The sequence below is a fragment of the Salmo salar genome, chromosome 09 (assembly GCF_965601325.2).
Source record: "Salmo salar chromosome 09, fSalSal1, whole genome shotgun sequence".
NCBI classification, from domain to species: domain Eukaryota; kingdom Metazoa; phylum Chordata; class Actinopteri; order Salmoniformes; family Salmonidae; genus Salmo; species Salmo salar.
The window spans coordinates 129,021,564-129,165,742 of NC_138299.1; the positions used below are offsets into that span (position 1 = coordinate 129,021,564).

At 43.2% G+C, this 144,179-nt stretch overlaps 5 protein-coding genes and 1 long non-coding RNA gene across 8 annotated transcripts in view; 2 read left to right on the forward strand and 4 right to left on the reverse strand.

Moving 5' to 3' along the window:
- Positions 1-5,093: 5,093 nt before the first annotated feature.
- LOC106612559 (sortilin-related receptor) lies at positions 5,094-83,231 on the reverse strand. Of its 2 annotated transcripts, none has more exons than XM_045724476.2 (48): positions 82,845-83,231; positions 69,552-69,668; positions 67,671-67,805; positions 64,426-64,587; positions 63,864-63,931; positions 62,767-62,947; positions 46,598-46,699; positions 46,036-46,205; positions 44,559-44,751; positions 43,310-43,427; positions 39,766-39,839; positions 39,180-39,268; positions 38,518-38,696; positions 38,075-38,261; positions 37,192-37,320; positions 31,959-32,044; positions 27,053-27,225; positions 26,700-26,831; positions 25,189-25,280; positions 24,691-24,937; positions 23,988-24,126; positions 23,593-23,766; positions 22,613-22,726; positions 22,178-22,300; positions 21,827-21,946; positions 21,558-21,683; positions 21,172-21,282; positions 20,757-20,888; positions 20,297-20,428; positions 20,030-20,164; positions 19,395-19,547; positions 18,646-18,816; positions 18,161-18,289; positions 17,630-17,756; positions 16,650-16,819; positions 15,767-15,879; positions 15,317-15,418; positions 15,121-15,187; positions 14,699-14,781; positions 14,517-14,607; positions 14,223-14,413; positions 13,640-13,759; positions 13,119-13,283; positions 9,821-9,995; positions 9,335-9,441; positions 8,996-9,188; positions 8,472-8,684; positions 5,094-7,966 (listed from the first exon to the last, which is right to left on the reverse strand). In XM_045724476.2, the coding sequence occupies exons 1-48, from the start codon at positions 83,199-83,201 to the stop codon at positions 7,899-7,901; spliced, it is 6,735 nt and encodes a 2,244-aa protein (XP_045580432.2). In that variant the 5' UTR covers positions 83,202-83,231; the 3' UTR covers positions 5,094-7,898. The 2 variants fall into 2 exon arrangements, with proteins under 2 accessions (XP_045580432.2, XP_045580431.2); XM_045724475.2 differs by having other exon boundaries at positions 18,646-18,819; positions 82,845-83,230.
- A 6,847-nt stretch (positions 83,232-90,078) lies between these two features.
- LOC106612560 (uncharacterized) lies at positions 90,079-91,890 on the forward strand. 2 transcript variants are annotated; one of them, XR_006771151.2, is made up of 5 exons: positions 90,079-90,192; positions 90,563-90,662; positions 90,793-90,904; positions 91,200-91,251; positions 91,491-91,521. It is a non-coding gene; the product is annotated as an uncharacterized LOC106612560 (long non-coding RNA). The 2 variants fall into 2 exon arrangements; XR_001330317.3 differs by lacking the exon at positions 90,793-90,904 and having other exon boundaries at positions 91,491-91,890.
- On the reverse strand, positions 91,289-99,252 carry LOC106612548 (carotenoid-cleaving dioxygenase, mitochondrial). The gene is made up of 13 exons (XM_014213789.3): positions 99,001-99,252; positions 98,583-98,778; positions 98,251-98,462; positions 98,014-98,129; positions 96,225-96,327; positions 95,909-96,046; positions 95,508-95,668; positions 95,172-95,339; positions 93,572-93,709; positions 92,993-93,175; positions 92,737-92,847; positions 92,512-92,636; positions 91,289-91,569 (listed from the first exon to the last, which is right to left on the reverse strand). Exons 1-13 carry the CDS (start codon positions 99,029-99,031, stop codon positions 91,485-91,487), a joined length of 1,767 nt encoding a protein of 588 aa, XP_014069264.2. The 5' UTR covers positions 99,032-99,252; the 3' UTR covers positions 91,289-91,484.
- Positions 99,253-129,807: 30,555 nt separating this feature from the next.
- LOC106612556 (succinate dehydrogenase [ubiquinone] cytochrome b small subunit B, mitochondrial) lies at positions 129,808-141,404 on the reverse strand. Its single transcript, XM_014213809.3, has 4 exons — positions 141,301-141,404; positions 140,253-140,363; positions 135,169-135,319; positions 129,808-131,572 (listed from the first exon to the last, which is right to left on the reverse strand). Exons 1-4 carry the CDS (start codon positions 141,347-141,349, stop codon positions 131,407-131,409), a joined length of 477 nt encoding a protein of 158 aa, XP_014069284.1. The 5' UTR covers positions 141,350-141,404; the 3' UTR covers positions 129,808-131,406.
- Positions 141,405-143,283: 1,879 nt separating this feature from the next.
- On the forward strand, positions 143,284-144,101 carry LOC106612557 (mitochondrial import inner membrane translocase subunit Tim8 A). Its single transcript, XM_014213811.3, has 2 exons — positions 143,284-143,534; positions 143,776-144,101. The coding sequence occupies exons 1-2, from the start codon at positions 143,436-143,438 to the stop codon at positions 143,944-143,946; spliced, it is 270 nt and encodes an 89-aa protein (XP_014069286.1). The 5' UTR covers positions 143,284-143,435; the 3' UTR covers positions 143,947-144,101.
- il4i1 (interleukin 4 induced 1) overlaps positions 143,959-144,179 on the reverse strand; it is a 4,956-nt gene continuing 4,735 nt past the window's right edge. The window contains exon 8 of the mRNA XM_014213791.3: positions 143,959-144,179. This exon is cut by the window's right edge and continues 1,170 nt beyond it. The gene's annotated coding sequence lies outside the window, so the exon portion shown is untranslated.

Sequence of the window (144,179 nt, forward strand, 5' to 3'; positions counted from 1 at the left end):
CAAGGATAACTCTCTTTCAACCTGGACATCCAAAGATTTCTCAGGGAGAAAGAGCCTTATGAGTTCCCCCTACCAGTGCTCACAATAGACCACAATGGCTGTGTCTTGCTGTCCACAACGGCCTGCCTTCTCTATCGCAAGCCTGTCCTTGACCAGCCATCAGTTACCAGCCTATTGACCTTTCAGCTACCAACCAATCAGTGGGTCAGGTACCTCTTGACCCCTGGGAAGTGGTAAAGGTGGACTCTCTTCCTCTGGTCAAGTGGCTGTAGAAACCACACACCACACACACGTGCACCCACACTGTTCACTGCCCGTCGCTGACCTTCAACCTCCTACTGAGTTGTACTGAGGAGCCTCCATGGTCCTCTGATTGGATTGGCCATGATAGACACTTCACACAGTGGGCTCTAACGGTCTGATAATGGTAGGAACACTCGAGGAGAGTGCCCTTCCTTCCTTTATGAAGGAAGGGCATGGTGTCATATAGATTGCAGTGTCATATAGATGATGACTCAGTGTGTGTTCATGGGGACGTATAGCCACGCAGCGTATAAACATGTTATCATCGACATACATGAGAGGCTCACTCGTCCCGCCAATTGGATTGTCGGCGTAATGCTATCATAACGCGCTTAGCATAGCTTCCTCCATTTACTTGACGTTTCCCTCCCTTTTTCCTCGACTGATCTTTCACAGCTAAACTAACACAGTCAAACTGTGAAACTGCCAGCAGCAACTCTGTTGTCATGTTTCCATCTTATGAATTTAACTCAGATTGCTTCTTGTTAGCCTAGATTTGTAGTTTTAAATTCAGTAACTGCAGTGGCATATTGTTTTAATATGTGTATGATATTTACATCTTAAAATAAAGACTGCGGATTGTTACTTTTATTATGGTAATTTTGTCTCATGTGCAATTATGCCATGAATGTTATTGTCTCGCAGTTTTGTGTTATCTTCAATGTATAAAATATATCCACACTACTTTGTTTTTGACCCTCTTTTTCTCCCCAATTTCGGGATTACGATCTCGTCTCATCGCTGCAACTCCTCAACGGGCTCGGGAGAGGCGAAGGTCGAGTCAAGCGTCCTCCGAAACATGACCCGCCAAACCACGCTTCTTAACACCCGCTCGCTTAACCCGGAAACCAGCTGCAACAATGTGTCGGAGGAAACACTGTTCAACTGACGACCGAAGTCAGCCTGCATGCGCCCGGCCCACCACAAGGAGCCACTAGAGTGCGATGAGCCAAGTAAAGCCCCCCCGGCCAAACTCTCCCCAAACCTGGACGACGCTGGGCCAATTGTGCACCGCCCTATGGGACTCCTGGTCACGGCCGGTAATGACACAGCCTGGGATCAAACCCCTGCAATGCAGTGCCTTAGACCGCTGCACCACTCGGGAGGGCCCTATTTTGTATAATTCTAATAAAGTGAAAAAGTTGGAAACGTCTAAGTTCTGTTAATTAAAAGGCTAATATAGCCTGTATCATACAATAAAAAAACGAATTATGACTAAGCAAGAGATCTCCCTTCTCTCTCGAGGTAGCCTAGTGGTTAGAGTGTTGGACTAGTAACCGAAAGGTTGCAAGATCGAATCCCCAAGCTGACAAGGTAGAAATCTGTTGTTCTGCCCCTGAACAAGGCAGTTAACCCACTGTTCCTAGGCTGTCATTGAAAATAAGAATTTGTTCTTAACTGACTTGCCTAGTTAAATAAAAGGTAAAAAATAAAATATCTATACAGTTACTAACTACACACATATCTGAAGTCCCAGCATAGAGGACACAATACTTTTCTCTTTGCTTTTGAGGTCATTCACCTCTCTATACATGAGGGTTCGACAAGGGAGTTGACTAATGATGTTTATCAGTTTGATTGGGTCTTGGAACACTGTAATGTGGTAGTAATAAATGTCTTGTTGAGGAGGCAACACAGATGGTGTGATATCAAGCATGCCCTCTGCTGGAGGAGATTCCAGGCTGAGAATCTCTGGCCAGTGAGAATCCTTAGCAATCTGAGGCCCACTAGAGGGGTACTGTAGGCTACAGGACTATGTAACAGGGTTGTTTGAGTACTTACCAGAAGCAATGTAGGAGTCTCAGAACCATGGTGCCGGAAAATTACTATATATGGGGCTGACAATTGTTAAAATCGGAAGACGTTCATCCGAAACTGTGACATGCACACATTTGTGAACTGGGTAAGCTATTGGTTTAACAATGCCTTGAGATGTGTGTGTGTGTTCTGCACGGTCCAGTCTGTGCTGTGTACGGTGAACGCTGCCTGGCCATGACAGTACAGGCTGTTTATCCACACTACCCCTCTCAACCCCTCCTCCCCAGCATCTGCTCATCGTCCTCCCAAGGCCCGGGCCGTTTCCTGGCTGCAGTACACACTGGAGCCCACTGTTGCGTCTGCTGGGGCTGATAAGAGGCACCGACCTCAACGCTGCTCCCTCCGATGCACTGACAGGTCACCAACAGAACAACTGGCTGTTGTATAGGGGGGAGTGGGAGGGAGAGACCAATCTGTGACTGACATGAAATTACACCAGTTGAAGGGAGGGTCAGGGCCTGGACACTTAAGTTTGGGGTCATTTCTTAAGCCCTGTTTAGCGAATCATTGTTGTCTACAAAGGTCGATAGTGATACCATGATGTGGAATATTCCATAACAAAATCTAGAACTGATGGTCTCAAATCTTGAACAATGTAGTTTCTCTCAGTGCATTGGCATCCGTTACTCACATAAACAGTGATTGTGATTTGGAAAGAGATGAATAACTTATCGACTTGAAAAGAGAAATAGGGAGGAATTAACTTCTTCAACAAGCAGGTCTTTCTCTGACAGCTCTGAAACCGAACACGTGAGACCTCTAGTGGTAGCCTTGAGAACGACGAAGCTATTCGACAAAAGAAGAAAAGCTTGTCTGGATCCCAAATGGAGCCCTACACTCTTAAAAGGAAAACAAAAAAGCCAAGGACAAGAGCATGCCTGGTATGGCGGCACAGTTACTGTGAACAGTTGAGTGGGCCGGTGAAGGAGCTTTTCTGACTGCAGGTATGCGTTTTCTGAACAACCGTGGGGGCTAAATGCATCACAGCGTCAGAGAAATCCTGACACTGTGGTGTCAGTGCTCTCTGTCTGAGCTGCCCTCAGAATCTGATGGACAGATGAGAATGGAGAGGTGAGGAGAGGGGGGAGGAAGAGAGGAGCACAGCAGCTCAATTTAGAACGTCGTAAGTGTGGAGTGCTTTTTAGAGCAGAGAAAGAAAGACTGGAGAGCAGTCTGTTACAGTACATCGTCATTGAGCTTTTAAAAGAATCTGTAGCCTACACAACAAATATACTTGGATTCATTCGAGCACAGCATGTCTGGGTCCACTGTCTGTGGTTGACCAGGACGAGTCAGATCTGAAAATAAATACAGCCAGACGAGTTTAGTCAGAGAAACAACAGAGAGGAGACAGTTGAGAAGGAGCAAACATTTCTAATAGCGGTTCCCGACAGGGTATTTTTGCTGAGGGAGACTGCCCAGTTGGTTACTCTTTGGGCAATATATGATAATGTCCCTTTCAGGATTTAATTCCCTGTACTATAACAGTGTTGTTTGAAGTCGTGTTTGAAGTTCAAGATTATTAAGTATGTTTGGGAGCGTTTCTTTCCGCAATGTCAGAGGGTTCTTTTCAGGTGGAACACAACAATGAGCTGGCGCAAAGGAATGAGAGAGATTAAAGATGAGGCCATACAGAACTGTTGCCCCTGGGGATGCTCTTGAGCCAAAAGGGCTAAGTGGACAAATATACCTACAAATGTCCTGATTGGGCAGACAAGAGTGCACCTTGTTATGATAAAAAATATGTGTGTGATAATGTGCTGTATATGAACCATACAGCCAACATTCAAGTTAAAATGTAACTAACAATTAGGGAAAGGGGATACCTAGTCAGTTGCACAACTGAATGCATTTAACTCAACCCCTCTGAATCAGAGAGCAATTCAACTTCCATATTCAACTTCCAACTTCCATAGTTCGTCTTTAAGTCTTAAGTATTTTATTTGATAAAGTTTGAACTGCTGCTGATATACTGAAAGCATGACATACAGTATAGAAGTGTAAAGAGCCTCTTCCTAATGACCTTGTTAAAATATACTTAGTAAAATCATGAACAGCACTATTTAAGTACACAATTATTTCCCTCCCCCAAATTAATATGTACACTTGATTAAGGTAGCACTTCAAAACTTTGATTAAAAACACAAAAGACATTACTCTCTTTTGCTGTTATCGTGTTGTTCTGTTTTGTCATTTCATGGATGTCTATTCCATTGATTACTGTACTTTGTACCTTCAAAGCACCTAGCCTGACGGTCTACTCTTCTGAGAAGCACACCTGCCTCTTTACTTAATCATAGAGCTCTCTGGGGAATTGTGCAGCCTGCATTAAAGCTGTAATGACCTCACTGTTTGTTTCTAGCCCTCTGTCTCTTTCTCAGAAGTTCCCCTGAGAGCATGGACAATGCCCTTCACTCAACAGTCATAAAAGCCTATGAGCGTCAGTGGAGCTGTAGCCGTTCTGCGTGACTGGAGGAACGAGGGAGAATGAAAAGACCAGGAGATGAGACGCGAGTCAAAAACCACAAGTGAGAGTGGCCTGATTAAGGACTGACCACAGTTCATCTCCAGGACGTCCGTACTCTACAACCTCTACACGGCACTGTCTACATGCACTCCTTCCTGTCTCACGCTGCCAAATACTGAAGGACTTACTCATAGCATTGTGGTTAACCAAGGCTGAGTTTGCCGTTGCTTTGTTAAGGGTCTTTGAGGAGACTCGATAGGGGATTTGTTAATTTCTATCAAAAGCATTTGGAAGTTGGAAGGACATTGACTAAAGACAGTAAATTAAACCAAAAAAAAGATAATTAAATAATTTTAGAAAGCAGAGATCTTCAGTGTTGTTTTTGTCCATCCATCCATCCATCCATCCATCCATCCATCCATCCATCCATCCATCCATCCATCCATCCATCCATCCATCCATCCATCCATCCTCTCTGTGAAAGAAGAGGAAAATGAGGCTTGGGCACATTTCCAGTAAGTTTATTCCAGTATAAGTGGTTTTTAAAACACTGCACACTGTACCTCAAACATCTCACGTCCTTGAGACCCCCATAAGCAAGCAAGATCAACATATTCAAATATGGCGGTGTCCAATATATATTCTGTGCAAAAACTTTAAGCATACAATTTTACAGAAAAAAAAAAAAAAAGTTTACATTTGGAAGGGATGGGGGTTGAAACGGTCACACAATCAAGAATTATATTTTGTACAATTGTCAAAACTTGGGACTACATGAGAAAATCCATCAGGTGGCTTTAGATATGTGCCTTGTTTAAACAGCCAATGCAGACAGGAGTAGTGACCTGTATATAACAACAACAAACGACTTCTACTGCTCTCTCTTCAGTACAGATCATTCTCTTTAGCATTGTGTAAGGGTACTGAGTGTGTGTGTGCACTCGTGTCGTCATAAATACAGTACATACATACAAACTCAATGTGTTCTAATAAGGCATATGTGGCAAATCGAAGTCCACAGAAAAGAAACAGTCCCATCAGTATCTTTACAGCACTATTTAAGGCCTGGAAAACAGAAAAGGGGGAGATAAAATCACAAGTACCTTACGGAAGGAATGTCAAAACAATGTATTGAAAGCAGCCCTGCAGTGACCGGGGGGCGGAGAGCGCGATGGGGGGGCTGCTGTGACGTCACCCCCACAGTGGGATAGGGGGATGGGGGAGGGAACGTGGTCCTGGAGCCTGGGGGGGCGATGCCTGCCCTGAACCAGTCTACAGTCAGACACTATCAAAACTCATTTTCAGGTCTCTCTTCCAAGAACCATTCAAAGTAGTGTTCTTGGCTATACAAAGTGAGAGGACTGCGAGTGTATCCATTTCACATGAGAGGTGGGAGGGAGGGGGGAGCACATTATCTCATAGCCATAAAATCACAGATATAAAATACATTCATGAACAAAACCCCAAAACAGGTCAATGAATAAAAGCATACCTCACATCAATTGAAATGGCTCTTTAGCATAGACGAAAACACACGTTTCAGTTCATGACTACACAATAGGATGGGATGGGGGAAGAGTAAAAATAAAAACATTTCTTGGCGCATCAAACTGACGTGAAGCGTTTTGCTAAACAGTGAGAGTCGGACATGCAGTCCACTTCACTGTGACCTAAACATCATATTGCTACCCCAGCAAGCAAAAGTGGTTTCAATGACATCATTATGTCTATTATTAAATTATGATCAGGTTGCAGATTAGACGTGTCCTTTTTTTAAATGTTATTTTTTTTACAAAAAAGTAAAACAGCAACCACAAAATGCAATAATCTGGTTATCTGACCAGATAACAACCAAAATATGATGTCTTTCCCATGACATCTTGCTCTCGTCATGAAAAATACATCTTGCTGTAACAGAGACCAGTTTCTTGTCATCTGGTTTTATAACTTATTTTCAACCAGAAAACCAGTTTACAACAAAATTACGTCCAATTACGTCATGCTCCAAATGTTGTCTCTAGGGTTACTATAGTACCTCCGTGAGGGTTCTGAGTGTTGGCTAAAGACTCAGATGATGGTACCACGCCAGTGTCAGACCAGACAAAGACCCAGTTCCCTGAGAACATCAGAGACAAACGTTCCAAACACTCCAAACTAACGGCAGCAGGTTGGGCATAATAATATTTGAATAAGAATAATATTTACAACGTGGTGGTCCTGATAAAAAAAACAATTCAAATCAAACTATTTTCCTATCGCTGCAGCATTGGGAGTAGAGAAACACAACAGAATGATCGAGCTGACTTTTTGGAGTAAATAAATGTGAACAACTCCTCTGTATTATTGTTACTGCTGAGTAGACTACAGCAACTCCTGTGTATTATTGTTACTGCTGAGTAGACTACAGCAACTCCTGTGCTGGTGGTAGGATCTATAAAGACACTGCCTGGTGCCATCGATTTCATCTAATCGCTACTCATTGGTTGGTTACGCGGACGCCGAATGCTGTGTTCACGCCAACGGACAGTTTCAAATCAAATATCGACAACAGATTAAAGTGATCTCATTCGAACAGACAGCAACATATTCAGATCGATTTCAGTACGGACACTGTAAACAACGTACCATGGGCAAGTAGTATACTCTTTAAAGTAACATAAATCCTGAATAAATACCATAAAGACTGTTAATTTATGCTGTGTCAAGAGCTTGTTTTCCTCACTCCTTTCAAGAAGCTTTTATTGGTAACTTTTTAACAATCTTTTTTTACATACAGTATATTGATTTGGTGTATATTTTCTTTCCTTAGGTGTGTTTTTTTTCTGCATTGGATATTCCAGTTGCTAGGTACTTATTTTGGCTTCAAGCAATGAACTGCTCTTTATGGAGTTAGTTTGTAGTTGGGTCTATTCTCCCAGAGCGACTAACACTCGACTCGCCTGACAGACTCCTAATCCTTCACAGTTAGCATCAGTTCCCGACCAATAAAGTCCTTTGACCGATATATATATATATATATTATGTATAAAAAAATAAGTTATTGCGCATCCCAAAAAAGTGCATCGTAATTTTCTTTTAAAAAATATCTCTCGTTGCGTTTCACTTTTTCTTCCTTTGATCCGGAATCGTATAAGACTGTTTACTCGGAAGGGGTTGGTTGACGAAAGTGTTGGCGCACCTTCTTTCTTGACCTCTGACCTTTTGTCGTACCACGTGGGCACGGGCGCGTAGGTGACAGGTTGGGACAGGCAGGGCAGAGTTTTTAGTAGAGTGATAGAGAGGAGGAGGAGGAGGAGGAGGGGTGGTCCTGCTACGCAATCACCATGGGAACGTCGTCTGAGAAGCCGCTGATCATGGGGGTGTCTTCGTCATCGTCACCTTTAAGGAGGAAGGGGAAACAAGAGAACAAGGGAGGAGGGAAGAATGACATGATAGTTGCATCAGAACGGCTCATGCTAAAATGTGTTTTATGATCCTGGTCATACCCATGAGAAATGAGTGGGGCCAGGAGTTTCTCCGGACGATGGGACCTGACAAGGACAAACTACGGTCCCTAGCAGCACAGCCTTTAATTGGGGACCAGAGTTTTTCTGGTCAGGTCACACCATCAGGAGAAACTCCGGACCCTACAAATGATTGACCAAAAGCCATGCCAATCAGATGGACGCAGAGCGGGATACCCGATGGGTGTTAGTTCACAAATAAAGACAACGTGGTTCGGAGTCCAACACGGTGTAGACTGATAACATTAAGGCTCCTTAGCAGCCATCACACGCAGGCAAAGTCAACGGTAACATCAAGCGTCAACACAAAACAAGGGAGCGCCCCGCAATTACGGACGTATGTGGCTACTTCGATATAGAACTTAACCAAGGAGTCTTACCCAGCTCGTCCCCAGAGGAGAAGATGGCCGAGCCCAGGCGGGAGTTGTAGTGGCTGTTGGAGAAGGCGGTGAAGTTGTTCTGCAGGCGGCGGTGCCTCAGGTACAGGACCACCAGGACCCCACACAGCCCCAGCAGCAGCAGGAACAGCACCGGCACCACCACTACCGCCATGTCTCCTGACTGCCCCGAGTTCCGCCCCGCGTCACTGGGACCTGCAGGGAGGAGTTACACCTGGTGAGTGACATTCACTGACTGACGTGGTTAACATTGCATATACAGCACATGAAGGAGCCATTATGAGAGATACTTTACATACTTTTATCTCACAGAGTTGATTGATGAAGTAAGATGAACATGGAAAACAATCATCATATCCATCATATCAGTATCCTACCTCGTATACCTCTGTTGTATGAATGTCACCACACATTGTTACTGAAACCGACGCTGAGGATTTATGGACGTTCGTAGTAAATCTGTCCCGAAACTTCCCACCCTCCCTAGTATCCCCTCCCCGCCTCACCTTGTCCCAGCTGGTCGTAGAGCAGCAGGGCGGGCTCGCCACACAGCTGTCCGTTGAGCAGGCAGCGGGCCTGGACGGAGAAGGTGTAGTTGTGGCCCGCCAGCAGGCTGCTGATCCGGAAGAAGGTCTCCGTGGTGTTACCCAGGAGCACGGTGGAGTTGGACAGGCTGTCGTACACGTGCACCTCGTAGCCCTGCGGAGAGACACCAAGCACAGATGTGCGGAGAGACACAGACAGACAGACAGAGACAGACAGACACAGACAGTGAATATCAGAGGAACTAAAAGACAGTGGTGTAGATCTGCCTTCACAGGGAGAGACAGCTGTGTGTCCCTCACCCTGCTCTCATTGAAGCTCCTCTCCTTCACGGCCAAACTCTTCCAGAAGAGGAACACATGATCTTTCTCCGTCAAGATCTTTAAAGCCTCTGGAGCAGGCAGGGGCACTATGTCCACACAGAATAGAAGGAAAACACTTTAACAACATACATTCATACAACTATGTTCATGCAAGAACAATCCCCGCTAGGTTTTGAATGTGGTCTCCCCAGAGCTGTTGGTGCTCTAGCTTGAAGTCCTTTAATATTGAAGACACCTTGACTAGCCCCCAGCCACTATGTAACAGATTGTGGGCGCGTTCCAAGTCGTCTATCTATATTGCAGTCGGGCTGCACATGCCAGAAGATCGCTACATTACATTAACATGACCCCTGAGATGTTTTAACTCTTCCCCGGGGGATTGTGGGAAAAAGAAACAGCTGATGGTCGGCTGCAGTAAAGATGACCTGGAACGCGCCCGTCCCCGGGACATAAGCCGGGCCGTACTTGTGTTGAGCGTGTAGCTGGCCTCCTTGCTCATGTTGCGCAGGCGGACGGAGACGCTGTAGTGTCCGCCGGGCTCCAGGCCCTTGAGGCAGTACTCCACCGTGTTGTTCTGGGTGGTCAGCTTGTAGCTGCTCTCGGTCTTACGCACCACGTCCTTCAGGTGCACCGCGTACGTCTGCACGGGACGGACACATGCAAATCAAACTTTATTGAAAGTGCATTTCACAATCTCAACAGTGTTTACAGTAATATAATACAACAAAAGAAGAATGAATGACAGACGTGTTGGCATCCAAAATGGTACCCTACTAACCAGAGCCCTGGTCAAAAGTAGTGTGGGACAACTGTTCATGGTACTACACTGAACAAAAATATAAACACAACATGTAAAGTGTTGGTTCCATGTTTCATCAGCTGAAATAAAAAGGTAGACATTTTCCATATGCTCAAAAAGCTTCTCTCTCAAATGTTGTGCACCATCCACCTGACTCGTGTGGCTCAGTTGGTAGAGCATGGTGTTTGCAACGCCAGGGTTGTGGGTTCGATTCCCACGGGGGACCAGTACGGGGAAAAAAATGTATGAAATGTATTCACTACTGTAAGTTGCTCTGGATAAGAGCGTCTGCTAAATGACTAAAATGTAAAAATGTAGTGAGCATTTCTCCTTTGCCAAGATAATCCATCCACCTGACAGGTGTGGCATATTAACTTCTTGGTGACAGGGGGCAGTATTAAGAAATTCAGATGAATGACGTGCCCAAATTAAACTGCCTGCTACTCGGGCCCAGAAGGTAGGATATGCATATTATTAGTAGATTTGGATAGAAAACACTCTGAAGTTTCCAAACTGTTTGAATGATGTCTGTGAGTATAACAGAACTCATATGGCAGGCAAAAACCTGAGAAAAAAATCCAACCAGGAAGTGGCTTGTAGTTTTTCTATCTAATCCCTATTCAAACTACAGTGTCTGTGGGGTCATTTTGCACTTCCTAAGGCTTCCACTAGATGTCAACAGTCTTTAGAATCTTGTTTTATGCTTCTACTGTTACTGGGCAGAGAATAGGAGCTGACTCAAGCCTGGGACCAACGAGTTGCTTACTGCGCAGTAAGCAACTCGTTGGTCCCAGGCTTGAGTCAGCTCCTATTCTCTGCCCAGTAACAGTAGAAGCATAAAACAAGATTCTAAAGACTGTTGACATCTAGTGGAAGCCTTACTGCGCCGGCACACAGGCCCTTCCTTCTTTTTCCTCTGTAATGAATACGCTATTGTCCGGTTGGAATATTATCGAAGAATTCTGTTAAAAAGACCGTAAGGATTAATTGTAAACATCTTTTGACATGTTTCAATGAACAGTAATGGAACTATTTGACTTTTCGTCTCTGGTTTTGCACTCGCGCGTTATGCCTTTGGATTAGTGAACTGAACGCGTAAAGAAAACGGAGGTATTTGGACATAAATATGTCGTTTATCGAACAAAACGAACATTTCTTGTGGAAATGGGAGTCCCGGGAGTGCATTCCAACGAAGATTAGCAAAGGTAAGTGAAGATTTATAATACTAATTCTGAGTTTAGTTGACTCCAGAACTTGGCGGGTAACTGTATAGCTTGCTTTGATGGCTGAGCTCTGTACTCAGAATATTGAAAAATGTGCTTTCGCCGTAAAGCTATTTTGAAATCTGACACAGCGGTTGCATTAAGGAGAAGTGTATCTATAATTCTTTCAATAACTGTTGTAAATTTGATCAACGTTTATGATGAGTATTTTTGTAAATTGATGTGGTCATTCAAAGGAAGTTTTGGAGGGAATACATTTTCTGAACATCACGCGCCAATGTAAAATGGGGTTTATGGATATAAATAGGAACTTTATCGAACAAAACATACATGTATTGTGTAACATTGAGTCCTGGGAGTGTCATCTGATGAAGATCAAAGGTTAGTGATTAATTTTAGCTGTATTTCTGGTTTTTGTGACGCCTCTCCTTGCTTGGAAAATGGCTGTGTGGTTTTTCTTTAGGCGCTGTCCTAACATAATCTAATGTTATGCTTTCGCCCGTAAAGCCTTTTTGAAATCGGACACTGTGGTTGGATTAAGGAGATTCTTATCTTTAAAATGGTGTATAATACTTGTATGTTTGAGAAATTTGAATTATGAGATTTTTGAATTTGCCACTGGCTGTTGATCGTGTGTACCGCGGTTGGGTCGCTAGCGTTGAGGGAGCGTGCAATTGGCATGCTGACTGCAGGAATGTCCACCAGAACTGTTGCCAGAGAATTGAATGTTAATTTCTCTACCATAAACCGCCTCCAACGTTGTTTTGGGGAATTTGGCAGTACGTCCAACCGGCCTCACATCCGCAGACCACATTTATGGTATCGTGTGGGCGAGCAGTTTGCTGATGTCAACGTTGTGAACAGAGTGCCCCATGGTGGCAGTGGGGTTATGGTATGGGTAGGCATAAGCTACGGACAACAAACACAACTGCATTTTATTGATGGCAATTTGAATGCACAAATATTCCGTGACCAGATCCTGAAGCCCAATGTGAGGGCCATGTTTTTAAGGTATCTGTGGCCAACAGATGGTTTTTAAGGTATCTGTGGCCAACAGATGGTTTTTAAGGTATCTGTGACCAACAGATGGTTTTTAAGGTATCTGTGGCCAACAGATGGTTTTTAAGGTATCTGTGGCCAACAGATGGTTTTTAAGGTATCTGTGGCCAACAGATGGTTTTTAAGGTATCTGTGGCCAACAGATGGTTTTTAAGGTATCTGTGGCCAACAGATGGTTTTTAAGGTATCTGTGACCAACAGATGGTTTTTAAGGTATCTGTGGCCAACAGATGGTTTTTAAGGTATCTGTGGCCAACAGATGGTTTTTAAGGTATCTGTGGCCAACAGATGGTTTTTAAGGTATCTGTGGCCAACAGATGGTTTTTAAGGTATCTGTGGCCAACAGATGGTTTTTAAGGTATCTGTGGCCAACAGATGGTTTTTAAGGTATCTGTGACCAACAGATGGTTTTTAAGGTATCTGTGACCAACAGATGGTTTTTAAGGTATCTGTGGCCAACAGATGGTTTTTAAGGTATCTGTGGCCAACAGATGCATAACTGTATTCCCAGTTATGTTTCAAACAATAATGTTTCCTTACACTGAAACAAGTCAATGGACAAGGAGAGACTGCAATCCAGACTTTGGGTCTGTTTTGAAGTTTAAACTTCAACTCACTTTAAAAAAAGTTACCCATCACTTTAACTGTATCTGAAAGCGCTGACGCTTGAGGTTGGTCGTACCAGAGGGGCGCTGGGGGAGTCGTAGGGAGGCTGCCACTTCAACGTAGCCTGGGTTTTCTCAACTCGCACCTTGTGCAGGTTACGAGGAGGAAGCCGCTCGTTGGGAATCATCTTAACCACCGCATAGTCCGAGGGAGGACCCAGGTAGGGAGAGACGGCCCGCACCTGTCACACACACGAACAAGCACACACACACGAACAAACACACACACACACGAACAAACACACACACACACACGAACAAACACACACACACACGAACAAACACACACACACGAACAAACACACACACATTGAGATATTGTTCTTCAGAAACCAAAATGTACACACAGGTTAACTGTGAATGGATTTTCTGCAGTCGATCATTTTACAGTTCAGCACAGTTAAGACCAAAAATGGAATCAGCGGCAACATCGAAAAATCCCTAGCCAATCGTGTTTCATGTCAATAAAGTTTTCTGATTCTGTATCTGAGGCATTGAGAAAGGAATCAGGGTGAAGCGGAATAGGGGGTGAACTCACGAGGAACAGGTACTGCTCATCACTGTCCACAGTGACGGTCCGGTTGCTAGCGCTGGTGTTCACACTGTGAGGGCTGTGGTACAGGTCCAAGAAGGAGGTGGCAAAGAAGATGCCATACACCTGTACAGACAGACAACCACACAGTACATCACTGGCTGCACAGGGAGCCATAATGCTCCAGCAGGGTGCTTCACAGTAGAGGTGGATGAGGCGAGTTCCCCCTTACTATGTAAAGAGCTTCGAGCATCTAGAAAAGCACTTTATACATCCAATCAGTTATGACTCATTTATGTAATTCCTTATTATGTTTTGTTTGTGGGGACTCGCTTTATTGCTCTTGCCTGGCGTAATGGAACCAATGAAATAGTGCAAACCCCGCCCATCAGGCACTCGAGACAGGCCTTCTACTACAGATACGACTTAAACCCAGGGTCAGGTTCATTAGGCACCAAATAGAAGAAAACAGAGTAGGGACTACCTGAACTTGTCCAAGAAGAAGCGCTCATTTTCGTTTCCGTTGCGTGACCAAATGAACATGACCCATGTCTGTAACACAGTAGCTGTCATGCTGTGCCCGTGTTACCTGTGCGGGGGATCCGGTTACAGTCCAGCTGCAGTCCACAGAGCTCTGGTTGAGGGCCCGGGCTTTGAGGAGGGGAGGCTCCGGCTGGGTGCCTGTGGTCTGCTGGCGGGACAGGGCTGTGGGGCTGTCTCCTACACTGGTCTGGGCCCACACAGCCACCTCGTAGATGGTCCCCCTGGTCAGGTTGGTAGCTGCAAGTGTACAGGTAGATACAGACAGAGTTGGATTAGGATATTGAAAAACACTTGTTTTGTTGTCAGAAAATGTGTGGACACTAGAGGCAGACGGGCCTACCTTTCAGTATGCTGCCTGGCACGGTGTAGTTCCTGCTCTCCTTCACGTGAGCATCAAACACCCAGGACAGCACCACCACATACTGCCTCACCTGCACACACCCACGGAACAACGGTAGAATTATAGGGCAAGTTAGAATACATAGACAAGCACTAACTCACTCAGAGACGCCACCAACTGACCTCATATTGGGAGTTAAAGCTGAAAGACAGGCTCATCGAGTCTTCTGTGATGCTGTCGGTGATAACTGAGGGAGGTGGTAGAGCTGAGAGAGAGGGAGAGAGACAATAAGCACCAGCTCCAATAAATAAGACAACTACCTAGTGGTGGCCAGCAGAGGGCGATAAAACACTGTAAATCTCCACAACGCAACCAGTGGAGGAAGTGCACTGAAGGATTACAGCTGGAGACCCAAATAAGAAATGTGCCATCCTCTGGTGACCCAAACTAAAAAGAAATAGCGTGTGATTACAGATACATTCTTATAACCTGCGACCCAATTCTCACAGAAACCCTGGATTAGAGAATTTGTCAAATTGATCAAACTATCATCCTGCCATATTATAAATTGTCAGGGCAATGATCATGAGAGATTCTGTCATACCTTTCTTGGGGATGATGGATTTAACCTCAGTCCAGTTCCCCATACCTCGACCCGTCACTGCTGCCACCTGAAAACACACATGTTTAGAACTCATCAGACAGGCTCAGAACTCAATTCTAAGAGCTCATGTTACCTTGTTCTAATGCTAAGAACCCAAATGTCACTATGAAGCTGCTCTGAAAGACAGGTCTCTTACTCTAAACTTGTACAGAGTGCTGGGCTGTAGGTTTTTGACCTCCACACTGTTGCCGGTGCTTCGCTGAGAGAACCACTCCACACCTTTTTCACTGTACTCCACCTGTCCACACACACACACACACACCACACACACACACACACACACACACACAGACACACAGACACACAGACACACAGAGTCAGAGAAACAAAACAGGGTTGAAAAACAGGAAAAACAGGGTTGAAACATTTTTCATGTTAATAATAAGCCCACATTGGAATGTGTGGAGTCTATCATATTTCTCTGGTGAACATTTACTTTGATATCCAGCACCCGCTCAAAGCCAATGGCTGTGCGTATGTTTCCATCTCTTCTTATAGCCCTACTGCTCAGGACATGGCACTAACGGAGACGGTTAATAGGTTTACCAGAGGAAACACCATCCAGTGTCTGGCCAGGCTAACTCACAATGTACTCCCGGATCAGGCCGTGGGCTTTGTCCGGAACGCTCCACGAGGCCTCCACCGTGCCGTCCTCTCCGTTGTCACATGACAGCTGCAGGTTTCTGGGGGGTTCGGGCACTGCAACAAACATTACATAACAGTACTGTCAATCCACCATAATATTCCATTCAAAAACACTGTTGCAGGCAGGCCACAAACCTCAAAAGTAATATAGCAGTGACATAAACACTAAAGGGGTATTTCCAAGACCCTTTCAATAGTGATTCTCCATTGAGCATCAGTCCGGGGGAAGGCTTAATCTGGGTCCAGAAAAACCTACCTGCATTATTCCTTCTGTTACTCATTTTGCCTGTCAGTTAGCAGAGCAACTTACAAGTAGCGCATTCAACTAGGGTGAGCAAAACAAACACAATAATTACATGGACAACGTGTGAAATCAAACCAGACAAATCCTCTGCTGTGAATGGACACAGTGAAATGATCGTGTGTCTTGCTCCCTCTACCTTTCACTCCCCCTCATCTCTCCCTCCTCATCTCTCCCCCCTCAAGAACAGTGATCAGCATTAGCCAATGAGAGCTCGCCACAAGCAATGTCGTTCAACTCAAAAATGTATTGAGTAGGTATTTCAACTCTGTACGGCAAGTCTGACTAGCTACAGCTACGTTAACAATCTAATCACATCGTTGTTTTCGCGAGACAGCGTGGTATCGAGAACCATCGCGACCAAGTCAAGAATCTTGTAGTGTTCAGCGTGCGCATCGTTCAGCGTGCGCACCACTACGTTGGAAAGACAAACCACTACAGGAGAGACAGACGGTGGTTTAATGAGAGGCTCAGCGATCTTAGGATTTTGAAAGTCGTGTAGTCTACACAGGACATTACTCACATCCCTCGGGCGTTCTCAGGGTCAACACATCGTTGGTCTTGTGCTGCTTGCTGAGACACTGCGTCAGGACCTTCACCTGGTACGTGGTGTCTGGCTTCAGCACCGACAGCGTGTAGCTGCTCTTATTGCTGTGTGTGTCCATGGCGGTCCACTGCTGGGTGCCCACCAGCCTAGCACACAGAGACAGACAGATATACAAACACAGTCAGACACACCCAGTCAGACACACACGCATAAGCGACATAAGCGGTTGCTTAGAGGCCCCCGGCTGCTAGGGGCCCCCAAGCCCTAAAAACTCTAACTTTTTATTTTTTGGCGGCTCTGTCTCAACTTACTATTGAGAGTAAGAATAGTAGAATACACCAGGTGTAATTTTAATTGGTTGTGCATCATTCGGCAATTTTTCTCGTTATGTCAGTCACTGACAGTCCCTCAATTAGCCATGTCAACTGACAATTATTAGATTGGTAGTTAGTTAGCTATCTAAACTTGTAGTAATCATGGCTGAATATTGACCGGGCACGCAGGACATGTGACCAGGGCCCTGACAAACAGGGGGTCCCCCATTTATTTTGTTAGTCATCCTCACGCAGACATCATATTAATATGGCATAACTCATGGTGAAATATTACAGGAATTTAGCTTTAAAACTACATCTCCAACCCATGGAAAAATGAGTAGAATTGCAATGTGTTATAAAATTGTTATACAATTTATACAATTACAGAAAACTTGCTTTAAAAATGCAAAATGTTTCTATGCCCCATGGCAAAATGTGTAGAATTGCATAAAATTAACTAAAAACTTAAATTCTTCTCTATGCTGTCAAGAGAGGGGCCACTAAAAATGTTTTCCGCAAGGTGGGGGGGAAACCAAATCTTGCTTAGGGCCCCAAAAAGGCTAGAGCTGGCCCTGGAGCCCCACACACACACACACACACACACATACACAGACAGACAGAACCCACAGACTGACTGACCTGAAGTAGATGAGGAAGTAGCAGGAAGTCAGGGGCAGGTTCTTAGGTCTGGACCAGGTGAGGGTGATGGCACCAGAGAAGTCTGCCGTCCACTGCAGGTTCTGGATCTTGTAGACCAGAGAGTCGGCTACAGACAGACAGGTCAGAAACCCACCCCCAGTACAAACGTTAGAGAGGAGCGATACTACGCCATCATCTCACCTGGATGACTGAAGACTCTGCTTATGTAAATTGATTGGGGCTGTGACATGATTTTCATTAAAAGTAGACTCAGCAATATGACATCGTAATACACAGCAGGGCCACTTCCTGAAATAAACAACAACAATAACATTAGAATTGGCCAGGACTGCCTCTATTAGCTCGGTGTGGGTCTGTTTCAAGAGCCAATAGGGGCAGTCTTTCTTGGGCAGATTTTAATTCTGTTGTTGTTGACGTCTGTTAAGCAGGAAGTTGCCCGTAGCGTGTGATGATTGTACATTCCCTAGTCTCCCTTTAAGTGCGAAAGAAGCCTGGCTACTGAAGACTCACTGGTGCAGTTGTCCTCGTCACTGTGGTCGGAGCAGTCCATGAAGCCGTCACACTTCTCACCGTCCAGCACACAGGCCTCTCCGTCAGCGCAGCGCGTGCCGTTCACACACGTCAGAGGCCCTCGCGTGGCTACCAGACAGAGAGAGCGAGAGAAAGAAGAGAGGGGGAGGAAGGGAGAGAGAAAAGGAGAAGAGAGACAAGTGAGAACCACATTCCTTTTCAAGTTTTACTTGGCAGGCAGCGTGAAATGTCAACGCTCCAGTATCTTAGTCTTGGGTTTTTTTTGTGGTACTGACTCAAGATGGAACTGTGTTTTGTGCATTTTATGAATGAACACCGTTACTGGGTTGGATATGTGTTTCAGACGCACTTTTTGGGCCAGTTTGAAAGTCTCCACTCAAGTCTGTGTACTGACTGACTGGCTGAATTAGACCGGCGGCCCCATGAGGAGCATAGGTCCTCCACACTCTGTGTGTAACACTTACGACAGTGGGCTTCGTCCGACCCGTCCAGGCAGTGCTGGTGGCCGTCGCAGCGCTGCCAGTTAGAGATGCAGGTTGGGGGCTTCCGGCAGAGGAACTGGCCCCTGCTGCAGCGGCCAGGGGGCAGGGGAGGGGCTTGGGTGAGCCACGGAGCCTGTGTAGCCGTGCCGTTGGCTGCTGCCATGGAAACAGAACATTACCACAGGGCCAGAACAAATCCGTTGGATGGGCATTTGATTTCCATAATGGGGCACGGTTTATTCATGGGACTTCCTATGCATTTTTTATGGGTTTTATAGTAAAGACATGTAATTTAACTGCAAAAAATGTATTACATTTTAATATGGCATGAACACAACCAGCCATGATGTTTTCATCTGATTGTCAAACAAATCTCTTCAAAAAGTAGGTTGCTGTCGCACGTTCGTCCAAAATCATTCCCGCATCTGAACAGCCGCCAACTTTCCATCAATTCATACGTCTGAAACTATCTCACAGAAGAGAGCGTCCGAGCGAGCAAACAAGCGCTCCTCTGTCTTACCTTACCCTGCCTAATGTTGAGATTCCACCATGAGTATTTTCCAATCGCTGCAGATGAATGAAAGGAGACAAGTAGCTCCAAAGTGTTTTCTGGCCAAGTCACATGGTCAGTAATAACCAGCTGGTCCTACCTACATACAGCTATATAACTAGTCCTGAGCTGTGTAGCCAAGGTGGCAAGCCCTTTGGTGTAGATGGAGACGGTGGTTCACCTGTGGGACAGCCCAGTTCATCACTGCCATCGGGACAGTCAGCGTAGCCGTCACACACCCAGGAGTTGACTATACAGGCTCCCGAGCCACAGTGGAAGCGGTTAGGGGCGCAGGAGGACAGGCCTGGGGCAAGGGTGTGGGGCGTGACTCCTCCTAAGAATACAGAGAGGAAGAGGTTTAGATACACATAGCACTTCAAATGGTTTGCTAATAGAGATCTGGCAGGAGTGACAGAGTAAGAGAGAGAGAGCGAGGCAGGCAGACGGACACAGAGAGAGCGAGGCAGGCAGACGGACACAGAGAGAGCGAGGCAGGCAGACGGACACAGAGAGAGCGAGGCAGGCAGACGGACACAGAGAGAGCGAGGCAGGCAGACGGACACAGAGAGAGCGAGGCAGGCAGACGGACACAGAGAGAGCGAGGCAGGCAGACGGACACAGAGAGAGCGAGGCAGGCAGACGGACACAGAGAGAGCGAGGCAGGCAGACGGACACAGAGAGAGCGAGGCAGGCAGACGGACACAGAGAGAGCGAGGCAGGCAGACGGACACAGAGAGAGCGAGACAGGCAGACTAACACAGAGAGAGCGAGACAGGCAGACTAACACAGAGAGACAGAGAGAGAGAGAGGGTGTACCAGAGCACTGAGCCTCGTCAGACCAGTCTCCACAGTCATTCTCTCCGTCACACTTCCACCAGGAGGGCACACAGCGCCCGTTACGACACTCGTATTGGAAGTCCCGTGTGCAGCCTGGCCCCTCAGTGGGGGAGCCTGGAACATACACACACACACTCAGGAATAATCTCATTTCTAGATACAAACACTTCATTTATAAAGCGCTGCAGTGAACACAACTGATGCATGTGACACGCAAACACGCACACACACAATGTGTGTACTCACCACAGTTGGCTTCGTCAGAGTAATCCCCACAGTCGTTCATGCCGTCACACTTCCACCCCAGGCTCACACACAACCCGTTGGCACACTGGAAGTTGTAGGCATCACACGTCTTCTCAAACTCAGGGTGAGTGGCTAGAGGGAGAGATGGGTTGCAATCAGTACAACAAATTATGCCAACTTATTTCAATGCCTTTCTAGGACTGACAGATTCATTTAGTTTTTCCTGACCCGACCAAAACATGTTCCTGGTTCACGGAGAAAACGGAGTGAAACCAAATAAGGAATGCTTGTTCCTTTTCCGTAGCACGTTTTTAAATGTTTCCCTCCGGATTTTTCCTTATGAACATGACCCAGGTTCGGTCACGTGCACAGGAAAATATGTAGATTTATTTAGTGACTGTAGATATCAGCAAAGTTGTAGTGTTTTCTGTGAAGGTGGGGTTAGTGGAGAAGGACTCACAGCAGCCGGCGTAGGCCACGTCCTCGTCGGAGCCGTCTTCGCAGTGTTTGATGCCGTCACACACCAGAGACTGGAACAGACACTGGACTCGGTTCTGACACACAAAATCCATGTAGCGCGTACACAGGGGATCTGCAAGGAGGGGACACACACAGACACAGTACTACTATATTACAATGGGATACGTCTGAGATATTCTCAACAAACGTTTCATTTTAACCATTTTCTATGATAATAGCCCTCAAATGTTTCCGTTTTTCGAAAGACCAAAGTGCATCTGGGGTAGCAGGCGAAAAACAACACTAAAAAGGTACGCATACACAATGTCTGCAGCATAGAAATAGATTCTATTTTCTGGAGATTCTACTTCTATAGTTTGCCGGGGTTCTAGTTCGACTTTCAGTTGGTCACTCACCACAGTGTTGCTCGTCAGCGCCCCCTGGGCAGTCCTGTACGCCGTTGCAGTGGGCGCTGGCAGGCAGACAGGTGCCGTTGGAACACAGGAAGCCATTACAGCGATCCCCCACTGTCAACAACAACACCGCATCTGTTAGTGCCAAGCCATCCTATCAAAGGGCATAGAAATCTGGGTAACACTTTCCTTGAACCGTCCTTCATAAAGGCTACCTAACACTGTCATAGCATTGTCATAATAATGACATAACATCATGGGTGTTGGTGTCAAGCAGAGAGAGGGCTGTGTGTGTGTGTGTGTGTGTGTGTGTGTGTGTGTGTGTGTGTGTGTGTGTGTGTGTGTGTGTGTGTGTGTGTGTGTGTGTGTGTGTGTGTGCGTCCCCTCACCGCAATGTGCTTGCTCCTCGTCAGAGCTGTCCTGACAGTCGTCATCACCGTCACACACCCAGCGCTTAGGGATACAGTGGCCCGTAAGACACTGGAAACTACTGGCCTCACAGGTGTGGTGACCCACTGATACCGGGAGGGAGGGAGGGAGGGAGGGAGGGAGGGAGGGAGGGAGGGAGGGAGGGAGGGAGGGAGGGAGGGAGAGTAAGAGAGAGAGACTTGTGCAACGTTCCACAGCGGTTTCTTTCTGAACATGTTCCTGATCTCACCTGTACAGTTGGCCTCGTCTGACCAGTCCCTGCAGTCGTTGTCTCCGTCACATCGCCAGGCCTCGCGGATACACACACCCCGCGCACACGAGAACTCCCCTGGTCCACACTGGTGACTCTCTGGGACACACACACACACACAGTCAGTCAGTAATCAGAGGAAGCATCACGTAGGCTATATACAATCTCAAAAGCCATACAGGCTAGAGCACACGTTGTCAGTAAAACAACATGCTTGGAAGTGCATGCGCACACACACACACACACACACACACACACACACACACACACACCACACACGACTGAATGGATGGATACAAAAAACACACACACACTCTCTCGTCCTCGTACCACAGTGTTCCTCATCACTGTTGTCCCCACAGTCGTCCTCGTGGTCACACTTGAAGGCCAGCGGGATGCAGGAGCCAGACGCCACACAGCGATACTGGATGGACGGGTCGCAGGAGGTTGTGGCTGGAGGGGGACGGACAGGGTGCAGGGTGTTGAGCCCAGAAGGATAGAGAGAGAGAGAAGAGCAGCAGAGACTCAAAGCAGAGTGTATTGTGACAGTGACAGCAACAAACTCTAGTCTAGCTCTATTGAACATTATCTGTTGGCTCCATTTTATTCACTACGTACTTCACAAACAAGGATTCAGCACCCAATCAATTTTAATAAACTGAATCAACTGATTGAGTTGTCCATTGTCTAGCTGTGCGTCTGAAATGGCCTGACCCAAAGTAGTGCACTATATAGGGAATAGGGTGCCATTTTGGCTCCACTCACGGCACTCCTGCTCGTCGCTCATGTCGCCGCAGTCGTTGTCGCTGTCGCACTTCCAGATGCTGCTGATGCACTTGCCGTTGGAGCAGCGGTACTGGTTGGGAAGGCACGTGTGTTCTGGGGGAGGTGAATTTCATTCCATTTTGGATTGCAAATAAAACACACATCATCAAGAAGTGCATCTGAATCCTAAAGGACAGCATATAAAAGTGTCAATGAAAACACGTCTTTCCAAAGTGGTCCTTGCAGAACAACCACCAGTCACACGGCCAGTCAGGAAGAGGAGGGCAGTGGTTCTGCATTCACTGAGGCAGGGATCTTCAATCCCGATTCCTGGCGCCGGGCCCACTGCATGCTCTGCAGGCTTTTGGTCCAGCCCAGTACTAACACGCCTGATTCAACTCATCGCTTAGGTGATACAGGTGTTAGTGCTAGGTGGGAACAAAAGCCTGCATCATTGTGGATCTGTAGTACTGCGATAGGGTCGTCTGAAGGACTATGTCGAGAACCTCAATACTTTATCATGCATTTGTTTTTTATCTATGTATAGTAACTTTCCCCTATATACAGGCACCTATTACCTCAATTACCTCGACTAACCCGTACCTCTGCACATTGACTCGGTACCGGTGCCCCTTGTATATAGCCTCGTTATTGTTATTTTACTGGGTTACTATTTTTTATTTCCGTTTAGTTACAACATTTTTCTTACCTACTTTTTTCAAACTGCATTGTTGGTTAAGTGCTCGTAAGGAAGCATTTCACTGTAAGGTCTACACCTGTTGTTTTCGGCACATGTGACAAATAAAATGTGATTTGATCAGCAGTATTTTGTACCCACAGAGACCACTGTGCGTGTGTGCTTGTTTGTCAGAGAGCCGGTGCGCACATATGTTAGTGTGTGTGTGTGTGTGTGTGTGTGTGTGTGTGTGTGTGTGTGTGTGTGTGTGTGTGTGTGTGTGTGTGTGTGTGCCATGCCTCACCTGTCTTGATGCAGGTGTTGTTGTGGAGCTGGTAGCCGGTGGGACACTGGCACTGGAGCTCCCCGCTGGCTAGGGTGGTGGTGGGCGCCCCGTCGGGACATACACAGGTGTGGCGGTGCCCGGGCTGGGGCAGACACAGTAGGCTGCAGGGTTGGTCTGCACAGGCATTATGGCCTGGAAGAGTGGAGACACACAGGTTTGTCATGAGCAGACAGGTACACTTAGATCCAATCATCCAATGAGGTAGTGTGACTGTCCAAACAAAGCTTCCAGTATTGTCCCTTCCAGAGTAGCATTGTGATAATATCTATTTAATGTTGACAATTGAAGTTCTTGGAGGGTTTACTTACAATGGGCTTTGATTCTTAAATATGATTTCGCTGCTTGTCTCTCACCTCTGGTCTTGCCTTTGTAGAAGATTTTGAGGTCCATGACCCCGGTCAGTCTACCCACTATGAGTTCATTGTCTTGGGAGCCTGCTTTGGGAGCCTTAAAGATGCCCCTCCTTGACCAGTCATCCCAGTACAAGTCATTCTGAAAACACACACAGGCCAATGAGGATTTGCCCAGTAACTGGGAGATTATGAAAACAAACCTGAATATCTTTTACAACGGGACAGTGCTACAGTATGTGCCAGAGTTATCCCCAGTGTTGCACACTCAATAACCTAAGAAGGTAGAATTCTGCAATATGACATCAATATGACATCATCATACACAGTTTGCCGATGTTTTGCTTCCAGACATCAATAACATTCTTATTTGCCAAGACTGCCTCTATTGGCTAATTCCAATGTGGATATGCCTCAAGGGAGCGGGCACATTTGGAAAAAGTCAATAGTGACAGTCCTGGGCAGATTTTAAATCTGTTGTTGTTGACATCTGCAAGAAGGAAGTTGACAGGCTGTGTACGATGATGTCATACTGCAGTCTACATCGAAAGACGTTAAGACAAATGAACTTAGCTTGTAAAGGCATTTATAAGTGATATTCTTCAAGAATCAATGGGTTTACATTCATTTAAAAACTCAAAAACGGCTATAAATATCACAGTGGGCCTGAATAGTCCATAACCACACATCGGCCGTTCTAAAGTACCTTGAAAACAGCAATGGCATAGGGGTGAGGCAGGCCCTCCATGACCACGCTGCGCTGACCCCCGGCGAAGTCGGCCCGCTCGATGCGATCGCCGTAGGCCTCGGTCCAGTAAAGCCATTTTTCATCAGCCGTGATGCCGTTGGGCCAACGGACGCCCTCGGACACGATGCATGACACGTTGGAGCCGTCCATGTAGCCGCGGTACACGCCGGCCGCACGGTCGCCCCAATCCGTCCAGAACATCAGGCTGGTAGGAGAGACGCATCACAGATTAAGTATATCAGACAGATATTAGCATTGATGCTATTTACGTTAAAGGGGCAATCTGCAGTTCAAACAAAAACAAAGCGGTAAAGTCAAAAATGTATGTAGTAATCACAGATTGCCTCTTTACCAGTCGGTCATGAAGGAGACCTTTTTTTTGTGTAAAAAAAGCTTTCGAAATGTATTTTATTGAAAAATGTATGGTGGTTATTCAAGGTTACTAGACTGTGCTACCTCTCTCCTGGCATGAGGACCAGAGCTCTGGGATGCTCCAGCACTGAGGAGTTGAGCAGAGTGTGACGTAGGTCCCCATCAGGGTTAGACACCTACACAACACATACACATGGAGTGGGTCACCATCATCACACACTGTATTGCCTGACACTATACAGTAGCATGTCATTTATCAGGTGAGAATATAAATCAAACAAGGCTTCAATAAGATGGAGAAAAAAACCATAAAATATTTAAGCAATAAGACCCGAGGGGGTGTGGTATATGGCCAATATATCCAGGCTGTACCACATCCGGCCGTGATTGGGAGTCCCATAGGGCGGCGCACAATTGGCCCAGCGTCGTCCGGGTTTGGCCGTCATTGTAAATACGATTTTTTTCTTAACTGACTTGCCTAGTTAAATAAAGGTTAAATAAATAAATAAAAAATATATATATATACACACACACCATGGCTAAAGGCTGTTCTTAAGCACGAAGCAATGCGGAGCCCTTAGCCATGGTATATTGGCCATATATCACAAACTCCTGAGGTGCCTTACTGCTATTATTATAAACTGGTTAACAACGTAATTAAATGTTTTGTCATACCCATGGTATTCGGTCTGATATACCACAGCGTTTAGCCAATCAGCATTCAGGGCTCAAACCACCCAGTTTATAAATAATCTAAATAAATATATATATTTATGAATAAATGCATTTATAAATAAATAAATAAATAAATATATAAATAAACACACACACACACACACACACAACAAAAATATAATCGCAACATGTAAAGTGTTGGTCCCATGTTTCATGAGCTGAAATAAAAGATGCCAGAAATGTTCCATATGCACAAAAAGCTTATTTCTCTAAAATGTTGTGCACATATTTTTTTTTATACATCCCTGTTAGTGAACATTTCTCCTTTGCCAAGATAATCCATCCACCTGACAGGTGTGGCATATCAATAAGCTGATTAAACAGCATGATAATTACACAGGTGCACCTTGTGCTGGGGACAATAAAAGGCCCCTCTAAAATGTGCAGTTTTGTCACACAATGCCACAGATGTCTCAAGAATTTGGCAGTACTTCCAACCGGCCTGTCAACCGCTGACCACGTGTGACTACGCCAGCCGAGGACCTCCACATCCGGCTTCTCTAGCTGCAGGATCCTCTGAGAGCAGCCACCCAGACAGCTGATGATACTGAGGAGTATTTCTGTCTGTAATAAAGTACTTTTGTGGGGAAAAAGTCATTCTGATTGGCTGGGCCTGGCTTCCCAGTTGGTGGGCCTGGCTCCCAAGTGGGTGGACCTATGCCCTCCGAGGCCTACCCACGGCTGCAGCCCTGCCCAGTCATGTGAAATCCATAGATTAGGGCCTAATGAATGTAATCAACTGACTGATTTCCTTACATGAACTGTAACTTAGTAAAATCACTGAAAATGTTGCATGCTGTGTTTATATTTTTGGCCAGTATATATAAAATATTGGACAAATCCCTGTTCCTCATGTTTACCTCAATCCTCTGCGCTCCGGCGTCCACCCAGTAGAGAAGCCTGCTGATGGGGTCAAAGGTGAGGGCCTCCACGTTCTGCAGGTCCTTCCTAACGATCACTTCCTGTCCCGTACTGCCATTTAGACAAAGCCTCTGGAGGGGGAGAACAGGGAGGGATGTGGTCACTGAAGTGTGTGTATATACTTTTCACTAATCACAATTCACTATGTACTTTTGGGTCACTGAAGTGTGTGTAGGATAGATTCTGTGTCCGAAATAGCACTTAATTCCCTATATAGTACACAAGTCATGTAGTATATAGGGAATAGGGTAAGTCATGGTTACATCTGAGCTCCTTGTGTGAAGGCCCTGACCTGTATGGTGTCCAGCGAGATGTCGGCCCAGTAGAGGCAGTTCCTTTCGTAGTCAAAGTCCAGGGCCACCGCCTCGTGGAGACCAGAGAGGGGCAGGGCCTGGTCGGTCCCTGTGGCCAGGTCATAGCGATGGATGGAGTTCCTCACAGCGTACAGGATGAACTCATTACTCTCTGGAGAACAACAGGAGAAAAATAACACTTAGTACAATTCATTCTAATCTATATCCATGTGAAGAGTAACAACTGGCAACAAAATAGTAACAAATAGCCTTTTATTTTGTATACAGCAGTACTGTAATCTAATCAAATGGCTACCCAGACTATTTGCATTGCCCCCCTCTTTTACGCTGCTGCTATTCTGTTATTATTTATGCATACTCACTTTAATAACGCTTCCTACATGTACATATTACCTCAATTACCTCGACTAACCGGTGCCCCCGCACATTGACTCTGTACAAGTAACACCCTGTATATAGCCTTGCTATTGTTATTTTACTGCTGCTCTATAATTATTGGTTACTTTTATGACTGTTTTTATTTAAATGTTTTTCTTAAAACTGGATTTTTGGTTAGGGCTTGGAAGTAAACATGTCACTAAGGTCTACTCCTGTTGTATTCAGCGCATGTGACAAATACGATTTGATTTGTGTCTAAAACTATTTTCCCATCAGGGACATTACAGTTCATCCTATCCTATCATTTTATGTATAACATTTTACTAATTCCCCTTTTCATGAAATCACAAATACATTTATTTATTTGCTTTTTGAATCCCCACAACCTTTTCCAGCCACAGCAGCTACTGTTCCTGAGGTCTAACTTACATGTGTTGCTGCTGTAGCCTATGATCTACTGCTGGGGCTAACCTTTGTATCTTTAACTAAATTCACCCCATAATACACGACTATAGCTAATTTAAGAAAGCTTTTGCCTCAACTGTACAACAGAGTTTCTTTAAAGTCTAGCAATAAAGATAAAATGGTGAGGCCCATACCATATAATCCTGTCATGACCCATGACTCTTTGTCTGATCTCACTGATCTGCTAACTGCAAAAGTGGCAAACTTTTCAACCCTGTTCTTGGGGTTAGGTTATCAGTTAACTTCTTTGGCATAGGGGGCAGTATTTTCACGGCCGGATAAAACACGTACCCGATTTAATCTGGTTACTACTCCTGCCCAGAAACTAGAATATGCATATAATTAGTAGATTTGGATAGAAAACACTAAAGTTTCTAAAATGGTTTGAATGGTGTCTGTGAGTATAACAGAACTCATATGGCAGGCCAAAACCTGAGAAGATTCCATACAGGAAGTGCCCTGTCTGACAATTTGTTGTCCTTCTGTTGCATCTCTATCGAAAATACAGCATCTGTGCTGTAACGTGACATTTTCTAAGGCTTCCATTGGCTCTCTAAAGCCGCCAGAAAGTGGAATGGAGTGTCTACTGTCTCTGGGCAAAGAACAGCAGCAGAATTTGTAAGTGGTCAGCCTGGGGACAGTGAGACTGAGATGCGCGTTCACGAGACTACTCTTTGAATGAATACAACGTTGCCCGGTTGGAATAATATCGCTATTTTACGAGAAAAATAGCATAAAAATGGATTTTAAACAGCGTTTGACATGCTTCTAAGTACGGTAATGGAATATTTTGAAATCTTTTGTCACGAAATGCGCTCGCGCGTCACCCTTCGGATAGTGACCTGAACGCACTAACAAAACGGAGCCATTTGAATATAACTATGGATTATTTGGAACCAAAACAACATTTGTTGTTGAAGTAGAAGTCCTAGGAGTATTCTGACGAAGAACAGCAAAGGTAATCCAATTTTTCTAATAGTAATTCTGAGTTTAGTGAGCCCCAAACTTGGTGGGTGTCAAAATAGCTAGCAGTGATGGCCGAGCTATGTACTCAGAATATTGCAAAATGTGCTTTCGCCGAAAAGCTATCTGACACCGCGATTGCATAAAGGAGTTCTGTATCTATAATTCTTAAAATAATTGTTATGTATTTTGTCAACGTTTATCATGAGTAATCTAGTAAATTCACCGGTAGTTTTTGGTGGGTATGCTAGTTCTGAACATCACATGCTAATGTAAAAAGCTGGTTTTTGATATAAATATGAACTTGATTGAACAAAACATGCATGTATTGTATAACATAATGTCCTAGGAGTGTCATCTGATGAAGATCATCAAAGGTTAGTGCTGCATTTAGCTGTGATTTGGGTTTATGTGACATATATGCTTGCTTGGAAAATGGCTGTGTGATTATTTGTGTCTATGTACTCTCCTAACATAATCTAATGTTTTGCTTTCGCTGTAAAGCCTTTTGGATATCGGACAATGTGGTTAGATTAACGAGAGTCTTCTTTAAAATGGTGTAAAATAGTTGATTGTTTGAGAAAATTGAATTGTGGTATTTTAGTTGGTTTTGTATTTCGCGCCATGCGATGCCATTGGCTGTTGGCTAGGGGTTCCGCAGGCGGAACGTCTGTCCTCAACAGGTTAACCTCTAAAAGTCTAAGCTGTTGGGGGTGGGGTGGGGGGGGGGTGGGGGGGTACTAACTAAGCTAACATATGGAATTGTTTTAAGACAGTAATACCGTGGAAGAAATTTGGCTTGGCACCTAAAACCCTCACAAACTTTTACAGATGCACAATTGAGAGCATCCTGTCGGGCTGTATCACTGCACGGTAGGGCAACTGCGCCACCCACAACCGCAGGGCTCTCCAGAGGGTGGTGCGGTCTGCCCAACGCATCACCGGGGGAAAACTACCTGCCCTCCAGGACACCTACACCACCCAATGTTACAGGAAGGCCAAAAAGATCATCAAGGACAACAACCACCCGAGCCACTGCCTGTTCACCCCGCTATCATTCAGAAGGCAAGGTCAGTTCAGGTGCATCAAAGCTGGGACCGAGAGACTGAAAAACAGCTTCTATCTCAAGGCCATCAGACTGTTAAATAGCCCTCACTAGCACCTAGAGGCTGTTGCCTATATTTTTATTTAACCTTTATTTAACTAGGCAAGTCAGTTAAGAACAAATTCTTATTTACAATGTCGTACTACCCCGGCCGACACTGGGCCAATTGTGCACCGCCCTATGGGACACATCAATCACAGCCGGATGTAATGCAGCTTGGATTTGAACCAGGGACTGCACTGACGCACATTGCCTTAGACCGCTGTGCCACTCGGGAGCAGCCTATATACATAGACTTGAAATCACTGGCCATTTTAATGAATGGAACACTAGTCATTAATAATGTTTACATATCTTGCTTTACTCATCTCATATGTACATACTGCATCTTAGTCTATGCCGCTCTGACATTGCTCGTCCAAATATTTATATATTCTTAATTCATTCCTTTACTTAGATTTGTGTGTATATGTTGCGAAATTGTTAGATATTACTTGTTAGATATTACTGCACTGTTGGAGTTAGAAACACAAGCGTTTCGCTATACCCACAATAACATCTGCTAAATATGTGTATGTGACCAATAAAATTTGATTTAGATAATTTAGCTATTTGATTATGATTTTTAGGCCCTTTAGGTAATATTAAAATACTTCATTTAGCCTTTACCACTATAGCCCATAGAAACGCAATGAAGAACACATTCATAAATGGCAAAAAAAGATTGTAAAAAAATAAATCATAAGGAATAATGTTCTCCCCTTTCCATTGTGGCCTTTCCAGGTAAAATAATTGTGAACCCAGTATCAAGCGTCTCAGAGTGTCTCTCGTTCATTCATTCATTCAGGTGTCTCTCGTTCATTCATTCATTCAGGTGTCTCTCGTTCATTCATTCAGGTGTCTCGTTCATTCATTCAGGTGTCTCATTCATTCATTCAGGTGTCTCATTCATTCATTCAGGTGTCTCATTCATTCATTCAGGTGTCTCATTCATTCATTCAGGTGTCGCTCATTCATTCATTCATTCAGGTGTCGCTCATTCATTCATTCATTCAGGTGTCGCTCATTCATTCATTCATTCAGGTGTCGCTCATTCATTCATTCAGGTGTCGCTCATTCATTCATTCATTCAGGTGTCGCTCATTCATTCATTCAGGTGTCGCTCATTCATTCATTCATTCAGGTGTCGCTCATTCATTCAGGTGTCGCTCATTCATTCATTCATTCAGGTGTCGCTCCATTCATTCATTCAGGTGTCGCTCATTCATTCATTCAGGTGTCGCTCATTCATTCATTCATTCATTCATTCAGGTGTCGCTCATTCATTCATTCCATTCAGGTGTCGCTCATTCATTCATTCATTGATGTGTCTCTTATTCATTCATTCATTGATGTGTCTCTTATTCATTCATTCATTCATTCAGGTGTCTCTTATTCATTCATTCATTCAGGTGTCTCTTATTCATTCATTCATTCATTCAGGTGTCTCTTATTCATTCATTCATTCAGGTGTCTCTTATTCATTCATTCATTCATTCATTCAGGTGTCTCTTATTCATTCATTCATTCATTCAGGTGTCTCTTATTCATTAATTCATTCAGGTGTCTCTTATTCATTCATTCATTCATTCAGGTGTCTCTTATTCATTCATTCAGGTGTCTCATTCATTCATTCATTCATTCATTCATTCAGGTGTCTCTTATTCATTCATTCATTCATTCATTCAGGTGTCTCTTATTCATTCATTCAGGTGTCTCTTATTCATTCATTCAGGTGTCGCTTATTCATTCATTCATTCATTCATTCAGGTGTCTCTTATTCATTGTGATCTAAAAGACTAAACTGATCTTAAATCAGCATACTCCCAGCATACTTGTGCACTAATGATGGTTTCTTTTACTGGCCCATCCACCATGATGGTTATTGGTCCAGCTCGAATGACGGTTACTTAATTGAGAGAGGGGAGGCTTACCTCCTACAGGACAGGGCAGCATCTCTCCACCCAGTCTGGCTTCTACATCCCCTCCACTACAGCTGTCCCCAGACACCTTCCTGTACCTGAGAGAGACACACACACAAACTGGTTAACAATATGGTCAGACAAACACCCACCACCCATAAAGTGCATCTTGTGCGTAGTTGTGTAAACGAGGAGTACAAACGTTTACATGTTCCCCATTTTATATACACTGAGTATACAAAACATTAAGAAGACATGCCCTTTCCATGACATAGACTAACCAGGTGAAAGCTATGATCCCTTGTTGATGTCAATAAAGGTCTTCCGGGTTTGGAGAAGGTAGTCGCACTTCGCTTCGCTCCACAGGTAATATTACATTTCATTACATTACAACGGTTAGATTTTTTTGATCTGAGCAATTTTTTCTTAGCTAGCTACATAGCCGTCTTTGTATCAAAGATAATTGTGTAGTTTAGAGTAATTATCGAGGTTAGCTAGCCAGCCAGCTGTTTTCGTCCTCCTAACTTAGTCAACACTGCTAGCTAGCCAACTAGCCAACTTCTACTGACTAGCAGCACTGTAGAAACTATTACATTACAATGGAACGACTTGATTAGTGTAGTGCTAGCTAGCTACATAGCTGTCTTTGCTGTCTTTGTATCTAAGATAATTGTGTAGTTTAGAGTAATTATCGAGGTTAGCTAGCCAGCCGCGCCGCCGTTGTCCAGACTTAGTCAACACACCTAGTCATCATCAAACCCACTGCTAGCTAGCCAACCTTTACTGACTAGCAGCACTGTAGAAACTAATACATTACAATGGAACGATTTGACTAGTGCAGAGTTAGTTGACTTTGTCATAGTTTGATAATTGTGTAGTTTGGAGTAATTATCGAGGTTAGCAAGCCAGCTATTTTCGTCCCCCGCGACGAAAATAGGTTACCTAGCCAGCTACACGTTCAAACAAAGTCAACAAAGCAGCCACTGCTAGCTAGCCTACTTCACCAGCCAGCAGTACTGTATCATCTTCGTCATTTTTAGTCAATAAAATTTTTGCAACGTAAGCTTAACTTTCTGAACATTCGAGAAGTGTAGTCCACTTGTCATTCCAATCTCCTTTGCATTAGCGTAGCCTCTTCTGTAGCTTGTCAACTATGTGTCTGTCTATCCCTGTTCTCTCCCCTCTGCACAGGCCACACAAACGCTTCACACCGCGTGGCCGCTGCCACTCTAACCTGGTGGTCCCAGCGCGCACGACCCACGTGGAGTTCCAGGTCTCCGGCAGCCTCTGGAACTGCCGGTCTGCGGCCAACAAGGCAGAGTTCATCTCAGCCTATGCTACCCTCCAGCACCTCGACTTCTTGGCACTGACGGAAACATGGATTACCACAGATAACACTGCTACTCCTACTGCTCTCTCCTCGTCTGCCCACGTGTTCTCGCATACCCCGAGAGCATCTGGCCAGCATCTCTCCCAAGTGGACATTCTCTCTTTCTCCCCTGAGCCATCTGTCTATCTCCTCATTTGAATTCCATGCTGTCACAGTTACCAGCCCTTTCAAGCTTAACATCCTTATCATTTATCGCCCTCCAGGTTCCCTTGGAGAGTTCATCAATGAGCTTGACGCCTTGATAAGTTCCTTTCCTGAGGATGGCTCACCTCTCACAGTTCTGGGTGACTTTAACCTCCCCACGTCTACCTTTGACTCATTCCTCTCTGCCTCCTTCTTTCCACTCCTCTCCTCTTTTGACCTCACCCTCTCACCTTCCCCCCCTACTCACAAGGCAGGCAATACACTTGACCTCATCTTTACTAGATGCTGTTCGTCCACTAATCTCATTGCAACTCCCCTCCAAGTCTCCGACCACTACCTTGTATCCTTTTCCCTCTCGCTCTCATCCAACACTTCTCACTCTGCCCCTACTCGGATGGTATTGCGCCGTCCCAACCTTCGCTCTCTCTCTCCCGCTACTCTCTCCTCTTCCATCCTATCATCTCTTCCCTCTGCTCAAACCTTCTCCAACCTATCCCCTGATTCTGCCTCCTCAAACCTCCTCTCCTCCCTTTCTGCATCCTTTGATTCTCTATGTCCCCTATCCTCCAGGCCGGCTCGGTCCTCCCCTCCTGCTCCGTGGCTCGACGACTCATTGCGAGCTCACAGAACAGGGCTCCGGCAGCCGAGCGGAAATGGAGGAAAACTCGCCTCCCTACGGACCTGGCGTCCTTTCACTCCCTCCTCTCTACATTTTCCTCTTCTGTCTCTGCTGCTAAAGCCACTTTCTACCACTCTAAATTCCAAGCATCTGCCTCTAACCCTAGGAAGCTCTTTGCCACCTTCTCCTCCCTCCTGAATCCTCCTCCCCCCCCTCCTCCCTCTCTGCGGATGACTTCGGCAACCATTTTGAAAAGAAGGTTGACGACATCCGATCCTCGTTTGCTAAGTCAAACGACACCGCTGGTCCTGCTCACACTGCCCTACCCTGTGCTTTGACCTCTTTCTCCCCTCTCTCTCCAGATGAAATCTCGCGTCTTTTGACGGCCGGCCGCCCAACAACCTGCCCGCTTGACCCTATCCCCTCCTCTCTTCTCCAGACCATTTCCATGACCTTCTCCCTTACCTCACCTCGCTCATCAACTCATCCTTGACCCCTGGCTATGTCCCTTCCGTCTTCAAGAGAGCGAGAGTTGCACCCCTTCTGAAAAAACCTACACTCGATCCCTCCGAAGTCAACAACTACAGACCAGTATCCCTTCTTTCTTTTCTCTCCAAAACTCTTGAACGTGCCGTCCTTGGCCAGCTCTCCTGCTATCTCTCTCAGAATGACCTTCTCGATCCAAATCAGTCAGGTTTCAAGGCTGGTCATTCAACTGAGACTGCTCTTCTCTGTGTCACGGAGTCTCTCCGCACTGCTAAAGCTAACTCTCTCTCCTCTGCTCTCATCCTTCTAGACCTATCTGCTGCCTTTGATACGGTGAACCATCAGATCCTCCTCTCCACCCTCTCCGAGTTGGGCATCTCCGGCGCGGCCCACGCTTGGATTGCGTCCTACCTGACAGGTCGCTCCTACCAGGTGGCGTGGCGAGAATCTGTCTCCGCACCACGTGCTCTCACCACTGGTGTCCCCCAGGGCTCTGTTCTAGGCCCTCTCCTATTCTCGCTATACACCAAGTCACTTGGCTCTGTCATATCCTCACATGGTCTCTCCCATCATTGCTATGCAGACGACACACAATTAATCTTCTCCTTTCCTCCTTCTGATAACCAGGTGGCGAATCGCATCTCTGCATGTCTGGCAGACATATCAGTGTGGATGACGGATCACCACCTCAAGCTGAACCTCGGCAAGACGGAGCTGCTCTTCCTCCCGGGGAAGGACTGCCCATTCCATGATCTCGCCATCACGGTTGACAACTCCATTGTGTCCTCCTCCCAGAGTGCTAAGAACCTTGGCGTGACCCTGTACAACACCCTGTCGTTCTCTACTAACATCAAGGTGGTGACCCGATCCTGTAGGTTCATGCTCTACAACATTCGCAGAGTACGACCCTGCCTCACACAGGAAGCGGCGCAGGTCCTAATCCAGGCACTTGTCATCTCCCGTCTGGATTACTGCAACTCGCTGTTGGCTGGGCTCCCTGCCTGTGCCATTAAACCCCTACAACTCATCCAGAACGCCGCAGCCCGTCTGGTGTTCAACCTTCCCAAGTTCTCTCACGTCACCCCGCTCCTCCGCTCTCTCCACTGGCTTCCTGTTGAAGCTCGCATCCGCTACAAGACCATGGTGCTTGCCTACGGAGCTGTGAGGGGAACGGCACCTCCGTACCGTCAGGCTCTGATCAGGCCCTACACCCAAACAAGGGCACTGCGTTCATCCACCTCTGGCCTGCTCGCCTCCCTACCTCTGAGGAAGCACAGTTCCCGCTCAGCCCAGTCAAAACTGTTCGCTGCTCTGGCACCCCAATGGTGGAACAAGCTCCCTCACGACGCCAGGACAGCGGAGTCAATCACCACCTTCTGGAGACACCTGAAACCCCACCTCTTTAAGGAATACCTAGGATAGGATAAAGTAATCCTTCTAACCCCCCCCCCCCCCCTAAAAGATTTAGATGCACTATTGTAAAGTGGTTGTTCCACTGGATATCATAAGGTGAATCCACCAATTTGTAAGTCGCTCTGGATAAGAGCGTCTGCTAAATGACTTAAATGTAAATGTAATTGTTCTATCCACTTCAAAATCAGTGTAGATGAAGGGGAGGAGACAGGTTAAAGAAGGATTTTTAACCCTTGAGACATGGACTGTGTATGTGAGCCATTCAGAGGGTGAATGGGCAAGACTAAACATTTAAGGGCCTTTAAACGGGGTATGGTAGTAGGTGCCAGGCACACCGGTTTGTTTCATGAACTGCAACGCTGCTGGGCTTTTCACATTCAACAGTTTCCCGTGTGTATCAAGAATGGTCCACCACCCAAAGGACATCCAGCCAACTTGACCTTGGGAAGCATTGGAGTCGACATGGGCCAGCATCCCTGTGGAACACTTTCGACACCTTGTAGAGTCCATGCCCTGACGAATTGAGGCTGTTCTGAGGGCAAAAGGAGGGGTGCAACTCAATATTAGGAAGGTGTTCTTAATGTTTTGTACACTCAGTGTATGTCAAGATTTTGCTGGGACATTTCTCTCCTTATGACACTAGGTGGGGCTGTTCTCCATGATAAACGAGGGCTATGTAATGGAATGACTTCACTCCTTCCTCTTCCCCACAGCACAAAAAAAGAACGAAGACAGTTCCCCCCTGACAACAAAGGACGCCAATTACACAGAGTTCATATCATATTCATCATTAACCATGCTGATATCGAACGCCCATCTCCTTGTGGCAGTAAAAAACATAGAAGACTGAGGTGAAGACTGGTAGGCTCGGTAATGCCATTTGTTTTTGTAAGACATATGTCACTGCCAGTCTGCCACCAAGGACAAGTGTATCTCAACCTTTATTTGTACATCCCAAATGGCACCCCATTCCCTTTATAGTGCACTACTTTTTACCAAGGACCATTTGGGACACACTATGAATTCAGTCCAAACCCCTTCAGCTCAGCTAGGTCATATAATCCTGGCCCATCCACATTGCAAGGTCGTAACAGTCACCTTAACAAAAGGGAAAAGCCTATAATTATGAGAAGGGTAAAGCCTGGTTTCTGATGAAGTGACAATATGTTAATACCAAAGGGATATTGACTCACCCCGTACTGCGACGGTAGGTAGTGCCAACGGGGCAAGGCACGGGTGGGGCGTAGAGGTTCCCGGAGAACTCGGGGTCAGGCAGGCACACCTGGAGGGACAGGTCCTCGCTCAGCTTGAAGCCATAGTCGCTGAGAGAGAGAAAAAGACACACAGAGAGAGGAGGGTGAGACAGACACAGAGAGAGAGAGAAAGAGAGAGAAAGAGAAAGAAACAGAAAGAAAGAGAGAAAACAGAAAGAGAAAGAGAGAAACAGAGAAAGAGAATCAGAAAGAGAGAAACAGAGAAAGAGAAACAGAAAGAGAGAGAAACAGAAAGAGAGAAAACAGAAAGAGAGAGAAACAGAGAAAGAGAATCAGAAAGAGAGAAACAGAAAGAGAGAGAAACAGAAAGAGAGAGAAACAGAAAGAGAGAGAAACAGAAAGAGAGAAACAGAAAGAGAGAGAAACAGAAAGAGAGAGAAACAGAAAGAGAGAGAAACAGAAAGAGAGAGAAACAGAAAGAGAGAGAAACAGAAAGAGAGAGAAACGGAGACAGAGAGAAACGGAGAGAGAGAGAGAGAGAGAGAGAGAGAGACCCACTGTTCACCTACCTGACTATGAAACTATGAACAGATAGAGATGAGTGGAAAAAGACTGTGGCCCAATTCCAATCAACCCCTAGCCCCTACCCTGAAAGGATAGCATAGGTGTAAGTAAGGGAGAAACATTCCACCTAGTCCTAGCTTAACAGAAGGAAAGGTGGAGCTGTTACCTTTCTAGACAGCAGCTATCTAATCCTTTCAGATCGATATCAGGTGCCTAGGGGTAGATAGAGTTTAGGGGTAGAGGCAAAGGGTGGATTTGGGATTGGACACGGGCTTGGCATTGGTGCCTCTGGTCTCACCACTCGTAGTCCTGGCGTGTGCAGGAGCAGTTGGACACGGTGACGGGGCGGTCGAAGTCTTCCCCGTTGAAGCAGGTGGCGTGGGGCGTGCGTCGCTTGTACACCATCTCTCTACCCAGAAGGCAGTTGTTGCCGTGCTCGTCTGACGGGGACCAGCGCTTGTAGTCTCCCTCGGCACACGGCACGCCTGAAGAGACACAAATACTTGATTTGGAAATGGATTCTATTTTATTACAGTAGCATGGGGACAGAAGCGTACATATGCCTGGACAGTGGACACACACGGACGCACAAACACACACCTCAGTGAGACTCTGTGTCAATGGACGTATGTTTCTCATTGGCGTTGTGAAAATGGAAGACAAACAGACGCAAAAGCACCAGGCTGAGCATACTTGCCATGACTTCTGCCCAGCGTAGTGATATCATGAGAGTCCACTCACCGAGCACGTCGCTGGCGTTGACCTGCAGGATGAGCCAGCTGTGTCTCTGGTCGGCGTAGGAGCCGAAGACGGTGAAGATGGTGCTCTTCTCCCCTGGTTCCGTCAGCAGCTGGTAGACATACACCTCCCTGTCAGAGAAACGGAAGTCTGTCCACGTCTCCCCCTCATTGGTACTGAACCTGAGACACAGAGAGACAGTAGATAAGTAGCTTTGTCTGAGCCAGAATGGCCCGTAGGGAAAGTCTCCTAATTCACCATCTGAACAGGATGCTAGTCTATAGCAGGGCTGACAGAGACAGTATGGAGATCAGAATTAGCATGGTTACAATATTTAGACCCTTTTTACACTACTGAGCCAAGCCAAGCTGTAGTGCATTAGCCTGGTTACGTATCTCATGTACTGTAGGAGCTGGGACCGAGCTGGAAAACACCATGTGAAAATAATACTTCCAAGCCAGCACAGTACTGCTTGGGTTGGCAGTGACACAGTGGGTTGAAAAGGGTATAATTCATTGAAACCTTTATTTGACGAGGTAAGCAGATTGAAAGTGAACATCCTAGGGCAGAGTTGCAGTGGGGAGTAGAGGGGTAGACAGCACACTGTTCTGTTCTAGCAGTGGAGATACAGCAGGGGTCTTATTTAGGGCTGTTGTGAGACTCACTTGAGGTGTGTGCTGGAGCCCCCCTGGGCGATGGCCATGAGGATGCCCCCGTGGTCACCCCATGTGTAGAAGTGAGGACCGGCCAGCGCCTTGAGAAGGGGAAATGTGAAGAACACCCATTAAAGCCACACTCCGTAAGATTGCTGGTCAATTGATATAGCTACCATAATAAGACTAGTACAACTGTCAGGCCGTATTATTACAAAAAACATGACACTTAATGAGGTATACTATGTTCAGATTAAAAGTATGTTAAAAAAAAGTAATTCTGCTCTTGTGGAATGTCACATCGTAGACATCAAGAGCAGGTGAAAATGTTGTGGGTGCGTTTCCATTGTTTCTGTGAGTTCCCCAGTCTTACAGAGTGTGGCTTTGTGGTTGCTTAATAATATGCTGTCAAAGAAAGTGTCCTCAGCTGGCCATTCAGCACTATGGCTAGGCGCTCCACAGAAACCCTTTGGCATGAGGGGGTGGCATAGGCAGGAAATAATAACCAACATCATGATTTACAGCATGCTCATCATGTGCACAGTTACATTTATGGAGCACACACACAAAAACAAGGTGCGCACAGACAGACACTGACCTCTCTCCATCTGGCCCCAGCACTGCTGGACACATACACGTTGGGCTTGTTGGCTAGGTTCTTGCCCACAGAGCCTGCAGGGGAGACAGACACAAACACAGGATGATCAGTGGAATGGCTGTGAGAGAGGTGATGAATTAAACAGTACACACAGAGTGATTCAGTAGGAACACTACTGCAGCTTCAGGTGGTCTCCAGTGCCAGCAGTATCGCAGGCTTTGTCCCAAACAGCACCCTATTCCCTACACAGTGCACTAATTTCGACCAAAGCCCTATGGGCCCTGGTCAAAAGTAGTGCACTACATGCATAGGGTGCGATTTGGGACGCATCCGAGCACAGCGGCCAGCCCAGAGCACACAAAGCCGACAACAGAGCAAAAGTAGCTCACTATACAGGGAACAGGGTGCGATTTGAGACGCCGCCATGGAGAAAGGGGCTAGTGTAGCATGGCCCTATAGCTGGGGGGCTCTATATAGGGATAGATTCTAGCCCGAGTTTTTAAACGGATGCTTGAGATCAAGCGATAGAACCAGGTTCCCCAAACGTTCCTATTCTCCAGTGTGCTTTATTGTCAACATTAGACTGCAGTGTCAATACTCTGTCCTTACCATGTGTTGAACATATAGGCATGAATAATATCAAAATCAGTCTGCAGTCATTCTAGGGGGAAGGCCCTAACGAGTGTAATGAGTCTAATGTCTAACATCATATATCTATTTACCCTATGTGGATGTGGACTACCATGTTGAACCTAACAGTGTGCGCAATCTGATACCTGTTGTACAATTCACAAGTGCAATATGGATTACAGCAGGTATCAAAGCTCTGACTCCAACTCCTTATTGTTTGATGTAGTTGTGTACGGCTCGCTCTGTGTGACACTCATCCTGAGAGCTGTATGTGAATGATGTTCTCCTCCCCTGCATCGCCACTAATGACCGTCACTCTCGGAGGCCATATCAACGGTGCTTTACAAATTAACTAATTGTATACAGGAACAAGTCACAAAACAAAACGCTTCGGTGGAAACGTTCCCCCTGATAGGTGGTGTGGGGATGCTGGTCGTGTGGCTGGCTGGGTCCACACAAAGAGAGATACGGTCTGTGTGTGCGTTTGTTTGTACCCGCTGGGTGAGGCAGAAGTAATTAGTGCATCTGTGTGTGAGCGATAACATGGACGAGAGGGGCATAGTGTTTCCGCAGCCCTCCCTCCCTGCTCCTTCCTGCACTTCTCCCCGTGGCCATTATCTACTAATAATTTAATTAAGGGGTCTAGCAGCTCGCAGGGTGTAGAGGCTTCTTCCTCCTTCCAGACACAGCTACAAAGGAAATCAATGTACTCGGCCAAGCAGGCAGAAGCGTGACGAGGTAAAGACAGAGAGACAATTTTAGTGGATTAAACACAATGGATGTGTCCAACTGCTCCTTGTGTAGCCCCAGTCAAAGCCTACTGCTCTGACCTGAGTACACACAGTTATACATGGACGCACATACACACACGCACAAACCATGAACACACTCACTCAGAAAAAAAGCACTCAAAAATGAGCACTCAGAAAAACGCGTGCGTGCGAATACACACACACACACGCTGTGAATACGAATTTGCTCTCAACTGAATTGCCTGAATAAATAAAGGTTAACCTCTAAGTAAGGTTAAAAAAATAAATAAAAATGAACACAGACGCAGCCAAACAAGCAGGAAGGAGAGACTCGGCAGCTTCTCTATGCACAGTCTCATTTCCTGTGTGATTGACTGATGGAGGAAGTGGTCCTCTCTATCAGATCAGACAACAGCGGAAGTTGCACCACCATAAGGGAAGTCACGTATTCGCCATCGAAATGGTAATTCTGTGGCCTGGCTCGTATAGCGGGATTGCCATTGCAGTATGGGCTGCCTTTAACACAACCTTCCTCTTTCTTTCCCCAATGTCATCGTCTCTCTCCATCTTTAAAAATATACAGTACCAGTCAAAAGTTTGGACACACTCATTAAAGGGTTTTTCTTTATTTGTACTATTTTCTACATTGTAGAATAATAGTGAAGACGTCAAAATTATGAAATAAAACAAATATTTAAAAAAAGTGTTAAAACAAATCAAAATATATTTTAGATTCTTCAAAGTAGCCACCCTTTGCCTTGATAACAGCTTTGCACACTCTTGGCATACTGTCAACCAGCTTCACCTGGAATGCTTTTCCAACAGTCATGAAGGAGTTCACACATACGCTGAGCACTTGTTAGCTGCTTTTCCTTCACTCTGCGGCCCAACTCATCCTAAACCATCTTAATTGGGTTGAGGTCGGGTGTTTGTGGAGGCCATGTCATCTGATGCAGCACTCCATCACTCTCCTTTTTGGTCAAATAGCCCTTACACAGCCTGGAGGTGTGTTTTGGGTCATTGTCCTATTGAAAAAGCGCAAACCAGAAGGGACGGCGTATCGCTGCAAAATGCTGTGGTAGCCATGCTGGTTAAGTGTGCCTTGAATTCTAAATAAATCACAGACAGCGTCAGCAGAAAAGCAACCCCACACCATCCCACCTCCTCCTCCATGCTTCAAGGTGGGAACCACACATGCAGAGATCATCCGTTCACCTACTCTGGGTCTCAAAGACATGGTGGTTGGAACCAAAAATCTCAAATTTGGACTTCAGACCAAAGGACAGATATCCACCAGTCTAATGTCCATTGCTCGTGTTTTGTGGCTCAAGCAAGTCTCTTCTTATTATTGGTGCCCTTTAGTAGTGGTTTCTTTGCAGCAATTCGACCATGAAGGCCTGATTCACACAGTCTCCTCTGAACAGTTGATGTTGAGATGCGGCTGTTACTTGAACTCTGTGAAGCATTTATTTGAGCTGCAATTTCTCAGTCTGGTAACTCTAATGAAGTTATCCTCTGCAGCAGAGGTAACTCTGGGTCTTCTTTTCTTTTGGCGGTCCTCATGAGAGCCAGTTTCATCATTGCGCTTGATGGTTTTGCGACTGAAAAACCTTTCAAAGTTCTTGAAATGTTCTGGATTGACTGACCTTCATGTCTTAAAGTAATGATGGACTGTCGTTTCTCTTTGTTTATTTGAGCTGTTCTTGCCATAATATGGACTTGGTCTTTTACCATATAGGGCTGTATACCACCCCTACCTTGTCACCACACAACTGATTGGCTCAAACGCATTAATAAGGTAAGAAATTCTACAAATTAACTTTTAACAAGGCACACCTGTTGATTGAAATGCATTCCAGGTGACTACCTCATGAAGCTGGTTCAGAGAATATCAAGTGTGCAAAGCTGTCATCAGGGCAAAGGGTGGCTACTTTGAAGAATCTCAAATATAAAATATATAACACCTTTTTGGTTACTACATGATTCCATATGTGTTATTTCATAGTTTTGATGTCTTCACTATTATTTTACAATATAGAAAATAGTACACATAAAGAGAAACCCTTGAATGAGTAGGTGTGTCCAAACTTTGGACTGGTACTGTACTTATTTTGAAATAAATAGTCATTGTAGTTGTATGATGCTAGCCTAAGCCTCCCCACCTGTGGCCATGATGAGCCCTGGTGCTGACTCCTTGGACAGTATGGGCATCCTGCGCAGCTGAATGTTGAGAAGCTGGCTCCAGCGCTGGGCCAGGTGGAGGGAACAGCCCTTGGAGAGCTACAGAGAGAGGAAGGGACAGGATGGGGGGGATAGAGAAGTACCGAGAGGGTATAGAAGAGGGATGGAGGGGAGGGAGGGATAGAGAGGAGAGAGCGAGGGAGATATAGAAAGAAATGGAGGGATAGATAGGAAAGATGAAGAAAGATCGAGTAGGGGGGAAGGGAGGGATGGATGGAGAGGCGTTGTGGAGGGAGAGGGGAGAGATGGAGAGAGAAGTGTTAGGTCAATGGTCAATGGAGACAACAATCTGGCAAAACCAAAAAGAAATAAATACAAATAAACTATTTTCTCAGAAGTGAAGCTACATTTACATTATAGTAAATTTAGCAGACACTCTTATCCAGAGCAGGTTACAGTAGTGAGTGCATACATTTTAGTACAAGGGACACGTCCACTTTCTAAAACCAAACAGAACACACCTGTTTGCATCCAAAACCACTTCCCCTTTAGAATGCAAACACACACCGTGTGGCCTCATGGGTGTTGTTCCTAACCACTAATGTAGGTTCATATTGTCCCACCCCCAATCTCTACCTCAAAAGACTCAGACTCAGCACTTTGACAGTGTTATACACAACGAGGCAACTTCCTGCTTACAGACATCAACAAGAAAATAATTACATTCTGCCAAGACTGTCACTTATTGGCTCTTCCCAATGTTTGCCCTCCCTTCAGGCATGCCTACATTAACAAGAGCCAACATTAGTCTTGGGCAGATCTTAATTAGGGCTGGGATGATACTAGTATCGTGGAAAGGAAACAAAACCCGAAGTGGATATAACTTATTTAGGAAAACAGCCCTAATGTTGGAAACAAACATTACGTTGTCATCCAGACTCATTTATTTATTTATTTTCCAAGATATAGCACACAATATTTTACTTTCAGCAGGTTTTTAAAGGAACAAAGAGTATGGTCTGCTTCGTGTAATCCTGTTGTTGTCGCCCCGATGTGTATGATGGCACATTGCTGAAGCTGCCAGCAATGTTCTGCCAGGCAGCTATAATCTAGGGTCTGTGTTTCAGTATCCTGTATTAGTGGTTAGGGGAAACCCACCAGGGAGTAGGTGGACGCTTTCTCTAACCACTGATACAGGGTCAGATGTTACTGTAACAGCTAGCTAGCTACCTGGCAGTCCAGTGTTCCTCCCAGGCTGTCAGCGGAGGGGGCCTGCAGCAGTTCCCAGGTGCCCCCCTTGTCGAAGGTGATTACGGAGCGCATGTTGTCCTTGCTGAGTGAGCCGTTGATGAGCGTGGCCACGAAGACGCCACGCAGACCCTCCACACGGTGCAGGTCAGCAAAGGGCTCATTGGTAAAGTACCTGGGATGAAAACACACACACAGGCGTAGGTACACAAATGCAGACAGATGCACATATACACACACAGACATGATTAGCATCAACAACAACACAGTATCACGTTCAGTGTATCTTGTGGCTGTTGGTGAAAGGAAACACGTGTTCTGCTCGTGTCGTGAGGTCGCCTCACTATCAAGAAGCAATCAAGCTGCTCTCACAACAACAACTCCAGGTAGCTGGAGACGTGTTGGGAACCTAGTCATTTGACTAATTATAGGCCCTGGACGCATTACGCTACACTGCAGCGCCGTGACAACATGGACTCAGCAAACATCCAACTTCCTGGTCCCTGGGATTTTAAACATGTAAACACATGCAAAAGGCCCTGCTGTTGTTTACCAACACTGAGGAGAAAACGCACGCACGCACGCACGCACGCACGCACGCACACACACACACACACACACACTGACTCATCGACGTCACTAGGAATGCTCACCAGGAGGTCCCCCAGTGCTGCGATGATCAGACATAGAACAGCCTCCTCTCATCTCTCCTTCAAAATAAATCAAGTTGGGTGGGTGCGCTTGATCAAGGTGGGTATAATTGATCCAAGGGTGTGTGTACTTGATCAAGGAAGGTGTATTTGATCAAGGTGAGTTCTGTTACTTTGTTCCTAGCACGACACTACAGATCTCATAGTGTTTCCTACTAATTAGGCTGCCTTAACTGTGAGTCACATCAGAATATTGCAGACTTCAAATAGTACTTGTTTTCTTTGAAATGCTTTGGGTGATTGATTGAGCCTGCCTGGAGCGTCAGACGGGCAGGGTTTGCACTTTTGGGACTTTTCTTTTGATTCTGTTGTGTCAGGTAAGCTCAATCAAGGGCAGCTTAAGTATTTGAAAGATACCAATACTAATTGAACCCAGACCTCGGATCCATTGTTGCTTAGTAGAATACTGCAGTGTTTCCAAATCTGTTCCTGGGGGGATACACCAAAGGGGCGCACATTTTGGTCCTACCCCAGCACTAACAAGCCACTAATCACGGTGATAAGCAGATTAGCTGAATCTAATGGGTTAGTGCTGGGCTGGAACAAAAATGTGCAACCTGTGATTAGTTAATAGATCAAATCAGGTGGGTTAGTGCTGGGCTGGCCTGAAACAAAAATGAGCAACCCGAGATTGGTTGATTAGGTCAAATAGAGGAAGCAGGTGTGTAAGTGCTGGCCTGGAGCAGAATTGTGCACCCCCCCCCCTCCTCCAGTAGAGTATTGAGAAGCACTAGGAATATTGTGCCTACCTGATGAGGGTGTTGCTGCCTGAACCCTCTGGGCTGTAGTATAGCACATTCTCCAGGGACAAAGAGAAGGACAGGCCCTGCGTGTCTGAGATGTACAGGTGGGTGACGTTGTTGAGGTGGTTGACGCAAACAAACACCTGGTCCTCCGAGGCGTCAGCGATGTAGTACTCCTGCAGGAGAAGAAGAGCGATGTTGAGCAGTTTTCCTTATTTGTGAAGGGCATGGTGTGATTCTCTCACAACTAAAAGCTGATGATTGTAATTCAACTTTTATTACACAAAAACATGTTAATTTTTAAGATCGTGTCATGGAATTAAAATCTTTCTACTGTGAGTGAAGTGTAACGCCTTACAGTATTTTCTGTGATTGGTCTTGTGATTTCTGGCTCATGTTGAGCTGTTAACTACATACTTGCTACATAGTATAGTTATAGCATTTCCTTACAAACACATTTTCCCAGTTTCATCAACGATACAGTGACAGGTTTGTTCTCTAGACTAGGAGTCAACTAGGAGCCACAGAGAGGATGTTCTGGTGTGGCGAAGCAGGCCTGGAGACTCACTGTGATTGGGTGGCGGGTCATGAACTGGGCAGCTTTCATTGGCTGGCGGTTGTAGGACACCCACAGCTGGACGGAGGATGGTTCATGACTCCCCAACAAAGTCTGGAACCAACAGATGTACAATTAATAAATCAATCAATGAATCAGAAACAAAGAGCCATGGAGACGGCTTAATGCCTTCCTCCTTATGACTAATGTGACAAAATGATTATAGAATCTGCTATTATTAAAAGGACCCCCCAGAGAAAGTTGACAACACTATGTCAACGTAATTTCCTGTCCTAGAGAGGAAATGCACGTTCAGGTTCCACCTTCGAATATTTACTACTTAATCATATTCACAAATTGGGTGTGGGAATTTCCACGTGGCGTTTCTAAACATCAGCAAATAGGGCACTGGCAGCTGGCAGTGTAGCTAGCTAGCTAGCATGCTAACCTTATCTAGCTAGCTAATGTTCCGTTACAGTTATTTTTTACTAGGCCTATACCATTTTCAAAAGATTAGCCAGTAATGGCTGGTTCTGGATTTGTCATAAGCATTGATTTTAGGGAAAACTTTCTCACAGAAGGAAACCACTGGCCTATCTTTGACTTCACCATCTATTGTTACCTCGAAAGTTTTCGCATCTTCCATAAATTGTGACTGCGAATCCGCCATAGAAAGGCTTATTAAGAATAAGATGAAGCTCTGGTAATATGGATAACTATTGAAAGATAGCTGATATGCCTTTTTCTAGATTTTAATGGACAACCTTTGGTAGTAGGTAGGCTGCTGGCAGGCTTTGGCTGCGGTACATGGTTCTCACAGGGGAAGTGAAATGATAGGCAACAATGACTTTGCTCATGATCATCAACGCCGCAAATGACATGTTACTATAATTTCCTTGAACTTTTTTTCACGAGTGTCTTTTCATTATCTGGATAGACACATGTGGTTTCTAGGTAATGTTAGACCAATCAAAGCAGTGGAGTGTGTAGTGAGGCAAAACTTTAGTGGTCAAAATTATCCAAAATTATCTTGGGGCGACGGGGGATTGCAAAATACCATCACATCAAGCAATTATAACATTTATATACAGTACCAGTCAAAAGTTTGGACACACCTACTCATTCAAAGGTTTTACTTTATTTTTACTATTTTCTACATTGTAGAATAAATAGTGAAGACATCAAACTATGAAATAACACATATGGAATCATGTAGCAACCCAAAAAAAAGGTGAATCAAAATTATATTTGAGATTCTTCAAAGTAGCCACCCTTTGCCTTGATGACAGCTTTGCACACTCTTGTTATTCTCTCAACCAGCTTCGTGAATAATGCTTTTCCAACAGTCTTGAAGGAGTTCACACATATGCCGAGCACTTATTGGCTGCTTTTCGTTCACACTGCGGTCCAACTCATCACAAACCATTTCAATTGGGTTGTGGAGGCCAGGTCATCTGATGCAGCACTACATCACTCTCCTTGGTCAAATAACCCTTACACAGCCTCAAGGTGTGTTTTGGGTCATTGTCCTGTTGAAATATAAATGAAAGTCCCACTAAGTGCAAACCAGATGGGATGGCGTATTGCTGCAGAATGCTGTGGTAGCCATGCTGGTTAAGTGTGCCTTGAATTCTAAATAAATCACAGACAGTGTCACCAGCAAAGCACCCCCACACCTCCTCTTCCATGCTTCACGGTGGAAACCACACATTCAGAGATCAACCGTTCACCTACTCTGCGTCTCACAAAGACATGGCGGTTGGAACCAAAAATCTCAAATTTGGACTCATCACACCAAAGGACAGATTTCCACCGGTCTAATGTCCATTGCTCGTGTTTCTTGGCCCAAGTAGTCTCTTCTTATTGGTGTCCTTTAGTAGTGGTTTCTTTGCAGAAATTCGACCATGAAGGCCTAATTCACGCAGTCTCCTCTGAACAGTTGATGTTGAGATGCGTCTGTTACTTGCACTTTGTGAAGCATTTATTTGAGCTGCAATCTGAGGTGCAGTTAACTCTAATGAACTTATCCTCTGCAGCGGAGATAACTCTGGGTCTTCATTTCCTGTGGCGGTCGTCATGAGAGCCAGTTTCATCATAGCGCTTGATGGATTTTGCGACTGCACTTGAAGAAACGTTCAAAGTACTTGAAATTGATATACCACCCCTACCTTGTCACAACACAACTAATTGGCTCAAACACATTAAGAATTGGAATATATTCCAGGTGACAACCTCATGAAGCTGGTTGAGAGAATGCCAAGAGTTTGCAAAACTGTAATCAAGGCAAAGGATGGCTACTTTGAAGAATTTCTAATATAAACTATATTTTGATTTGGTTAACACTTTTTTGGTTACTACATGATTCCATATGTGTTATTTCATAGTTTTGATGTCGTCACTATTATTCTACAACGTAGAAAATAGTAAAAATAAAGAAAAACCCTTGAATGAGTAGATCTGTCCAAACTTTTGACTGGTACTGTATATACATTTTTAACACAGACTAGCTCCAAAATAAGGTGGAAAAACAAACTTGCACCCCGTTTTAATTTCCTCCATTGCTCAGGCAGCCAAGTGAACACAAGGCTGTTTGGCTCATCTCAGTTGCGAGGAGGAGCAACTTTGCAGCTATTTCTGAATAATAAACAACGCCATGCTGGTAGGTGGTAACATTCAAATAAACCCCAGCCCTGAAACGAAACGTAGGCTGAAAATAATTTGGATGTCATATCATAGGAAAAGACACCGCAGTCACAAGGATTTGCACGAAGTGGAAACTATGACTTCTTGACTTAAATAATTGTGCAAAATCATGGGTAAGCTCTGCCCATTGTCTTTCAGCTCGAAAAAGTGAATTTCTTCTGGTGTGGCCTGAGGGCTTTTAAAGACTCAAGTGATGAATCTATCTGTACTGTTGGGTGGATTGTAAGCTCAGTGGGCCAATGAGAACAATCAAAGGCCAAATCTCATTGTTATGTCCGCGAGACCACTTTGTTCAAGGGAGGGGAAAGGAGCTGTAATCTTTAATGAATTACAAGCAGGAAGACCAAAGCGTCGAGTCTCGCCGCCCTCCGGATCCCCAGAGAGACCTGAGACGCTATTTGCATCCCAAATGGCACCCTATTCCCTACAAAGTGCACTACTTTAGACCAGAGACTAATGGAGCCTGGTCAAAAGTAGTGCACTATATAGGGAATAGGGTGCCATTTGAGACGCAACCAGTGATGTGTCTCCTCTTACGTGTCAGTCTGGCAACACCGACACCATGTGATCTGCCTCCCAGGGATTGGCTAAACTAGGCTCACATCAGCAGAATGGGACCACTAACAGCCTGTCTGGCCTTCTGCCCTCCATTAACAACTAACAGAAATATTCTCTTCATTAAAAGCTGCAGGTAATAAATGTCAAGCGTGTACACTTTATTAGGGAGGCCAAATACACAGTTTAATATGATTATATTTGTAGTTATTGAGGCGCGCACACACACACACACACACCGATTAATACAAATATCTTTACCGAGCTGGGACAAAACAATGGTATAAAATATGAGTACATTTACATTTTTTACATTTTAGTCATTTAGCAGACGCTCTTATCCAGAGCGACTTACAGTAGTGAATGCATACATTTCATTTCATGCATTTATTATTATCATTTTTTTTGTACTGGCCTCCCGTGGGAATCGAACCCACAACCCTGGCATTGCACACACCATGCTGGCGTTGCAAACACCATGCTCTACCAACTGAGCCACAGAGTACAAAGGACAGTGTTAACATCATAGAGCAGCCAACAGTTTGTGGAAAAGAGATGTGTCACACAGACATGGAAATCCCACGATGATGCTAACAATGAAGAGAACAGATGGCTACAGTAATGCACTGAAATAATATTTCAGTCTGACAGGCCACACAGACGGGCAAAACACAGCCAAACTAGTGGTGCACAGTTGGAATGCAGGCAGCAAATAAGAGCACCAGAACATTCCAGAATTATTCACCGCATAGGACGGCAATCAGGTTCATGGCATCATCTTGGATTAACAGAGAGCGCCCTCAGGGTAGCCAAGATAATAAATAAATAAAAACAAACAAAACATGCGCGCGCTCACTGAGAGCTTTCCTAGTTCCCCCACTGATGGCTGATGGATCTAGGCAAGCATTCATGTCATGTAGTCTGTCTTTTATCTGATGACCCAGCAGGCGCAACAAAGTGACTCCCTGTTCCCTGAGACACAATGTGCCTGCCTGCATGAGTCCGTCTGTCTGCCTGCAAGTCTGTCTGCAAGTCTGGGTCCTCAGAGAGCTATTCAACCTATTGATTTATCTACTGTTGCTGTTAACGTTCCGTCTCCGCGACCCAGTGTGCCGTGTTCTGAAAGCCAAGCAGCCACAACAACACAATGTGGGCATGGAAAATACCAAGGGGAGAGAAACTTACTCTCGGAAAAGACTACTGCTTCAATGCTTCAATGCCAGCAGGCCAGGGGGGTCTTTTCAACCACAGCAGCTTGACTGGCTTCCATGACAGAAGAGAGGTCTGACGATCTGTGGAAAATGGATTCTATCCACCGGGGATTCAAATCAAACCTTGCTTTAACAAATGTATGGTGTCTTAACCATCCATCATGAAATTATTATTAAGTCATTATGAAGTGTCATTATGTTAATATAAATACCAGGAACAGATACTGAGCATCATGAGTAGAATTCTTATTGAATTGATTCACCTTTACATATTCATAGCAAGTATATATATACCTTCAGCAGTCTTGCTGTTCAGAACAGAAGCACTGTGCTTCCAATGCAAATTATGATATTTGGATAACCCCCCTCCCTTTTCACGTTCTATATCTAAACCGATCAACTAGAAGAATAGTAGTGGGGGGGCACATGAAACCCTGTCCTCCCCAGTCCTCCTGCAGAGCCGAGCCTACGGGAGCTGTCGTTGTGGTTTGTTTATGCAGACAGGAGGTAGCTGTTCATCTGAGAGACATAGAGCCATTTCCCAGACCTCCCATTGCTTTTAAGTGGCATGTTTATCTCCTCCCTCCTTCTCTCACACTGGACATGTCACATCGTTTTTTACAGCGAAGTGCCCTGTTGTTTGTGTGTGTGTGTGTGTGTGTGTGTGTGTGTGTGTGTGTGTGTGTGTGTGTGTGTGTGTGTGTGTGTGTGATGCGTCACACATTGCAGTGGGAGCTGGTGAAATGTGGGGTTTGGCATCACACGTTAAGGAAGAAAGTAAAGGACCACTACAGCATTAAGGGCCATTGCGACCAATATGGCTGCCCGAAGGAATAAAGCCACGTCTTGTTCTCTGGGTGTCGCAACACTTAAATCTCTTTTACAGGGAAAACAAAAGGTCCAAACAGCAGCTTAAATAGGCATTGCAATCTCCTGTTCAATGTGGTTGTTGGTCTGCTCCTATGCCGTTATGGGTACATTATACCCGTTGGGGGTATTGACGCATCAGGGAAAGCACAGGCAACCATTCGAAAAGGAAGTCCTTGATCTTGTTACACTCCCCCTCCTCTCGTCGCCACTGAGACACCTTGCAAATAACAAGGAAATGTGTCAAAAAGAAAAACCGAAGCAACCTCTTATTGACGTCCATTTATATGAATTAAGCCAGTTATCTTCCGGAGGACTATGGAAAGGAGTAGAGGTCTTAAGGTCTGATTATCAATCATTACTCAGGGATCTATACTGTCAGGCCTGGGATAAAACTCTGCGTTTTTGGGGCTTTTAATTGGCCTAAGAAGCTCTGTGCTGCCAAAAGCTCGTGATATTCATTACGGTAATCCTATTAGCCCCAGCCGTAGATATTAGTATGGGCTGGGTAGTTGGTATGACTAGAGAAGGGAGAGAGTGAGTGAGAGCGACGAGTTAGCATTGACATGGTGTTGCTAATGCTCTGGGACTGGGCTGCGTCACTGAGCGTTTCACACGCTCACCGCTCAACCGTATCTGGGGGAGGGGGCTGCTCTGTGGGTTGGGTCAGGCTGTGGGGTCACAGACAGGGCAACTGTAGTTGTTTAAAATAAAATAAAGTGAGTGCCTAAGCTAATGCTGCAAAGATATGACAACAGAGGCTCTTAGATAGGAACTAACATAGCTTTATATTTATTATTTATTAAATGTAAGGCTCTGGTGATTAATTTAACCACATTCACTGAGTGTACAAAACATTAGGAACTTCTGCTCTTTCCATGACAGACTGACCAGGTGAATCCTGTGACCCTATGATCCCTTATTGATGCCACTTGTTAAATCCACTTCAAATCAGTGTAGGTGAAGGGGAGGAGACAGGTTAAAGAAGGATTTTTAACCCTTGAGACAATGGAGACATGGATTGTGTCTGTATGCCATTCAGAGGGTGAATGGGCAAGACAAAATATTTAAGTGCTTTTGAATGGGGTATGGTAGAAGGTGCCAGGTGCACTGGTTTGGGTGTGTCAAGAACTGCAATGCTGCTGGGGTTTTCACGCTCAACAGTTTCCCGTGTGTATGGTCCACCACCCAAAGGACATCCAGCCAACCTGACACAACTGTGGGAAGCATTGGAGTCAACATTGGCCAGCATCCCTTGTAGAGTCAATCCCCCAACGAATTGAGTTGTTCTGAGGGCAAAAGGGGGTGCAACTCAATATTAGGAAGGTGTTCCTAATGTTTTGTACACTCAGTGTAGTTTTCCATATTGTTTTTAAATTTGCCTATTTTGGATTCATGTGAATGGTGTTGTTGATTAACATAAACTACACTCCAACCATTCGTTTGTGTTTAGCCTCATTACCATCTATAAAAACAATCCACATCTACAATGGAAGTGGGAATATCACTTTCTACGAGTGGAAGTGTGAAATGATATAGCTTGGGATACAATTCTAGCCAGAAAAAAAAACACACACCGTACTATCCTTTGGCTATGGAACAAATCCGCCCATTGGGAATAGCAACAGTACTTGAGACTGCAGCATACGGCAGCACTGGGCAACAGAACCCTGATGAGTGTGTGCATGAGCGGTTAGTGACACCAAGCAACAAGCAAACCACAACTTCATTAACAGCACATAGATCAGTCATGTCTGACAAGCTGCACTCTCTGGCCCCGACCAACAGGAGTGATGCTGGCCAACAGGTTGGTTGGGTAAGCAGACGAGACACAACATAAGCCATTTCGCTGTTCTGACATTCTGAGCGACCTACCTTAGTATACGCTCGCCTCTATGGAGACCGTCATAGTAGCGCATTCTGTCACATGCAAAATGTGTTGTTAAAGTCTGCTAGCCTTACTCAAAGAGAGTAGGGACCAGAGGTGTGGACTCGAGTCACCTGACTTGGACTCGAGTCACAAATATGATGACTTGCAACTCGACTTTGACACCAATGACTCGTAACTTGACTTGGACTTGAGCCTTATGACTCGACCTGACTTGATACCCTCCCCAAGCCAATATAAAAAATGATGCTATTAAAAAAAGTGTGCAGTGCATCAACTCTTCATTTAACGGATTACAGTTTGAATCGGACAGCAGCCAATCAAATTGTGCGTGGCAGCGCAGAGGAACGTCGGCGGGTGAATTCAGATGGAGCCCTTGGAAAGATGAGACCCAGAATTATTATTATTGGATATAAAGACGCCGCTGTATCAACAAAAAACGGACTGCAACTTGCAAAACATGCGGGAAGAAAATTAGACGGAGGCGCAACAATTTCCAACTTTGTTCGACATTTGAAGCTGCACAAAGAACGGTAAGTCATGGGTAATATAGCCGACAGCTATCCATCTCACGAGGTTGTCAAATCAAATCAAATTGTATTTGTCACATACACATGGTTAGCAGATGTTAATGCGAGTGTAGCGAAATGCTTGTGCTTCTAGTTCTGACAATGCAGTAATATCCAACGAGTAATCTAACCTAACCACTTCATGAGTGTTTATGAGTGTGTGTAACTTGTTTGTTTCATGGGTTTCTTTTTGCTGGCTTGTGATGTCTGGAGCCTGTATTGTTATGTGCGCTCCTCACTGCTTGCCTAGATTAGATTTGCAGATTGACTCGCCACCATGCTGTTTGGAGCTGGAAAAGATCAAATGAGCACATTTGTGGCAGAGTGCCTTCTAGAACGGTTGTGTACTCTTCCTAACCTGCTGATTACAGCGAGTGCTTGAACCTCTGATTATGTTTATGCTTCACACAAATCCTACCATCCCTCTCTCTGCTGTCCTCTGCAGTTTTGAGCTTTCTCCATTGATAATGAATGAAGAACGGCAGCTTATTTCATCTGAGGCACGGCATTCAGATAGTTTTCCAGATAGAAATGCAATATATAGATCTGTACTCGATTCTCTAGTCTACACGGCAAAGGCTGTTGTAGGTGATGTATTTCTATGTGAATTGCCATGTTGGATGACCAGGAGATACTCTGCTGCTTAATTCATCTACAGGAGAGCAACCACCCCACATGACCCGACCCAGCCTACCACGCCTCTCCCGCTGTCACAGAGAGAGAGGGGGGGGGGGGGGCTTTCTCATGCTACCCATGCATTTCCATGGAAATATAACGTTTATTTGGAAAGTAATAAATATAGATATTTTCATGATTTGCGTAAATGCAATATACTAACTATTACTCTATTACTATTACTAACTATTACTATTACATTTGATGAAGAGCACGTTATGACTTGTTTAGGACTCCAAACTCTAAGTTTAGGACTTGAGACTTGTCTCGGACTTGCCTGTCTTGACTTGGGACTTGACTTGGGACTTGAGTGCTAAGACTTGAGACTTACTTGTGACGTGTAAAAGAAAAATGACTTGGTCCCACCTCTGGTAGGGATGACTTTTTGAAGTATGCTTGTAGCTGTGAATGTTGAGTCAATTGATTTGTAAGAGACTGATATGAATAAAGATATGGTAGTTACAATGTACAAACATTCACAATGTGCATATTTATAGGGGTTTAAGAATGCATATTTCATCAAGGTTGCACAAGCTAAGCAGCAGCGCAGAACCTCAGCTCTCCATTCAGTTTCTTTACAGAAATACCACTTCCTCATAGTGAAAATACCCCAAACAGCCCTCCTCTACAATTGTACTTTCAGTCTCTCTCTTTCCCCTTTCCGCTACGTGTGTGTGTGTGTGTGTGTGTGTGTGTGTGTGTGTGTGTAACGCCAGGATTCAGATACGTGTGTTTGGCCATGGCTGTTTAACACAGCGTTGACTGCAGTGAGTCTGCGTGGTTATTCAAGGCTAGGACTGAGTTTGCACAGACAGGAACCATTACCCGTAATTGGCTCAGAATAGACATGTGTGCTATCAAATGCAAACTAATATTTCAGCCTAGTTTTGATGGGATCGGTATGTATCAGACCACATTAACCCCAGTGTTCCACAGTACATGACATGGACCGTCTCTCCCGTCCACATTGCGTACACAGCAAAAGATATTTCTCTTTTCATGGAGGGGTCAATAATTAAAGTTCCTCTTTCATTGTATGAGGCGCCCAGGCAAAGCACGCTGGATATTTGTGACACAGATTCACAGCCAAGGAAGGAGCCTGGGATCAAACTGTCCCCATCTGTTACAAAAAGCAGCAGTCGTGTGCCTGTGGCTCAGATATGCCAAACAACGTGTGACTTTATCGCAAACAGACACTGCTGGGGTTATAGGAGGCCACATTCTTTAGCTAGGGATAAGAGATACTACCTTTAGAACGATTCTATGCATGTGGTGGACTTATCAGGTATTTAAGCCTACCAGTTCAATATGATGGGTTTGACCTAATGACTTACAGTCCTTCAGAAAGTATTCATACCCCTTAAATTATTCCACATTTTGTTGTGTCACAGCCGGAATAAAAAAATGTCTCAACCATCTACAAACAATACCCCATAATGACAAAGTGAAAACATGTTTTTAGACATTGTTGCACACATTTATTTTTTTACTGAAATAACAAAATGTACATAAGTATTCCCATCCCTTAATCAATACATGTTAAGATCACCTTTGGCTGCAATTACAGCTGTGAGTCTTTCTGGGTAAGTTCTAAGAGCTTTGCACACCAGGATTGTACAATATTTGCACATCATTATTTTATTCTTCAAGCTCTGTCAAGTTGGTTGTTGATCATTGCTAGACAGCCATTTTCAGGTTTTGCCATAGATTTTTAAGACAATTTAAGTAAAACATGAACTAGGCCACTTAGGAACATTCTGTCGTCTTGGTAAGCAACCAGGGTGTATATTTGGCCTTGTGTTTTAGGTTTTTGTCCTGCTGAATGGTGATTTTTTTCCCCCAGTGTCTGTTGGAAAGCAGACAACCAGGTTTTCCTCTATGATTTTGCCTCTGCTTAGCTCTTCTCCCTAGTCCTTGCCGACAACAAGCATACCCATAACATGATGCAGCCATCACCATGCTTGAAAACATGAAGAGTGGTACTAAGTGATGTGTTGTGTTTGCCCCAAATATAACACTTTGCTTTCAGGACAAAGTTAATTTCTCTGCTACATTTTTTGCAGTTTTACTGTAGTGCTTTGTTGCAAACAGGATGCATGTTTTAGAATATTTTTATTCTGTACAGGTTCCTCCTTTTCACTCTGCCAATTAGGTTAGTATTGTGGAGTAACTTCAATGTTGTTGATCAAACCTCAGTTCTCTCCTACCACAGCCATTAAACTCTGTGTCATGACTCTCCTGGGTGAGGATCAAAGGCCTCAGATCAGCTTGGTAAATAGCTGACAACAACCAAACCCTCTTACCCACAGAAGAGGGGAAGGGGGTGGGCCGGTTTTGACACCTTAACACCTTGTCGTAAATTAGGCAGGAGGAGAATCTCTCCCTTTGCTCCTCAGTATTGGGAAAGAAATGTGCTTTGTCTCCAGAATACTTTGCCGCCAAAATCTTTTTGGCCAAAAAGTGAACATTGGAACATTATTTCTAACATCTGAATGTTTGGAATGATCAGTGGGGACTTACAGAATAATCATGTCATATTGTTTATTATTTTGTTATGTCATTAAGGAAGGTCTCAAGAAATAACTCGGAAAGTGGACACATTGTCAAGTTTACATCTAAATGTTGTATAAAATATATGATTAAGTATGAGAGTTTTTTTTGTTAAGATAGGAATGTGATTTTAGTCTTCTAATGAGATAATTGTTTTTCATATAAACTTTTTCCCAGTCAGTAGCCACGCCCCAAGTGAGCACAGACATCATGTCGGCGTGATGGAATAACCCCTTTTTCCCTGAGGATAAAAAGCCTTGGTAACAAAATTTACAACAGACCCGAACATTGCCGGGTTGCTACTGGCATGTAAAGTGGTCGGGAGCTAAACCCTGAATAATCAACCTTGAGACCAGCAGACGTGAAGCGTGAGCTAAATGTTACAAATGGCTGGAAACTCAAAACGAGGTGAAGAAGATAAAAACTAGGTATTAAAATCTCCAGTCTGCAGTTGGGCATGTAAAAGTGGTCCTAGAACTTTGACTAAAGACACGAGGTGGGAAATAAGAAAATTACATCTCAGACAATCACTAAGTATCTGTTCTGAAGAAACACTCCACTCCAAGCCAGCACAAGGACATTGGAGGACATTGTGACCTCTGGTGAAAAATCAGAGCCTTACCCCTATCGAGCCATTCCCCATAGAAGGATTGATTGGTTTCAACAGAGAGACAACAAACAAGGACATCTACACATAAATACATTGCATTTCTTACCCAAACGGGTGGCAGTTCGTGTGCAAGGTATACGATTAATGTGAGAACAGTCCTAGAATGTATCCATGATAAAATGTCCCTTTCTCCATCTCTGTGTAACAAGCCGTCATATCTTGTCAGTCCACTAGGGACTTTTGTCTCATGTAAGTGTGTACAGTTGTGGCCAAAAGTTTTGAGAACGACACAAATATACATTTTCACAAAGTCTGCTGCCTCAGTTTGTTATGATGGCAATTTGCATATACTCCAGAATGTTATGAAGAGTGATCAGATGAATTGCAATTAATTGCAAAGTCCCTCTTTGCCATGCAAATTAACTAAATCCCCCCAAAAACATTTCCACTGCATTTCAGCCCTGCCAAAAAAGGACCAGCTGACATCGTGTCAGTGATTCTCTTGTTAACCTGTTAGGGCTAGGGGGCAGTATTGACACGGCTGGATAAAAATCATACCCGATTTTATCTGGTTACTACTCCTGCCCAGTAACTAGAATATGCATATAATTATTGGCTTTGGATAGAAAACACCCTAAAGTTTCTAAAACTGTTTGAATGGTGTCTGTGAGTATAACAGAACTCCTATGGCAGGCCAAAACCTGAGAAGATTTCAAGCAGCCTGTCTGAGAAGTAGTGTTTCATCTTGGCTCTTTTTATTGAAGACTCAGGATCTGTGCAATAACGTGACACTTCCTACGTCTTCCATAGGGTCTCAGAGCCCGGGAAAAAGTTGAACGATATCGAGGCAGGCTCTGGCTGAAACACTTTATCGCTTTTGGCAAGTGGCCACTCAGAGTACTATGGGCTTAGGCGCGTGCCCGCTTCGACAGAATGCTTTCTTTTCCTTTGTCTGTTTATCTAAACGCAGATTCCCGGTCGGAATATTATCGGAATATTATATAAAAATAGATTTTAAACAGCGGTTGACATGCTTCGAAGTACGGTAATGGAATATTTAGAATTCTTTTGTCACGAATTGCGCCATGCTCGTCACCCTTATTTACCCTTTAGGATAGTGTCTAGAACGCACGAACAAAACGCCGCTGTTTGGATATAACGATGGATTATTTTGGACCAAACCAACATTTGTTATTGAAGTAGAAGTCCTGGGAGTGCATTCTGACGAAGACAACAAAGGTAATAACATTTTTCTTACAGTAAATCTGACTTTGATGAGTGCTAACCCTGCTGGGTGTCTAAATAGCTAGCCCTGTGATGCCGGGCTATCTACTGAGAATATTGCAAAATGTGCTTTCACCGAAAAGCTATTTTAAAATCGGACATATCGAGTGCATAGAGGACTTCTGTATCTATAATTCTTAAAATAATTGTTATGCTTTTTGTGAACGTTTATCGTGAGTAATTTAGTAAATTCACCGGCAGTGTTCGGTGGGAATGCTAGTCACATGCTAGTCACATGCTAATGTAAAAAGCTGGTTTTTGATATAAATATGAACTTGATTGAACAAAACATGCATGTATAGTATAACATAATGTCCTAGGGTTGTCATCTGATGAAGATCAAAGGTTAGTGCTACATTTAGCTGTGGTTTGGGTTTATGTGACATTATATGCTAGCTTGAAAAATGTGTGTCTGATTATTTCTGGCTCGGTACTCTGCTGACATAATCTAATGTTTTGCTTTCATTGTAAAGCCTTTTTGAAATCGGACAGTGTGGTTAGATTAACGAGAGTCTTATCTTTAAAATGGTGTAAAATAGTCATATTTTTGAAAAATTGAAGTAATATCATATCTAAGGGATTTGAATAACGCGCCACAGGATTCAACTGGCTGTTGAGTAGGTGGGACGCAAGCGTCCCACCTAGCCCATAGAGGTTAACACAGGTGTGAGTGTTGACGAGGACAAGGCTGGAGATCACTCTGTCATGCTGATTGAGTTCGAATAACAGACGGGAAGCTTCAAAAGGAGGGTGGTGCTTGAAATCATTGTTCTTCCTCTGTCATCCATGCATACCTGCAAGGAAACACGTGCCGTTATCATTGCTTTGCACAAAAAAAGATTCACAGGCAAGGATATTGCTGCCAGTAAGATTGCACCTAAATCAACCATTTATTGGATCATCAAGAACTTCAAGGAGAGCGGTTCAATTGTTGTGAAGAAGGCTTCAGGGCGCCCAAGAAAGTCCAGCAAGGCCTCCCGGGTGGCGCAGTGGTCTAAGGCTAGCTGTGCCACTAGATATTCTGGGTTCGAGCCCAGGCTCTGTCGCAGCCGGCCGCGACCGGGAGGTCCATGGGGCGATGCACAATTGGCCCAGCGTCATCCGGGTTAGGGAGGGTTTGGCCGGCAGGGATATCCTTGTCTCACCGCGCACTAGCGACTCCTGTGGCGGACCGGGTGCAGTGCACACTGACCAGGTCGCCAGGTGTACGGTGTTTCCTCCGACACATTGGTGCGGCTGGCTTCCGGGTTGGATGTGTGTTGTGTCAAGAAGCAGTGCGGCTAGGTTGGGTTGTGTTTTGGAGGACGCATGGCTCTCGACCTTCGCCTCTCCTGAGTCCGATGAGACAAGACTAACTACTACCAATTGGATACCACGAAATTGGGGAGAAAAAAAATGTAAAAAATGTAAATAAAATAAAAATCCAGCAAGAGCCAGGACCGTCTCCTAAAGTTGATTCAGCTGCGGGCACCACCAGTACAGAGCTTGCTCAGGAATGGCAGCAGGCAGGTGTGAGTGCATCTGCACACACAATGAGGCGAAAACTTTTGGAGGATGGCCTGGTGTCAAGAAGGGCAGCAAAGAAGCCACTTCTCTCCAGGAAAAACATCAGGGACAGACTGATATTCTGCAAAAGGTACAGGGATTGGACTGCTGAGGACTGGGGTAAAGTCATTTTCTCTGATGAATACACTTTCCGATTGCTTGGGGCATCCGGAAAACAGCTTGTCCGGAGAAGACCCATCAGTCCTGTGTCATGACAACAGTAAAGCATCCTGAGACCATTCATGTGTGGGGTTGCTTCTCAGCCAAGGGAGTGGGCTCACTCACAATTTTGCCTAAGAACACAGCCATGAATAAAGAATGGTACCAACACATCCTCCGAGAGCAACTTCTCCCAACCATCCAGGAAAAAGTTTGGTGACGAACAATGCCTTTTCCAGCATGATGAAGCACCTTGCCATAAGGAAAAAGTGATAACTAAGTGGATCGGGGAACAAAGCATCAATATTTTGGGTCCATGGCCAGGAAACTCCCCAGACCTTAATCCCATAGAGAACTTGTGGTCAATCCTCAAGAGGCGGGTGGACAAACAAAAACTCACAAATTCTGACAAACTCCAAGCATTGATTATGCAAGAATGGGCTGCCATCAGTCAGGATGTGGCCCAGAAGTTAACTGACAGCATGCCGGGGTGGATTGCAGAGGTCTTGAAAAAGAAGGGTCAACACTGCAAATATTGACTCTTTGCATCAACTTCATGTAATTGTCAATAAAAGCCTTTGACACTTATGAAATGCTTGTAATTATACTTCAGTATTCCATAGTAACATCTGACAAAAATATCTAAAGACACTGAAGCAGCAAACTTTGTGGAATTTAATATTTGTGTCATTCTCAAACCGGCCACGACTGTATGTGTATTCGGTATTACTATTTAGTTAGTTATTAAATAAACAATTAAATCAATTTGTGTAGTACTGAATAGTCAGAAAGGGCTGGGGTTCTTGCGGATTCAAGAAGTCTGCGACGTTCCAAATGAGACTGATATGAGGTAATGATTAATAAGTGACTTATCAATATACAACTTATATATATCTAGAGTATATCTAGAGTTTAATTCAGGAGATGGTAACTCGTTAAACAACTTCTTCCGTGGTGCCCAAAATTCCTAATGAGTTAATTGTTACATGACTCATTTAAATGGGGTAACAATTTAACATAGTTAGTGGATTGAATAAATAACAGTCATCAGATTAACGAAGGTCACGTCACAACATCTGTAACTGTTTTAAAGTCACCATTGGTGAAATCCCTGAGCGGTTTCCTTCCTCCCCGGCAACTGAGTTAGTAAGGACACCTGTATCTTTGTAGTGACTAGGTATATTGATACACCAAAGTATAATTAATAACTTCACCGTGTCCAAAGGGATATTCAATGTCTGCTTTTTTATAATTTTTACCCATCTACCAATAGGTGCCCTTCGTTGCGAGGTACTGAAAAACCTATCTGGTCTTAGTTGAATCAGTGGTTGAAATTCACTGCTCGACTGAGGGACGTTAAAGATAATTGTATGTGTACGGAGATGAGGTAGTCATAAAAAAAACATGCTAAACACTATTATTGCACTATTTAATCCATTTTCAATTCAGGTTTTAACAACAAAATGTGGAAAAAGTCAAGGGTGTGAATACTTTCTGAAGGCAGAGGTATTAGAACATAGTTAAGGTTAGACCACCCAATTTTTGTGCAGGTCAACCTCACTTACTGTGGAAGTGGTGGCGAACATGTACTTGTCCCGGAGCTGGAAGTTGTCCACTCTCTCTAGGACGACTCGGCGGTTCTGCTCGCTCTGGAAGAAGTCGGTGCTGCTGAGGATGCTGGACACCCCCTGGGGCTCGTGCCTCTGGACCAGCACCGTGGTGGGGGAGTCGTACGGCTCCACACCCCTGGAAAGATGCAGAAAACGGCCGTAAGTGGGACATAGGTAGGGCCAAATGTTTTTCTTTGTTGACCATGTGACCTGTACAGGAAGAATTTATTGGCCAAGGGCCTTGGAGTTCTTCCCACTCAGATAACACGGTCTTGACGTCTAACCCTAGCTAACCCTCCACATCCACGCCTTTAAATCATTAACAGATCGGTCAAATCCTTCCAAAGCAGGGCTTTATCTTTTATGGATGGGGTTTGAAAGGAAAATATATTTTTTATGTTTGAATGTGCCACTCTCCTGCCTAGGCCTACTTTATATGGTGAGAGACACACGGCACTGAAAGTGTCGCAATCATCATCGTTATCAGATTGTTTTAAGCAAGTTTGTTGTTTTTGATGTAGTTGATAGACCTTTTCTCTGCAAACTCTGCACATCTGGCACTCCAGGCAGGCTCAAGCAAACGTTCAAAGTATTTGATAGATTTCAAACACTATTTGAACCCAGATCTGATTGATAGCAGGGTTCAAAATCCTTTAGGTGTTACCAGAGTCATCAAGCCATTCACACATAGTGAGCCCCAAATAAAAATCTTGAAAATCAGTCTCTCTCTTCCTCAGGGATGGTAGTGGCATTTTCTTTGCATTGTCATTCAATTACAAGGGCCAATCTAATCTATGCATTTAATTTGGAGAGGCAGGGAGTTAGCTGGCGAGCTGCATGCTTGGTAAGCAGACAGCAATCGGAAGACATTAAGGTCTAGTGAGGGCCAGATGATGGAGGAGGCAGGCAGTCACAGAAAAACCGGAAATTAAGACACACGCACATCCCACCCATCCCTCTCACAGACCGATGCTTTAATGTTTTTCAGACAGTCTGGCACTCAACATCGACAATTGGTTATACTGATGACTGTACAGAGGCATTGATCTTACCAGAAATAGGCCTTCACGTGCTCTTGGATCAACACCCATGTCTCTCCAAAATCGTCAGATTTCCATAGCTGCAAAAATAACAGAGGTGGGGGGTGGGGAGTAAATGTAGGTCAGGGGCTCATTTGCACATGTTGACTCCAGGCTGCATATAACTGGCAGAATGTTTGAGAGTTAACCGTTTTCCATCATTTCTGTTAAGCTGAAACGTGAATAAGTAGTTAGTGGAAAATCCACAAAGTGTCCTCCGTATTGTGTTTTTCAGAGAGACAGTTTAGTATATGCAGCTGTGACATTGAATTACTATTTTGAGCCATTAGTCCACATAGGCATCTAACCCCAAACCAAAATGGTGCCACAGAGCTACTGGCAAATCACTGATCATCATAGACACCTCCTGCACAAAGATCTCAATCATAAAAAGACTGTTGATCTCAAAGGATTTCCTGGTAACATAGATTTCATAAAACATGCTTACCTCTGCATGTTGTTAATCGTCTACATTTCTGTCCGAGACCTTTTTTAAGACAGTGAAGCAGCATTTCAATAGCAGTCAGTTGAGTACCTGTTTGTTGGGGTGGGAGGTGTCATAGCCCAGGACCAGGTTGGCTCTCTTGCTGTGCAGCAGCAGATCTGTGGGCTTGAAGGGGATGGAGAACCCCTGGATGGTCTTGCAGAAGTCAAAGGAGTTCCAGAGGTAGCTGTTGGTGCTGTCTGCAAAGAGGTACTGGAACAAGAGAAGGACAAGATGGGCCAAGGTTAGGCTAAATACCCACTGGGGTCTGTTCATGAGTGTTAAGGAATGTTAAGATAGAAATATATTGTGTAGAATAGATAGGACATTCTTTCCTGTAGAACAGGGAATCATTCTTGCTCTATACATAGCATTTCTATTTGTACCTGCAACTTTCTAAACTGAATAAACCTGCTAAAACGTCAAGCCTGACTGATTTCAACAAACTAGAATAATAACAACCGGCCTAATATCTCACCTCCAAATATCTCTCGTCTTGCTATTTCAAAAGACCGTTTGCAAACACCCCCCAAAAATCTACAGAAATTCAAAGAAATATTCTGCGATATTTAATTTGAAATGCCTAACTACAAATTCAGATTACGTAATTATACAGGAGCTATAATCCCATTTTGTCGATCCTTCCTTTGATCTATTTTTTAACTGCCTTCCCAATAACTCCTCTATTCTCAACAGCCTCCACTTGGAAATGGGACAAATACATTTTTACAAATTAGAAAAAAATAACAACAAAACAAGTATTCAACCCCTTTGTTACGGTGTATAACATGATATTTGAATGACTACCTCATCTCTGTATTCCACACATACAGATCATTTTAAGGTCCCTCGGTCGATTAATGAATTTCAAACACAGATTCATACAAAAACACCAGAGAGGTTTTCCAATGCCTCGCAAAAACCTATTGGTAGATGGGTAAAAAAAGCAGACATTGAATATCCCTTTGAGCATGGTGAAGTTGTTAATTACACTTTGGATGGTGTATCAACACACCTAGTCACTACAAAGATACAGGCATCCTTCCTAAGTCAGTTACCGGAGAGAAAGGAAACCACTCATGGATTCCACCATGAGGCCAATGGTGACTTTAATGGGTGTGATAGGAGGAAACTGAGGATGGAACAACAACATTGTAGTTACTCCACAATACTAACCTAAATGACAAAGAAGGAAGCCTGTACAGAATACATTTTCCAAAAGATTGCATCCTGTTTGCAATAAGGCACTAAAGTAAAACTGCAAAACATGTGGCAAAGAAATTAACTTTATGTCCTAAATACAAAGCGTTATGTTTGGGGTAAATCCAACACAACACATCACTGAGTACCGCTCTTCATATTTTCAAGCATGGTGGTGGCTGCATAATGTTATGGGTATGCTTGCCATTAGCAAGGACTATAGATTATTTTTTAGGATAAAAATCAAATGAATAGAGCAAAGCACAGGCACAATTCTAGAGGAAAACCTGGTTCAGTCTGCTTTCCAGACACTGGAAGACAAATTCACCTTTCAGAAGGACAATAACCTAACACACAAGGCCAAATATACACTTGATTTGCTTACCAAGAGGACATTGCATGTTCATGAGTGGTCAAGTTACAGCTTTGACTTAAAATCGGCTTGAAAATATATGGCAAGACTTGGAAATGGCTGTCTAGATATGATCAACAACCAACTTGACAGAGCTTGAAGAATAAAATAAAAAGAATAATGTGCAAATATTGAACAATCCAGGTGTGCAAAGCTCTTAGAGACTTACACAGAAAGACTGAAAGCTGTAATCGATGCCAGTGGTGATTCTAACATGTATTGACTCAGTGGGTGTGAATACTTATACACATGAAAACATGAAATGACCCCGGGAATAGATAGAACATCACTCAGAAATGCAAAAAATATATATATAACATTCAAAATGGGTGAATCTTTCTTTTAAATAGGCAGATCCATAACCAGTCAGACCTAAGTGGTACTATGGACAGAGAGGAACTGATGCTAGATCTGTACTCCTACTCTGAGAAGCCTGCTAAATACTGGCCCTGAATTCAAATGGGAAAGCTCACAGCTCAACGTGCAGATGAGAAGAAACCACTCATTTCCCATCGTAACCATCTCCATGATGTTTGGGAACATGTTGCAGACTAAGAGGGTGGAATCCTCCGGCTGTTATGTGCTGTTATACCAGGCAGCCCTGCCTCACTCTCTGGAGTCCACCTGTCTGCAGACTGATGGCCCAAGACTGCAGGGCTCACAAGGCACGCCACACGCGAATGCCTGCCTGCCTGCTAATGGAACAAACTGTGTTTCCCATGCACCCTTACACCTGGCAATAACCTCCACTGGGCTGAGTGCCAGGGGGAACGGCTGGGGGCGGGGCCAGGGCTATGACTCACCGGCACACAGTGAGACATAATCCAACACGGCACCGCACCAAACCTCAAGGCACCGCACCAAACCTCAAGGCACTGCATCGAACAATCTCCAGCTCATGACTGATAACTATGCATGTACACAAGCACACACAAACCCACTATACAGCTAAATCAACCCTAATAAACCACAAGCTCAATAAAGTGATGTGCCTTGCGCTGGTTGTGCGGCGATGGGAGAACATACGAAAAAGAGTTATACACTCAAACTTTGAAAACATAATAAAACTCCTCTATCAGGGCAGTCTTTCGATATAGAGAAAGGTCTAAATACAGTATGTCTTATTATCATACTGTACACTGAGTAGACAAAACATAACAGACTGACCAGGTGAATCCAGGTGAAAGCTATGATCCCTTATTGATGTCACCTGTTAAATCCACTTAAATCAGTGTAGATGAAGGGGAGGAGACGGGTTAAAGAAGGATTTTAAGCCTTGAAACAATTGAGACATGGATTGTGTATGTGTGCCATTCAGAGGGTGAAATGGGCAAGACTAAACATTTAAGGGCCTTTAAACGGGGTATAGTAGTAGGTGCCAGGCGCACCGGTTTGAGTGTGCTGAGAACTGTAACACTGCTGGGTTTTTCATGCTCAACAGTTTCCCGTGTGTATCAAGAATGATCTACCACCCAAAGAACATCCAGCCAACTTGACACAACTGTGGGAAGCATTGGAATCAACATGGGCCAGCATTCCTGTGAAACACTTGACACCTTGTGTCCATGTCCTGACGAATTGAGGCTGTTCTGAGGGCAAGAGAGGATGCAACTCAATATTAGGAAAGTGTTCCTAATGCTTCATACACTCAGTGTATGTACCTCTATGGTCTTCAGCCACTTACCCTCTTATTGTCAGCAGGGCTGTGGTAGAACTGGGAGATGACCTGCTTGTTCCCCTCTTTCTCCTTCTCCCCACTCAGCTGAAACCTCTCTGAGATGGGGGAGAAGCTGGTTCCATAGTTGTAAGACACGTACACCTACCGTGTGACAGAGAAGAGAGCAATGAGGTGAGAACATGGAAGTCACGGCACATGGTAAACAAATTAAATCCACTATCACTGTACTTTTTGTTGTGATGCTTTTTGGACAGGAAAAATGCTTTTTGATGAAGGACACCTATCCTTGTAGAGGACAAAATCATTTTAGAATGGGTGTATTGGGAGGGAGGCCATTAACTAACTCAGTAAAAGGAATCAAAGCATTTAGGAAGTAGCTAGACTTTCCAGCTACAGACTATCTACGGAGAGAAACACAATACTTGGGAAAAAGCTTTGTCCATGTTAAGTGACTAGAGAGTTTATTGTTCCATTCTGTTCCCTCCTGTCCTGCAGATTCTACCAAAGACAATACACGAGTGAGGTCAGCACTCTCAGATTCCCATCAGAGTGCCAGAGACCAAGGAGCTCAGACCCCAGAGAACAGCACACAAAGACCACTGAATCCACAATGCTGGCTGGAAGTTATGTCGAGGAGCGAAATGGACTGGGAGCGGAGAGAGACACAAAACTAACAATTTTTGTACAAATAAACTGTCCTTCACCAGTGGTATCTCTGCAGTTAAGTATCAACCACTTTTTTTCAAATGGCATTACATCTTAAGTTAACCCCTTGAGGAGCGAGGGACGTCCTTCTTACACTGTGCACAAAAGCAGTGGGAGGTGCTTGGATTACTGTAAGCTGAGTGTGAGTAACAGGCAGGACAGGGAGCTGATATCATCAAAAGCAGACAGAGTAGAGAGAGAACTATTTTGGTGGTGTAACAGATGGAGGGATTCATCCGTGGCTCAGTGAATCTGATCTGTGAGAGGAGAAGAGTGGAGAGGAAGCACACGGCCGGCTGGCAGGCCATGGCGCCATCTCCTTAGCACAGTGGAACAGGTCCGGGCCCCGCAGCACTGACAACACGTGGCCTGTCACTGTCACTGACCAGATGGGCACCCACGCACACACACACACGCACGCACACAAACACACATGGATACACAAAGACATTACACAGTCAAACTGTGGTTAACACAGTACTATCATTTCTGCCATGATAACTCAAACAAAGGAGTCTAAATTTGAATGGCAGAATCCTATGGGTGTTATCTGAATAGAGGGCAATGTGAATTGAGAGGGAAGACGATTCAAAAGTGGTTAAAAACAACATGTAGGCGTTAGGCTATGTAGTGGTGGATAGGTTCATGGATGTTATTTCCATGCGATTGTGGATCACCATCCCACACAGAAGGTATGTTACTGTACTTACAGGAAATGTAGGCTACTACATTAGTGTACTCACGGGAAGTGTACTACTGTACTCGCAGGAAGTGTTCTACTGTAGTCACAGGAAGTGTATTCCGGTCCACAGAGGAGGTGTACTACTGTATGCGCAGGAAGTGTACTACTGTATGCGCAGGAAGTGTACTACTGTATGCGCAGGAAGTGTACTACTGTATGCGCAGGAAGTGTACTACTGTATGCGCAGGAAGTGTACTACTGTATGCGCAGGAAGTGTACTACTGTATGCGCAGGAAGTGTACTACTGTATGCGCAGGAAGTGTACTACTGTATGTGCAGAAAGTGTACTACTGTATGTGCAGGAAGTGTACTACTGTATGTGCAGGAAGTGTACTACTGTATGTGCAGGAAGTGTACTACTGTATGCGCAGGAAGTGTACTACTGTATGCGCAGGAAGTGTACTACTGTATGCGCAGGAAGTGTACTACTGTGTACTCACCGAGCTAGTCTTGGGACCTGTGGCTCCGACACTGTCTCTGGCCAACGCCACGATGACATTGCTCTTCTCCCCGGCCCAGTGCACCACCATCTGGTTATGGGAATCGTTCAGGTTAGCCTGCAAAGGAAAGAACAGTCTCTCAACTGACCTGTTGTATTTTTGTTGTTTGGTCAAAATGCAGCTCAACTCAGAGTCCAATGAATTAAGCAACTATCTGATAAATTACAGAGGCTTTTATATCTGATAAACGTCCTTGGGCCATATCAAATTTGTTATGAAACACTATTATCAGCTAGACATTGTAATGATTTTGCTTCGCTGGTAGAACTCCCTCAGTGAAAGGTTGCCGAACCTTGCCTGGCTGTGTCTGGTGTATTGAACAGAGCTGTTGTGCTTTTCTTTATTCATCCTTCTAACCAGTTAAACTCACTGAAGCACGTTACTACGGCAACGGACTTTGTGGTCTTATTGTTATGACCTTGTGAGGAGCACCTGGCTAAAGGCTCCTACCTGTGTGTGTGTGTGTGAGAGTGAGTGTGAGTGTGAGTGTGAGTGTGAGAGTGAGTGAGTGAGTGAGAGAGTGAGTGAGAGAGAGCGACAGTGAGCAGCTTTACCTCACATCGCCCACTTTCAGAGGCCTTCACTGTACCCATTGAAACAACACAATGCTGCTACTAAGTGCTTGTGGTAGATGTAGCAGTGTAAAAGCAGAAGGCACAGCTCAAACAAACACTAACACTCCATTGGTGCAGCTCTGACATTAAGATCTGTAAAGTGTGAGTCCACAAAAAGTATGTCATTTTAATTCCCACTGCCTTTGCCTCTCATCTGAGCGCTCCTCTCTCTCATTCTTAATTTATCATTCTGCAGGGGGCTGTGGCTCTTTAAAAAGCTTGCTTTTCTCCCTTTACTACAGTATTTCTACAGACTTGTACTGTTGACAACACAAAGACTCTAATTTCTGTCTAAATGATGAACAGACGTTCCTCTTCTTTCAGTGGTAACTTTACACCAACTATTGTTACTACGGCTTGTAGACTTAGTAATGGAATGTGATTTCTGCTGCAAATTGCTACAAAACAGCCTACAAGAGTTTGTTGTGTGATTTCAGCAGGAACATTGTAATAAGGCAACTCATTCCATGTAATAACATTCTCATTCCCTGAGATCAGAGTTCCAAAATAGTAGAACAACACTTCTACTAACAGGACTTGTCTAATAAGAAATGCTCATTCAGAACGTTTTAAAACGTTTCACTGTGGTGGGCCCTACTGAACACATCCCAGGAGGTCAGCTGAGTCAAAGGCAAGGCCGTCTTCAAGGCTGAGATGACTCTGCAGTAAATCTCAGAGCCTTTTAAGCCTCATTACCCGCGGACCATGTAAAGGGGTGCCGGTGTGGTCCTCCTGACACATCTGAATCAGGAGAGTGATGGCACTGGTAAACTGCTGCAAATGGCATTGTGAGACACAATCTATTCATCTCGCCGAGCTCGATAACAAATCAACCATTAACAGGTAATGACGTGAGCGTCACTCAAACCATCTCCAGTTACATGAAGCATTGGACTATGCTTGGGGTTAGGGCCTCAAACTCACTGTTGTCCATTTGGTCCCAAAAGGTCTGGCTACCATTTGCTAAATCTCATAATACAGCCTTTAGGGTAGATGGGACTGACTGTAACTGCCTTCTACTTAGATTTGTGATAAATTAATAATAGGTCTAATCATTGTGTTTTTAAAGTCTTTGTGTGTAGACATTTTGGGCTACCTCGAGCACAATGACATCTATTGCTTGTGATCTTGGAAGTGATTGACGTTATTACCAAAGACAGTACAGCATGAAGAGGCTATAACTGCTTCTCCAAAATAAATCCCTAATCACACTTGTAGGCGATGTCATGGCGACGTTGGCTAGCAAAGCTCATGCGTAGAAACACGTAAACGGGTCGAATGGTCGTCTCGTGCCAAACTGCGCATGAGCATGCCGTCAAATCAAAGGCACTACTGCGATATAAAGTTGTTTTCAACAAAATTCAAATGCGTCAGTGTCACTTTCATAAGGTTGGAGTAATAACATTTAGCTACTTAAGACATTGGCTCGGATCTAGGTTTTGCCTTTAGATTGAGAAAATGAACAGGTAAGGAAGACATTTTCACTTCCCTCCTTGACTTCTCAAACCCCAAATACCGGCCTGGTCTGTTTGTTCTGTTTCGCAAGCGTTCCCGGAAGTCTCTGATGTCATAGAGGCCTTGAAGTAAATGTTGGGCCCGAAAATGTGCCTAACTTCGATAATAGCGTCCTGTTTAACACCGCCAAATGATTTTTAGCATAGAGTCATGATTGCTAGTATGATAGTTAGAAGATAGAAAGTTGCAAAGAAAGAAGTGACCCAGAACATACAAAAGGCAACCAGCAGTCTTCATCAAGCAAGTCCCAGGGATTCTAACAATACAAATTCCTTTGCATTAGTGCATTGACGTAAGCTCACCAGACAAGCCCAAATTATTCAACACCAAGTCAGGAAGAACGTAGGCCTATTTCTCCTTTATATATTTACTTATTTTTCATAGACTCGGCCAAACCTTGAAGGAACAGTAAATGAATGTGTCCATAGCTCATGGCTCATGCCCCTTTTGCACTAACCGGACGAAGCTAGATTAATAACAGTTGCAAAACATCATCAGAATGTAAAAGGAAGTATGCAAACCATGCTTTACAAAAGCCAGGAGACGCTTTCGTGGTACCAAAAACAACATTCTCTCCTTTTCTCTTCTCATGTACCCTCCCTTCTTTGAGAAGCATGGTTGTGTTCAGTGGAGAGAAATTGATTTGAAACGAGTGAAACAGAGAGGTAGGCTAATACCTGAGCTTGTCCAAGAAACGCTCATTTTCGTATACCGTGGCAAAACGGTTTTGTGCCCTACTAAACGCGACCCTGGTGCTACTACGTCAATCTGTTTCCTCAACAACAGGAAAAGAACAAAATCCAGTCAAATAGGGTGAGTATACATCTCCCCCATTATGCTCTCCTTCATTATTCAAGAGAGCATAATGAACCACTGCTGAAAGAGTGTCACTGTTGGAGCGGCGCTGAACTGCCGATGATACATTTGCATTTTCAAACTACCAGCGTGTATTTTTGGCAGGATGCAGCACAATCGAGCCACTGTCCTCTGTGACAGTCATGCCACACATTATTTTAAAAAATAAAATATATATACACACACTGGATGATGGCCAACTAGCTGCGACAGGACCTGATATAAATGTGTCATAGGCTAGTTGTTTATCTCCCCATAGTGTAGTCTGGGCTCGGCTATGTTATATAAAAGGGCTGCCCTGCTCTGTGGAATCTCTGAAGTGGGCTCCTTGACAGAGACTAGAGTGTCCTTCTTCACAAGGCTGAATGATAAGTGGGTTAACATGGCAGATCATGGTGAATGTCTCAATGCTGTTGCCAGCTGAAGAGTAGCCAGCCAGCAAAACATTAGTGAGTGCTTGGCACATTCTTTTGGGGTAAAATGTGAGAAACAAGCTTGAAGTGAGACTTGGTGTGTGTACGTACACATTTTACTATACTTGTGAGTACCAGAACTATTCACAAGAATAGTAAACCAACACAAATTCAGAGAAGTGAGGACATTTTGCAGATCCACAATTTTAGGCGTAGGGGTTATGTTTAGGGTTAGAATTTGGGTTAGGGTTTAAGGTTAGGGTCAGGGAAAATAGGATTTTGAATGGGAATCAATTGTTGGTCCACAAAAAGTAAGATATATAGTACCAGTCAAAAGTTTGGACACACCTACTCATTCAAAGGGTTCTTTATTTTACTATTTTCTACAATGTAGAATAGTGAAGAAATCAAAACTATGAAATAGCACATATGGAATCATGTAGTAACCCCCCAAAAGAAGTGTTAAATAAAAATATAATTTATATGAGAATTTTCAAAGTTGCCACCGTTTGCCTTGATGACCGCTTTGCACACTCTTGCCATTCTCTCAACCATCTTCACGAGGTAGACACCTGGAATGCATTTCAATTAACAGGTGTGCCTTATTAAAAGTACATTTGTAGAATTTCTTTCCAACTTAATGCGTTTGAGCCAATCAGTTGTAAAAAGGTAGGGGTGGGGGTGGCTCAGTTGGTAGAGCATGGTGTTTGCAACGCCAGGGTTGTGGGTTCGGTTCCCACGGGGGGGCCAGTACCATTTTTTTTTTTTTTTAATGCATGAAATGAAATGTATGCATTCACTACTGTAAGTCGCTCTGGATAAGAGCGTCTGCAAAATGACTAAAATGTAAAAAAAAAAAAATGTAAATGGTCTTCTACCAAATAGGGCTATGTCCATATTATGGCAAGAACAGCTCAAATAAGCAAAGAGAAACAACAGTTCATCATTACTTTAAGACATGAAAGTCATTCAATTCAGAAAATTTCAATAACTTTGAAAGTTTCTTCAAGTGCAGTCGCAAAATCCATCAAGCGCTATGTTGAAGCTGGCTCTCATGAGGACCGCCAAAGGAAAGGAAGACCCAGAGTTACCTCTGCTGCAGAAGTTCATTAGAGTTAAATGCTTCACAGTGTTCAAGTAACAGACACAACATCAAAATGTTCAGAGGAGAATGTGTGAATCAGGCCTTCATGGTCGAATTGCTGCAAAGAAACCACTACTAAAGGACACCAATAAGATTAAGAGACTTGCTGGGGCCAAGAAACATAAGCAATGAACATTAGACCAGTGGAAATCTGTCCTTTGGTCTGATGAGTCCACAATTGAGATTTTTGGTTCCAACCGCCGTATCTTTGTGAGACGCAGAGTAGGTGAACGGATGATCTCTGCATGTGTGGTTCCCACCGTGACGCATGGAGGAGGTGTGATGTGTGCATTCTGCAGCGATACGCCACCCCATCAGGTTTGCGCTTAGTGGGACTATAATTTGTTTTTCAACAGGCCAGTGACCCAAAACCCACCACCAGGTTGTGTAAGGGCTATTTGACCAAGGAGAGTACTGATGGAATGCTGCATCAGATGACCTGGCCTCCACAATCACCCGACCTCAACCCAATTAAGATGGTTTGGGATGAGTTGGACCGCAGAGTGAACGAAAAGCAGCCAACAAGTGCTCAGCATACGTGGGAACTCCTTCAAGATTGTTGGAAAAGTATTCCTCATTAAGCTGGTTGAGAGAATGCCAAGAGTATGAAAAGCTGTCATAAAGGCAAAGGGTGGCTACTTTGAAGAATCAAAAATATATTTTGATTTGTTTAACACTTTTTTGGTTACCACATGATTCCATGTGTTATTTCATAGTTGTGATGTCTTCACTATTATTCTACAATGTAGAAAACAGTAAAAAGAAAAGAAAAACCCTGGAATGAGTAGGCGTGTCCAAACTTTGGACTGGTACTGTTGCTGGTGTGTTCGTTCCTCGGGAGGTTAAGTTGGTTCAGCGCAAACATTCATTCAGCTCCAGGTGATTTATAGTTCAGTTGAAGTCGGAAGTTTACATACACTTAGCTTGGAGTCATTAAAACTCGTTTTTCAACCACTCCACAAATTTCTTGTTAACAAACTATAGTTCTTGCAAGTCGGTTAGGACATCTACTTTGTGCATGACAAGTAATTTTTCCAACAATTGTTTACAGACAGATTATTTCACTTATAATTCACTGTATCACAATTCCACTGGGTCAGAAGTTTACATACACCAAGTTGACTGTGCCTTTAAACCGCTTGGAAAATTCCAGAATATGATGTCATGGCTTTAGAAGCCTCTGACAGGATAATTGACATCATTTGAGTCAATTGGAGGTGTACCTGTGGATGTATTTCAAGGCCTACCTTCAAACTCACTGCCTCTTTGCTTGACATCATGGGAAAAAAATCAAAGAAAAAACCAAGACCTCAGAATAAAAATTGTAGACCTCCACAAGTCTGGTTCATCCTTGGGAGCAATTTCCAAATGCCTTAAGGTACCACGTTCATCTGTACAAACAATAGCACGCCAGTATAAACACCATGAGACCACGCAGCCATCGTACCGCTCAGGAAGGAGACGCGTTGTCTCTTAGAGATGAACACACTTTGGTGCGAAAAGTGCAAATCAATCCCAGAACAACAGCAAAAGGACCTTGTGAAGATGCTGGAGAAAACAGGTACAAAAGTATCTACATCCACAGTAAACCGAGTCCTATATCAACATAATCTGAAAGGCCACTCAGCAAGGAAGAAGCCACTGCTCCAAAACCACCATAAAAAAGCCAGACTACAGTTTGCAACTGCACATGGGAGCAAAGACCATACTTTTTGGAGAAATGTCCTCTGGTGTGATGAAACAAAAATAGAACTGTTTGGTCATAATGACCCTCATTATGTTTGGAGGGAAAAGTGAGACGCTTGCAAGATGAAGAACACCATCCCAACCGTGAAGCACGGTGGTGACAGCGTCATGCTTTAGGGGTGCTTTGCTGCAGGAGAGACTGGTGCACTTCACAAAATAGATGTCATCATGAGGACGGAAAATTACGTGGATATATTGAAGCAACATCTGAAGACATCAGTCAGGAAGTTCAAGCTTGGTCGCAAATGGGTCTTCCAAATGGACAATGACCCCAAGCATACTTCCAAAGTTGTGGCAAAATGGCTAAAGGACAACAAAGTCAAGGTATTGGAGTGGCCATCACAAAGCCCTGACCTCAATCCAATAGAACATTTGTGGGCAGAACTGAAAGTGTGTGCGAGCAAGGAGGTCTACAAACCTGACTCAGTTACACCAGCTATGTCAGAAGGAATGGGTCAAAATTCACATAACTTATTGTGGGAAGCTTGTGGAAGGCTACCTGAAACGTTTGACCCAAGTTAAACAATTTAAAAGGCAATGCTACCAAATACTAATTGAGTGTATGTTAACTTTTGACCCACGGGGAATGTGATGAAAGAAATAAAAGCTGAAATAAATCATTCTCTCTACTATTATTCTGACATTTCACATTCTTAAAAGAAAGTGGTGATCCTAACTCACCTAAGACAGGGAATTGTTACTATGATTAAATGTCAGAAATGGTGAAAAACTGAGTTTAAATGTATTTGGCTAAGGTGTATGTAAACTTCCGACTTCAACTGTACATCCTTCATCTGGCCTTGACAGACTAGCCAAGGCCAGATGAACGAACGAACGAACGAACACACACACACACCAGAGCATTGAAAATGCCCTTTTTGACATACCTTTTCCACATCTGTATTGTTCACCTTCTTTACTGCAACTTGCAGTGAATTCACACCAACTCCTAACTGTAAGTGAGTGTTAAGGGTCAAAAACTAGTCTATGCTTTTTGTCCTGAACGGATATGTCAGACTGTAGTAAATGATATACAAACACAAAAGAAACCAATGAAATGGATGAAGGGGTCCACGCTGGTATAGCTTGCCAATGCTTGTTCTCTCGCTCGCTGTCACACACACACCGATAGGCCGAAATAATGAATGAGCAACAAGGTGTCCAATACAACTGCAGATATTCAACCATCATTTCTTCATTACGATCAAAGATGATCAGGATTCTGATTGTTTACCATAGCACTTATTTTTCACCGGCACTCACTTCGCTGCAGTTAGCAAACAATAATTGTTCTACTACATTAGGCCTGATCTCTTGAAACTCAACACATAACTGCAAACATATGTATCCTCCTTGCTCACACAGGCTCATAGAAGTAGGCTAGATGAAATGCATCAGAACAAGTCCAGGCACCAGGCAAGTCTAGTCAAATGTATTCATCAAGGCTCCTTATGTGTGACATGATGACCACTATTTAATGAGGAAAATTAGTACAGCCAAGCATTCCCCAAGCCAGACATCACCATAGCACTTGAATAGTGTTCTTATGCACAAACCACATTTGATATGTTTACTATGTGTCCTGTGGCAGGGAACCAGATCCTGCTTGCAGTACACCTTCAGAGTATGTCATCTTATTTCCCTGGAGATGTTTGTGAACTGTGGGAAACCATTTACTGGATAGATTGAGCAACTTCAGGAGCGTGTTCAGTAAGGCACGCCCTAGCAAAACAAAATCACTATTGGACAAGTTCAGGTATGACTTCCGCGTTTCACTCTGTTTCAAGACGTTCTGTCTCTGCTGAACACAACCGAGACGCTAGACTAGAGGCTTGGCTGTCTTGTTTGTTTTGAGTGAGAATCTCAACTGGCAGATGCTCAAGACAGATTTCAGTCACACTTCACGCTTGAATTTCACAATCCAGCCCCCTCGATACTGCCTACACCGCAAGTCAAATCAAATCGTATTTTTCACATGTGCCGAATACAACAGGTGTAGACCTTAACGTGAACTGCCCTTAACCAACAATGCAGTTAAGAAAATAAAGTAAAGAAAATATTTACTAAATAAACTAAAGTATAATTTTTGTAGTTTTTTTAAGTAACAATAAAGTAACTATAATGAGGCTATATACAGTGGGTACCGGTACCGAGTCAATGTGGAGGGGTACAGGTTAGTCGAGGTAATTTGTACCTGTAGGTAGGGGTCAAGTGACTATGCATAGATAATAAAACAGCAAGTAGCAGCAGTGTAAAAACAATGCAAATAGTCCGGGTGGCCATATGATTAATTGTTCAGAAGTCTTATGGCTTGGAGGTAGAAGCTGTTAAGAAGCCTTTTGGACCTAGACTTGGCGCTCCGGTACCGCTTGCCGTGCGGTAGCAGAGAAAACAGTCTATGACTTGGGTGACTGGAGTCTCTGACAATTTTATGGGCCTTCCTCTGACACCGCCTAGTATATAGGTCCTGGATGGATGGAAGCTTGGCCCTAGTGATATACTTGGCAGTACGCACTACCCTCTGTAGCGCCTTACGGGCTGATGCCGAGCGGTTGCCGTACCAGGTGGTGATGCAACCGGTTAGGATGCTCTGGATGGTGGAGCTGTATAACTTAGTGATGAGCTTTGTGGGCACTATGGTGTTGAACGCCGAGTTGTAGTCAATGAATAGCATTCTCAAATAGGTGTTCCTTTTGTCCAGGTGGGAAATCAGTGTGGAGTGCGATTGAGATCGTGTCATCTGTGGATCTGTTGGGGCAGTATGCGAATTAAAGTGGGTCTAGGGTTTCCGGGATGATGATGTTGATGGGAGCCATCACCAGCCTTTCAAAGCACTTCATGGCTATCGATGTGAGTGCTATGGGGCTGTAGACATTTAGGCAGGTTACCGTCGCTTTCTTGGGCACAGGGACTATGGTGGTTTGCTTGAAACAGGGAGGGGAGAGGTTGAAAATGTCAGTGAAGACACTTGCCAGTTGGTCCAAGCATGCTCTGAGTACAGGTCCTGTTTATCCGTCTGGCCCCGCGGCCTTGTGAATGTTGACCAGTTTAAAGGTCTTGCTCACATCGGCTACGGCGAGTGTGACGACACAGTCATCCAGAACAGCTGGTGCTCTCATGCATGCCTCAGTGTTGCTTGCCTCAAAGCAAGCGTAAAAAGGTATTTAGCCCATCTGGTAGGCTCGCGTCACTGGGCAGCTTGCAGCTGGGTTTCCCTTTGTAGTCCGTAATAGTTTGCAAGCCTTGACACATCCGACGAGCATCAAAACCGGTGTAGTAGGATTCAATCTTAGTCCTGTATAACCGCTTTGACTGTTTGATGGTTCGTCTGAAGGCATAGCGGGATTTCTTAGAAGAGTCCGGATTAGTGTCCCGCTCTATCCTTTAGCTGGGTGCGGATGTTGCCTGTAATCCATGGCTTCTGGTTGGGATATGTACGCACGGTCACTGTGGGGACGATGTCGTCAATGTACTTGTTGACGAAGCCGCTGACTGAGGTGGTATACTCCTCAATGCCATTGGATGAATCCCGGAACATATTCCAGTCTGTGCTAGCAAAACAATCCTGTTGCGTAGCATCCGCGTCATCTGACCACTTCCGTATTGAGCGAGTCACTAGTACTTCCTGCTTTAGTTTTTGCTTGAAAGCAGGAATCAGGAGGATATAATTATGGTCACATTTTCCAAATGGAGGACGAGGGAGAGCTTTGCACACGTCTCTGTGAGTGAAGTAAAGGTGGTCTAGAGTTTTTTTTCTGGTTGCATGCGACATGCTGGTAGAAATTAGGTAAAACGGATTTAAGTTTGCCTGCATTAAAGTCCCCGGCCACTAGGAGCACCACTTCTGGATGAGCATTTTCTTCTTTGTTTATGGCCTTTTTCAGCTTGTTGAGTGCGGTCTTAGTGCCAGCGTCGGTTTGTGGTGGTATATAGACGGCTACGAAAAATATAGATAAAAACTCTCTTGGTAGTGTGGTCTAATCAAATCACACTTTATTTGCCACATGCACCGAATACAACAAGTGTAGACTTTACCGTGAAATGCTTACTTACAAGCCCTTAACCAACAGTGCAGTTCAAGAAGAAGAAAGTCTACAGCTTATCAAGAGGTAGTCTACCTCAGGCGAGCCATACCTCGAGACTACCTTAATATTAGACATTGCGCACCAGCTGTTATTGACAAAAAGACACACACCCCCACCACTGTTCTTACAGAACATAACTGTTCTGTCCTGCCGATGCACGGAAAACCCAGCCAACTGTATATCATCTGTGTCGTCGTTCTGCCACGACTCGGTGAAACATAAGATATTACAGTTTTAAATGTCTCGTTGGTAGGATAGTCTCGAACAGAGCTCATCCACTTTATTCTCCAGTAATTGCACGTTGGCCATTATAGTGGATGGAAGAGGCGGGTTACCCACTCGCAGACAAATTCTCACAAGGCACCCTGATCTCCGCCCCCTTTATTTCCTTATTTTCTTCATGTGAATGATGGGGATTTGGTCCTCATCTGGGAGCAGCATTATATCCTCGCTTCAGACTCATTAATGAAACAATCTTCATCCAGTTATTAGGTGAGTAATCTCTGTTCTGATATCCAGAAGCTCTTTTCGGTCATAAGAGACAGTAGCATCAACATTATGTACAAAATAAGTTACAAACAATGCGAAAAAACACAAAATAGCACAATTGGTTAGGAGACCGTAAAATGGCAGCCATCCCCTTGGGTGCCATTCTTTGTCTCAAGAGTTTGTTTTTTCTACTTCCTTTCCTAATTTTTTTGAGCTCATTATTAGGAATGAACTTTAAACCAACATTCCACATTCCTTACTTAAACTAACAAACTGATTAATTGTATCAACATTTCACACACACTGACAACATCCGATACAGATTTGTACAACAATTAAATTTAAAGGGAGAATTATATATCTATATAGGATATATCTATATAGGTTAGCATTTCGCTACACTTGCATTAACATCTGCAAACCATGTGTATGTGACCAATAAAATTGGATTTGATTTGATTTGATATGGCTAGGGACGGGGGACTGAAAGCTTACTTAAACGCCAAAATAGCAGCCATACAGTTTCTACAAATAGCCTACCGTATTTATTTATAAACAAATAAAGTATGTACCTTTTTGTGCATTTTTGGCAAACATTTTGGGCATTGTCGCTGCAGCACCTTTAGAAACATCTAGGCTGAATCCCATGAGTGCCCTGTCTAATGAACAAAACAATTTAATCCCTGAAGATATTGGCTTTCCTCTACTGTCACAGAAGAGACACTGACTGTTCAGAACAAAACATGACATCTGACCAGCAGAGGAATTATTTCCAAAGTTGATCACATAAGCAACCCTGTCTGTTCCAATTTGAGGTTGTGTGGAATGCGGTGCAACCACCAGTGACTTTTAGTTTCATTTTAAGGAATACTGAAGAGCTGACTACCTTAATAAATAACAAATCACATTATGGAGACACTCAGCAATGCGACCTGACTCTTACAGACTTGATATCATTGGCCACTTTAATAAATGGAACACTAGTCACTTTAAGAATGTTTACATATCTCGCATAACTCATCTAATTTGTATATACTGTATACTACACTATCTATTGCAACTTAGCCGCTCTGTCACTGCTCATCCATATATTTTATATTTATATATTCTCATCCCATTCCTTTACTAGATTGTGTGTATTAGGTTTTGTGGTGGAATTGTTGATAATACCTGTTAGATACTGCTGCACTGTCGGATCTAGAAGCATAAGCATTTCACTACACTCACATCTGCTAACCATGTGTGTGTGACCAATACAATTTGATTTGATTCATCATACACAACAGCCCCAACATCTTACAGAAATCAATAACAAAAATGTAATATACAAAGACTGCCACTATTGGCTCTTCGCAATATTTCCACCCTCCAATATGGCATGCATGTCCACATGGTGAAGACTAGTGGCAGTCGTGCCTAATTAGAATTGTGTTGTTGTTCACTGTTATCAACTGTGTGATTGTGGTGACATGCTGTGATCGCGGGGTTTCTGAAAAACTGGTCAAATAAACATAAATACTGCATTAGCTTGGTCAAGAAGAGAATTCAAAGACTTTGTGCAATACGTGTGTGTAACAGTCTGTTGGTAGACAGTAAAACGGAGGGTTTGTTTACTAGATGGATTGACGTCATTGAATATGTTATGCCAGTGCTTTCTACGGTAGAAACGCGCCCGCCATGGCATCGTATGCTGAAAGGGGACAGTCTGTGTTAAAAAGTCGAGTAGCTATCTCGCTACCTAGCTACGGTGGTACTGATAATCACGCACTTGGCAATAAACTAGATTGACTTCGAAAGCCTGGCTTTGGCTATTTGCTCTTCACCTCTCCTCGTCAAGGGTCGTGCATGAAATGAGAGCCATACAGCAGGGTTCCCCAACTGGCGGCCAGCGGGCCGAATTTGACCCACGGGTGGTTTTATTTGGCCACTATTAAAAAAAGAATTAAATTTTTTTTTTAAATGCTCCAAGTGATTTTCATTTAAGAAATCTGTTCAAGTATTCACACGAATAATAGAGATACACGTGATCGTATACAAACGTAAGCAAGGTTTGAAATTCTGTTTTAGTCAAACATTATATAATGTTTGGGCTTCTTGCGGTCAATTTGCAGTTTCCAAATTATTTGTAATTATGTTCAGGTCCCCGACCATCCGCACAAGAAAAAAATTGCCCCGCAGCTGAATATAGTTGATGATCCCTGCCATTGAGGTTTCTGAGTTCCGTTACTAAACTAGCTAGGTAGTTAACGTTAGCTGCTAAACCTAACTAGCTACTGTAGCTAACTGTAGATAGCCTTACGAGTGTGACGAGAGACCAGCTAGCTAGCTGCTGTCAGTAGAATTGTAGATACACTGGAAAAGTAATGCATTACCTGTCCATACACCTTTGGCACGGGTGGCTGGACTGCACTCCGCCGAATGCGATGCTGATACATGCCCGAAGCTCTGTCTTCCCTTGCATTATGTGCAGCTCGTCGTTTCGCATCGGCGCCTATTCCATGGATACATTCTTCATTTGCGTTCACCGTAGAAAAACCCCTGTCCTGCGGTAGCAATAACCGCTGGTCTCGATGAAGACGAAGGGTGGAGGAAAATGTACCAGGAGCGAAGAAAAATAACAAATATATTGTAAACCTAAGAGGGGACAGCATCTTGACTGTCTGTCTTGTCGCCATGTTTGTGTATGTTTCGTTTGGGTAACTAGAAGTGCTCCTTCGAGAAGCGATCATCCCCCTCTCCTAAGCAAAGTATGCTAGTTGCATTGGGCAAGTTCGTTTTGCATGTCTCGGTGCGTCGGGTGGGTGGAGACTTCACTTAAGGACCAATGGAATGTCTAAAATGTAAAAACTCCGGACATCACGGGCACCGGGCAATGGAAAATGAACTCGCCCATTGTTAGCGACTTTTTGGTATATTGAATGAGTTTGCATTTATGGATGCACTTGAAAAATATCCAACATCATATACAACCAATGATGTATATCTAAATCATTGTATACAACACTACATGGCAAATCCTTACACATGTACCAACCCCAAAAAATCTGAATGACAAAAATCGAAAAAGTCTGAAGGACAAAGTTCAAACGGCCCAAAATAAACGAATGAGAAGTATAGGCCTACTCAAGCTCAGCCGTAGGACGCACATTGGTCTTAATCTTGTTGTACATGATAGAACTTGCCCCCAGTTACCTGTCTGGTTATTTTAATTTCATTAGAGACTCCAGAGCCAGTGTTGCCAATATCAGATTGCTGCGCTATAGGAGCATAGCTGGAAAAAGCTATTTCTTAATTAACACTGGTGGAGATGAATTGAATGGTGCACCAAACCATAAAACCATCCCTACACTATGGATTTTTAAGATAAACCTGAATAGATAGTTTGTGGGCAAAATGCTTTAAAACTGTATAGGCTTAAAGCAGTAGTTCCCAACCTTTTTCAGTTATTGTACCACCAACTGAATTTTGCTCTGCCCGGAGTACCCCTGAAGTACCCCTCGTGCATTTTACCAGTAGGGTTATGGTTTCATTTGTCTTTTCAAGTACCCCCTGTGGATAGGCCAAGTACCCCTGGTTGGAAAATACTGGCTTAAAGAAAGTATAATTGTTTCAGCTAACATTATTTGGTCATCTATTTTATTCCTTATACGGTTTACTCCCTTTTGATGAGGTGTATTTGAGATTAATTTTGTTTTCATTTTATAATCTTGTGTATATTTAGTTTTTATGTATTTTCAAAAGAACCTCAATGGAAAAAAGTTTTACACTTTTTTTGTGTCATCCTCAATGCTTTTAATGCCCTTGTGCTGTATCCATGTGTGTGGTGTATTGTGTTTAAAATTGTCAACAACAAAAAAAGCTAAGCAAAGAACACTTGAAATTGCATTCAATTTACAACTGTCTTGGTAACCTACGCTAAATAAATATGTCCCCAGAAAGCAAAGCTTTTCCTTGTATATAACTCACCATTATCATTATTATCTACAAGGGGAATAGAATAGATCAGAACGGAATAAAGCAGCTATGTTCACACAAACAAGTATCTTCGGTCTCACTCCCACCACTGGATAATAGGCAAACATGACAAATCACACAACATAACCTATTGTACTGTAAATGCACGAAAACAGAACCTGTGCTTATATCACATGCAGAGTCAACATGACAGTTGTCTCCAACCGAGTACATTAGCAACAGGATTTGATATAAAGTAAAGTGGATATTGGCGCTTTTTCACTGTGTTTCTTCATTGATTCGGTGAGACACTTTCACAATAGATTGTGAAACAAATGTGTCTTACAGACAACAAGCTACATATGGGTTATTGTTATAAAAACGGGAGTGACATAGATATATTGTAAGTAGACTTTAGGAAAAATCTGAAACGATCTGGAGGTCACCAGTAATTCCTGTGTGTGACTTTTGACTTGAAAAAAGGCTAGCCACTTACAATAATTTACTCTCAGTCAAGTAGATCCTTACACATGCAGATTGTTCTACTGCACATTGCTCGTTATTTACCCACAGACAGAGAGGTGTGGAAAGTGACATAGACGTTGCCATGGGAGATCCCTAAGGGCCTGCACATACATCTTGCAAGGGGAGGAGAGCCTCAGTAGTTACAGTGCCTTCAGAAAGTATTCAGACCCCTTGACTTTCTCCACATTTTGTTAGGATACAGCCTTTTTATAAAATTGATTAAATTGTTTTTCCCGTCATCAATCTACACATGATATCCATAATGACAAAGCAAAAACAGGTTTTTAGATCCTCTCAAGCTCTGTCAGGTTGGATGGGGAGCGTTGCTGCAAAGCTATTTTCAGGTCTCTTCAAAGATGTTCGGTCGGGTTCAAGTCCAGGCTCTGGCTGGGCCACTCAAGGACATTCAGAGAATTGTCCCAAAGCCACTCCTGCATTGTCTTGGCTGTGTGCTTAGGGTTGTTGTCCTGCTGGAAGGTGAACTTTCTCCCCAGTCTGAGGTGTTGAGAGCTCTGGAGCAGGTTTTCATCAAGGACCTCTGTACTTTGCTCCGTTCATATTTGCCTCGATCCTGACTAGTCTCCCAGTCATTGCTGCTGAACAACATCCCCACAGCATGATGCTGTCAACACCATGCTTCACCATAGGGATGGTGCCAGGTTTCCTCCAGACGTAATGCTTGGCATTCAGGCCAAAGAGTTGATCTTGTTTTCAACAGACCAGAGAATCTTTTCTCATGGTTTGAGAGTCTTTAGGTGTCTTTGGCAAACTCCAAGCGGGCTGTCATGTGCCTTTACTGAGGAGTGGCTACCGTCTTGCCACTCTACCATAAAGGCCTGATCGGTGGAGTGCTGCAGAGATGGTTGTCCTTCTGGAAGGTTCTCCCATCTCCACAAAGGAACTCTAGAGCTCTGTCGGTGTAAGCATCGGGTTCTTTGTCACCTCCCTGACCAAGGCCCTTCTCCCCCGATTGCTCAGTGTGGCCAGGCAGCCAGCTCTAGGAAGAATTTAGGTGGTTCCAAGATTCTCCCTCTTTCAGAGATCACAGTTTACAGGGAATGTTTGACTGGAACACTCTAGGAGGTATTTTGGTGATTCCAACTGTGCCTCTACACAATCCTGTCTTGGAGCTCAACAGACAATTCCTTTGACCTCATGACTTGGTTTTTGCTCTGACATGCACTGTCAACTGTGGAACCTTATATAGACAGGTGTGTGTCATTCCAAATAATTGCCAATCAATTAATTGACCACAGGTGGACTCCAATCAAGTTGTAGAAAAATCTCAAGGATGATCAATGTTAACAGGATGCACCTGAGCTCAATTTTGTGTCTTATAGCAAAGGGTCTGAATACTTATGTCAATAGGGTATTTCTTTTTTCTTTTTTTTAATACATTTGCAAACATTTCTAAAAACCTGTTTTCGCTTTGTCATTATGCAGTAGATTGATGAGGATTTTTTTTTATTTCATCCATTTTAGAATAAGGCTATAACATAATGAAATGTGTAAAAAGTCAAGGTGTCTGATTACTTTCTGAAAGCACTGTATGTCAAATATTGTTATAACTAGCTTTAGCTGCTCCTTTAGCTGCTGACAAGGCAGCAGTTACTCTTCCTGGGGTCCAGCAACATTAAGGCAGTTATATCCAATTAAAAATATTACATGACATTACATTCCATAACACTTTACCCAAAACATTTAGTGTGTTCCCTCAGGCCACTACTACACAATCACATATTAATAATACAACATCCATGTGTACTTGTGCGTAGAGCGCGTGTCTTATCATGTGTATGTGTATCTGTGCCTGTGTGTGTGTGTGTGTGTCTCTTCACAGTCCCCGCTGTTCAGTTAAGGTGTATTTTTATCCTTTTTTAAAATCTGATTCTATTGCTTGCATCAGTTACCTGATATGGAATAGATTTCCATGTAGCCATGGCTCTGTGTAGTACTGTGCGCCTCCCATAGTCTGTTCTTGACTTGGGGATTGTGAAGAGATCCTTGGTGGCATGTCTCGTGGGGTATGCATGGGTGTCCGAGCTGTGTGCTAGTAGTTTAAACAAACACCTCGGTGCATTCAGCATGTCAACACTTCTTACAAATACAAGTAGTGATGAAATCAATCGCTCCTCCACTTTGAGCCATGAGAGATTGACATGCATATTATTAACGTTAGATCTCCTTGTACATTTAAGGGCCAGCTGTGCTGCGTTGTTCTGAACCAATTGTAATTTTCAGAGGTTTCTCTTTGTGGCACCTGACCACACGACTGAACAGTAGGTGCGACAAAACTAGAGCCTGTAGGACCTGCCTTGCTGATAGTGTTGTTAAAAAGGCAGAGCAGCAACACTTTATTATGGACAGACTTCTCCTCATCTTAGCTACTGTTTTATCAACATGTTTCTGAAACTAACTGCAGCTCTTTGTTAAGTGTTGCAGCGATTTCACTCACTGTACTAGCTGACGTGTCTAGTGTTGAGTCATACGCATACATAAACACGCTGGCTTTACTCAAGGCCAGTGTCATTAGTAAAGATTGAAAAAAGTAAGGGGCCTAGACAGCTGCCCTGGGGAATTACTGATTCTACCTGGATTATGTTGGAAAGGCTTCCTTTAAAGAACACCCTCTGTGTTCTGTTAGACAGGTAGCTCTTTATCCACAACTTAGCAGGGGGTGTAAAGCCATAACACATATGTTTTTCCATCAGCAGACTATGATCAATAATGTCAAAAGCCGCACTGAAGTCTAACAAAACAGCTCCCACAATCTTTTTATCATCAATTTCTCTCAGCCAATCATCAGTAATTTGTGTAAGTGCCATGCTTGTTGAATGTCCTTCCTTTAAGCGTGCTGAATGTCTGCTGTCAATTTGTTTAGAGTAAAATAACATTGCATCTGGTGAAACACAATTTTTTCCAAAAGTTTACTAAGGGTTGGTAACAGGCTGATTGGTCGGCTATTTGAGCCAGCAAAGGGGGCTTTACTATTCTTGGGTTGTGGAATTACTTTTGCTTCCCTCCAGGTCTGAGGGCACATAGGCGTGGCAATATCGTCCGCTATTGTACTCAGTAATTTTACATCCAAGTTGTCAGACCCCGGTGGCTTGTCATCGTTGATAGCAAACAATAATTTCACTTATTCCATACTTACTTTACGCAATTCAAAATGTCAATGCTTGTCTTTCATCATTTGATCAGTTATACTTGGATGTGTAGTGTCAGCGTTTGTTGCTGGCATGTCATGCCTAAGTTTTCTAATCTTGCCAAAGAAAAAATCTTTAAAGTAATTAGCAATATCATGGCCTCCAGAGTGGAGCAGCGGTCTAAGGCACTGCATTGCAGTGCTTGAGGTGTCACTACAGACCCGGGTTCGATCCAAGGGCTGTGTCAGAGCCGGCCGTGACCGGGCTGCATCGTCCGGGTTAGGAGAGGGTTTGGCCGGTGGGGATGTCTTTGTCCCATTGCGCTCTAGCGACTCCTTGTGGTGGGCTGGGTGCCTACAGGCTGACCCTGGTTGCCAGTGGTGCCAGTTTCCTCTGACACATTTGTGTGGCTTGTTTCTGGTTAAGCGAGCAGTTTGGCTTGGCAGGATTGCAGCAATGAGACAAGACTACCAATTGGATATCACGAAAAAGGGGTAAAAGTAATTTTAAAAAAAAGTTATTGGCAATATCAGTGGGTTTTGTGATGAATGAGCCATCTGATTCAATGGTGCTGGGTTTGCCTTTTTGCCCCACATTTCATCTAAGGTGCTCCAAAGGTTTTTACTATCATTCTTTATGTCATTTATCTTTGTTTCATAGTATAGTTTCTTATTCTTTTTATTCAGTTTAGTCACATGATTTCTCAATTTGCAGTACGTTTGCCAATCGGTTGTGCAGCCAGACTTATTTGCCATTCCTTTTGCCTCATACCTCTCACCCATACAATTTTTCAATTCCTCATCAATCCACGGGGATTTCATAGTTTTTACTGTCATTTTCTTAATGGGTGCATGCTTATTAGAAAATGGAATAAGCAATTTCATAAATGTGTCAAGTTCAGTGTCTGGTTTCTCCTCATTACACACCACAGACCAACAAATATTCTTTACATCCACAACATAGGAATCACTACAAAACTTATTGTATGACCTCTTATACACTATATTAGGTCCAGCCTTTGGAACTTAGTCCCCTGTGGCTCAGTTGGTAGAGCATGGTGTTTGCAACGCCAGGGTTGTGGGTGCGATTCCCACGGGGGACCAGTACGGAGAAAAAGTAAAAGTAAAAAGAAAATTATGAAATGTATTCACTACTGTAAGTCGCTCTGGATAAGAGTGTCTGCTAAATGACTAAAATGTAAAAAATGTTTTACAATAGCAGGTTGGTCTGCAACAGCCCATTGTTCTATCTGTGGTTATGTGTCATTGAGGATGACTGGAGGTGCAGCTACCCTATACCAATAGTGTTGACCAGGCACAGGTTTTTTTTTTGGAAACAGTGATCAGAAGGATTGTCTTTGTGTTCATACAGCAGACACACATTTTAAAAGGCAATTCATTTTCACATATAAAAAACACTTATCTTCAAAAACAGACGTAGTTAAATCAATTCACAGCTAACATAAGGGAATTTTGGGCTCCTGAGTGGCACAGTGTTCTAAGACACCGCATCTCAGTGTACATTTTTATTACATTTTTTGATTTCACCTTTATTTAACCAGGTAGGCCAGTTGAGAACAAGTTCTCATTTACAACTGTGTAAGAGATGTGCGTCACTGCCGTACCTGGTTCGAATCCAGGCTGCATCACATTTGGTCGCGATTGGGAGTCCCATAGGGCAGGTTTGGCTTGGGTATGCCTTCATTGTAAATAAGAATTTGTTCCTAACTGACTTGCCTAGTTAAATTTTAAAAAAAATCAGACTTCCTTTATTATAGACAAGGCAGCCAGGCAGCACATGGACTGACAACACACAAGTATAAACGTCATACAATTCAGGACTTGCTGTACATAATGTACCAGAGGTTCGTTGCATAATCAGACATTGCCATTAAGATATTTTAATAATTTGGGATATTGGATTTTGTCCCGAAAATGATGTAATATTTTTCGCTGTGTGGAGACAGTAGGTGGCGGTAGATCATAATAGTTTGAACTGTAGCATGTCCTGGTACGTGAAATTGATGGAACGTTCTGATTGGCTCGCGCAAAAACACTCGGGATTCGAATTTGGCAAACCAAACGGATACACAAAAGTAAGTATACTTTTCAAATGTTTTAGGTTGCTAGCTAATCAATTTTACATAACAGCATTTTTGTTAATTACCTCGATAGATTACCTTGAAATAAATTAAGGATGTGTTTAAGTTAAACATGTTAGCTAACTAGTGATAAGGCCCTGCCAGCTACCGTTGGATAACCAAACTTTAGCTAGCTAGTTAGCAGTGTTTGTTAGTTGAGGTCAGCTGTGCTGATTCTGCAGCTGGTAGACTGTTAGTTAGCTGCAATTGTTCAGTTAGACAGGCGCATAAACATTACTCAACGTTAACATGTTACACTGTGTTAAAATGTAGTCTCTCATCAGCCATTGTAGCTAACCACACATATCTCCACGTAACTTTTTAGAAAGCAGTGAGAAACTTTTAAGTGACCATTGCCAGGCAGAGTGATGGCACCGACAGGGAGGGGAATGGACAACAAAGGCCCCAAAAAATTGGCACAAGAGGTCAGAAAATGCTGCAGTTTTGATGTTATCTGCTGGAAAAGTACTCCCCAGGGCCATTAGAAAAACATGTCTTCCATCCACCATTGGGATAGCTAATTTGAGAGTTGTCTTTTCTCTTTCATTGCAATAGGTTGAACAAACATCTGCATATTGTGACAGTTCTCCAGCAAAACATAAAAAAACACACAGTAGTAAAACACCAGCTTCAATCTCTTCAGATTTGTTTGAGGGTGCACTTGCAGGTATGCACATATTTGTATTAGGAATAATTTCTCTGTTTCATAGATCAGAATGATAATTGTTTGGCTCATTTGATACCATTTATATCTAATAATAGAATATAGCTCAGGTGGTAGAGCATGGCGCTTGCAACGCCAGGATAGTGGGTTCAATTCCTGGAATCAGCCTCTCATAAGTTCATACACTTGCTATGGATAAAGGGGTCTGGTAAATGGCATGTATTATATATCAGATGTTTTTATTTGTTTGCTACAGAGCAATTGACGTTACTGCTCTTTATTTTCCTTCAAATGATAGGTGCAAATAGAGAGGTCAACCTGCTATTTTCCAAATACTCTGAAGTGTTGAGGTAGGTACAACGAAGGTAACGTGACAAACGTGTTGAACAGGTTTTCATTCCATTCTTTGTAATGTCAGACCACATTTGACTTTAAAGTTCAGTGCTTTGCCCACATCACATATTACGTTAAGTACCCAGGCAATTCTACTGCATACACATTTTATGATAAACAAGCATTAGGTGAATATGCTTTTCTTGAAATCTGTACACACCATGTTGATCATACATAGTGCCTTTGTTTCCTACAGTGAGAGGGCTGCAATAGATGCTTCACAAGTTAGGGAGTTGGAAGACATATTGATGGAGGCCAGAAACTTGGAGTCACACCTGAAAGAGAAGAAAGATCACTTGAGGCGTACCTTGGCTCTCATTTCTGACAAACTGCAGGGATAGACTTGCTACATGGGCCTATGTGCTACAGACATTTGTAAATATTTCCTCACTGATCTAAATAAGTAACATGTCAGTACTTTTCTTTTGACATCTATGCTTTTTAGGTTTACTGTCCTCACTCTTTATCCCACACTGGCAAACACGATGTGAGTGTCATTGTGGTTCATTTCTTTATAAATTACATTGAAGCATTGGGAATACTGTAGATCTAGGCCTATGTAGCCTACTGTAAACAATAAATAGGTTAACATTTGATGTTTCAGTGTCTGCAATATCCAAAGTTATGCACTTGTTTTTGAAAATGTATAAAATCAATTATTTTTTACATGAGGTAGTGAAATATAGCCTAACCATTACCAAATAGGAAACTAACTTTTAGGTAGTAATTGTTGTGAGTGACCACAAGACGGTTACAAGAGTCAATGGATTCAGTTCAGACTGTAGGACTAATTCATCTGTGTATCACATGGAATATTGCGTGGCGTTATCATAGCCTATATTTCACTTTTTCCAATAGTATTTTTGAGATTTATTACGAGCTTTTCGGTGGTGAGTGAACCAAATTATAAAAAAAATTGCCATGGCTTTTCTTAATACATTTTTTATTATAAGTTGTTTATATAGAGGATTGATATTCACAAAACAGGAGTGGACAAATCTTACAAAAATACACTTAAATAACATGAAACATTCTTTGTTTGCATGGAACTAACAAGTTTCAGTGCTTTTAAAGTAAACTTCACAATAAGGTGTTTTGATGGTTATCCAGTCAATAATCAGAAAGGATCTACTTGACAAGAAATGAAAGATGGGAACACAGTACAATTCACACCTTTGTTACTCTAATGGGCCTTCAATTTGTTTTCTGATAGATACCTTCTATGAGTCATAGTGGAATTGAATGTCCCATGGAAACCATAGGGAATGTTCACAGGCACCTCTGCTCTGCCCAACTCTTTGAATGTCTTGGCATCCAAAACCAACAGGAACGTGCTCTTGTCCTGGAGAAAGGGAACATGTTTACATTCGGAGGCTAACATTGGGAGTTAGGAGAGCAACAATTGTTAACAAATGGGCATAGGTGTTTAAGGGGGAACTGACCTTATTTGGAGTGATGACCACAGACATAATGACACCGTCATCCTCTTCTGTAGCGCCAGGCAAGGGTACAAAGACAGGCTCTGAAGGGTACAGTCCAGGATGCTCCCACACCTTAAAGCACAGCAGTATGAATGTCAGCATTGAATTTCCTATCAAATATTACCTAGGCCTACATCACTCATCGCAATAGAGTACTTTGTTACTGATGCAGATATTCTTGAGTTTTTAAAAAGGAGGAATCAATATGACAACCAACCTTCATTTTTTTGCCTTGGAGGTCCATCTTGATGAGAGTGTCTCCTACTAGATGTCTGAAACCGCAACCGTAGAAGTAGCGATATGGTTTGGTGTTGTACTTGGCATAGTTGATTTGTGGGAACTCGAGACCACCATACGTATGGAGTTCCTCATCATGCAGATCCTCATGTGTACAGAACACCTGCAGAGAGCGAGTTAATGAGGCTCTGATGGTGAATATTCACATAATGTGGAGGGTAATTGCATAACCTTATGTTTAATGAACTTGGACATTTTTTAATTATTATTTATTTATTTAACTGGGTAAGTCAGTTAAGAACATTCTTATTGTACAATGACGGCCTACCACAGCCAAATCCTCCCCTTAGCCGGACGACGCTGGGCCAATTGTGCACCACCCTATGGGACTCCCGTTCACGGCCGGTTGTGATACAGCCTGGGATCGAACCAGGGTTTGTAGTGACGCCTTTAGCACTGAGAGGCAGTGCCTTAGACCGCAGCCTCACTCGGGAGCTTAGTGATGCATTTCAGCAGTGATGTATAACAGAAGACTTGTGCATGAGTATTGTTCACACACCTTGTTCTTAGCAGTCTTGGTGGCAGTGGCGGTACTGTCAGGGCGTGAGTTCAGATTTTGCCCACAGGGTGTCTCCTTGTCCACGTTGAGAGGCAAGACAAATCGCCGGGGGAACACTCTGCACATAGTGTTGTACACCTAATTTGAACAAAGAAACATTTTCAACCTCAAGCAGTTCACATGTAGGATTCCTGATCCTAGTGGCTTCAGCTGGTTACACTTACAGTGCTTTCGGAAAGTATTCAGACTCCTTCACTTTTTTCACATTTTGTTAGGTTACAGCCTTATTCTAAAATGTATTTAAAAAAATGTTTCCCTCAATCTACCTAAAATACCCCATAATGACAAAGCTAAAACGGTTGTATTTAATTTTGCATAAGTATTCAGACCCTTTACTCAGTGCTTTGTTGAAGCACATTTGGCAGCGATTACAGCCTCGAGTCTTCTTGGGTATGACGCTACAAGCTTGGCACACCTGTATTTGGGGAGTTTCTCCCATTCTTCTCTGCAGATCCTCTCAAGCTCTGTCAGGTTGGATGGGGAGCATTGCTGCACAGCTATTTTCAGGTCTCTTCAAAGATGTTCGGTCGGGTTACAGTCCGGGCTCTGGCTGGGCCACTCAAGGAAATTCAGAGACTTGTCCCAAAGCCACTCCTGCGTTGTCTTGGCTGTGTGCTTAGGGTCATTGTCCTGTTGGAAGTGGGCCTTTACCCCAGTCAGGTCCTGAGCGCTCTGGAGCAGGTTTTCATTAAGGATCTCTTTGTACTTTGCTCTGTTCATCTTTGTCTTGATCCTGACTAGTTTTAGAGTCCCTCCCACTGAAAAACATCCCCAACATTGTCCTAGAAGGAACTCTAGAGCTCTGTCAGTGACCATCAGGTTCTTGGTCACCTCCCTGACCCAAGGCCCTTCTCCCCCGATTGCTCATTTCTTCCATTTAAGAATGATGGAGGCCACTGTGTTCTTGGGGACCTTCAATGCTGCAGAAACATTTTGATACCCTTCCCCAGATCTGTGTCTCGACACAATCCTGTCTCAGACCTCTACAGACAATTCCTTCGACCTCATGGCTTGGTTTTTGCTCTGACATGCACTGTCAACTGTGGGACCGTTATATAGACAGGTGTGTGCCATTCCAAATCATGTCCAATCAAGTTGTAGAAACATCTCACGGATGATCAATGGAAACAGGATGCACCTGAGCTCAATTTTGAGTCTCATAGCAAAGGGTCTGAATACTTGTGCAAATAAGGTATTTCTGTAAAACTGTTTTCGCTTTGTCTTTATGGGGTATTTTGTGTAGATTGCTGAGGAATTATTTTTATTTAATCCATTTTAGAATAAGGCTGTAACAAAATGTTTTAAATTTCAAGGGGTCTGAGTACTTTCCGAAGGCACTGTATAACTGTAATGAACAAGCCATTATAAATGCTTTATAAGTTATACAAAAAAGTATAAATGCTTCTGAATTCTAATGCATATAACTGTTTACAAATAATGGAATATGTATTTGTAGTTAGTAATAGTATTTTTAAATAGTTTAATGATTATTCATTGAAGTTGTTAAATGTTATACCCTTCAGTTTAGACTTATACTGACCTCGTCCAGAGCCTCTCCTGACTTGCGCATGTTCTGAACAATGTAGTTGTTGATGGCTTTGCCATCGTCTGCGGCACAGAGGTCCATAACCAGGAGGCCATCCTCCTCCCAGGCGTTGATCTGGTGGAATGTGGACAGCGCTTTCGCATAATACTTGACTGAGTTGAGCTGGAAGAGAATAAAGGATGTCAATCATCAGAAATGAAATGTATAACTTAAAAGCAATTACTGTAGGCTTAGTATCCTTTGTCTCGTTCCTAGCTTGTCATTTACCAAAACTTTCAACAAGAATTGAGACTCCCAAGAATTCAATGGCGTTCTAGACCAAGGTCTTACCTTGCCTGTCTGCTTGTTAATCAAATGAAAGATGGTCTCAAGTTTAGGGTCCCAGTAGACCCCATCGCTGATACCCTTTCCTCTCAGCTTGCCTGTAACAATCTTCAAGAGGTCCATTTTGATAGGCTGCTCAATAAACACCACGTAATTCTCCGACATTGCTGAAATCGAATGAGCAGTATATCAATTGGCACTCTTTTGGAGTTGAGTCAGATCATATCAGTATTGATAGATCATTGCTGTGCATTCTGATTAACAAAAGGATGAAACATGACCATTTTGCTTTGAAGATGGTTGGCGGAGTGAGCCATCTACTGGTGAGAGGGTTTACATGAAAGGCTGTTTACGTTAAATGTGTCATTAGCTATGGAGCCTGTGGAGGCTTTGTGTGGTCTGCTCACCAAAGCTGTGGTAGTATGAAGGTCTTGCCTTGTCCACTGAAGGAATAGAACAGACCACTGTAGCTCCCTCCAGGGTTTCCTCTGGGTTTTCTGGCGTTGTCTTTGTCGGAGGCACGCGGATGATATTGTAAATTGCACCTGAAGAAAAGACCGATTGGTTTTAGTTTTATTTGGAACCTGGAAAACTGACCTTTGGCCAATTTTTGCAGGCAGATTTCAGGTTTAAGAGGTTTGTGTTTTGTCATTCTTAATCTGCAATTCATTAGACTTAAGTGACGGTGGTTAGTGAATGGGCAGGGGCTGGTTCCTTACTTACCTTTAGCAGAGTAAGAATTCCCCATGTTGTATGTTGTACCATCAGGGTCTGTGTGGGGGTGGGCAGTAGCTCCATTGACAGCAATGAATTTGCTCCAGTCCACCTTATGAGAGCATCAACAAAAATGAAATGTCTTGATAGGCCTTCAATCATGCTATCCTAAACTCAGCAAAAAAAGAAACGTCCTCACTGTCAGCTGCGTTTATTTTCATAAAGATTTGTATGAACATAAGATTCAACAACTGAGACTTAAACTGAACAAGTTCCACAGACATGTGACTAACAGAAATTGAATAATGTGTCCCTGAACAAGGGGGGGGGGGGGTCAAAATCCAAAGTAACAGTCAGTATCTGGTGTGGCCACTAGCTGCATTAAGTACTGCAGTGCATCTCCTCCTTATGGACTGCACCAGATTTGCCAGTACTTGCTGTGAGATGTTACCCCACTCTTTCACCAAGGCACCTGCAAGTTCCCGGACATTTCTGGGGGGAATGACCCTAGCCCTCACCCTCCGATCCAACAGGTCCCAGGCGTGCTCAATGGGGTTGAGATCCGGGCTCTTCGCTGGCCATGGCAGAACACTGACATTCCTGTCTTGCAGGAAATCACACACAGAATGAGCAGCATGGCTGGTGGCATTGTCATGCTGAAGGGTCATCTCAGGATGAGCCTGCAGGAAGGGTACCACATGAGGGAGGAGGATGTCTTCCCTGTAACGCACAGCGTTGATATTGCCTGCAATGACAAAAAGTTCAGTCCGATGATGCACATCGCCCCAGACCATGACGGACCCTCCACCTCCAAATCGATCCCGTTCCAGAGTACAGGCCTTGATGTAACGCTCATTCCTTCAACGATAAACGCAAATCCAACCATCACCGCAGGTGAGACAAAACCGCAACTCGTCAGTGAAGACCACTTTTTGCCAGTCCTGTCTGGTCCAGCGACGGTGGGTTTGTGCCCATAGACGACATTGTTGCTGGTGATGTCTGGTGAGGACCTGCCTTACAACAGGCCTACAAGCCCTCAGTCCAGCCTCTCTCAGCCTATTGCGGACAGTCTGAGCACTGATGGAGGGATTGTGCATTCCTGGTGTAACTCGGGCAGTTGTTGTTGCCATCTTGTACCTGTCCCGCAGGTGTGATGTTCGGATGTACCGATCCTGTGCAGGTGTTTGTTACACGTGGTCTGCCACTGCGAGGATGATCAGCTGTCCGTCCTGTCTCCCTGTAGCTCTGTCTTAGGTGTCTCACAGTACGGACATTGCAACTTATTGCCCTGGCCACATCTGCAGTCCTCATGCCTCCTTGCAGCATGCCTAAGGCACGTTCACGCAGATGAGCAGGGACCCTGGGCATCTTTCTTTTGGTGTTTTTCAGAGTCCGTAGAAAGGCCTCTTTAGTGTCCTACGTTTTCATAACTGTGAACTTAATTGCCTACCTCTGTAAGCTGTTAGTGTCTTAACGACCGTTCCACAGGTGCATGTTCATTAATTGTTTATGGTTCATTGAACAAGCATGGGAAACAGTGTTTAAACCCTTTACAGTGAAGTTATTTGGATTTTTACGAATTATCTTTGAAAGACATGGTCCTGAAAAAGGGACGTTTCTTTTTTTGCTGAGTTTATAAAGCAATAGGTCTCTCATTAAATATTTCAACAAAATCATTTGGTTATTTGTTTATACTGAATGAGGCTACTGTAGGTAGTGTTTGTGTAGACCTTTAAAAAGACAAGGAAACGCTACACACTAGTAGATCCGATGCAATATTTTATTAGCCAAGGCCTACCTTTTCCTTTGTCTCAAGTGTCTCAGGGTCCACCTTGTGCATGAAGTTTGTCTCCGTGCTCACGTAGTAATCACCCTTGTACGTCACAAAGCTCACATTGTCATTATCTGATGCTTCTGTGGACCAAAGACGGTTTTCATGTGATTAGCACAATGTAAATCAATTCTCCGTCTGTCATATATTCTCCACTCTTTGACCTCCAAACTCTTGAACTGCAGACTTGAACTGTAAACTCACTTGGCAGTTCGAACCGGGACAGAAAGCGTTGGAAGAAGTTCTTGCAGGGGTCTGGCATGGCCACAGTCCCGAATTCAGACACAACGATGCGGCTGTTCTCACTGTTAGCTGTGTAGCAGTCACTGCCCAGGAAGCGGCTCTTGTAGGTCACCTGGCCTCCTGCGATTTTGAATTGATGCAGGAGGGCCATTCCATCAAACCAGTGGTTGAATCTGAGAAGCAGAATAAATAGTTAATATAGTACAGTAAATCATTTCATATATGCAACAATAGTCATTTACTCCTCATTTCATTCTGGTTAAACATATATAGCTTGTTTAAAATATACTCACTTATTATTACCAATCTCAAACTTTCCTGGTCCGTTTCTGAGGAAATTGCCACTAATCCACTCTGGGATAGTTCCACTGATATTAGTGCTGATGGCCTCTGGGGTCTCATCCACAGAAGCCACGATCTTCTCAATGCATGGCAGGCCGTGCACGTCTGTGTAATGATGATCCTTATTCTTCTTAGTCTTTTTCAGGCCTGCAAGGAAAAAGTCCAGACAATATTATTACTCAAAAACACCTGAAGACCTACAAAGAAAAACAGCAGATAGATATCAAAGCAGAACTAGAAATTGTATTAAAGGAGCTTGTGGGGACAAATAGGCCTACAATAAATTACCTCTAGAATTTTTTTACAAACTGAATAGTTATATGTTTTAAAGATGAGATGAAAGGTCATTAGGCAATGTATGCAACTTACCTGTAGAGCTTGGAGGTGACATTGTTGTCATGATTGAGAATGTCTGTGGCTGTCTTGCTTGAAGGGAGTGCAAGTGATAGGACTCTTCTCATGTGAAGCTCCTGTGTGCCGCTTAGTGTAACGGGCAGAGCTTTATGCTGTCGCTATAGCACAACCCTTTAGACCACGTGGTGGTTCTTACATAAGTCTTTGCAGAACAGAAGTTCAGTAAGCATAGCCTGGGGAGGTAGGGGTACTCCTGAAAAATTTGAATTTAAAAAAATATATATTAATAACAAAGTAGTGCACTGGGCATTTACTAGTCCTGTATTTCCCTGTCAGTGGAAAAATTGCAGCACCCCCACCCCCAAACATCTTCCTGCGGTCAAAAAAGGACCCATGATTGATAACCCAATCATGGGGATAATATTTAAATAGTTTATAACTTCTGGAACCCATCACAGCAGTACCTACAATATACAGGACATTATATTTTGGACCAGGTTCATTAGCTATCTGTGTACATTATTTGTTTCTTAACCTTTTACTGAAGTTGGCTAAATCAAGGTCACACAGAGTGATTCTTGGTAGTCTTATTAAACAAATCTACTTTGAAACAAAAGTATACACTTCACACACATGGTTGTGGGCTTAGAAAAAAGACACCTGTACCATGTCAGAGAGAGTTGAATGTATTCAATTTTGAGTTTGCATCCCAGTATTACTCTTTATATGCATCATAAAAGATTGAAACATAACAAAACTGTTTGTCATATACCACTTTAAGACATGGAATGTGGCCCCTTGGCTATGGCATGTTTGTTTGTCTGAAAGGGTACATACACTACGGCTTTTTAAGTGTCGCCACGAAACCTTCTCAGGAGATAGTTTCGAAGCTCCACTGAAGGGTTGTTTAACATGTCTGTAAAGGAATGCCCCTTCTGAAGCCGGACTAACTTCCATCTCCAACCAGAACTGGCAACCAGAACTGCCAATCAAATGACCTCGAGCTGCCTACGCGCACCCTGCCTGCCGCCTGCTTGCAGACCACTCTCTCCTAAGAAAAGTACTTTGAAGTTCGTTAAATACAATGGCGTACCAATACATTTAGTAGAAAACAACACATCTATCTACCCTACCATTTAAAAACATCAGAAAAAGAACACAACAGCACATCAATCAGCAACATTTGTTGTCAGGGAAACAATACTGAACATTCTATGCAGAAGCAGAATTCTACTGTCTGAAAAGGTACAGATGCTTCTGATGCGGCACTTTTATTTTCTGGAAGGTATTCAATTGTCGCTATCAACCTGTTACTGTAGCCGTGTCCTACGTATGAAAAATATAGACTTTTTTTTGTTGTTAATTATGAAAAATAGGATTAACATTCCACCCATGAGGCCACTAGGCCAGGAAAGTCCAACAGAACAAACCATCCAGTCATAATATTTCACACGCTCCAGCTCTGTATCCTTAGGCTGTTTTATTAATAAAACAACACAAGCTATTTGTGTCAGGATTTTCAGAGATATAGCTTATAGTTTCCAGACAACGAATGTGGATTTTTTTTTAAAATTGATTATGCATACTTTGAACTAATATCCATCTTGAACATCATGTTCCTCACTTTAAAAAAAAAGTTTCGTCCAGTTTTCTAAGATGCTTCAGGGACATTAAAGTTGATCCTATCCTTATTTTATGAAATATGTTTTATCGTTATTATAATATCCTTTTTATTATTTCTAGGTACAAACATGGCCATATTTGGTAGAACAATTTACTGTATCTAACCCTTTGAAACATTGTCAGGGCAAGAGTAATACCAAAGAGATTGGTGTAATATGTGCCAGGGTGTTTTAAGAGTTGACCTCAATTGCACAGTGCTGAAGTTCGAGACAAGGGTACGTTTACAGTCATGAACAGTAAATGTTAACTTATAAGAACTGCGATTGTATGATAACTGACCCCTGAGCAGTGCATCACCTAAATGTGTCCCTCAATTAACCTCAGGAAGCACGTCACACAGCTGCTGTTAAGCTTTTATCATTATTACATGTCATGTTTCAGCTCAAACACATCCTCACTGGACAGATGTATGAAAAGGTGAAGATTAACAAAAGACTTGTGGTTTCACTTTATTTGGTTAAACTAACTAAAAGTAATTCAGTAATTACAAACAAAGTTACATTATGGGATGCCTGGAACCTTATCAGACTCTAACCAGGAAATAACGTAAGTGCAATGGACATTGTACCACCTCATAACGATGGGTCATATAAAGATACTGAGGGACAGCAGTTTGTAAGTAGGCTACTCAAACATCCAATATGTGGATTCACCTGACACATTGGCTAAGGTTGTGGTTATTATCCAACTCTAAGTTGGAAGAAGCTAGCTAGCTAACGAAGAACAACAAAGAATATCTAGTTAACAGAAGAAAAGAAAGAGAAAATCAGGACAGAAGAAAAAGGATATCAAAGTGAAACAGTTCTCTAAAGACACAGGAGACAATAATACAAGAAACAACACTTCTGTAGCTTGTCAACTATGTGTCTGTCTATCCCTGTTCTCTCCTCTCTGCACAGGCCATACAAACGCTTCACACCGCGTGGCCGCTGCCACTCTAACCTGGTGGTCCCAGCGCGCACGACCCACGTGGAGTTCCAGGTCTCCGGCAGCCTCTGGAACTGCCGGTCTGCAGCCAACAAGGCTGAGTTCATCTCAGCCTATGCTACCCTCCAGTCCCTAGACTTCCTGGCGCTGACGGAAACATGGATTACCACAGATAACACTGCTACTCCTACTGCTCTCTCTTCGTCTGCCCACGTGTTCTCGCATACCCCGAGAGCATCTGGCCAGCGGGGTGGTGGCACTGGAATCCTCATCTCTCCCAAGTGGACATTCTCTCTTTCTCCCCTGACCCATCTGTCTATCTCCTCATTTGAATTCCATGCTGTCACAGTTACCAGCCCTTTCAAGCTTAACATCCTTATCATTTATCGCCCTCCAGGTTCCCTTGGAGAGTTCATCAATGAGCTTGACGCCTTGATAAGTTCCTTTCCTGAGGATGGCTCACCTCTCACAGTTCTGGGTGACTTTAACCTCCCCACGTCTACCTTTGACTCATTCCTCTCTGCCTCCTTCTTTCCACTCCTCTCCTCTTTTGACCTCACCCTCTCACCTTCCCCCCCTACTCACAAGGCAGGCAATACGCTTGACCTCATCTTTACTAGATGCTGTTCTTCCACTAATCTCATTGCAACTCCCCTCCAAATCTCCGACCACTACCTTGTATCCTTTTCCCTCTTGCTCTCATCCAACACTTCTCACTCTGCCCCTACTCGGATGGTATTGCGCCGTCCCAACCTTCGCTCTCTCCCGCTACTCTCTCCTCTTCCATCCTATCATCTCTTCCCTCTGCTCAAACTTTCTCCAACCTATCTCCTGATTCTGCCTCCTCAACCCTCCTCTCCTCCCTTTCTGCATCCTTTGATTTTCTCTGTCCCCTATCCTCCAGGCCGGCTCGGTCCTCTCCTCCTGCTCCGTGGCTCGACGACTCACTACGAGCTCACAGAACAAGGCTCCGGGCAGCCGAGCGGAAATGGAGGAAAACTCGCCTCCCTGCGGACCTGGCATCCTTTCACTCACTCCTCTCTACATTCTCCTCTTCTGTCTCTGCTGCTAAAGCCACTTTCTACCACTCTAAATTCCAAGCATCTGCCTCTAACCCTAGGAAGCTCTTTGCTACCTTCTCCTCCCTCCTGAATCCTCCTCCCCCTCCCCCCCCCCTCATCCCTCTCTGCGGATGACTTCGTCAACCATTTTGAAAAGAAGGTTGACGATATCCGATCCTCGTTTGCTAAGTCAAACGACACCGCTGGTCCTGCTCACACTGCCCTACCCTGTGCTTTGACCTCTTTCTCCCCTCTCTCTCCAGATGAAATCTCGCGTCTTGTGACGGCCGGCCGCCCAACAACCTGCCCACTTGACCCTATCCCCTCCTCTCTTCTCCAGACCATTTCCGGAGACCTTCTCCCCTTCCTCACCTCGCTCATCAACTCATCCTTGACCGCTGGCTACGTCCCTTCCGTCTTCAAGAGAGCGAGAGTTGCACCCCTTCTGAAAAAACCTACACTCGATCCCTCCGATGTCAACAACTACAGACCAGTATCCCTTCTTTCTTTTCTCTCCAAAACTCTTGAACGTGCCGTCCTTGGCCAGCTCTCCTGCTATCTCTCTCAGAATGACCTTCTTGATCCTAATCAGTCAGGTTTCAAGACTGGGCATTCAACTGAGACTGCTCTTCTCTGTGTCACGGAGGCTCTCCGCACTGCTAAAGCTAACTCTCTCTCCTCTGCTCTCATCCTTCTAGACCTATCTGCTGCCTTTGATACTGTGAACCATCAGATCCTCCTCTCCACCCTCTCCGAGTTGGGCATCTCCGGCGCGGCCCACGCTTGGATTGCGTCCTACCTGACAGGTCGCTCCTACCAGGTGGCGTGGCGAGAATCTGTCTCCGCACCATGCGCTCTCACCACTGGTGTCCCCCAGGGCTCTGTTCTAGGCCCTCTCCTATTCTCGCTATACACCAAGTCACTTGGCTCTGTCATATCCTCACATGGTCTCTCCTATCATTGCTATGCAGACGACACACAATTAATCTTCTCCTTTCCCCCTTCTGATAACCAGGCGGCGAATCGCATCTCTGCATGTCTGTCAGACATATCAGTGTGGATGACGGATCACCAGCTCAAGCTGAACCTTGGCAAGACGGAGCTGCTCTTCCTCCCGGGGAAGGACTGCCCGTTCCATGATCTCGCCATCACGGTTGACAACTCCCTTGTGTCCTCCTCCCAGAGTGCTAAGAACCTTGGCGTGATCCTGGACAACACCCTGTCGTTCTCCACTAACATCAAGGCGGTGACCCGATCCTGTAGGTTCATGCTCTACAACATTCGCAGAGTACGACCCTGCCTCACACAGGAAGCGGCGCAGGTCCTAATCCAGGCACTTGTCATCTCCCGTCTGGATTACTGCAACTCGCTGTTGGCTGGGCTCCCTGCCTGTGCCATTAAACCCCTACAACTCATCCAGAACGCCGCAGCCCGTCTGGTGTTCAACCTTCCCAAGTTCTCTCACGTCACCCCGCTCCTCCGCTCTCTCCACTGGCTTCCAGTTGAAGCTCGCATCCGCTACAAGACCATGGTGATTGCCTACGGAGCTGTGAAGGGAACGGCACCTCCATACCTTCAGGCTCTGATCAGGCCCTACACCCAAACAAGGGCACTGCGTTCATCCACCACTGGCCTGCTGGCCCCCCTACCTCTGAGGAAGCACAGTTCCCGCTCAGCCCAGTCAAAACTGTTCGCTGCTCTGGCACCCCAATGGTGGAACAAGCTCCCTCACGACGCCAGGACAGTGGAGTCAATCACCACCTTCCGGAGACACCTGAAACCCCACCTCTTTAAGGAATACCTAGGATAGGATAAAGTAATCCTTCTAACCCCCCCCCCCCCCCCCCCCCTTAAAAGATTTAGATGCACTATTGTAAAGTGGTTGTTCCACTGGATATCATAAGGTGAATGCACCATTTTGTAAGTCGCTCTGGATAAGAGCGTCTGCTAAATGACTTAAATGTAATAATGTAATGTCATATTGATTTGCTTTGGCATAAGTTTGTTTGTTGTCTGATTGCGTTTTACTTTGTCTCGGGTTTAACAACACCTGTGACAATATATCCTATAAACCCGCTCACTAGGCACAAACTGGTTGAATCAATGTTTCCGTTTTAATTTAAATCAATCCATTTTATGTTATTCCTTCTGATGACATTGAATCAACGTGGAAAACTTATTGATTTGCAAAAAGTCATCAACATAAGGGAATTTGATTTCCTGTACATTTTATTTTTTTACTCAACTTTTAACCTAAATCCATTGACCTGGTAAAAATGTTTGTTTATTTCACTTTGAATTCACATTAGTTGACAAAAATGTATGTTGAACTGACATCTGTGCCCAGTAGGTGGCTTCTCTGGCATTATCATGTACATGTAGATTTACTGTTACTTTCTCTGCAGTACACTGAACTGTGAATTTACTGTTATATTCCCCCCATTATATCTTATTACAATCTGGAAGTTGTTAACCAACTCAGTCGATAGATCATGTGTTTTTTGTTGTTGTTTTTTTATTATAATTATCTCTAGCTGTCACAACATTTGAAAAGTCAATTATTGGTTAAATCAGCTGATTTCAGTACAGGACATTTCCACAACACAAAAATCCTCCATGCACTCATAATATTGAACATACCTTCCAGCTCTGTACACTGAAATTGGGTAATAAGGCTGTTTTTAAAAACGGAAACTCCAGCTGTCGTTGCCAGTATTATAGGGGATTTCCTGAGATGTGTTTGTCGCCATTGTCCATGTCTCCATAATTATTAGTATGTATGATGTTTTAACTTGAGAGATCATGGTCCTCGTCTTCCCTTTCGAGCCGGGTCAGCGGTGTTCAACTTCTCTGAACCTTTCTTCACTTGCCGTTGAGCTACGTTCTATCAGCTTGGAATGTTTGCGCTCACTCGCAACTTTCCTCATTTAGCATTTAAACATATTCTTTCAGTCTTCCAAGATTGGATGGTCACTGAAAAAGCTAATTTAATCCTTGTTCATTTTATCCTTCTTGATAAATGTAATTTATCGCAGTGTAGAGATAATAACACGCGACATAGTTATATTGACCTGTTCATGACGGATAAGTCTAAACCAACTGGAAGATAGCGCCTATCATGTATATTGTTATCTGCCGCTGAAACTGTCTGAATCGGCACAGTCCCTTTGACCTAACTACTGTACAGTAGTAGCCTATAGATGGAACGATAAACTGAAAATTACAGTCACTTATCACTGGCATTTTACTGATATCATTCATTATAAGTAGCCTATGCTAGAGAAATGTGAAGTTTGAAATGAAACACGTTTTCTAGTATGGGTGATTGTTAATGGGACAATTGATGGCAACAACCATCAAACTACTGCTGGTAGTAGTGTTGGTGGTGGTGGTAGTAGTTTAAATGATCATTTTAAACTGTGGTGCACATTCATGTTATAAACTTAATGTTGTATTTTTCATTATCGCATCAATTTAGGCAATGTATCATGATATGGCATTTTGTCACAGTGTAGCCTATATGAACTATAGACCTGGGTCAAATACCTACAGCATGAGTCCCCAATTACATTCAGCCGATGGCCGGGGACGTGAAATAGTTATAAATAATTTGTACACTGCAAATTGACTGCAAGAATCCCAAACGGATATAGAATTTGACAAAAACAGAACCCCTAAAATAAAATATCCCAATGCCCCAGGGCAGTGATTTGGTACATTGCCCTGTATAGGGCGCCGTCTTTCGGATGGGACGTTAAACAGGTGTCCTGACTCTGTGGTCACTAAAGATCCCATGGCACTTATTGTAAGAGTAGGGGTGTTAACCCTGGTGTCCTGGCTAAATTCCCAATCTTGACCATCTAATCATCCCCAGCTTCCACTTGGCTCATTCATCCCCATCCTCTCCGCTATAACTATTCCCCAGGTCATTGCTGTAAATGAGAATGTGTTCTTAGTCAACTTACCTGGTAAAATAAGGGTTAAAAAAACTGTTGTGCCGTCTGGTTTGCTTAATATAAGGAATTTGAAATTATTTGTACTTTTACTTTTGATACTTAAGTATATTTGCGCAATTACATTTACTTTTGATACTTAAGTATATATAAAATACAATACTTTTAGACGTTTTACTCAAGGAGTATTTTAGTGGGTGACTTTCACTCAAGTCATTTTCTATTGAGGTATCTTTACTTTTACTCAAGTATGACAATTGGGTACTTTTTTCCACCACTGTTTATGTGCGTTGGCATCACTCATACGCAACGCTTAGGCTCTCTGGTCCCCAAGGATGTTCATCAAAAATCCTAAATATGCAAAGCTGCAGATGCAGAGCTCAGTCTACTTGCATCCTGTGACCACAATGTCTTTGTGTTAGTGTCACAGTGTGGCCATAGCCAGTGGTGACCTGTCATTCAGGGCAGGTGGGGCAGAGCCCCATGTTTTGAGCCCCACATTTTTTGCAAAAAAATACTTATTTTGGCATTTAATACGTGTCATATCAATGAGTTAATAAAACCGCACACGAACATGGTCTCTTTTTTCTTTTCTTGAGGAAGGCAGCTCCAAAATGCAGGTGTTTCAGCCCAGCTCAGTGCTTTATGTGGTGGTGGGGGAAGCCAGCAGAAAATATGGAGCGTTGCGCTGTGATTGGCTCAGTGTTCTGTCACTCATGGGGAAACTACGTCACCGCGAAGTCTAAGGGGAGACCTAAAAAATTCTAGCCCTTTGGGTATTGACATAGAGATACATTAGAAGTGCCCATCCAAGAAGACTCAAGGTCACAGATAAAATGATGTCAAATCCCTTTATATGTACAGTCGCTTTGATTGGACTGATCATGTCAACATCATACTTTCAAAATCTTAGCTAGCAGTCATCATCATGAATCAAGTAGACAATCTACTGGCAAATCCTTTTCAATCCTTGTCATATGAATAATGAAGAGAAATGATAGATAAAATGAGTCGGTGCTCATCGGCCATTGGACATTAACATTACACAACAAGTTGGAAATCTCAAATTCAACAATGAGTGGTTTGGAAAGAAGATGGCACAACAATGTGAGTCTAAAAATCTCTAGTATGCAGCTTCATAAATGATGTAATATGCCAGGGAGATATGTATACTGTAGCTAAGAAAGTAATACTAAGTGTATGTTGTGTAGTAAGCTGTTGGTAGCCCGTGTGCCTCACGCTAATGATTTGGTATTTTTTCACCTACTGTTCTGACTTGGTGGTGCACGTGCACACGGTAGCCTATAGCCAGTTTTAGAGAAATGAAATCATTGAATATTGTAAGAGCTTTCATTTTCTTCTTATATGGCCCTGTTATTTATCCTATGGTTGATGGTCAATTATATGATGTGTACTGCACAGTGAGAGTTTTGATTAATACATGTTCACAATATAGCAAACCCCCATGTAAGAAATATTAAATAGTTACAAACCAACGGACATTTTGGTCAATACTACAGACATGACTGTTAGATCTTTGTCTAAATCAGCTAGAAAGATGTCGGCATCGATTAATTGTCTCTGGCCCCCTCCCAGTTAGGGGGAGTGATGAGCTCTACAGCAGAGTCTCACAACTCAATCGCTGGTTGAAAACTGTTTTCTGCCCCTCCCAAAAGATAGAATTTGTAGATAATTGGCCCTCTTTCTGGGACTCACCCACAAACAGGACCAAGCCTGGCCTGTTGAGGAGTGACGGACTCCATCCTAGCTGGAGGGGTGCTCTCATCTTATCTACGAACATAGACAGGGCTCTAACTCCTCTAGCTCCACAATGAAATAGGGTGCAGGCCAGGCAGCAGGCTGTTAGCCAGCCTGCCAGCTTAGTGGAGTCTGCCACTAGCACAGTCAGTGTAGTCAGCTCAGCTTCCCCCATTGAGACCGTGTCTGTGCCTCGATCTAGGTTGGGCAAAATTAAAAATGGCGGTGTTCGCTTTAGCAATCTCACTAGTATAAAGACCTCCTCCATTCCTGCCATTATTGAAAGAGATTGTGATACCTCACATCTCAAAATTGGGTTACTTAATGTTAGATCCCTCACTTCCAAGGCAGTTATAGTCAATGAACTAATCACTGATCATAATCTTGATGTGATTGGCCTGACTGAAACATGGCTTAAGCCTGATGAATTTACTGTGTTAAATGAGGCCTCTCCTCCTGGTTACACTAGTGACCATATCCCCCGTGCATCCGGCAAAGGCGGAGGTGTTGCTAACATTTACGATAGCAAATTTCAATTTACAAAAAAAAAAACAACAATGACGTTTTCGTCTTTTGAGCTTCTAGTCATGAAATCTATGCAACCTACTCACTCACTTTTTATAGCTACTGTTTATAGGCCTCCTGGGCCATATGCAGTGTTCCTCACTGAGTTCCCTGAATTCCTATCGGATCTTGTAGTCATAGCAGATAATATTCTAATTTTTGGTGACTTTAACATTCACATGGAAAAGTCCACAGACCCACTCCAAAAGGCTTTCGGAGCCATCATCGACTCAGTGGGTTTTGTCCAACATGTCTCTGGACCTACTCACTGCCACAGTCATACTCTGGACCTAGTTTTGTCCCATGGAATAAATGTTGTGGATCTAAATGTTTTTCCTCATAATCCTGGACTATCGGACCACCATTTTATTACGTTTGCAATTGCAACAAATAATCTGCTCAGACCCCAACCAAGGAGCATTAAAAGTCGTGCTATAAATTCTCAGACAACCCAAAGATTCCTTGATGCCCTTCCAGACTGCCTCTGCCTACCCAAGGACGTCAGAGGACTAAAATCAGTTAACCACCTAACCGAGGAACTCAATTTAACCTTGCGCAATACCCTAGATGCTGTTGCACCCCTAAAAACTAAAAACATCTGTCATAAGAAACTAGCTCCCTGGTATACAGAAAATACACGAGCTCTGAAGCAAGCTTCCAGAAAATTGGAACGGAAATGGCGCCACACCAAACTGGAAGTCTTCCGACTAGCTTGGAAAGACAGTACCGTGCAGTATCGAAGAGCCCTTACTGCTGCTCGATCATCCTATTTTTCCAACCTAATTGAGGAAAATAAGAACAATCCGAAATTTCTTTTTGATACTGTCGCAAAGCTAACTAAAAAGCAGCCTTCGCAAATGGAGGATGGCTTTCACTTCAGCAGTAATACATTTATGAACTTCTTTGAGGAAAAGATCATGATCATTAGAAAGCAAATTACAGACTCCTCTTTAAATCTGGGTATTCCTCCAAAGCTCCATTGTCCTGAGTCTGCACAACTCTGCCAGGACCTAGGATCAAGGGAGATACTAAAGTGTTTTAGTACTATATCTCTTGACGCAATGATGAAAATAATCATGGCCTCCAAACCCTCAAGCTGCATACTGGACCCTATTCCAACTAAACTACTGAAAGAGCTGCTTCCTGTGCTTGGCCCTCCTATGTTGAACATAATAAACGGCTCTCTATCCACCGGATGTGTACCAAGCTCACTAAAAGTGGCAGTAATAAAGCCTCTCTTGAAAAAGCCGAATCTTGATCCAGAAATTATAAAAAACTATCGGCCTATATCGAATCTTCCATTCCTCTCCAAAATTTTAGAAAAAGCTGTTGCACAGCAACTGACTGCCTTCCTGAAGACAAACAATGTATACGAAACGCTTCAGTCTGGTTTTAGACCCCATCATAGCACTGAGACTGCACTTGTGAAGGTGGTAAATGACCTTTTAATGACGTCAGACCGAGGCTCTGCATCTGTCCTCGTGCTCCTAGATCTTAGTGCCGCTTTTGATACCATCGATCACCACATTCTTTTGGAGAGATTGGAAACCCAAATTGGTCTACATGGACAAGTTCTGGCCTGGTTTAGATCTTATCTGTCGGAAAGATATCAGTTTGTCTCTGTGAATGGTTTGTCCTCTGACAAATCAATTGTAAATTTCGGTGTTCCTCAAGGTTCCGTTTTAGGACCACTATTGTTTTCACTATATATTTTACCTCTTGGGGATGTCATTCGAAAACATAATGTTAAATTTCACTGCTATGCAGACGACACACAGCTGTACATTTCAATGAAACATGGTGAAGCCCCAAAATTGCCCTCGCTAGAAGCCTGTGTTTCAGACATAAAGAAGTGGATGGCTGCAAACTTTCTACTTTTAAACTCGGACAAAACAGAGATGCTTGTTCTAGGTCCCAAGAAACAAAGAGATCTTCTGTTGAATCTGACAATTAATCTGGATGGTTGTACAGTCGTCTCAAATAAAACTGTGAAGGACCTCGGCGTTACTCTGGACCCTGATCTCTCTTTTGAAGAACATATCAAGACTGTTTCAAGGACAGCTTTTTTCCATCTACGTAACATTGCAAAAATCAGAAATTTTCTGTCCAAAAATGACGCAGAAAAATTAATCCATGCTTTTGTTACTTCTAGGCTGGACTACTGCAATGCTCTACTTTCCGGCTACCCGGATAAAGCACTAAATAAACTTCAGTTAGTGCTAAATACGGCTGCTAGAATCCTGACTAGAACCAAAAAATGTGATCATATTACTCCAGTGTTAGCCTCCCTACACTGGCTTCCTGTTAAGGCAAGGGCTGATTTCAAGGTTTTACTGCTAACCTACAAAGCATTACATGGGCTTGCTCCTACCTATCTTTCCGATTTGGTCCTGCCGTACATACCTACACGTACGCTACGGTCACAAGACGCAGGCCTCCTAATTGTCCCTAGAATTTCTAAGCAAACGGCTGGAGGTAGGGCTTTCTCCTATAGAGCTCCATTTTTATGGAATGGTCTGCCTACCAATGTGAGAGACGCAGACTCAGTCTCAACCTTTAAGTCTTTACTGAAGACTTATCTCTTCAGTAGGTCCTATGATTAAGTATAGTCTGGCCCAGGAGTGTGAAGGTGAACGGAAAGGCTGGAGCAACGAACCGCCCTTGCTGTCTCTGCCTTGCCGGTTCCCCTCTTTCCACTGGGATTCTCTGCCTCTAACCCTTTTACAGAGGCTGAGTCACTGGCCTACTGGTGTTCTTCCATGCCGTCCATGGGAGGGGTGCGTCACTTGAGTGGGTTGAGTCACTGACGTGGTCTTCCTGTCTGGGTTGGCGCCCCCCCCCCCCCCCCCCTTGGGTTGTGCCATGGCGGAGATCGTTGTGGGCTATACTCGGCCTTGTCTTAGGACGGTAAGTTGGTGGTTGGAGACATCCCTCTAGTGGTGTGGGGGCTGTGCTTTGGCAAAGTGGGTGGGGTTATATCCTGCCTGTTTGGCCCTGTCCGGGGGTATCATCGGATGGGGCCACAGTGTCTTCTGATCCCTCCTGTCTCAGCCTCCAGTATTTATGCTGCAGTAGTTTGTGTCGGGGGGCTAGGGTCAGTCTGTTACATCTGGAGTATTTCTCTTGTCTTATCCGGTGTCCTGTGTGTATTTAAATATGCTCTCTCTAATTCTCTCTTTCTCTCTTTCTGTCTTTCTCTCGGAGGACCTGAGCCCTAGGACCATGCCTCAGGACTACCTGGTATGATGACTCCTTGCTGTCCCCAGTCCACCTGGCCGTGCTGCTGCTCCAGTTTCAACTGTTCTGCCTGCGGCTATGGAACCCTGACCTGTTCACCGGACGTGCTTGTTGCACCCTCGACAACTACTATGATTATTATTATTTGACCATGCTGGTCATTTATGAACATTTTAACATTTTAACATTTTGACCATGTTCTGTTTTAATATCCACCCTGCACAGCCAGAAGAGGACTGGCCACCCCTCATAGCCTGGTTCCTCTCTAGGTTTCTTCCTAGGTTTTTGGCCTTTCTAGGGAGTTTTTCCTAGGGAGTTTTTCCTAGCCACCGTGCTTCTTTCACATGCTTTGCTTGCTGTTTGGGGTTTTAGGCTGGGTTTCTGTACAGCACTTTGAGAATATCAGCTGATGTACGAAGGGCTATATAAAAATAAATTTGATTTGATTTTTGACATAGTACGGTGTTATGCCATACCAAATTGACAGCCTTGAGACTACAGATTTGACTTGATCAGCTATGCTAATTATGTCCCTCACTAAAAAACTAAATATGGAAAAAAGTTTCCTTTTGTATCCATGGCCATTATCCTAACAGGAAACATCTTGATCATAATCTCAATCTGTTTCATTTCAAATTGGTTACAAATTACACCATGCTTTCAAAACAAATGTGCCTTGTTTAGTGTGTAGATAGATAGATATAATTTCATTATGCGTATATACAGTGAGGGGAAAAAAAGTGTTTGATCCCCTGCTGATTTTGTACGTTTGCCCACTGACAAAGAAATGATCAGTCTATAATTTTAATGGTAGGTTTATTTGAACAGTGAGAGACAGAATAACAACAACAAAAATCCAGAAAAACGCATGTCAAAAATGTTATAAATTGATTTGCATTTTAATGAGGGAAATGAGTATTTGACCCCTCTGCAAAACATGACTTAGTGCTTGGTGGCAAAACCCTTGTTGGCAAAACCCTTGTTGGCAATCACAGAAGTCAGACATTTCTTGTAGTTGGCCACCAGGTTTGCACACATCTCAGGAAGGATTTTGTCCCACTCCTCTTTGCAGATCTTCGCCAAGTCATTAAGGTTTCGAGGCTGACGTTTGGCAACTCGAACCTTCAGCTCCCTCCACAGATTTTCTATGGGATTAAGGTCTGGAGACTGGCTAGGCCACTCCAGGACCTTAATGTGCTTCTTCTTGAGCCACTCCTTTGTTGCCTTGGCCGTGTGTTTTGGGTCATTGTCATGCTGGAATACCCATCCACGACCCATTTTCAATGCCCTGGCTGAGGGAAGGAGGTTCTCACCCAAGATTTGACGGTATATTGCCCCGTCCATCGTCCCTTTGATGCGGTGAAGTTGTCCTGTCCCCTTAGCAGAAAAACACCCCCAAAGAATGTTTCCACCTCCATGTTTGACGGTGGGGATAGTGTTCTTGGGGTCATAGGCAGCATTCCTCCTCCAAACACGGCGAGTTGAGTTGATGCCAAAGAGCTCCATTTTGGTCTCATCTGACCACAACACTTTCACCCAGTTGTCCTCTGAATCATTCAGATGTTCATTGGCAAACTTCAGACGGGCATGTATATGTGCTTTCTTGAGCAGGGGGACCTTGCGGGCGCTGCAGGATTTCAGTCCTTCATGGCGTAGTGTGTTACCAATTGTTTTCTTGGTGACTATGGTCCCAGCTGCCTTGAGATTTTACGAGATCATTGACAAGATCCTCCCGTGTAGTTCTGGGCTGATTCCTCACCGTTCTCATGATTCATTGCAACTCCACGGGGTGAGATCTTGCATGGAGCCCCAGGCCGAGGGAGATTGACAGTTCTTTTGTGTTTCTTCCATTTGTGAATAATCGCACCAACTGTTGTCACCTGGGAGCCAGTCATGAAGGACGAAGCCAGTCATGAAGGAGAACCTCTTGGTTCTCATTGGCAAAGACTGAACTGAAGTTAGGGGTTATATGTCAGACTCTCTGATACCACTTTTCCCAACATGTTATACCCCAGAGGTTGTAAATAAACCTTTTAAAAGCTGATATTACTTGTATCATTATTATAGGGCTGTGAAACCCACAGCCGAATGGCTTCAGACTGAGCATTTCTCACCATTTATTTACAGAGAGCAAGTTCTGTTTTATACTTGTAGTGGCCATTTATTTACAGTAGTGTTGATTTAATTGTTGCTTTCTTCAGTGGAAATACAGAATATGTATAAAAGTGCCAAATATACCAAAAGCTAAATCAAGCAGACATTTCTGACTGTTTAATTATTACTGAAACTACAAACATTTAACCAGTTAAAGATAATGAATTCTTGACGACAAATAATTCATACAAAAGTCATGAGTACAACAAAGTGAGTGTGTGTGTGTGTGTGTGTGTGTGTGTAAGTGTATTATGGTGTGTATTATAATTTCCCATCATAAAAATGTTTCCCCCATTACCAATCCAAATACCTTCATCGATTTTCTACAATCTGGCAACCCACATAAAATCCGAAGTAGCCTTGTACAAACTGCATTATGTAAGAAATTGTGTAATGCACACGAAAAAGTGGAGCCTTGTATTAAATGCATTACAAAGAAAATTGTGTAATGTAGGCTCCACGAAATATGAAATACTTTATGAAGAATATCATGTAGGCCTACTGTTGCCTACACGAAATAGGGCCTTTATGACTACAAGTGCACCAGTTTCCCAAAGTATTAAGGGAAAACAAGCATAGAAATCAGTATTGGCATTAATAAAAAAATAAAGTCTACTATATTATTTCGGTGACAACCTGGTTGATAAATAATATTGGGTTGTCAACATGTTTTATTTTTTATATACGGTACCAGTCAAAAGTTTGGACACAGCTACACATTCAAGGGTTATTCTTAATTTTTTTACTATTTTCTACATTGTAGAATAATAGTGAAGACCTCAAAGCTGTGAAATAACACGTTCTGTAGCGACATGCCATCCCATCTGGTTTGCGCTTAGTGGGACTATCATTTGTTTTTCAACAGGACAATGACCCAACACACCTCCAGGCTGTGTAAGGGCTATTTGACCAAAAAGGAGAGTGATGGAGTGCTACATCAGATGACCTGGACTCCACAATCACCCGACCTCACCCCAATTGAGATGATTTGGGATGAGTTGGACCGCAGAGTGAAGGAAAAGCAGCCAACAAGTGCTCCGCATATGTGGGAACTCCTTCATGACTGTTGGAAAAGCATTCCAGGTGAAGCTGGTTGAGAGAATGCCAAGAGTGTGCAAAGCTGTCATCAAGGCAAAGGGTGGCTACTTTGAAGAATCTCAAATATAAAATATATTTTGATTTGTTTAACACTTTTTTGGTTGTAGAAAAATAGTCAAAAAAATAAAGAAAAACCCTTGAATGAGTAGCTGTCCAAACTTTTGACTGGTACTGTAAATACATGTGGGACACAGAAAAAGGCAGTGTAGAACACCATTGCTCTAATAACTTTCAAAATATTGTTCCTAAGTTTGCTCCCAAAAATGTATTTTCCTACGAATGAAGTCGCACAAAAATGCAAAAAAACTCACAATATGCTTAATTACTTTTGGACATATTTGCAAGAATTGACTGTGAGATTATGTTGGTGGTATTGACCAAAATTCCAGTTATAGATGGGTTGTAGCTATTATACATTTACACGCTAAATAGAGGGTTTGCTATCTTGTGAACATGTATTATCAAAACTCTACTGGTAAATGTGTTCTGTGCTGAACCATGGTGTATTCCATAAATTGTCCACAACAGGCCTTTAATGAAAAAGAGCTCCACCTTGTAATCAGTGGATGATGAAAGAGGTCTTTAGTTGGAGGCATGTTGACACAGTAGGAGAAAGACGTACAAAACACAAGTTTATTGCCATGCCACACACCAACATTGCAGTACAGTGAAAGTGCTATCTACGAGAGAGAGAGACTATTACCATGGTAGCAATAACAATAACCTATAGTAATAGCAGTGGCTAAAAGAAGTGCACTTGAACATCACACAAGTCATAAACTGTTCTCTCTGCTACTGCACGGCAAGCGGTACCACAGCGCCAAATCTACGTCCAAAAGGCTCCTTAACAGCTTCTACCCCCAAGCCATAAGACTGCTGAATAATTAATTAAATGGCCACCTGGACTATTAACATTTACATCTGCCTACATGTACAAATTACCTTATCTAACCTGTAACCCCGCACATTGACTCGGTACCGGTACCCCCTGTATATAGTCTTGTTATTTTATTCTAACTTAAACTAAAGTTACAATTTATTTTATTTTTTTGTCAATTTTCATAACCAACAATGCCGTTCAAGAAATAGAGTTAAGGGCTTGTAAGTAAGTAACAGTTGTATTCGCCGCATGTGACATAACATTTGATTTGATGTACAATCTGCTATATTTAATTCTGTTTAATGGTCATTTCAATTAACAGTATATTTAGCGGTCTTTATAGGTACCACAAAACCACCAAGAAATGAAGAGTGACTCCACAGCTAACTCCTATGACTCGCAACTGGGTTTGGTTTTCATTTTCACCGCCCTGTGGAGACTCTTCACTGTTATCACTCTCTGGTTGTCTACTGCTAACACTTGGCCCTCTAGTATTGACTGCTGGGTATGTAACAGGACTTGCTCTATCACAATGTTCCACCATGCTCACCAACTGAGCCCCATCCCAGGTGTAAATACCTCGTGCACCTTTCACAGTAACACCAATGGTAACATGTACATTGTTATCACCAACATCTGATACATCTTCTCTTTCATGTTCTGTAATCTCATATGCAACATATTGTACACAGTTCACCTTGCCCTCAAATGTTCTAAATGCAGTGGCGATCTTAGCATGTAAATCTTGGTGGGGTAAACTCCCCCAAAATTGTTGAGATATGTGCCAGCAAAGCCACTACACAACACTAAACAATATATGAATTGCACTACAACGGTGACAAATGGTGCCCACAAACTGTTAGGGTCTACATAAAGCTGTCCCAACAGCAGAGTCCCAGCAGCAGTGCCAACATCTTACCACTGCTACACCTGGCTATAAGCAGAGCCTTGTCTGGCAGCGAAACAGTTCATTCAGCCTCATTTACTGACTTAAAAAAAAACAAAGCTGATATGGCTGACTTGCTTAAACAAATGTGGTTTCTACTGACAATTGAGATGTACAAACTATGGCATAAGGGGACGACGAGCGGATAAGAGGCAATCTGTAATTTTGATTAAGACATTAATAATGAGCGAGCTAGGACGAATGTAGTCAATATAACTATTTGTTAAGCACTTTTGAAATGTACAGCGACAGAATTCAGAACATGGGCCATTCTTACAGTATTCTCCCTGTACACCAAGACAGAACCGTAGGATAAATAATGAAAGCTCTTACAATATTCGATGATGACATTTCTCTAAAACAGGCTATAGGCTACATGTGCACCACCAAGTCAGAACAGTGGGCAAAATGAGAGGAAAAGGTACCAAATTATTAGGGTGAGGCACATGCACTAATAACAGCTTACTACACAACATACTTTTTTAGCTACAGTATACATGTCTCCTTGGCATATTACATCATTTATGCAGCAGCATACAATACATTTTTGGAATCACCTTGTTGTGCTTTGCTCACTTGAAAAGGAAGGTGGTGCGGCGGTCCTTCGTCTGCAAATTTTATCATCAAAGTCTGGCATTCTCTGGATTTATGGTACTTTCAAGACAGCTGGGAACTTTCAAAAAACAAGGTTGAATCATGACATTAGTGATCTTCAGGTCGGAGCTCTAGAAAGAGGCCAGAGTTCCCGACTTGTAATTCCGAGTTAGATGATTTTTTTCCAGAGTTCCCAGTTGTCTTGTACTCACTGAAGTCTGAGATTTCCCAGTTCCGAGTTTCCAGTTGTTTTGAAATGATACAGAAGTCATGGTGGATTGACATCATGGCCAATATTGAATGGTTATCTTTTTAAGGTTGGAAAGGAGACCCTTAAACCCAGACTTGGACCACACATCCACTCCACTAAATAGCAGGCTTGGTTTGCAATGCTTGCAGTTAGCCACTGATTCCTTCCTTCTTGGATGGGCACTTCTAATGTAAATCTATGACCGCACCCAAGGGGCTTGAAGTTTCGAGCTCTCCCCGTAGATTTTGCGGTGACATAGTGTTCCCGACATTGACCCAATCATGGTGCAACTAGAGAACATTACCAACACCTACGCTCCGTATTTTACGCTGGCTGCCCCACCACCACAAAAAGCACTGAGCTAGGCTGAAACACCTGCGTTTTGGAACTGCCTTACTCAAGAAAGAAAAAATGAGACCATGTTTGTATGCAGCTTTATTAACTCAATTATATATATTTTTTTACATTGTTTGCAAACTGATGTGTGACATGTATTAATGCCAAAATAACATGCAAAACAGGCTTTTTTTTCTAAACAGGTGTGGCCCTCAACCTCAGGAGATTCCCTTCTGGAGGCATGCAGTCATAGTCATTATATAACTCTATTTGTGTTTTATAACTTTTTAACATAGGGCTCCCCTTAAAAAGAGACCCGAGCTCACAGGACTATATATCCTCTAAATAAATTTGAAACAAAATAGTTGAAGAAGCACGTTCAGTGGCTGATAGGGAAACAGACCTGGCAGTAAGAATAGCCTATAGATAGTCTTGAACATTTGGGACCCCTTGGCTATTTCACTCAGGACAGGTTATAGCCAAGACTTAATCAATATTTTGTTTTGTCTCATATATTGATATAGCCTCTGTGTGATGGGATTGTGCAACGCAAATTGCTATAAGAGTGGAATTCACTAATACAACAGTCAAAATGAGTAATATAAGGCCTGCAGTCCGTGCTCTCAAATATTGGGAAAAAGTGTGATTCATGAGGTTACATGATGCGCAGAGTAGCCCCACACGGCTATAAAAATAAATTATGCAATTATAAGGCCATTAAATAACACACAACAGCATGGCATATTTAGATAGCGGAATAGGCTTAGCCTAAATCATATTTACTTTCTATTTTTCAGCTCAGGTGGTTATTCTAGACAAGGCTCTTCTGTGTCTTTATGGTATCATTCTTATGGTATCATTCAAGTCTTTTGCTGAAGGCCCAAGCCTATACTACGCCATCTGCTGGTATAACGTCGTTATTGAATGCCATTCTAAAACAAGCTCTAGACTTTTATTTTGGAAATGAAACCGGAAGCTGTAAAGCAACTCTAACGTCTGGGCTAGAGTTGCTTGATTGACTAGCTAACTTTGACTAGCTTCGTTCGGTTCATGTCCTTTGCAGGTGCCACATTACTGACAAAAGTTTGTTCATATTAAAAATACCTGTAACCGAGTAAAAGGAAACGTAAAGTAAGAACTTAATGTGTAAATGTTCATTCATAGTCATAACAGGGTTTGTACGTTTACAGATCTAATTTAACGTTTATGTTTCATGCATGGCTTTTCTTTACGAGCCTAACAATTTACATATGGATTTTCTTACGATCCTAATGATACGTACGTTCAACCTTTTGGCAGCTATCTCGCCCCATAAATATTTCTACAATGGGTTGGTCAAAACAAGCATTGTGATTGGTTGAGACGCGTTCTAAACCAAACTAAAAAAACAATTTAGCATGGGTAAGCCTAAGACTCAAAAAATGGAATCTTGTTTTCTGTTCCATCTGAGAAATCCCTGCTCATCCACTGTCCTATCAGCCAGGCCAGCCAATTAATGAACTTGATCTACATTACATTACATTACAGTCATTTAGCAGACGCTCTTATCCAGAGCGACTTACAGTAGTGAATGCATACATTTCATTTCATGCATATATATATATATATATATATATATTTTGTACTGGCCCTCTGTGGGAATCGAACCCACAACCCCCACAACACCATGCTCTGCCAACTGAGCCACAGGGAAGATCTCCACTGTAAAAGGCATCTAGACATTATTTCCCCTTGCTTTTAGCCTAACATTTGGTTTATAACAATGGGGGTTTGTAGACTGAACAAAAATATAAACACAACGTGTAAAGTGTTGGTCCCATGGTTCATGAGCTGAAATAAAAGATCCCAGAAATGTTCCATATGCACAAAGAGCTTATTTCTCTCAAATGTTGTGCGCAAATTTGTTTACATCCCTGTTTACATCCCCATTTCTCCTTTGCCAAGATAATCCATCCACCTGACAGTTGTGGCATATCCTGATTTTAAACAGCATGATCATTACATGCCACACCTTGTGCTGGGGACAATAAAAGGCCACTCTTTTGAGTGTGCAATTGGCATGCTGACTGCAGGAATGTCCACCAGAGCTGCTGCCAGAGCATTTAATGTTCATTTCTCTACCGCCTCCAACATCATTTTAGAGAATTTGGTAATATGTACAACCGGCCTCACAACCCCAGGCCACGTGTATGGCATAGTGTGGGTGATCGGTTTGCTGGTGTTAACATTGTGAACGGAGTGCCCCATGGTGGGGGTTGGGTTATGGTATGGGCAGGCCTAAGCTACGGACAATAAACACTTTCATTTTATCAATGGAATTTTAATGCACAGAGAACGTGACGAGATCCTGAGGCCCCTTGTTGTGCCATTCATTTACCGCCATCACCTCATGTTTCAGCCTGATAATACATGGCCCCGTGTTGCAAAGATCTGTACACAATACCTGGAAGCTGAAAATATCTCAGTTTTTCCATGGCCTGCATACTCCGCAGATATGTCACCCGTTGAGCATGTTTGATATGCTCTGGATTGACGTGTATGACAGTGTGTTCCAGTTCCCGTCAATATCAAGCAACTTCGCAAAGCCATTGAAGAGGAGTGGGACAACATTCCACAGGCAACAATCAACAGGCTGATCTATTTTTGTTCAGTATACAAACGTTGCTGTCTGTTTCTCGACATTTGCAACATATTTCCAATATTGAAATTCGATCTGGAAAAACGTTTTGCCTGCGCTGCAGACGTCTATATCGGTCTGCTAATACAAGACTATTAAAGGCCCATGGCACTACTTTTGTAAATTTAACTGTGTAGTTGGATAGCTCCTCTGAACAGTGTCCTGAAGATAGAGCACATTTTCTATGCCAGGTGAAATCGTGCATCATTAGCTCATTGTTATGGATGTTTTCAAAACAGCTTAAATGAATGCAAATGCCGCTAATTTGCCGTTAATCTGGATGCACTGTTTGACTGTAAATTTGCTGTAGTTGGCTAGCTAGCGAGCAAGGGATAAGGGTAGCAACCCTAGATTTGTGTCTGGACAATATCTTGCGGAAGGATGAAATAAAATGAATAAATTCATCAAAATAAAGTTTATGAAAATATGTTAATCATTATTTGAAGATGTTGGTAATCTGTTGTATAAAGGTTAATGCCCTCAATTGGTGTTGAGGATACTGTACATTGGCGTCATTTTCATTTTATTAATAAGTTGCACTATGTGTCACAATATTGTTTTGAACATTCGTTTTAGGACTGATGCCCAACTGAGCATTCCACTCAATGCATCCTCATTGTGCTGTGATTTTGGTCTAAAGTGCGTTGCTGTGGCTTGAAAATACTGTGACATTTCTAAAGGCAATAATTAGTAGGAAAACCTTTTGTCATTTTGATTTCTCCACATTAACTTTAGGTACAGTATAACGTTAGCTACCTAGCTAATATTTCAGCTAGCTAACATTAGCATTGTTAGATTTTTTTTTTTTACCAACTTTGCTAGCTAATGACGAAATTGCCATCTGTCTTAAGTACATTTGACAAGATGATGGCAAAGTTGTTTCCTACTAAAAGGAAATATATTCTTGATCCAAAAATGTGGTCGGAGGCTCCCTATGGAGGGTGTGAAGCAATTGCGAAGCCTCCAGAAGCCAAATTTTTCTCCATATTGCATCGCAGTGCGCCTCCCAATTTTTGTAACAATGTGGAGGGCTCCACATTTAAGCAATAAGGCCTGAGGGGGTGTGGTATATGGCCAATATACTACAGCTAAGGGTGTGCCTGGATACAGTCCTTAGCCGTGGTATATTGGCCATACAGTGCCTTCGGAAAGTATTCAGACCTTGACTTTTTTTCACATTTTGTTACGTTACAACTTTATTCTAAAATAGATTCAATCGTTTTTTCCCCCTCATCAATCTACACACAATACCCCATAATGACAAAGCAAAAACAGGTTTAGACATTTTTGCTAACTTACTAAAAATAAAAAAAGATCACATTTACAGAAGTATTCAGACCATTTACTCAGTACTTTGTTGAAGCAATTTAGGGCAAAGATTATAGCATCAAGTCTTGGGTATGACGCTACAAGCTTGGCACACTTGTATTTGGTGAGTTTCTCCCATTCTTTGCAGATCCTCTCAAGCTCTGTCAGGTTGGATGGGGAGAGTCGCTGCACAGCTATTTTCAGGTCTCTCCAGAGATGTTCGATCGGGTTCAAGTCCGGGCTCTGGCTGAGCCACTCAACGACCTTCAGAGACTTGTCCCAAAGCCACTCCTGGTTTGTTTTGGCTGTGTGCTTAGGGTCGTTGTCCTGTTGGAAGGTGAACCTTCACTCCAGGCTGAGGTCCTGAGAGCTCTGGAGCAGGTTTTCATCAAGGATCTCTATACTTTGCTCTGTTCATCTTTCCCTCGATCCTGACCAGTCTCAGTCCCTGCCGCTGAAAGACATCCCTACAGCATGATGCTGCCACCACCATGCTTCACAGGGCCAGGTTTCCTCCAATCTTGGTTTCATCAGACCAGAGAATCTTGTTTCTCATAGTCTGAGAGTCCTTTTAGGTGCCTTTTGGCAAACTTCAAGCGGGCTGTCATGTGCCTTTTACTGAGGAGTGGCTTCCGTCTGGCCACTCTACCATAAAGGCCTGATTGGTGGAGTGCTGCAGAGATGGTTGTCCTTCTGGAAGGTTCTCCCATCTCCACAGAGGAACTCTGGAGCTCGGTCAGTGACCACCCGATTGCTCAGTTTGGCCGGGGCGGCCAGCTCTAGGGAGAGTCTTGGTGGTTCCAAACTTCTTCCATTTAAGAATGATGGAGGCCACTGTTTTTCTTGGGGACCTTGAATGCTGCAGAAATGTTGTTACCCTTCCCCAGATCTGTGCCTCGACACAATCGGACCTCTACGGACAATTCCTTCGACCTCATGGCTTGGTTTTGTCTGACATGCATTGTCAACTGTGGGACCTTATATAGACCGGTGTGTGCCGTTCCAAATCCTGTCTAATCAATTGAATTTACCACAGGTGGACTCCAATCAAGTTGTAGGAACATCTCAAGGATGATCAATGGAAACAGGAAGCACCTGAGATCAATTTCGAGTCTCATAGTTTGAACACTTATTTCAGTTTTTTTTATTTTTAATACATTTGCAAACATTTCTAATAACCTGTTTTCACTTTGTCATTATGGGGTGTTGTGTGTAGATTGCTGATGATGTTTTGAAAAAAAAATTTTTTAATCCATTTTACAATTTTTGTTGAGTTTGCGGTAGTAGGCAAGGAGGACATTCTTTTTTCAAGGTAAAGTGGTGGTTTGAATGGTTGACTTAACTTGTTTTTTATATCCACATGTGATTTTAAATGTGAATTATGTTCATAGCTTTCTCAGACAGAGATTTCACCTTCTGCTCCTTGTGTCTTTGTGTTTTCTCCATGTTGTCTGTGTGGAATGATTCCTTGTTATGTCAAAAATGAAGGTAATATACATTTCTTACAATTACAAGTCATGTGGATCGTCTTACCTAGACCATGTGCTATTTAGGTCCAGCTTCAATAATAGAACGTTAAAGTAACTGTCCAGAGAAAGTCTCACGTTCTGTTAACTCATACCCAAATAATGTTGTTGACTCATCCTATAGTTGTATTTGTGGCAAAGCATAAATTGGAGAGAAAAAAAACTCTTCAAAAACCACACCTCAGACTTGTATCTCAAACAGAACATTTAAAAAATGCTTGCTATTTCCTCATAGAGGATGATGCCATCAAATACTGTATATAATAATCAGATGGTCTTGTCTTCGCCCTAACAATGGGAGTAATTGTCCCAAAGGCGGGAAGGCAGGCGGTCTGCTTACTGGTCTGCTTATTGCCTTATTCCCATGTGGATAGATTTTGACTGGAGTAGACACTCTCGCGTCGCCTCTTTCTCTCTCACCCACACCTTAATTACCATTATTTTGAAGGAAAACTATTTCACTCATATTGTAATTAATTATAGGTCATATTTCATAGAAATCTGTAAACACTGGACAGTTACTTTTAAAATATGTACACTGAGTATACCAAACATTAGGATCACCTTCCTAATATTGAGTTTCACCCCCCCCCCCCCCCCCCCCCCTTACCCTCAGAACAGCCTCAATTCGTCGGGGCATGGACTCTACAAGGTGTCGAAAGCGTTCCACAGGGATGCTGGCCCATGTTGACTCCAATGCTTCCCACAGTTTTGTCAAGTGGACCATTCTTGATACACACGGGACTGTTGAGTGTGAAAAACCCAGCAGCGTTGCAGTTCTTGACACAAACCGGTGTGCCTGGCACCTACTACCAGGGCTGGAAAAAGTACCCAATTCTTGAGTCAAAGTAGATACCATAATAGAAAATGACTCAAATAAAAGTGAAAGACATCCAGTAAAATACTACTTGAGTCAAATTATAAAAGTATTTCCTTTTAAATATACGTAAATGTAACTGCTAAAATATACTTAAGTGTCAGAAGTAAAAGTATAAATCATTTCAAATTCCTTAAAGCACCATTTTCTTGTTTTTATTAATTTACTGATAGCCAGGGGCTCACTCCAACACACAGACATAATTTCAAATCAAATTTTATTTGTCACATGCTCCGAATACAACAGGTGTAGACTTTACAGTAAAAGGTTTACTTACAAGCCCTTAACCAACAATACAGTTTTCAGAAAATCCCCCAAAATTGAAGAGCTAAGAATAACAAATAATTAAAGAGCAGTAGTAAATAATAATAGCAGGGCTATATACAGGGGGTACCGGTACAGAGTCATTGTGTCAATGTGCGGGGGACACCGGTGTCGAGGTAATTATGTACATGTAGGTAGAGTTATTAAAGTGGCTATGCATAGATAATAACAGAGTAGCAGCAGCATGGGGGGGCAATGAAAATAGTCTAGGTAGTCATTTGATTAGCTGTTCAGGAGTCTTATGGCTTGGGGGTAGAAGCCTCTTGGACCTAGACTTGGTGCTCAGATACTGCTTGCGGTGCAGTAGTGGAGAGCGCAGCCTGACTAGGGTGGTTGGAGTATTTGACAGTTAAGGCCTTCCTCTGACACCGCCTGGTAATGAAGTCCTGGATGTCAGGAAGCTTGGCCCCAGTGATGTACTGGGCTGTACGTACTACCCTCTGTAGTGCCTTGCGGTCGGAGCCCGAGCAGTTGCCATACCAGGCAGTGATGCAACCTGTCAGGATGCTCTCGATGGTGCAGCTGTAAAACCTTTTGAGGATCTGAGGACCCATGTCAAATCTCCTGAGGGGGAATGGGTTTTGTCATGCCCTCTTCACGACTCTCTTGATGTGCTTGGACCATGTTAGTTTGTTGATGTGGACGCCAAGGAACGTGAAGTTCTCAACCTGCTCCACTACAGACCCGTTGATGAGAATGGGGGCGTGCTCGGTCCGCCTTTTTCTGTAGTCCACAATCATCTCCTTTGTCTTGATCATGTTGAGGGAGAGGTTGTTGACCTTGTACCACACAGTCAGGTCTCTGACCTCCTCCCTATAGGCTGTCTCATCGTTGTCGGTGATCAGGACTACCACTGTTGTGTCATCAGCAAACTTAATGATGGTGTTGGAGTTATGCCAGGCCGTGCAGTCATGAGTGAACAGGGAGTACAGGAGGGGACTGAGCACGCACCCCTAAGGGGCCCCGTGTTGAAGATCAGCGTGGCGGATGTGTTGTTACCTACCCTTAACACCTGGGGAGCGGCCCGTCAGGAAGTCCAGGATCCGGTTGCAGAGGGAGGGGTTTAGTCCCGGGGTTAGCTTAGTGATGAGCTTTGAGGGCACTATGGTGTTGAATGCTGAGCTGTAGTCAATGAATAGCATTCTCACATATGTGTTCCTTTTGTCCAGGTGGGAAAGGGCAGTGTGGAGTGCAATAGAGATGGCATCATCTGTGGATCTGTTGGTGCGGTATGCAAATTGGAGTGGGTTTCTGGGATAATGGTGTTGTGAGCCATGACCAGCCTTTCAAAGCATTTCATGGCTACAGACGTGAGTGCTACGGGTCGGTAGTCATTTAGGCAGGTTACCTTAGCGTTCTTGGGCACAGGAACTATGGTGGTCTGCTTGAAACATGTTAGTATTACAGACTCAGACAGGGAGAGTTTGAAAATGTCAGTGAAGACACTTGCCAGTTGGTCAGCACATGCTCGGAGTACACATCCTGGTAATCCGTCTGGCCCAGCGGCCTTGTGAATGTTGACCTGTTTAAAGGTCTTACATCGGTTGCGGAGAGCGTGATCACACAGTCGTCCGGAACAGCTGATGCTCTCATGCATGTTTCAGTGTTACTTGCCTCGAAGCAACCATAGGAGTTGCTCATCTGGTAGGCTTGTGTCACTGGGCAGCTCTCGGCTGTGCTTCTCTTTGTAGTCTGTAGTAGTTTGCAAGCCCTGCCACATCCGACAAGCGTCGGAACCGGTGTAGTACGATTCGATCCTAGTCCTGTATTGACGCTTTGCCTGTTTGATGGTTCGTCAGAGGGCATAGCGGGATTTCTTATAAGCTTCCGGGTTAGAGTCCTGCTCCATGAAAGCGGCAGCTCTACCCTTTTAGCTCAGTGCGAATGTTGCCTGTAATCCATGGCTTCTGGTTGGGTCCATGGCTTCTGGTTTACAAATGGAAGCAGATCAGAGGCAGTAGAGATGACCAGGGATGTTCTCTGATAAGTGTGTGAATTTGACAATTTTAAGCATTCAAAATGAGAACTATTGGGTGTCAGGGGAAAATGTATGGAGTAAAAGTACATTATTTTCTTTAGGAATGTAGTGAAATGGAATTAAAAGTTGTCAAAAATATAAATAGCAAAGTTAAGTACAGATACCCCCAAAAATGACTTTTGTACTTTAAAGTATTTTTACTTAAGTACTTTACACCACTGCCTTCTACCATACCCCGATGAAAAGCATTTAAATATTTTGTCTTGCTCATTCTCGCACACACACAATCCATGTCTCAATTGTCTTAAGTGTTAAAATTCCTTCTTTAACCCATCTCTTCCCCTTCATCTACACTGATTGAAGTGGATTTAACAAGTGACATCACTAACGGATCATAGCTTTCACCTGGTCAGTGTAATGTGTGTATACTCAGTGTATATCATACTGTCAACTGTAATTTTGTGTTCACACATTCCCTCCTCGTCTGCAGATTTAGAGTCGGATGATTTTGAAAAAGAGACTAATATATGCCTCCCAAAAATGATCCAAATCAAAAGCCACCGATTCGTGGTTGTAGATGAAGAATGTCTCAAGTTTGAAGAGGGGAATAAGGAGCAATGCAAAGCAGGTAAAAGTACCTAGTGAACCCAATTTGCTGGGGTTAAAGTTCTCCGTCACATGGATTTGGCCAAATTGGCAGTTTAATGCATGTACAAAATTATCCTCTTTCCCTAAAAGCATGATTGTCATTACTTTTTACATGAAAGGGGAGATTATCTTGGCTCCACAGACAATCGATCTGAGGTCGACAGTGATATGACTTAGATGCAGAACGTAAGCAGTATTGTGGGTAAATTTCCACAACAACTAAGAACATTGAAGCGCGAGGCTCAGCTTCTCTCCTGTTTTGGTCCAGTGGCTACATTGCTGTAACAGCGCAAAGCGACCCTTTGCACATGTGCAGATTCTGTGTGACTGAAGTCTTGAATCTTGTGCATTTCAGTCTGCCTCTTAAATTTAAATCATGGGATTTTGGGGGGGGGGCTTTAACCCCTGAATCTGTGTCCGGTAAATCTTCACTCAAAGTATGGTACAGAGACAGGATTGGGTAGGTTACTATTTAAGTGTAATCCGTTACTAGTTACCTGCCAAATTGTAATCAGTAACGTAACTTTTGGATTACCCAAACTCAGTAACGTAATCTGATTACATCGTTACTTTTAGATTACTTTCCCCTTAAGAGGCATTAGAATAAGACATAAATGTTACCAATGGAACAACATCTATTGCAGGATAAATCAATGTTAAAGTTTACATAGCTGGCCATATATGGATGTTACATTTTACTTTATAGGTTGGCTATGTAGGCTTGTTCTAACCCATCACTTTCTATTACATGTGATATATGATTAAATGATATCTTCAATTAATATAATTTCTAAGTCCAAAATTGGATGTAGCAACTACATTGGAAGACATTGCTTGGACTGTAGCCTACAAAAGTCTATACCAGCTTATTCCCTGCGATCCATCAAACACATTTGGTGTGTTATCATAGTGGTCAGACTCGCTCAATTGGAACAAACTTACATTTGCAAATTTTTTCAAGGCTGATTTGAATGTCATTGAGAAAAGTGTCCAAGATTTTTTTCGCAAACATCCTTTCTGAATTTAAAAGTAATCCTCCAGTTTTTCAAAAGTATCTGTGATCTGATTACAATGTTTTTGTAATCCGTTACTCCCCAACCCTGTACAGAGATTAGGCTACTGATGCTCCTGCATATCCCAACCCCATACACCAGGGAAGATCATGTGACAAAAACAGGCAAAAGTACTTTTGTACCCATACTGCTGCAAGACATACAGTATTTTTCTTTGTTGAATGCATATTATGTCTTGTTTTCTGGTTTCTAGATGATTGCCAGTTCAATATCCAATTCTATAGAAACAATGACATGCCCAGAGGAAGGGCTGTTACTCTCTCTGACTGACTCTGACCTTTTAAGCAAAGTTATATGGTGTGCTGTAAGAATTTAAACCAAAAAGGCATTTCTGCCAAACCACATACATTTTGAATACAGACATTTGCATTCATTTTGAAATTAACAGTGCTTACATCTACGTTACATGTAATGTATGGCTTTATTTTCCAGCTGAACTTCCCACAAAGCAACAAACACACACTGAAAAGTCTCTTTAGCCTTTGGGTTGACAACTGGGTCGGGTTCAGCAGTTCAAGAAAAAACATCCGTGTTCCCCTTATGAAACAAGACCATTTCAGTTTCTCCCAATTGAACACAACCCAGGTGTGATTATTACTGTACCTTGATACCAGCTGTTTGCACAAACACACTTCACACTGACAAGACAAAGGTAACCAACATTTTTCCCCCAGGAGCAATCTTTGGCTGAGCTCTTCATGGAACTAATTCTTGGTACAACTGACTGCAGATTTCAGTCAGGTCGGGTCCGTGGTACTTGAGCTTTGAGGCTGGACCAGATGCAGAGCTCATGAAGTTACTCCTCAGGGAGGTGCCTGAGTGTTTATATGGATTTATAAAATCCTGGAATATGACAGAGTTTATGGTACAGCAGTGCATATAGAATAGAAAGTTATTTTTACAATGAGGCACCATTTGTATTAATGCTTAAATACCCATTATAAAGTATCAACAGCTAATGATTGCTTAGTCATTCTCAACAGTTGTGTTTAATGATTACACTAATATCGGCAGTACTTCAAGTCAGTGTACACGTCGTTCAAATTACTAATGAGAAATGTTAATAAATCATCAGAATACTTCCTCACAGACACGTTCTATGTGTGTAGTTTACCATCCACTCAATATATAAACAGACATCTGTAATCTTGTCAAACACAATCCATAATATCCACTTTATTCTGAAGCTATTCTGTGCGTAACAATCTGACCGAACAGATTGGTGACATGTATAAATCAACAAGACCTAATAAAAAGACAAAACAGTTGAATTTCCAAAGCCATTTAAGCTTTCAGACATGTGTAGTAGTAGGACAAAGACCTTCATGTTTCTTGGCTGTTTAACTAGGACAACTCCTACTTGTTTCAGCCGACACTCCCAACAGTACAAAATAAAACGATGCCATTTTGACCAGGTGCATGCACTCGTGACTTAACTTCATGACGCTTAGCAGCTGTTCATACATACACTTTATCAGATAAATGGAAAATGTCATTCCTGCCAACAGTGTATAAATGCTAAGCAAGAGTGATGCCAGGCACAGCTGTGTAAGTAAATTATGCACATTACTATCAAACCAGGATATTGTCATTTGACTGACAACAAACAGGGTTGGTACAAATGGAAGCGCAATGGTGTACAGCTCAGTATGGCTACTCTTCTACATGCTCAACCTGGGATGGGCTCAGTGAGGTGAAATGTTTAGAATGTTGCAGTTAGAAATGTCATGAATAGAGCTACGGCGATGCCCAATTCTGCATGACAAATCATACATTCTACAAAATGCATATCCATCTAAACATTTTATAACATCACATCCCTTCTGAACAGACCCATAAAGTCCAGAACAGTATGGCTACAGTTTAAATACTGCTAGTGGTCACACCCATTTGCTCTTGTCAATCAAATCAGACTGCAAGGTCAAACAGACTAAATGTGTGGCACTAAGCCAACTGCAATGGTCTTGAAGGGCACTAGCTGGTATTTACAGATTGGTGACGGACACAAAACATACCACAAATAAGGATGCAATGTCTACATAATAAATTAAGTTAGTACAGAACAGATGAAGTAATTTGCCATACTAGATCTGAAATTAAAGATATGTAAATCACCGGATACTTCCTCATAAGCATTACAAAGTGTTATGAATATTAGCAGTTTGATAACAGGAGTGAACTCAGTGAGGGGAAGCTAGAAATGCATTGAATAAACCTGACAATTCCATCTACAAAATGCATTTCTATCGAAGCGTTCTGTAAAATTGCACCCTCTAACAGGCCCCAGGTAGAAGTTAACCGTATAACATTTCACTAAACTGCAGCATACACTGTTTGATTGGGGTCAGAAGGACAACTTATATTTAGTTTAGTCCACATCATAAATCAACAGGAGCAGATCATTAACAGGCCTGTTGAAGCACAACAAACATCAACATGAATTACAACACTTGTGAAATTATATATTTATAGAAATGTACATAATCCCTTGAATGTTTACAATCATACCAGAACAAGATGGCCGATGTCCCAGTGCCCACATCCTCCCCTATCCCAAACCTCAGTCCATTCATTTGCTCCATAATAGGGCCACCGCTTTGCAAATGCCTACATCGTTGTAGTTGAAGTAGCACAGACCGGCAAAGGTGACAGTCGATAACAGGAAGAGGCCTGCGTTGGCCATCTTGATCTTCGGTTCTCCATGAACATAGTCCGTTAAGACTTGTCCAATCCCCCTGGGGAGATAAGACAAAAGAAATGTATGAGACTGCTTAGAGCCACAATATTACTGAATAGCCAGTGATTTAGTGCTAAAAAAGGCTAAGTGACCCTCCTTATACAATTTTTGGTAAACAAGGGCAAAATTAAAGTGGCTAAACATTTAACCACTGTTCTCTCCATTTTTTTGGGGCACTGAACAAATTCCAGGTCTGAGCGCAAACTTTAACGTTGTGAAACTTCTGTGCAACTTCCAGCACGCGTGTACTGTGAACACTGAGGCTGTACCCGCTTTAAAGTTACAGTTAAGAGGCCAAGTAGGCTACTTGATCGTAATGTGGGCCTATCAGAGTGGCCTACCATCAAAAACAATGTAGAAAATGCATCCCATAACATTTCAACATTGAAATATGATCTACCATTCAGCCTACAGCAGCAGCCAATGTGTAGTGTGCAATGTAAGCCTACATTCCATGAGACTTTTGGTTGAACAAAAAAAAAAAAAACATGCAGGGCTTGACATGAACCTGTTTTATCCACTTGTCCTTTAGACGAGGTGGCTTAAAATGTTGTTTGATGCAAGAAACCACGTTTAAATAAAATGCATTACTCCCATACCATTATTACAGAGAAGCAGACAAATTATGCTAGCCTCTCTCACTTTGATCTCAAAACAAGCGCACCTACTCATGACCGCTCATGCTGTAAACACAGTCCAGATATGGCAACGGGCTATTTGCATATAGGTCTACTGCAGCTCTAATTGTTTATGCAGCACCGGGCTGAATAGCGTGTGTCAATGCAATAGAATCCTACTCCGATGCATTCTACCTAAAACAATCTCTTGCATAGTTCATTTTGTTTTGGTGTGTTGTATTGAAAGTGGCTAATATTGCGTTGATTTGATCACAATTGCCACAGTAAAAGAGAAACGTTGATAGTGTTAACAGGGAATAAACTAGAACAGTGGTCACCAACCCGTTGAGTCAAAATGCAAGCTGAGATCTACCGATTTAGATTTAAAAAAATTAACAGGACTCAAAGCGTAAGCCTATGCAACTTTAACCAATTAAAAACAGTACTGTAGCAATTAGGTTTGTGCAGCAAGCTATAGGCCCCATACATTATCACTGCATATTGGCATTGCCAATGCATTGTTGTTCGGGACATTTTTTTTAAATTGAGGTTGGCTATATGATCATACCAGTAATAGATCTGTTGTTGTATTACTTGAGGTACAGCTGAGTGCAGCTAATTTGCTTTTAATTTTACTCGGCTGATGGTGCCTGCATCTGATGGTCAGTCTCAGCGGACTGAGGGTCCGCCTCAACATCCCTCCGCTCTCCACTGACCAAAGGAACACAGCCTTCCAGCTGATGGCAAAAATCGAGTCGCACCGCATTATTTCTGCCTCATTGACCAATTCATGTTGTTACACCTATGAAGAGAAAGTTAAATATTCCTTCATTATAAAAAAAGACCCAAGCTGCTAATAGTAACACAAGCCTATAGATCCACTTTCCTACTGATTCAATACTGCTGCAGTGCTTGTTGTAGCGCTGAGTGGAAATAGGAAGAATATGCAAAGTGTTGAATACAAAGTGCTGAGTAAGAACTTAAACTCACTCATAAAAACAGCAGCTCTTTGCTGTATTTGTTGACAGTCTCTCTCTAGTCATGGTTTTAAAATCTCACAGTAACAACTTTGCGATAGCTTTTTATTTTTATGCCTGCTACGTTTCTGCAGACGCGGTAATCGGATCCATCCGATTGACCAGCGGTAGGCCTATAGTGCACTTGATTTGCTCTCCGAGCCAGCCGGGAAGGCAGAGTTTGAACCTTCAGACATGAAATGGTTCAAAATGGCAACATACCCGGCATGCTGGACAGCTGAATCGAGTGCACCTATCACCAACAGCCCGAGACAAAAGAAAATAAAGGAACAAGGATTTACCGTTGTTTTTTTGGACAAATGTTTGGCAATTGAATAGGAATGCCTTGGAGATCGAACAGTCGATCACAATCAACCAGTTGGTGACCACTGCTCTACAAAGTTGAGTGAAGTTTAATCTCGTGCTTCCCTCTGGTGGAGCTGCACGGCAGTCTCGGGTGGAGCTGCACGGCAGTCTCGGGTGGAGCTGCACGGCAGTCTCGGGTGGAGCTGCACGGCAGTCTCGGGTGGAGCTGCACGGCAGTCTCGGGTGGAGCTGCACGGCTTACAGATTCAACATTGGCGTTAACCTTCCTATGCCACTGGTCATAGCCATCCTGACGGGACACAGTCCTGACTTCATTGGCTTCACCAGGGTAATGTTTGGGAGGGGGAATTGGACAAATGCATAATTTGGATGGCTGAAGACCCACCAGAGAACACACCAAAAAGCTCAAGGCACCATCATGTGATCTTAGTTAGGTTATTCTTTGTTTAGACTACAGGGTGGGGTGTCTTGTCCTGTTTATGTAGCCCATGTGAAACGGCTAGCTAGTTAGCAGTGCGCGCTAGTAGCGTTCAATCAATGACGTCGCTCTGAGACCTAGAAGTAGTCGTTTCCTTTGCTCTGTAAGGGCTGCAGTTTTTGTGGAGCGACAGTTAACGAGGCTTTGTGGGTGACTGTTGTTGATGTGTTCGGAGGGTCCCTGGTTCGAGCCCAGGTTGGGGTAAGGGGAGGGACGGAAGCAATACCATTACATTGAGAACAATCAGAACTGTAAGCATTCAGGGATAAGGAATGGTGAAATCCTTGAATAGTGCCTAAAGAGAGAAGCAAATCTTATTTACATAGCAGTGGCCTTGGAGGACAGAGCTTCGTAGGCGGGCTCATAGTGTTCCTCAGTTAACTGGACAATGGTGGTATTTGATGACTCCAGTTCAAATAGCGGCACTCACACAGCCTTAGCAAGTTAAATGGTACTGATCTCCTGGAACATATGTGGAGCGCGGTTTTAAAAATAGCTGCATACGTCACAAAAGTAGCACAGGTGGAAAAGCCATGTGGTATTACACATGACCAGCATTCTTAAGCGTCATCTTGATGTTCAAAAAAATATATATGAGTGTGCATTTCAGCTCCTCAGTGACAAGTTTGACAATTAGCTGGTTTTCATTAGAGGGACATGCCTTGAGGATATCCAAGTACCCAAAACTAAAACCTAAAGGGTATTAACACCACACATGACTAGGATTTGTGCTTTAAACCTGCCACTTTCATTTAGTCAGTGGTCTAGCAATGGCATAGTGCCCCAGGGCGACATTAAGCCCACCTCCTTCAAAAAGCTCTCGTAAATGAAAGCAAAATAAATGCTAAGAACAAAACAGTTTTTGCATGAGCAGAAATGTAGTGGACATAGACTTGGTTGGTTATCCCAACCACTTGCCTACTCTACTCTATTCACTATTGTCCTCCATAAAAGCTTCCGATGTAGTCACAACACAAGTACATTTCAAGCTGAAAAACTATGGTCTGAGGTTATTCAGAACATGTGCAACAATTTTGTCCGGAAATGATCGTTTGTGGAAATATGAAAGGAAAAACATTTAACCAGAATAAGGAAGAGACAGCTGGCCAGTGCCCTTTAAACCAATGAACATTTTTAGAGGGGAAACTTGTCTTACCAGTGGCCATGCAGGGTGAGGGCAGCAGCCAGTGAGTAGTCAATAACAGGTCCAGGGAAGTAGTAGGCAGCAGGCCCCATGGCCAGCAGCAGTACGCTTACCACACGCTCTCCTGTCCAATGCAGGGAGGCAGCTTTGGACACAGAGCCGGCTGCAAAAGGGCAAATAGCAAAACATGAAATCATACATCCACATGCAGAAATAACCTATTGTGGAGAGAGGGTGATAATCATTTAAACAAAGACTCATCATTTAGGGGCGGCAGGTAGGCTAGTGGTTAGAGTGTTGGGCTAGTAACCGAAAGGTTGCTGGATTGAATCCCCAAGCTGAGAAGGTAAAAATCTGGCGTTCTGCCGCTGAACAAGGCAGGTAAAGGCCTACTATAAATCTGACATGTTTTTAGCACATAGAAACAATTAGGTTTGTCTGTTAGCCTACAGATGTTTTTGCGTTTAACAATTGTTCCAGTCAGTTGAAGTTTATATCTTTGAGGTTCTATTATACACACCAGAGGAGATTGCATAGGGAAGGATGGCTCATAATAAATAGGTGGAACGGAACAAGTGGAATCAAACACCTGGAAACCATGTGATGTATTTGATACCATTCCACTGATTCCACTCCAGCCATTACCACTAGCCCGTCCTCAATTAAGGTGCCACCAACCTCCTGTGGCCAGCTGTTGCTTAGGTTCTCAAGTTTCACTAGATATCACAGTTCAAACATCATGCAATGTGTTGGCTAACCTAAATAATGGACCTTGTGGCTGCAAGGAGCCAATGTAAGTTGCTAGCTAGCATTGATTGTTTTTTATAAGAAGTTTAATCTTCAAATAATCACTAGTTAACCTAGTAATATCATCAACCATGTGTAGTTAACTAGCTTGTCCTGCATTGCATATAAATTAACAGGCACTGCATTGATCATCATCGAATCACAGCCTACTTCGCCAAACGGGTGATGATTTAACAAAAGCGCAGTGCCAAAAAAAGCACAATCGTTGCACAAATGTATCTAACCATAAACATCAATGCCTTTCTTAAAATTAATACACAGAAGTATATTTTTTTAAACCAGCATATTTAGTTAAATAAATTCATGTTAGCAGGCAATATTAACTAGGGAATTTGTGTCACTTCTCTTGCGTTCAGTGCAAGCAGAGTCAGGGTATATGCAGCAGTTTGGGCCCCCTGGCGAACTGTGAACTAATTAGCCAGAATTTTACATAATTATGACATAACATTGTAGGTTGTGCAATGTAACACCAATATTTAGACTTAGGGTTTCCACCCGTTCGATAAAAGACGCAATGGTTCCGTATTTCACTGAAAGAATAAACGTTTTGTTTTCTAAATGGTCGTTTCTGGATTTGACCTTATTAACTTCATTAGGGTAGGGGGCACTATTACCTCCGGATGAAAAGCGTGCCCAAAGTAAACTGCCTGCTACTCAGGCCCAGAAGCTAAAATATGCATATAATTGGTAGATTTGGATAGAAAATGCAAAAGTTTCCAAAACTGTTACAATAATGTCTGTGAGTATAACAGAACTGATATGGCAGGTGAAAACCTGAAAAATCCATCCAGGAAGTGGGATTTTTTAAATGTTTGTAGGTCTCTCTTGAATGCCATTACAGTATCCATTGACTTAGGACTCAATTGCAATTCCTATGGCTTCCACTAGATGTCAAGTCTTTAGAAATTGTTTTAGGCTTGTATTCTGAAAAATGAGGGAGTAAGACCACTTTGAATGAGTGGACCATTCAGTGTCCCCGAGGGTTTTCATGCGCGCGACCGAGAGCACGACTTTCTTGTTTTCCTTTTATATTGACGAAGCTTTTGTCTGGTTGAAATGTTATTGATTATTATGACTAAAAACAACCTGAGGACTGATTTATAAACATCGTTTGACATGTTTCTACAAACTTTACTGATACTTTTCGGATTTTTCGTCTGTTACTCCCTTTGAGCCTGTGGATTACTGAACAAAACTGAGGTTTTTGGATATAAAGAGGGACTTTATCGAACAAAACTAACATTTGAGTAAATGGGAGTTTTGTGAGTGCAACCATATGAAGATCAAAGGTAAGTGATTCATTGTATTGCTATTTCTGACTTTTGTAACTCCTCTACTTGGCTGGTAACGGTTTGTAATGATTTGTCTGCGGGCGTTGTTCTCAGATAATCGCATGGTATGCTTTCGCCGTAAAGCCTTTTTGAAATCTGACACCGTGGTTGGATTAACAAGAAGTTAATCTTTAAACCGATGTATAACCCTTGTATGTTTTATGAATTTTTATAATGAGTATTTCTGTTTTTGAATTTGGCGCTCTGCAATTTCACTGGATGTTGGCCAGGTGGGACGGTAGCGTCCCACACCCCCTAGAGAGGTTAATGACCAAAGGCTCGTATGTGTTTATTATATTATAATTAAGTATATGATTTGATATTTGATAGTGCAGTCTGACTGAGCAGTGGTAGGCAGCAGCAGGCGTGTAAGCATTCATTCAAAAAGCACTTTACTGCGTTTGCCAGCAGCTCTTAACAATGCTTAAAGCACAGCGCTGTTTGACTTCCTACCTATCAACTCCCGAGATTCTGCTGGCAATACCAAAGTGCCTATAAGAACATCCAATAGTGAAAAGGTATATGAAATACAAATGGTATAGAGAGAAATAGTCAACGCATCATAATTCCTATAATAACTACAACCTAAAACTTCTTAACGGGGAATATTGAACCAGCAGCTTTCATATGTTCTGATCAAGGAACTTAAACGTTAGCTTTTTTTTTTTTAACATGGCATATATTGCACTTTTACTTTCTTCTCCAACACTGTTGTTGCATTATTTAAACCAAATTGAACGTTTCATTACTTATTTGAGACCAAATAGATTTTATTTGTATTCTATTAAGTTGTATTCATTGTTAATTCAGTAGTTATAGTTATTACACACACACACACACACACACACACACACACACACACACATATATATATATATAAAAAAAAAAAAAAATAAAAAAAAAAAGAATCGGCCGATTAATCACTGTCGGCTTTTTTTGGTCCTCCAATAATCGGTAGCGGCGTTGAAAAATCATAAAATCGGTCGACCTCTAATTTGTACATGTAGGTAGAGTTGAAGTGACTATGCATAGATAAACAGCGAGTAGCAGCAGTGTACAAAACAAATGGGGGGAGGGGGGGGGGGGCAATGAAATAGTCCGGTGGTATGCGAATTGGAGTGGGCCAAGGGTATCCGGGTGGATGCTGTTGTGAGACATGACCTGCCTTTCAAAGCACTTCATGGCTACCAACGTGAGTGCTAAAGGGCAGTAATCATTTAGGCAGGTTACCTTCGCTTCCTTTGGCACAGGGACTAAGGTGTTCTGCTTGAAACATGTAGGTATTACAGACTCAGTCATGGAGAGGTTGAAAATGTCAGTGAAGACACTTGCCAGTTGGTTCGCACATGCCTTGAGTACACGTCCTGATAATCCATCTGGCCCCGCGCCTTTGTGAATGTTGACCTGTTTAAAGGTCTTGCTCACATAGGCTACCGAGAGCGTCATCACACAGTCATCCAGAAGTGCATGCTTCAGTTGTTTGGCTGAAAGCTTTCCTAACCTAACCCACAATGTCTGCTGTGTGGACAGAGCAGTCATTTCAAAGAGTACGAATATTTCAGCGAGACAAATCAAAGGCGAAATCCATTAACGCCAAGACAACGGTATTCATTGCCCTTGACAATCAACCGTTCTCTGTCGGGTGATGTTGGCTTTCGCCGACTGGTCGAGCACCGGTACACACTTACAAGTGCACTATTTTTCAGATGTTGCCCTATAGGAGTTACACAGTAATAGTGTCACTGCTATTAGTGTCACGACTGACATTTTGGACCAGCAATATCAGCCCCATGAGCATGCTGAGTCTGACAGCCCAGTGGGTGGTCGAGGATTTCGTGCTGAGGAAAGTACTGAGAACATGTTTGAAACATGAACACACTAACTAGCTCCATTCGAACAACTGACTGGAGAAATAAGCTCCTCAACTGCTCCTGCAGCAGACGTGATACCCTCTGTCATGGCATTGAAACGCCTGCTCAACAAAACTGCCCACACAGGCAGTGAACAATTGATTCGGTGGCATTCTCTTTACTGTGACTTCGATGCAGACAAGAAACAGGGTTTACGTGAAATGTTACATACACAGCTGGACAAGATAGAAGACAGTGACAGTGCGCACTGAGGAAGAGGTGCCACGGACAGAGATGAAACTTCACTGCTTGACATGCATGATGAAATCCTGGTTGAGAATGAAACGACGGAACAGCACAGCAAGTAAGTGAAAGAAATAGGTTTTGATTATGTTTTACTGGTAATGGGGACATACGTAAATGCCAACAAAAAAACGTTGTTGTGTGTAACCTTTATTTAACTAGGCAAGTCAGTTAAGAACAAATTCTTATTTACAATGACGGCCTACCTGGCCAAACCCAGACGATGCTGGGCCAATTGTGCGCCGCCCTATGGGACTCCCAATCAAGACCAGATGTGATACAGCCTGGATTCGAACCAGGGACTGTAGTGACGCCTCTTGCACTGAGATGCAGTGCCTTAGGCCACTGCGTCAATGTGTTAACTATTTAACCATACCAGAATGCTTAAAATTGGATATCGGTCAAAAATGTCATATCAGTGCATCACTAGTACCAACCACACAAACAACATGCCAGTGGGGACATCACTAACTGGCTCCCTGACAAATGACTTAAACCCCCCCTCTCTCAAGTCCTTCTTACATGATACAATTCAGTGTACAAGAGAAAGCAAGATAATACTTGAATCCCCTTAGGTGTAGGGCTGTAGACTCTGATCATAATATAGGCCTACCATAACATGTAGCCTAATCTGAACATTGATTACTTTAAGGAGTCATAAAAATCACAAAAACATACAATGGCCACAGTGTTCTGGTAAGACTGGTATTCATCTTAAGCAACACATATAGCCCATTATTAATCTTTGAGCCTACAGTTTGCCTGGAGCACTATCAGCAAAACTCTTATCGTGGGAACAACAAACCATGGAGAGATGAGGATCCATGAATCCTAGCCGTCAACAGGTAGGACTGGTCTTGGTCCTTTTGCTGTGTGACCAAGGGTCGTGCGAGCAGAGAGCTGCGATAAAACAGAACTGTAGGGAGAAGACAAATCAGTGTCATGAACTATATCACAATATTTACTGTTCAATTATAAGTACGCTATAAAATAAGACAAAGCAACAAAAAAACAATATGGCTTAGGCTTTAATGTAATGTCAATTGTTCACACATGGCTCAGTTACAAAATGTGAATTATTTCACATAGGCCTTTAATAAATCAGAGGATGAGTCTTTCTTCCCTCAAACTGTAAGGAGTATCATGAATAAACCATTCCATGTGTTGTGTGGTTGTCAGCAATTAGGGGTGGCCTATCTGGTTTATATTTTTTTAGGGTAACTTGTTTGTGTGCATCTTGTGTCTTGGTAGTTGTTTTAAAGTAGTATATCTACAACTAGCAGTCACATAAGGTAATGGCAACTATTCGAGGAACTGAAGCACAGGCAGCCAAAGACATAGGAGTAGGGATGAATTGGATTCATTCCAGAGTATGTGGGATTGATAGGGGTTAGAATAGCCTAAAATGTATATAGAATATTTTGAAAAGTGATAGATTATGTTGAGTTGGCCTTAGTTCCTACCAAAAATGAGGCCTAAAACTGAAGTGTTTAGAATCGAGGTTGGTCATTTTAGCTGCTTCAGGCTACTTTACGAGATCCGTAAAAAGATCTGATTCAATGCAGAGTGAAGCCGGCTATTGAAGTCAGTGACAGCTCGCGCTCGCAGCTCGCGTTGTGCAAGTAACCAAAAGATCACTGGTTCGAAACCCCGAGCCGACTAGGTGAAGTCACTATGAACTTGAAAAGTCGTTGCTTTGCTCATCCATCAGCTAACATTAGCTGGCTAGCTACTAGCAAATTACGATATGTATGTACAACGTTACTTTGGACAAAAAAAACTGTAATTATCAAGAACAACGATATGAAATATACACAATTGTGGAATTAACAGATACACACAAAGACACCTACGTTTGACACCTCTGTGGTAGACCGAACTTATCCTGACGATGGCTGCCATGACGATTACCCAACCAAGGTCACACAAATCTTACCCGGATGTAGTTGCTGTTTTGTCCACTGCTGACCAAGAGTTTTTAACCACTGGGTGATAGTCGACTGCGGAGGCTTTTTCGTCTTCTTTGCATATGCCACATAAACTGCATTTTAATCTAAACAATTATGCAATGTTTTCTTGATCTTGGTTTAATAGGCGTTTTCCAATCATAATGTATAAGACACATTATATATATACATTTTTAGCAAACTTTATGGACAATGTTGATCTGCAAAAAGAGAAGACTGCACATTGCAATATGTTTCCAAATGTATTATAACAACATGTTGACCGCAAGGTCTGCATCTGGTCCCAGACATTGACAACTCCTGTAGAAAGTCTGCATTCAAGTAAGATGATAAACACTTATACTACCTGACGATAATACTAAACATGACTCTGAAATACGTTTTGAATTCTGGATTTAATAAGTAAGAACTAGGCTAAATCCTGTTTTACTAGACTACATCCCCGGGCAGTACTAATAATGAAGTAAGGATTTAAAACATTTGCAATGGTCAATCTTAAAGGGGCAATCCTTAGTTGTAACAACAACAAAGCTAAATCCCTGCCACTGTTTCGGTAAAAACCTTAGGGATGTGGCTAGAGACATTAACCACTCTCAAATTCATAGACAGAGCTATGGTTGCATGGACTGACCATCCATGATATCAAAAGTATAGTTCGAATTATGTTTTGAGGCTCTACAGTGTTTGATTACATTTACTTTGTTTACAAACATTGAAGTAAAACAAGCTCATATTTTGGCTTCTGATGGGATACAACAGCTGAACTAAGCTCAATAGGCACTTATAAATTATATTATTTAAAAAAAAATCTATGGATATACCACCGTACATTATTCATTTATAAATCCAAAAATGAATATAGCAACTGCAGATTACACCTTTAATCTGAATAGATAGCAGTGATTATATTAATGGGATGGTTCACCCAAATTACACAATGACATATTGGTTTCTTTACCATTTAAGCAGTCTATGGATAAAGTACTACAGCAATCAATGCTTTGGTTTTGTTTACCTGGCCACTGTTTCAATAAAAATTTAAAATAAACATTTGTGGCACAAATCCAATGCAAGTCAATGGTACCTATTTTTACATTTCCGTACTTCATATCAAAATCATCTATAAGTAACTTAATTGAGTTACACCAAAGGTTCACAAACGTTTTATAGTCCCGCACCCCTTCAAACAATCAACCTCAAGCTGCGTACCCAGCGCACTCTCAAATGTTGTTTTTTGCCATCATTGTAATCCTGCCACACACACACAATCCATTTTGAGATACTTTAGGTTGGTGCGCGGAAATGCTGTGGTGTGAATACTTAAGTTGTTTTCTGGGGTATCTGTACTTTACTATTGATATTTTAGAAAGTGTTTACATTTACTTCACTACATTCCTAAAGGAAATAATGTACTTTTTACTCCATACATTTTCCCTGACACCCAAAAAGTACTTAGCAGAACAGGAAAATGATCCAATTCACGCACCTATCAAGAGAACATCCCTGGTCATCCCTACTGCCTCTGATCTGGCGGACTCACTAAACACAAATGCTTCGTTTGTAAAATGAGGTCTGAGTGTTGGAGTGTGCCCTTAGCTTTCCTTAAATAAATAGAAAATAAAATAGTGCCATCTGGTTTGCTTAATATAAGGAATTTTATATTTAAGTATATTTAAACATTAGAAGGGGAAGCATAGAAATATCGCACAAAGAACAGATCTACCGCTTCTTAGAATTGATTTCAACGAGAATGACAGATCTTTAACTCACAATTATATGTGAATTTGGTCAAGTCGCCCAAAAAGTTACATATCGTGGCTTTAAAAAATGGGTTGGCCTTACTTAAATGAAAGGCTGAACATTGAAAATATTGGACAGTCATGACTCGTGTGTTAGTCAATTATCTTGGTAACGGAGCAAACTACAACAAACCACTGAGCAAAAAACGCACGAGCCTACAGAGGTCATTCTCAGCTCTACTGGTTGAATTAACCCGACTGTAACCAATCCCTGTTACTGCAATGGACGGCTTTGATTTAAATTCGTCAGAAAAGGCTGATGGTTCAGAGCTCCAAAGGATGATCGCAATTGAACAACAGAAAGCGCAGTTTCAGGCCCAGGTAGGTAGTTTAGCTACACACAGCAGCTGCTATGCTACGGAGTTAGCTAGTTAGCTAACGCTAGCTACGTTAACTGTATTTTGAACTGTATCCTGCATTTGTTATTTTATTACACCCATCAAACGTGTTTTCAGAATGGACACACCGAATTGCGAGTTGATTACGAAATCATACATTTCTGTTTTGAGACCTCCATACGGAAATTGACTTAACGTTAGCTGATTCATTGTTTCTTTTGAAGGTGCATAACTTCACTGATGTCTGCTGGGACAAGTGCATGGAGGGGAGCCCGAGTTCAAAACTGGATTCACGGACAGAGACTTGCCTCGTGAGCTGTGTTGACCGCTTCATTGACACTACCTTGTCTATAACCAACCGGTTTACGCAGATGGTGCAGAAGGGTGCCCATTGATAGGAGCTAGACTATGGGAAATAGACTGTGTTTTATTTTGTAAAAGAACTGTGCATTATGTTTTCCTTTATGTCTCGAACCCCCAACACCATTGCCTAATATGCTGAGTATGATATGCCACAGTACAATTATTAAAGAGGCAGGCCTAAATTGGACATGATATAGAATCACAAAGTATTTGTTTGCAATACGGTAACATTTAAAAAAAAGTAGGCCCAAGAACTACACCTACA

What these genes read in the sequence shown, in the direction of transcription:
- LOC106612559 (XM_045724475.2), bottom strand. Translation starts at nt 83,201, where the DNA reads ATGATCGCTTCTCGAAGGAGCACTTCTAGTTACCCAAACGAAACATAC. An exon ending in TGTTCGCCACCACTTCCACA is followed by an intron (nt 46,700 to 62,766) that starts GTAAGTGAGGTT and finishes TGTTGGTTCCAG; the next exon opens with ACTTTGTTGGGGAGTCATGA. An exon ending in CCTGAGAACGCCCGAGGGAT is followed by an intron (nt 15,880 to 16,649) that starts GTGAGTAATGTC and finishes TGTTTGTTGCAG; the next exon opens with TGCCCGAACCCCCCAGAAAC.
- LOC106612548 (XM_014213789.3), bottom strand. Translation starts at nt 99,031, where the DNA reads ATGACAACAATGTCACCTCCAAGCTCTACAG. An exon ending in GAATTCTTACTCTGCTAAAG is followed by an intron (nt 96,047 to 96,224) that starts GTAAGTAAGGAA and finishes TCTTTTCTTCAG; the next exon opens with GTGCAATTTACAATATCATC. An exon ending in CAGGAGAGGCTCTGGACGAG is followed by an intron (nt 93,710 to 95,171) that starts GTCAGTATAAGT and finishes TGTTCAAATTAG; the next exon opens with GTGTACAACACTATGTGCAG.
- LOC106612556 (XM_014213809.3), bottom strand. Translation starts at nt 141,349, where the DNA reads ATGGCAGCCATCGTCAGGATAAGTTCGGTCTACCACAGAGGTGTCAAA. An exon ending in CTACCACAGAGGTGTCAAAC is followed by an intron (nt 140,364 to 141,300) that starts GTAGGTGTCTTT and finishes TTCTCCCTACAG; the next exon opens with TTCTGTTTTATCGCAGCTCT. An exon ending in TGGATCCTCATCTCTCCATG is followed by an intron (nt 135,320 to 140,252) that starts GTTTGTTGTTCC and finishes GCCCTTTTGCAG; the next exon opens with CCGGCTCTGTGTCCAAAGCT.
- LOC106612557 (XM_014213811.3), top strand. Translation starts at nt 143,436, where the DNA reads ATGGACGGCTTTGATTTAAATTCGTCAGAAAAGGCTGATGGTTCAGAG. An exon ending in AAGCGCAGTTTCAGGCCCAG is followed by an intron (nt 143,535 to 143,775) that starts GTAGGTAGTTTA and finishes TTTCTTTTGAAG; the next exon opens with GTGCATAACTTCACTGATGT.